Source organism: Oncorhynchus keta, chromosome 23 (assembly GCF_023373465.1).
Source record: "Oncorhynchus keta strain PuntledgeMale-10-30-2019 chromosome 23, Oket_V2, whole genome shotgun sequence".
Lineage (NCBI taxonomy): Eukaryota > Metazoa > Chordata > Actinopteri > Salmoniformes > Salmonidae > Oncorhynchus > Oncorhynchus keta.
The window spans coordinates 22,975,067-23,119,245 of record NC_068443.1 but is presented as its reverse complement, the minus strand read 5'-3'; the positions used below and the strand labels follow the sequence as shown (position 1 = coordinate 23,119,245).

General features: G+C 42.8%; 1 protein-coding gene across 1 annotated transcript; it reads right to left on the bottom strand.

Moving 5' to 3' along the window:
* Window positions 1-30,132: 30,132 nt before the first annotated feature.
* Window positions 30,133-134,155, bottom strand: LOC118402527 (cadherin-2-like). Its single transcript, XM_052476877.1, has 16 exons — window positions 133,899-134,155; window positions 131,458-131,569; window positions 68,695-68,915; window positions 60,604-60,783; window positions 59,514-59,669; window positions 58,634-58,778; window positions 58,080-58,252; window positions 56,874-57,011; window positions 55,297-55,482; window positions 54,475-54,728; window positions 53,923-54,065; window positions 52,868-53,101; window positions 51,702-51,935; window positions 50,830-50,969; window positions 37,538-37,702; window positions 30,133-31,686 (listed from the first exon to the last, which is right to left on the bottom strand). The coding sequence occupies exons 1-16, from the start codon at window positions 133,953-133,955 to the stop codon at window positions 31,480-31,482; spliced, it is 2,745 nt and encodes a 914-aa protein (XP_052332837.1). The 5' UTR covers window positions 133,956-134,155; the 3' UTR covers window positions 30,133-31,479.
* Window positions 134,156-144,179: the final 10,024 nt, after the last annotated feature.

Genomic DNA, 144,179 nt, shown 5'->3' with positions numbered 1-144,179 from the left:
AATAGCGATACAATTAATCACTTACCTTTGATGATCTTCATATGGTTGCACTCACAATACTACCAGTTACACAGTAAATGTTTGTTTTCTTCGATAAAGTTCCTCTTTATGTCCCAAAAACTGTTTTGTTGGCGCGTTTAGTTCATTAATCCAATGGCTCCAATGAGGTCACAACAGGCAGACGAATACATACTAAAAGTACCGGTAAAGTTCGTCGAAACATGTCAAGTGATGTTTATAATTAACCTCTAGCGACGAGTAATCCCGTATCCGGGAGCGTAATCATAGCCTCAAGCTCATTACCATAACGCAACGTTTCCTATTCATGAAAATCGCAAATGAAATTATATAAATATATTCAAACACAAGCTTAGCCTTTTTTTAACAACACTGTCATCTCAGATTTTCAGAATATGCTTTTCAACCAAAGATACACAAGCATTTGTGTAAGAGTATTGATCGCCTAGCATAGCATTAACCTCTTGCTCCTACCTGGCACACAGGCGTCCCATCTAGAGCTCTGGAAATGCAAATGCGCTACGCTAAATGCTAATAGTATTAGTTAAAACTGAAACGTTCATTAAAATACACATGCAGGGTATTGAATTAAAGCTACACTCGTTGTGAATCCAGGCAACAAGTCAGATTTTTAAAATGCTTTTGGGCGAAAGCATGAGAAGCTATTATCTGATAGCATGTAACACCCCAAAAGACCCGCAGGGGACGTAAACTAAATAATTAGCATATTCGGTGCTACACAAACCGCACAATAAAATATAAAACATTCATTACCTTTGACCATCTTCTTTGTTGGCACTCCTAGATGTCCCATAATCACTATTGGGTCTTTTTTTTCGATTAAATCGGTCCATATATAGCCTAGATATCGATCTATGAAGACTGTGTGATAAACGGAAAAAAATAGCGTTTCATAACGTAACGTCATTTTTTAAAATTCAAAAAGTCGCCGATAAACTTTCACAAAACACTTCGAAATACTTTTGTAATGCAACTTTAGGTATTAGTACACGTTAATAAGCGATAAAATTCATCAGGAGGCGATGTATATTCTATTCCAAAATCACTATTCAGCAAGTTATCTGACAAGCTAACATTAGCCAACTAGCTAGTGTTAGGAGAATGAATTTGTCATTCATGTTGTTTAATGTTTTAGGGACTCTTGAGAAAACCATCAAACCAGGCTGTCATCTTGTGAAACAGTGGATGTAAAGAATCTAGCTAGCTAAAGCGTTTACTGCAAATGGAATGTACAATTGTGTAAACTTGCCTTGCGATGCAGCTGAAGTAACATAGCTTGCTAACTATTTACTTGCTTATTGTGTATTGGAGGATACAAATAACTGTTTGCCTATGGATGTGTAGCTAGCTAAACGTTTGGTTCTGAACTACCAATCTATGAACCCCAGCTATCATAGTTCTTGTATCAACGTCATGTCTGAACGGCATTGATGAAGCCTATGGATAGAGTAGAATATAATAACTTTATTGTGCCAAGGATGCAAGTCCTATATACACATGTATTGTAGTTATTACCACGTATGAGATTCCCACATTGTAGCCTGTACATTGAATATATTCACTGATCATGTACTCTTCCTTGGCAAATAAAGGTGCGATTCAGGTATGAATCTCTGAGACATTCTATTTCAGTCATATCAAACTCCAACATTTGAATGATGCTGTGTCTGCATGTATGTTTTACAATGATACACTTCAACAGTGTTTACCACTCCTGCTCCTGGGACATCAATGATTACACATTGTAACTATGAAATAGACTAGAAACATGATTGATTTGTAATTCATATGTACAGAAAAAAAACTACGCATATTTAACTCCCTTCATCTGCATTCAGCTGAGGACACAGGATAGTATTTCAATGAGATACTTAATTTCAACCAGTGGAGAATGTGACACGCTTTATTGAAAGAAGTTTATTATCCAGGTGTTATAAATGCATTATAATGATGATAATTGTAATATTATAAATACAAGTTCAATCTTTACTTCAATGCACATATGGTGTGTATTATAAAACGAGGAAGAAAGACGAGGTGGGGAGAGAGGTGTAGCAGACAGAAAGGGAAAGAGGTAAGAACAGTGGCAGACAGCATATGATTCATGAATTACAGTGCTACCCTAATATTCTCTCAGTTCTTCACAATTGCGGTGTCTACTAACCAGCCTTCGGCCCCTAGTCGGCCCGAAGGTTATCTTAAGAGCGGGTGAGGTGGCGATGACGGGACTGGCTCCCTGTCTCACATCAAAACAAACCTGCAGACGAGTGACAAATGGATGGAGAGAGAGAATATGATTAAGCCTTGTTTTCTTTATTCTAACACGGTCAGTCATCTTAAATCAGGAGGTGAAATGCAAAAGTGACCTTGGATCATTAACTCTAAAACTACTACGTCTCTGTATGTATTTCAATGTAAAGCATCTCTTTAATAATACTTCCTGTTGACCCGACCAAGTGACATCTCACCTATGATCATGCTGTGCCCTCTGTGTCAGCCAACTCAGATGTGGGAGGGGTTGACCAAAACAGCTGATATAACCTAGAGGATTTGGGGAGAGGGATGGATTGAAGAAGAGAGACTGTTATTGTGTGTCTGTGGTCTCACCTGGTGTCCACACTAAGTGGCTACAGAGTACTTCATGCTGAAAAACAGACACATGAGAACAAACAATAGAAGATAATGTCAATAGAAGATACTGTATGTGACGCAGACACCTATCGGAGTGTACCTGAAACATTTAAATATAGATGGCTATGTGTCTCACCACTTGGTTATTCCATGGCTAAACCCCAGGGAAATCATGACTTGGCAGCAACAGATAGTCCATTAGAAATTGTCTGTATTTATGTGGTGTAAATCTGAAAATAAGCAGCTGACATCTTAAGGGTTTTTTAATGAATGCATGTGAGACAGGTTCCATGTACAACAGACAGGCAGAGATGGAGAAAAATAACACAGAACAGTTTAATTACCTCTGGTTATGGACACTTTTGCCAGCAATAAAGCTGTTCCTTGGACAGTGAGCATCTTGCAATATCTACATTTCCGACCCCTTGGTCAGCTCGCTCTCTGAAAGTAAAAGAAAACAGCTTATTTTTTATAGATAGGAAAACAATAACTGAGATATGACCGTTCTAAAAAAAATATCTAAATATACCTATTGCAAGATATTTGGCAAAATACACAGACATGCCTACTATTTCTGGTCTAGCAATCGATGGCAAACAAGCTCGCTGCCCAGACTTACATAATTACAAAGAGGAGATTCTCCTGATTGAAATGGTACCCGTGTAACAGTTTTGCTTCCGTCCCTCCCCTCACGCATACCTGGGCATACCTGGACATACCTGGGCTTGGACCCAATGCAATCATAGACAACAGCCACCCTCAAAGTATCATTATCCATCCCTCCACAAAAGCAGCGGCCCTTGCAGAGCAAGGGGAACAACTACTTCAAGATCTCAGAGCGAGTGACGTCACCGATTGAAAAACTATCCCGCTAACTAGCTAGCTAGCCATTTCACACCGGTTACACCCGACTTGAAAAAAATCGAAATATACACATTGCAAGATATTTGGCGAAATAGACAGACATGCCTATATTTCCCTCATAGGAGACAATGGGAATACCGCGGAGTTCCAATATGATTTTTGTTGTTTACATTTTGTTGTTACATTTGAACTATTAAACAACATGATCAGATCTCACTGCCAACAATAGTGAAGCAGGCATTGTGACAACAATAAGCTGGGAATAAAACGTTCGGAAGGCGAGTTGATGCCACAGTGCTCAATAGAACTAATAGGAGCTGCCAGGGTGAAAAATGCAATAAAATAAGGCCCGTTTTTTGCGATTACTTCAACACGACGGCAAGCAGCTGGGAAACATGGTCATATTATGAAACTGGGCTCCATGGCGGATGTAGAAAGTAAACATCCACACCTCGATGGTGTCAAATGTGCTTATGTCTGCGTAATCAAAAAGTAGGGAAAAAATGTAAACTTGACTATTTCTGGTCTAGCAATCGATGACAAACGAGCTTGCTGCCCAGACTTACATAATTACAAAGAGGAGATTCTCTTGATTAAAATCGAACCCTCTCCTTTCCCCTACCTGGGCTCGAACCAGGGACCCTCTGCACACATAGGCAACAGCCTCCCTCGAAGCATCATTACCCATCGCTCCACAAAAGCCTACTATCTACACGGATTTCAGAGCACTCTCGTCTGAGTGTACCAGAGCGCAGAATAATTACTTTACGAGCGTTCAACACCCGTTGAATATGGCCGGTGTCAGTAAAAGTTGGAAAAAAAGCTTAATTAAATTGTTTCCATCAGCACATTTACAGTCACCAACACTCTGGTTAACATTAAAACTGCATTACCAGCTCTACTAGGACGAGTTAAATGGTAAGAGTGGTCTCATTTGTGTCAAGAAGTAGCTAGCCAACGTTAAATTGGGTGTTTGACTGCCGTTGTAAGGCCAGAATGCTCAGATCAACCCTTCTCCTCGGCCCGAACGTCCAGAGTGCACTCCGAGAGCGAAACGGTCTGAATTTACAAACTGACAATTTATAATATGAATCAATTTAATTAAGCCAAATTTCCTAAAATCAATCCCATATACTATGTTATTACAAAAAAGGTTTGAAATTATCTGGTAATGCCAATATGGAATACTTTCAAATGTTTCTCAAAGATTCCCTCTGGTGGTCAAACTAGCAATAACTTGCAGAAACAGAAGAAATGGCTAAGAATGCTGCAGCAGCACACAGGGTGTGCCACAGTATGACACAACTTTTAAAGGAGGAATGACTGTATTACTTGCTAATGTTTAGACTCTGGATAATAAAGTAGACAAGCTCAGGGTCGAGAATCTTCTTCCAGAGAGACATCAGGGATTGTAATATACTCTGTTTCGTGGAAACATGGCTCTCTCGGGATATATTGTCGCTGTCCATTCAGCCATCTGGGTTCTCAGTACAGGAATAAAGAACTCTCCAGGAAGAAGAAAGGCGGGGTGTATGTTTCATGATTAACCACTCATGGTTTGATTGTGATAACATACAGAAAGTATTTTTGTTCACCCAACTTAGAATACCTCACAATCAAATGCCGACCGTATTACCTCCCGGGAGAATTCCCTCTTCGGTTATAGTCACAGCTGTGCATATTCCCTCTCAAACCGATACCACAAGGAACTACACTGGACCTTATGCAAACTGAAAACCATATATCCTGAGGCTGCATTTATTGTAGCTGGGGATTTTAACATAGCAAATTTGAGAAAAACATTGGACCACTGCTACTCGAAATGCCTACAAGGCATTTCCTACCCTCCCCTACCCTCCTTTCGGCAAATCTGATTACGACTCCATTTTGCTCCTCCCTTTCCATAGGCAGAAACTCCAACAGAAATTTCCCTTGCTAAGGTCTATTCAACGTTGGTCTGACCAATCAGAGTCCATGTATCAAGATTGTTTTGATCACACGGACTGGGATATGCTCAGGGTAGCTTCTGAGAATAACATTGATGAATGCACGGATACGGTGACTGGGTTCATCAGGACGTGTATAGGAGATGTTGTACCCACTGGGACTATTAAAACCTACCCAAACCAGAAACCGTGGATAAAACTAAAAGCTTGATTTATTTAAATTCACACAGGACACCGAATAAGACAGGATAAGTACTCCAGATATAACAAACTGACCCTAACCCCCTGACACGTAAACTACTGCAGCATAAATACTGGAGTCTGAGACTGTATGGGTCAGGGGTCACTGTGGCCCCATCCGATGATACCCCCGGACAGTGCCAAACAGGAAGGATATAACCCCACCCACTTTGCCAAAGCACAGCCCCCACACCACTAGAGGGATATCTTCAACCACCAACTTACCATCCTGAGCCAAGGCCGAGTATAGCCCACAAAGATCTCCGCCACGGCACAACCCAAGGGGGGGGTGCCAACCCAGACAGGAAGATCACATCAGTGACTCAACCCACTCAAGTGACGCACCCCTCCTAGGGACGGCATGAAAAAGCACCAGTAAGCCAGTGACTCAGCCCCTGTAATAGGGTTAGAGGCAGAGAATCCCAGTGGAAAGAGGGGAACCAGCCAGGCAGAGACGGCAAGGGCGGTTCGTTGCTCCAGAGCCTTTCCGTTCACCTTCACACGCCTGGGGGGCCAGACTACAGTCAATCATATGACCCACTGAAGAGATGAGTATTCAGTAAAGACTTAAAGGTTGAGACCGACTCTGCGTCTCTCACATGGGTAGGCAGACCATCCCATATAAATGGAGCTCTATAGGAGAAAGCCCTGCCTCCAGCTGTTTGCTTAGAAATTCTAGGGACAATTAGGAGGCCTGCGTCTTGTGACTGTAGCGTACGTGTATGTATGTACGGCAGGACCAAATCAGAGAGATAGGTAGGAGCAAGCCCATGTAATGCTTTGTGGGTTAGCAGTAAAACCTTGAAATCAGCCCTTGCCTTAACAGGAAGCCAGTGTCGGGAGGCTAGCACTAGAGTAAAATTATCACGTTTTTTGGTTCTAGTCAGGATTCTAGCAGCCGTATTTAGCACTAACTGACGTTTATTTAGTGCTTTATCCGGGTAGCCGGAAAGTAGAGCATTGCAGTAGTCTAACCTAGAAGTAACAAAAAATGTTAAATTTTTCTGCATAATTTTTGGACAGAAAGTTTCTGATTTTTGCAATGTTACATAGATGGAAATAGCTGTCCTTGAAACAGTCTTGATATGTTCGTCAAAAGAGAGATCAGGGTCCAGAGTAATGCCGGGGTCCTTCACAGTTTTATTTGAAACGACTGTACAACCATCAAGATTAATTGTCAGATTCAACAGAAGATCTCTTTGTTTCTTGGGACCTAGACCAAGCATCTCTGTTTTGTCCGAGAAAGTTTGCAGCCGTCCACTTCCTTACGTCTGAAACACAGGCTTCTAGGGAGGGCAATTTTGGGGCTTCAGCATGTTACATTGAAATGTACAGCTGTGTGTCATCCGCATAGCAGTGAAAGTTAGCATTATGTTTTTGAATGACATCCTCAAGAGTTAAAATATATAGTGAAAACAATAACGGCCCTAAAACGGAACCTTGAAGAATACCGGAATTTACAGTTGATTTGTCAGAGGACAGACCATTCACAGAGACAAACTGTTATCTTTCTGACAGATAAGATCTAAACCAAGCCAGAACTTGTCCGTGTAGACCAATTTGGGTTTCCAATCTATCCAAAAGAATGTGGTGAGCACGAGGACAGATGCAGAGCCCGGTCTGATGCCATTAAAAGGTAATTTACCACCTTCACAAGTGCAGTCTCAGTGCTATGAAGGGGTCTAAAACCAGACTGAAGCATTTCGTATACATTATTCGTCTTCAGGAAGGCAGTGAGTTGCTACGCAACAGCTTTTTCTAAAAGTTTTGAGAGGAATGGAAGATTCGATATAGGTCGATAGTTTTTTATATTTTCTGGGTCAAGGTTTGGCTTTTTCAAGAGAGCCCTTATTACTGCCACTTTTGGTGAGTTTGGTACACCTCCTGTGGATAAAAAGCCATTTATTATGTTCAACATAGGAGGGCCAAGCAGAGGAAGCTGCTCTTTCAGTACTTTAGTTGGAATAGGGTCCAGTATGTAGCTTGAAGGTTTAGAGGCCATGATTATTTTCATCATTGTGTCAAGAGATATAGTACTAAAACACTTGAGTGTCTCTCTTGAACCTAGGTCCTGGTAGAGTTGTGCAGACTCAGGACAACTGAGTTTTGAAGGAATACACAGATTTAAAGAGGAGTCCATAATTTGCTTTCTAATAATCATGATATTTTCCTCAAAGAAGTTCATGAATTTATTACTGCTGAAGTGAAAGCCATCCTCACTTGGGGAATGCTGCTTTTTAGTTAGCTTTGCGACAGTATCAAAAAGAAATTTCGGATTGTTCTTATTTTCCTCAATTAAGTTGGAAAAATAGGAGGATTGAGCAGCAGTGAGGGCTCTTCAATACTGCACGGTACTGTCTTTCCAAGCTAGTCGGAAAACTTCCAGTTTGGTGTGGCACCATTTCCGTTCCAATTTTCTGGAAGCTTCTGGAAGCTTCAGAGCTCGGGTATTTTCTTTATACCAGGGAGATAGTTTCTTATGAGAAATGTTTTTAGTTTTTAGGGGTGCAACTGCATCTAGGGTATTGCTCAAGGTTAAATTGAGTTCCTCAGTTAGGTGGTTAACTGATTTTTATCCTCTGATGTCCTTGGGTAGGCAGAGTCTGGAAGGGCATCAAGGAATCTTTGTGTTGTCTGTGAATTTATAGCACAACTTCTGATGCTCCTTGGTTGGGGTCTGAGCAGATTATTTGTTGCAATTGCAAACATAATAAAATGGTGGTCCGATAGTTCATGATTATGAGGAAAAACATTAAGATCAACAACATTTATTCCATGGGACAAAACTAGCTCCAGAGTATGACTGTGACAGTGAGTAGGTCCAGAGACATGTTGGATAAAACCCACTGAGTCGATGATGGCTCCGAAAGCCTTTTGGAGTGGGTCTGTGGACTCTTCCATGTGAATATTAAAGTCACCAAAAATGTGAATATTATCTGCTATGACTACAAGGTCCGATAGAAATTCAGGGAACTCAATGAGGAACGCTGTATGTGGCCCAGGAGGCCTGTAAACAGTAGCTATAAAAAGTGATTGAGTAGGCTGCATAGATTTCATGACTAGAAGCTCAAAAGACGAAAACATCATTATTGTTTTTTTTGTAAATTAAAATGTGCTATCTTAAATGTTAGCAACACCTCCGCCTTTGCGGGATGCACGGGGGATATGGTCACCAGTGTAACCAGAAGGTGAGGCCTCATTTAACACAGTAAATTCATCAGGCTTTAAGCCATGTTTCAGTCAGGCCAATCACATCAAGATTATGATCAGTGATTAGTTCATTGACTATAACTGCCTTTGAAGTAAAGTATCTAACATTAAGTAGCCCTATTTTGACATAATAATAATAATGGCAGGAATGGAGGAGGTATTTATCCTAGTGAGATTGCTAAGGCGAACACCGTCATGTTTAGATTTGCCCAACCTAGGTCGAGGCACAGACCCGGTCTCAATGGGGATAGCTGAGCTGACTACACTGACTGTGCTAGTGGCAGACTCCACTAAGCTGGCAGGCTGGCTAACAGCCTGCTGCCTGGCCTGCACCCTATTTCATTGTGGAGCTAGAGGAGTTAGAGCCCGGTCTATGTTGGTAGATAAGATGAGAGCACCCCTCCAGCTAGGATGGAGTCCGTCACTCCTCAGCAGGCCAGGCTTGGTCCTGAAAGAGGGCCAATTATCTACAAATTCTATCTTTTGGGAGGTAGCTGAAAACAGTTTTCAACCAGCGATTGAGTTGTGAGACTCTGCTGTAGAGCTCACTCCCCCTAACTGGGATGGGCCCAGAGACAATTACTCGATGCCGACTGATCTTTCTAGCTGATTTACACGCTGAAGCTATGTTGCGCTTGGTGACCTCTGACTGTTTCATCATAACGTTGTTAGTGCCGATGTGGACAACAATATCTCTATGCTTTCTACACTCGCCAGATTTAGCTTTAGCCAGCACCATCTTCAGATTAGCCTTAACGTCGGTAGCCCTGCCCCCTGGTAAACAGTGTATGATCGCTGGATGATTCGTTTTAAGTCTAATACTGCTGGTAATGGAGTCGCCAATGACTTGGGTTTTCAATTCGTCAGAGCTAATGGTGGGAAGCTTCTGCGTTTCAGACCCTGTAACAGGAGGAGTAGAGACAAGAGAAGGCTCGGCCTCAGACTCCGACACGCTGTAGAAAACCGGTTGAAAGTTTCTGTCGGCTGAATGAGCGACACCGGTTGAGCATTCCCACAACATTTCCCTCCAGAAGCCATGAGAAAGTTGTCCGGCTGTGGGAACCGTGTGAGGGGATTTATACTAACGTTACTATCTGTACTTACTGGTGGCACAGACGCTGTTTCATCCTTTCCTACACTGAAATTACCCTTGCTAACGATTGCGTCTGAAGCTGGACTTGCAGCACAGCTATCCACGCCGTAAGGCGACCGTTCTCCTGTATATTATACAGTACAGTACAGTACAGTACAGTACAGTACAGTACAGTACAGTACAGTACAGTACAGTACAGTACAGTGACTGCAATTAGAAGGCACATGTTAATGTTACTACTTTTAGCTTCGGCTGGTGGAGGTCCTGACGAACCACATCCAGATAATGTTTACGGAGTGAAAAAGTTTAATGAAAAAAAAGTTGAGTGAGGGAAAAACTAAAAATATAAACGTTAATTAAAAAGTAAAAACCGTAAAGTTGTCAGGTAGCAAAGTAAGGTTGGCAACAAAATGCACAAAACGTAAAGCAACAATAAACAAGTCTGCAAGTATGTACAGATGCTGTTTTCTACTGTGTAGTTTCACCACAGATAACTCTATTTCAGTCTTCAGAGCCTCTCTCTCAAGCTCTGTCCACTTGTTCAACTTGCAGAGAAAGGAATCTGTTCTATTTAATCTTCAGATACCTTAAAATGTAATTAAACTATAATATTTCATACGGAAAGAAGTATGTTCATTAGGAAAGCAATATTAGCAGGTGTGCGTCCTCTTCGTTGTGCGCGCATACACACATTTTCAAGTCTGTATATCAGTACTAAAACTCATTATTCTTCCTCGTTTTGGTAGAAACAAGCCTGAAACCTTGAACAAATACTGACGACATCTAGTGGAAGCCTGGGGGAAATTGCAATATGGGAGCTGGATTTGGATATGCCCCTATACTTTCCATTGTAAGAGTATGGGTTCTCAAAAAAAAAAATCTGGTTTGTTAGGTTTGTTCGTTGGATTTCTTCCTACCATATCTATTGTGTTATAGTCTTCAACAATGTTTTACATTTATAAAAAAACGTCAGAGTGTCTTCTGTCCAATGGTACCCATTACATGCATATCCTGGCTTCAGGGTCTGAGCAACAGACAGTTTACTTTGGGCACGTCAGTCAGACAGGAAGTGGAGAAAAATATAACCTAGCCTGAAGAAGTTTTACATGTCTTACTCATGTCGGCCATAGAGAAGGAGAGTCCACAGTCCTTGGTAGCAGGCCGCGTTGGTGGCACTATGTTATCCTCAAAGTGGACAAAGAAGGTGTTTAGCTTGTCCGGAAGCAAGACCTCAGTGTCCGATATGTTGCTGGGGTTCCCTTTGTAGTCTGTGATTGTCTGTAGACCCTGCAACATACGTCTCATGTCTGAGACATTGAATTGCGACTCCACTTTGTCACTGCACTGTGTTTGATTGCCTTACAGAGGGAATAACTACACTGTTTGTATTTGGCCATATTCCCAGTCATCTTGGGAATATGGCCAATCTCTTTGGGATAGGGGGCAGCATTTTCACTTTTGGATAAATAGCGTGCCCAATTTCAACTTCCTGCTACTCATGCCAACAATATAAGATATGCATATTATTATTAGATTTGGATAAAAAACACTCTGAAGTTTCTAAAAGTGTTTGAATTATGTCTGTGAGTATAACAGAACTTATGTAGCAGGCAAAACCCTGAGGACTAACCGTTCAGATTCTTTTTTTTTAGGTCTGTGTCTGTTCAGTGAGTTCTCGTTGGCAAACGATATTTCTTAGGAACTGGTTTTCAGTTCCTACCGCTTCCACTGGATGTCACCAGTCTTTGGAATTTGGATGAGGTTATTAATTTGTGCAATGAAGAAGTAGGCCATCCGATATCTGATGATAGCTTGGGCCAAGAAACACGAGCAATGGACATTTGACAGGTGGAAATCTGTCTTTTGTTCTGATGAGTCCACATTTAGGATTTTTGGTTCCAGCCGCCATGTCTTTGTGAGACGCAGAGTAAGTGAACGGATGATCTCAGCATGTGTGTTTCCCACTGTGAAGCGGATGGTGATGGTGTGGGGGGTGCTTTGCTGGTGACACTGTCAGTAATTTATTTAGAATTTAAGACACACTTAACCAGCATGGCTACCACAGCATTCTGCAGCAATACGCTATCCCATCTGGTTTGCGCTTAGTGGGATTATCATTTGTTTTTCAACAGGACAACGACCCAACACACCTTCAGGCTAAAGGCTATTTGACAAAGAAGGAGAGTGTTGGAGTGCTGCATCAGATAACCTGGCCTCCACAATCACCTGACCTCAAGTGAAGGAAAAGCAGCCAACAAGTGCTCAGCATATGTGCGAGCTCCTTCAAGACTGTTGTAAAAGCATTCCAGGTGAAGCTGGTTGATAGAATGCCAAGAGTGTGCAAAGCTGTTATCAAGGCAAAGGGTGGCTACTTTTTTTAAGAATCTCAAATATAAAATGTATTTTGATTTGTTTAACACTTTTTTTGGTTACTACACGATTCCATATGTGTTATTTCATCGTGTTGATGTCTTCAGTATTATTCTTCAATGTAGAAAATAGTACAAATAAATTAAAACCCTTGAATGAGTAGGTGTGTCCAAACTTTTGACTGGTACTTTAAGCGTTTTTTTCAAGTATATTCCGTCACACACTTGATTTAAAGCAATGATATTGTCTCCTTTGCGACAGACAGTAAGAAATTATACAAATGAACCAAGGAGTCCAAGTTAGCTTGGCGACAAACTCTGATGCACCCTCCTACTGACATGCCCCCTGAGAAAATGTGTGACATTTTTTATTCATATAACTTTCAACATAAAAAGGACATGGCTTGTGAAGTTCCAGCTGCAGAGGGTGTTGTAGACACTAGCAATGAGCCACAGTGCATTTGATGCTACTTTGCACTTAGAATTGAGTGTAAAAAAAGGTCAAACTAAGGGAAAAGGCATTTGTAAAAACTATGGCCTAGAGAAAGCTTAGTCCGCCAAGATTGGGAACTGTGAAATCCAGTCACTGTGGAAATCTGTTTTACACCTCAGATGATCACCGGGGCAACATCAGATTGGCATGAACTACGTGTTCTAACGTTTTATTGAATCAGTCCACTTTTTTCCTACTGAATTTATGACCCAGAGGCTAGAGAGGAGGAAAGGGGATTGTATCTGTATGTAGTGCCTCTATACTTTTGGGGGCCCTAAGTGAGATATGTTCAGGGTCCCCCCCCCAACCTTGCCGGCAAAACGTTTTAGTACTGCCCCCCTCTTAGCAGTGGATAGTTTTTTAGCCATGTTTTTGCCATTTTGCTTTGGGGAGTAGAGAAAATGTTGCAATTTTAAAGCTGATTTCCTGCAATTCTACACATTTTGCCATGACTTATGCTATGTTCATTCAATATCTGTGTGGGAGTGACTAACAAAATTAATTGTAATAACTTAGCTGTGAGTCGGGAAGCAGGTGCAGGTAAAACGTTTAACAAAACAACAAAACCAGTAATGAGACAAGTCCATAAGGCTAGACAAGAACAATACCAACTGGTGAGAAAATGTAAGGGAGTGACATATAAAGGGGAGGAAATAATGAATGTAATGAAGTCCAGGTGTGAAACATAACGATTAACAGGTGCACGTAATCATGATGAATCTCAGGACTGGTGGTTAGTATTCTGGCAACCTCGTACGCCGAATGGGAGGAGAAGAAGATGTGACAGTGCCTCCCCCTGACACTCGGCTCCAGCCGCAGGACGATGCCGACCAGAGGGACGACCCCGAGGAGCCGATCGGTCCAGGCGGCGAAGGTGAAAATCACGGATGATGTTGGGGTCCCCTCAATGATCGTGGGGGTGGTTTGGGGTGTGTCGTGGGGGACAGTATCAGCTGGAGGACCAGGAACCACCGGCCTGAGAAGGGAGACATGAAAAGAAGGTGAGATGCGATAGTGACTGGGTAGTTGTAACCTGCATGTCACCTCGTTGACCCTTCGGATGACCTTGAACGGCCTCACAAACCAGGGGCTCAGTTTCTTGCAGAGCAGGTGGAGTGGGAGGTTCCTGGTAGAGAGCCAGACGCCGTCTCCAGGATGCAACACAGGGGTCTTACTGCCTGTCATCTTCTGACGATGCACGGTGTGCTGGAGTCTCACGTGCGCATCGCTCCACACCTCCTCCGCCAGAACCACTAATCTATCACAGGAGCCGCGGTCTGGCCCAGGGTCCACGGGGCCAGAGCGGAAACTCAAAACACAATGGAAGGTGTCAACCCAGTGGAGGAGTGACGTAGAGAGTTCTGGGCGTACTCTACCCAGGGAAGGAATCGTGCCCACTCACCCTTCCGATCCTGACAGTGACTCCTCAGGAACCTTCCCTGCTCCTGGTTCATCCTCTCCCACCTGCCCATTGGACTGAGGCTGATACCCGGAAGTGAGGCTGACCGTGACCCCGAGCTTCTCCAAGAAGGCCATTCAAACTCGTGATGTGAATTGGGTGCCGCAGTCAGAGACAATTTCCTCCGGAAGGCCAAAATGCCGGAAAACCTGCTGGAAGAGTGCCTCAGTGACCTGGAGAGCAGTGGGGAGACCAGGAAGAGGGATTAATCCACATTGCTTGGAAAATCTATCCACTACTACTAGAATGGTGGTGAAACCATCAGAGGGGGGAAGATCAGTTACAAAGTCAATGGATAGATGTGACCAAGGTCGCTGAGGCACGGGAAGCGGCAGGAGCGTCCCTGCTGGAACATTCCGGGGGACTTGGTTTGAGCACATACGGAACAGGAGTTGACATACCGAGTGACATCCTGCACAAAGGTGGGCCACCAGTATTTCTCAGCGATGGAGTGGATGGTGCGAGAAATAGCTGGATGTCCAGCGACAACATGTGTGTGCCCAGGTCAGCAACCAATCCCTTATCCCTGTGGGAATGTAGATGTGCTCAGGAGGACTATTCCGGCGTGCAGGCTCCCTCTCTAGAGCCTTGCGGATGTCCAAATCTACGTCCCAACCCACTGGACCCACGACTCGGGAGGATAGTATTATGGGTGCCCTCTGGAGAGGAACCTTTTCTGAATTGTAGCTGCGGGATAGAGCATCGGCATTGATGTTCTTAGAACCTGGGTGATAGCGTGAAGTTGAACCTGGTGAAGAAAAGTGCCCACCTGGCTTGGTTCGGATTCAGTCTCCTCGCTGTCCGTATGTATTCTAGTTTCCGATGGTCGGTGGGGAGGACGAATGGTTCCTTGGCGCCCTCCAGCCAGTGTCTTCACTCCTCTAATACCAACTTCTCCTCCAGAAGCTCCCAATCACAGATGTTGTAATTCCTCTCTGCGGAGGACAGTTTCTTGGAGCATGGGATCTGGGTGTTTTAGCAAGGAGGCAGAAGTGAAAAACCTCTTGAGAAGACAAAAGGCCTCATCGGCTGCTGGAGACCCCACCAACCTACAAGGACCACCATTGAGGAGGGAGGTGAGAGGTGCGACAACGGCAGCTGAAGTTCCTGATGAAGCGGCAGTAGAAGTTGACAAACCCCAGAAACAATTGTAACCCTTTGATGGTGGTTAGGACAGGCCATGACCTTACCACATCTACCTTCTTGTCCTCCATCCTCACTCCCTGAGGGTTGATTTAGTAACCCAGGAAGGATACAGCCCTCTGGTGGAATTGGCACTTCTCCGCCTTGATGAACAGGTGATTGACCATGAGGCGTTTCAGGACTGCTCAAACGTGGGTGAAGTGATCTTTCAGGTTGGTCGAGAAGATCAGGATGTCATCGATGTATACAATCACCTGTCGTCCGAGCATGTCCCTGAACACCTCATTGACAAATGCCTGGAACAATGACGGAGCATTGGCTAAGCCAAAGGGCATAAGCAAATACTGGTGAGAAAACATATGGGAGTGACATATAAAGGGGAGGAAATAATGAAGATAATGAAGTCCAGGTGTGAATCATAATGATTAACAGGTGTGCGTAATGATGAGTGGCAGGTGTGCGTAATGACGGATCCCAGGACCGGTGGTTAGTATTCTGGCGATGTCGTACGCCGGAGGGGAGATGCAGGAGAAGATGTGACATCAATGGAGCCCCCTGGAGGTCAGGGGCCCTAAGCAAATGCCCTGTGTGCCCTGTCGGTAATGTAGTTATGTTTAGGCCTACAACAACGTTTAGATAGCTGGCTAGACTACCTTACCAAGCATTCCAAAAAATGTCAGCTGAGTGATTGACATAACAAGAGGAAAACTGCTGATGCGCTACTAAATTGCACCATGTGTATTCTACTTTTCCAACTCTCAACAGTAAGTTGAGACCCTAACTCAGTTCCTAAAAACTTTTGTTGGTTAGGGGCCCCCTACCGGCCGCAGGGCCCTATGCGCAGCGTGTCGTCTGAGTATAGGAAGAGGCGTCTGTCTGTCTGTCCATCTTTGGTATCACCTCAGCCATTCCTATATTTACACCATATGAAAGCAATTCAGATTATACTTTGGAGCTGAGTTTGACCATACAACTGACCATTCAACATTCAAGTCCAATAGGGGGAGCTCATATCAGTCCTGTTTCACACATGTACACGTGTGCAATTTGTACATTTGTGTGGTGTGAAATTAAAAAGTATTTTTGCATGTCCCACTCCCCCTGAGACACACTCAGAGACTGGGGTCACAGCCAGGTATTAGCCATTGTTGACAACAACCCTGGAGCAATTTGGGTCTGCTCAAGGGCAGATTGACAGATTTTCAAACTAGCAACTTTTCGGTTACTGGCTCAACACTAACCTCTTAGCTATTATACTGTAATTCACAACTTGTCATGAACACCAGTGGAGCCTCCTCAGAGGAGGAAGGGGAGGACCATCCTCCTCAGTAAATTTCATAAAAATAAGTTTTATTTTTAGATCAAAATATACTAAATATACACACCAGATAATTGATTAAAACACACTTTTTTGCAATGAAGGTCCACAGTAGCCTCAACAGCATTCTGAAGGGTGGCACCATTGTGTAGCCAGAGGACAACTAGCTTTCGTCCTCCTCTGGGTACATTGACTTCAATACAAAACCTAGGAGGCTCATGGTTCTAACCCCCTTCCGTAGACTTACACAGCAACTATAACAACTTCCGCATTGCTCTTGCAGCATGAACTGACATGTTGTCCACCCAATCAAAGGATTAGAGAATGACTCCAGTACTGAAAGCACAAGATACAGGTAGCTAGCACTGCAGTGTATAACAGTTTTGAACAAATTCATTTCTTCCATAATACCATGGTTGAATGAAACCCGGACAGTTCTTTGGACTGCGGTGGTGAGTTGTGTTCCCGTGTCGCTGTTAGCTGGTCACTCTACCCCACAGTGATCCATAAAAATGGCTAACTACAATAAAGCCATCAGACAGGAAAGCTGACCCACTGGCCACTTTTTTTTATCCATAGCTATAGACAATAATACAATCATCCCATTGTATAATCAGCAGCACATTGATCCATGGCCATATAGCCTTTAGTAAATGTATTAGCCTTCCAGCACAATCTCACACTTAAAAGGACAAGACTTTAACGAACATTTGAAAAACACTTTTCTCTTTGAGAGAGAGAGAGAGAGAGAGAGAGAGAGGGAGTGATTTCGCTACAGCCATTAAATGGAAGAAGCCATAGGGAAATAAAACCTTAATGATGCAATTCTGATGAAATGTCAAGTGTTTACTCATTTAATAGCACATGTAAATTCACACACTACGAAACTTAGCGATTTCCTATTTTTCAAGAATGTATTGCACAGCAGACATTCAACATTCCTGTGATTGCATAGGGAAGCAAATATGCATCTAGGTCTTAATCTTCATTATTAACCTGATCTTCATTCAGTTACTTTTACTTGGCAATCTTGTCCTTTTTAGGCCACAAACAGGATGAAAGCCTATTTTCTATATTTTCCAGAGAGAAAAAAAAAAAAGCAAGAGTGTCAGAAAAATACCTGATCCACTGTCTGCATGAAAGCCCCTATGAATGTATGTGTATGTATGTGTCCTATGATTACATGTCCTGTTTGAAACATATCAACTCGCAGCGGGGATGAGAAATAGTCCTATTCGGTCTCGGCAGAAAGTGACATTGAATGTTCAGATAGCTACACACAGCCGGAAATCACAGTCTCAGGCTGATATGCATCATATGAAAGAAATATAATTAATAGTTTTCATCTCAGTGCACACCATTTCATGACCACAGTGACACGGTTGTACTCCGTGTGGATTATTATAATACTCCATTGGGTTAGCATTCACAGTTATTGGTCCTCTGACTAATAATTAGCACTGTAACAAACCAATAGGACAATGCTGAAATGAGTGACACCGCATATGAATTAGTAGATACACAGTAATTGAAACATCTGTCTATCTTCTTATTTGTATCTTCTTATTCTCTCTATTATTCCATGGACTAGCATCCTCAGATGTTTTCACACAGCTACCCATCTTTTGATGAATAGTTTTAACAATGAAGAATCACAACAGGGTTATGCTAAGGCTCGGGCTATGTGATTGATGCCTCATGAACAAATGGGTAGATACAGAGACAAATTAAATATGTAACGCTCGTTAGATACGTATAGATACGTTAGATACGTATCAACGGTGAGCTGTAACACACTTGCTTATTCATTGGATGGCACCGGGAGGGGCCGCCGGCATGGCGTGGGATGTGCCCCGAAAGAAGTACACTCTGCTTGCAGGGCTTGGATTTTATGTTGAAAGTTATTTCTAGGTCCACCAAAGGTCACAGGCTGCATAGTTTAGCAGCTGGTTTGCATCTGACTCCTTCTGTATTCTGCACTCACCGTGACAGTCCCCATTCTGAGCCTGGGACCCACGACACTGTGACTGTGACCATGGCTGTGACATTCATTCATCCATCCAGACAGAGATAGAGGCAAAGCCAGAGAAAGGGTACCTCTTCTACACCCTAGCTAGGATAGTCCAGGGTAGCTCTATCTTTCTCATTACAGCTGAGCTAGAATGGATCACTCACTCTCTGTCTGTCTGTCTGTCTGTCTGTCTGTCTGTCTGTCTGTCCGTCTGTCTGTCTGTCTGTCTGTCTGTCTGTCTGTCTGTCTGTCTGTCTGTCTGTCTGTCTGTCTGTCTGTCCGTCCGTCCGTCCGTCCGTCCGTCCGTCCGTCCGTCCGTCCGTCCGTCCGTCCGTCCGTCCGTCCGTCCGTCCGTCCGTCCGTCCGTCCGTCCGTCCGTCCGTCCGTCCGTCCGTCTGTCTGTCTCTCCTCTCATTACAGCTGAGCTAGGAGGGGGTTTTGAATGTTGTTGTATTGTCTTGTACAGGGGACCCCTTAGTAATAGACCCATCCACTCCACCAAAATGATGGTATTTGGAGAGCAGGTTGGAATGAGTGCATGAAGTATTTCCCTGTGTATTTGGAGCTAGTGCTTGGCCCAATTAACTTAACTTACAGTTTTTCTCAGTCGCTTTGGTGCATTTCTTAGATCAAAAGTGCAATTCTTGATACTATTTGTACAAATTCCAAATCATCTTGTCACTTGTGCAAATCATTAAAGCAATTTTTTATTCCTTTGAACAAATTGCAATTGATAATGTTGATCAAAATATAGTAGATGGTTCTCTGTTGAATAGTCTTACCCCTCAAAACATCTAGGCATTATTTCCTTGCATAAGCCATTACATGCAAAATTGTTGAACTATTTGTCATAAACTGTCAAGCATAGTTTTACACATTTCTATTAGAGCTTTTGTACAAAAACGTGAATTGATGAATCGTGCAGGTGAAATTGACCCTTACTCATGAAGGAATGTAAAGTGTTCAAGAGTTCAACCAACAATCAACCAGTTGTCTAAATTGCTCAAAGGTGCATCTCATGAAGAATCAATTGGCAAGCATATATAGACAGACCACAACACAGAGTTGAAATTTTCCAATAATGGATGGACCAGGAAACGAACAGGGTCAACAGCCAAGAGGAGCAAGGATGCGTGGTGGAAGGCAAAACAGAGGAAGAGGCAGAAGAGGACATAGGCGCATATCTGATGACATAAGGGCCACTATTGTAGACCATGTTGTCAATCATGGCCTTACAATGGCTGAGGCGGGTCGAAGGGTGCAGCTGAATATTGTGAGATCAACCCTGTCCTCAATAGTTCAAACGTTTCGAAGAGAGAACAGGTATGTCCACCAATGTACAGTGCACTGTTACTGTATATAAGCAGTATACTGTATACTTCCTACAATGCTTCATATTACAGTAGTCCAGTAGTATTTCACAGCAGAAAGAAATATTCTTTATACAGATACATACTGCACCTTACATGCACCCACCTGTATGTTTTACAGTAAAATGTGTGTTCGCATAGTTTTTGTCTATGTGAAAGTGTGCGATGCATCACTGCATTTTCCCCCACATAGGACTGCAAGATTACCTCAAACCGGTGGCAGAGGACACCTTTTCACACCTCAACAGGAGGAGGCTATTTGCACCATGGTCCGAGCAAACAATGCCATGAGACTCAGGGAAATACAAAGGACCATTATAGAAGTCAACGATGTCTTTGAATACATCCATACGGTTCGCATCTCAACCATCGACAGGGTGCTGCATAGAAACCAGATGAGTATGAAACAGCTGTACCGTGTACCATTCCAAAGGAATGAGGACAGAGTTAAGGAGCTACGGTACCAGTATGTACAGGTAAAACATATATCTATGTAACTACTTTACAGCAACATTTTATAGTGATACATAGTACAGTAAGCATAAACTGCACACATTTCCATTGCTGTGGAATGAACATGCAATATATGTATATTTTATGTCACTCTTCCTTACCAAAACAAATTCAACTGTGTGTTCTGGGATATAGCGTATAATTGAGTTGGAATCAAGTGAACCCTCTCACAACTTTGTATACGTGGATGAGGCTGGCTTCAACCTGACCAAATGCAGAAGGCGGGGTCGGAATATCATCGGTCACAGAGCTACTGTAGATTTGCCAGGCCAACGGGGAGGAAATATCACCATGTGTGCTGCTATTTCGGAGCATGGTGTCCTAACCCATATCCCCCTTATAGGGCCATATAACACCCAGCATCTACTCAACTTTTTAGAGACTCTCTACAGGGCTCTCATCCCTGATGATGAGAGGGGTCTGTTTAGAGAGGATTTGCCAAAGTATGTGGTCATTTGTGATAATGTGAGTTTCCATCGATCAAACATCATAAGGCAATGGTTTGTGACCCACCCGAGGATGCTCATAGCATTCCTCCCACCTTATTCACCATTCCTTAACCCAATTGAGGAGTTCTTTTCAGCATGGAGGTGGAAGGTGTACGATCGTCAGCCACACACACAGATGACCCTGCTGGCTGCAATGGATGCAGCATGTGAGGACATCACAGTAGATGCCTGCAGAGGATGGATAAGGCATTCCAAAAGATTCTTTCCGCGTTGCATTGGAAGGGAAAATATCTGGTGTGATGTGGATGAGAATATGTGGGCCGACAGACAGGAACGTCTGGATGTGTAGAGACAGCACAACAGTGCAAAGTTGTGCCTTAGGGGTGGTTTCCTGTGTTTCTTTCTAATTTAGTTTTTTTTCCTTTGTGCCCCTTGGGTTGTCCAGTCTCTTTCAATCAATAACCCACATACAGTAATATGTAAATAGTACTGTTGAAATTGATATATGCCATAGAAGTGCAGCCTTGTGCATTTTCAATACAGTAGCTGTCATCCAAACTGTAGCCTAAGTTTACATCAGGTAATACTGTCAAAGTACACAGTTACATTGACAACATGCCTAAACATTTTGACGACCTTGTTCGTGAACAATGACTCAATGACTTATCATTCTGATGACACTGACATGATCATTGGCATGAATATTTACTTTTGAGAGATGTACAAATGATTTGTAGTGACTGACTAGCTTTAGAAACATATCTATTGTATATTGCAGTTTGTACAAATTGTTCTGAGAAATGCACTTATTATTTTGCACATGTTTGGGATGATGTGAAAATGCACCAAAGCGACTGAGAAAAACTGTAAATACAAATCCCTTGACATGTAACGAGGTAGATATTGTGTCCTAATGTGCGAAGACAACACAGTGAAAAGTGTTGGCAGATCTTTACTGTCACATTCATAAATGGAAAAAGAGCTAATATTACATGAATCCAGGTTTTAGTAGGTATTTAAGTACATTAGCTAAAAATAGTAGCAAATAAACAACTATATTTATAGATTATTGTGCATTTCTTAACCGTTTTGTCATTCATTCATTGATTTCAACACAACACCTCATATATTTAACACATCACTGTCATTAACATGAATTGCTTTAGCAAATAATTATCAATTCAATGTCAGATAAGATGTGAAAATTAAATATTCCTTCATATACATTTAATTTGCTTCTGCATGTTTGGCACATCATAACACAATCAAATGCAGAAAATACATTACCCATTTATGTTCCTTTTATTGCATTACCCATAGCTGTTCCCTATTTCTGGAAATGAGAATTCCATACACGTTGATACTATTGTAACTCCTACATTATATGCCACTCACTCCAACTCCAATATCATCATATTTGAAATAACCAGAGTGATATCCTATTTGTTGTTTGGTCAATTGGATCTGTGTCCAGCTTTAGCTTGACTACAAGACATGGTTCAGTTATAATGCTCCCATGGCTGTACCCATATACTACAGTATGCTGGAGGGAGTGCCTGTGGAAGCAGTGAAGGAGCAGCCTTCACATGTCTCTGGCTTTCTGACTGAGATTGCCCTGCATTCCTCTGGGGATAATCCTTGACCTTGTTGTGAAATTGAAGTGCAGCGTCAGAATACAAATTATTCTCTCTCTCCCTCCCTTCCTCCCTCTCTCCCTACCTCCGATGTGGGTAAAAAAAGGAAAGAAACAGGACTTAAGTAATGCTCTGATTTGAACCCATCTATTGGAGCGATCTGTACATTAAGCCGATGGACGGAGGAGGAGGAGTGCCTGTAGATGAGAGTAGCGATGGAGAAGACATCCTGAACGGTTTCCTGTACTGGGACCTATACAGCACAGCACTGAAAGGGGGAAACTGTAATCTGGTTGTCTAAAGCACGTTTGGGTGGGGGTTGAACCATGTACCTTTGAACCATGTACCTTTATTACCGTTTTGGGGTTGTGGTTTGGGTTGAACCATGTACCTTTACTACTGGGTGGGGGCTGAACCATGTACGTTTGGGTGGGGGTTGAACCATGTACCTTTACTACGTTTGGGTGGGGGTTGAACCATGCAGCACCTTTACTACGTTTGGGTGGGGGTTGAACCATGCACCTTTACTACGTTTGGGTGGGGGTTGAACCATGTACCTTTACTACGTTTGGGTGGGGGTTGAACCATGGGTTTGGGTGGGGGTTGAACCATGTACCTTTAGTACGTTTGGGTGGGGGTTGAACCATGTACCTTTACTACGTTTGGGTGGGGGTTGAACCATGTACCTTTACTACGTTTGGGTTTGGGTACGTTTGGGGGGGTTGAACCATGTACCTTTACTACGTTTGGGTGGGGGTTGAACCATGTACCTTTACTACGTTTGGGTGGGGGTTGAACCATGCACCTTTATTACGTTTGGGTGGGGGTTGAACCATGTACCTTTACTACGTTTGGGTGGGGGTTGAACCATGTACCTTTACTACGTTTGGGTGGGGTTGAACCATGTACCTTTACTACGTTTGGGTGGGGGTTGAACCATGTACCTTTACTACGTTTGGGTGGGGTTGAACCATGTACCTTTAGTACGTTTGGGTGGGGGTTGAACCATGTACCTTTACTACGTTGAACCATGTACCTTTTACGTTTGGGTTGAACCATGTACCTTTACTACGTTTGGGTGGGGGTTGAACCATGCACCTTTATTACGTTTGGGTGGGGGTTGAACCATGTACCTTTAGTACGTTTGGGTGGGGGTTGAACCATGTACCTTTACTACGTTTGGGTGGGGGTTGAACCATGTACCTTTACTACGTTTGGGTGGGGGTTGAACCATGTACCTTTACTACGTTTGGGTGTGGGTTGAACCATGTACCTTTACTACGTTTGGGTGGGGGTTGAACCATGTACCTTTACTACGTTTGGGTGGGGGTTGAACCATGTACCTTTACTACGTTTGGGTGGGGGTTGAACCCTGCACCTTTACTAGGTTTGGGTGTGGGTTGAACCATGTACCTTTACTACGTTTGGGTGGGGGTTGAACCATGGACCTTTACTGGAACATATGGAACAGAAAAGGACACTATCTACCTTCACTAATGGTTTTAGAGGAGGATGTGAACTGTCCTCTCAGATCAACCTTTCCTGCAGTCAAATGACCTAGTGGACTTATGGGTGGAATGTTATTAATATTTGTCAAAAAATTTCCAATGGAAAGCAAGACAAAATAAAAAGGGCCTATTTCTGTAATGAATATGAACTCGGAAAGCAGAAATGATTAAATATTAAAGCATTGGACCTCTCACTAAAGGCTTCAGTCATACAAAAGCCATACTTAAATTCAAATTGCTTCTCTAGCATATTAGTATGACTCACCTGTGTTCAAGAATGGCCTTTTTCCCTTTATTCAGATTACAACCTCTAACTTTCAGTTATTAGAAAATGTAATAATGTCTAAAATATTGTTATTTTTAAATCAAGCCATAGAAAGCTGCTTGCAATTTCAGTTTAATCCACCAGAAAAGACAGAACAAACATAACAACAAATATTATGTTTAAACACAAATATAGTAATTGATTAAAAAATATATTATTTTTGGATAAAACATTTTACAAAAGTATAATCTTTGTCAACTCTATCATAAATGGAACTGGGGTAGTTATGTCACACATGTAATTAACAAAAATACATGGAATGGTCTGCTTTAGCCAAATTTAAAACCAACTGATTGCAGAATTATTGCAAAAATGGAGGAGGCAAATGGAAGGGTGAGAAGGTATGGAACTTGTCTGTCGGCCCCGCATTAAATACCAAAATTGGTTAAAAAAAATTGTGGTAAATAAAAAAGTATACCAGTGTCATTTATGGACCAAACATTTGGCAGCTGCGCCATACAGGTTGCAAAATAGTTGGGAAGAGATTTTCGATGAACCAATTCCATGCCACATAGTTTATGAACTGATACACAAAATGGCGCCGGATTCGAAACTTCTAGTTTTTAAATTATTATACCAAATTCTTGCAACCAATATAATGTTATATACACTACATGACCAAAAGTATATGGACACCTGCTCGTCGGACATCTCATTCCAAGATCATGGGCATTGGAGTTGGTCCCCCTTTGCTGCTATAACAGCCTCAACTCTTCTGGGAAGGCTTTCCACTAGATGTTAGAACATTGCTGTGGGGACTTGCTTCCATTCAGCCACAAGAGCATTAGTGAGGTCGGGCACTGATGTTGGGTGATTAGGCCTGGCTCACAGTCGGCATTCCAATTCATCCCAAAGTTGTTTGATGGGGTTGTCATGCTGGAACAAAATATCACCACAAAGATGGAAGCACAGAATAGTCTAAAATGTCATTATATTCTGTAGCAATAAGATTTTCCTTCACTGGAACTAAGGGGCCTTAACCAATCCATAAAAATCAGTCTTAGACCATTATTCCTCCTCCACCAAACTTTACAATTGACACTATGCATTTGGGCAAGTAGCGTTCTCATGGCATCTGCCAAACCAGATTAGTCCGTTGGACTGCCAGATGGTGGAGCGTGATTCATCACTCCAGAGTCCAGTGGTGGCAAGCTTTACACCACTCCAGCCGAAACTTGGCATTGCGCTTGGTGATCGGCCATGGAAACCCATTTCATGAAGCTCCCGACAAACACTTCCTGAAGCATGGAGGAGGAGGTGTGATGGTTTGAGGATGCTTTGCTGGTGACAATGTCTGTGATTTATTTAGAATTCAAGGAACACTTAACCAGCATGGCGGCCATAGCATTCTGCAGCGATACGCTATCCCATCTGACCAAGAAGGATAGTGATGGAGTGCTGCATCAGAAGACCTGGTCTCCACAATCACCCGACCTCAACCCAATTGAGATGGTTTGGGATGAGTTGGACCGCAGAGTGAAGGAAAAGTAGCCAACAAGTGCTCAACATATGTGGTAACTCCTTCAAGACTGTTGGAAAAGTATTCCAGGTGAAGCTGGTTGAGAGAATTCCAAGAGTGTGCAAAGCTGTCATCAAGGTCAAGGGTGGCTACAATGAAGAATTCATTGTTTTGATGTCTTCACTATTATTCTATAATGTAGAAAATAGTAAAAATAAAGAAAAACCCTTGAATGAGTTGGTGTGTTCAAACTTTTGACTGGTACTGTACTTTTGTATTTATAGTGTATTTGGGGATACAACCATCTCAGCTATGCAGATTTTGCTGTGAAGAGACAGAATCATTAGATCACTTGTTTTGGTACTACCATATGTAGCTTGTTTTTGGTCACAGGTTCAGGAATGGCTGAAGAATTGCAACATTTACCTGTAGCTAACTCTGCAAATGTCACGACTTCCACAGAAGTTGTTCCCTCTCCTTGTTCGGGCGGCGTTCGACGGTCGACGTCACCGGCTTTCTAGCCGCCACCGATCCATGTTTCATTTTTCCTTTTGTATTGTCTGTTTACACACCTGGTTCCCATCTCATAATTATGTTCCTTATTTTACCCTCTGGTTTCCCTTTCTGTTTTGAGTATTCCGGTGTGTTGTATTTTGAGTCCTGTTTTGTCCTTGTTTGGAACGGGATTTTGTTATGTTTTGGATAGAGTAAATCAGTGATTGTTACTCTTATCTGTGTCCTGCGCCTGACTCTTTCGCTATCTTTTAGATAGACTCTGACAGCAAATATAACTGCTGGGTGATTTAACAAGTAATAGTCAATCGATCAATAATATAATAATACTCTTAGCAAAGGTGTTTGTCTTTCCTTTACAATCTGTAGAAACTATGAGAATAGAAAGGTTCAGAACTTTTGAGAAACATCACAGCAGAGTTGAAAAATATATGGCAATTAGAAATCAAAACTGGATGGTCTTCAGGGATAGATGGGATGGCTTGAGGGTAGCTGAAGGATGGGACTGGGTGGTATTCAGGGATAGATGGGATGGCTTGAGGGTAGCTGAAGGGTGGGATTAAAAACAGAAACAAAAGAAAATAACTCATGTAAAATATACTGTGTCTGTAAAATGTGTATATATATAAGCTGGAAGTAGAAGCTTATGTATTGTTGTCCATTTGTTTACTCCAATTAGGGGAGAGGTGGTAGGGTTAGAACAAAATAATAAAGAAGGAAAATATATTGAAAATATATATATAATTCAAATAATATACGGTATATATTTACGCAAAAAATATATGGGGGATTGGAAATGAGGCAGGCAATTATATTGATAGAAGCCACACTCTTTCTGCAATATTAAGGTTGATATACCCACTAAAAATATATACATATATGTTTATATATATAATTTCATAATTATAAACTATAAACTTTCTATGTCAAAAAGTTTTGTTATATTCCACTCTTCTGTGATGTATATAAAGTGTAATAAATATTGTGATGCAAACTCAATATTGAATACATTTCAACTCAATTATTTTCTGTAAGCCCATAACCATGTGTCTGAGGTGTATACTTTTGTTTCAAAGTAGATTTGTTTAATAAGACTACCAAGAAACACTGTGTGACCCTTATTTAGCCCACTGCAATAAAAGGTTAAAGCAGAAAGCTTATATCATATCAACTCAGAGCAAATCTTGATCATTTCTAGGTCATCAAAGCGACTAGCTAGTATGTCAGTCTGCTTTTGGCATGAGCCTCCATTGTTTGGTAAAGCGCAAGGCATAACAATATATTTTCATTGAATGAGTGAGTCACCATCAACCTGTTTCTGCATTTCTGAGATTAAATCTGAATGTTAACACACAGAAAAGACACCACAATATAAAAAACTGATGTCTGAAATTGAAAACCTCAATGTTAAAGGATGCTAAACCAAATCTGACTCAGCTATAGCTAAGCACTTTACCGCTACTTCCTAGGAAATTGAAATATAATTTACTTCAAGGGAATTGTTGGATATGTGAGTTAGCTAGTCATAGGGCTAGGGTCAGTCTGTTATATCTGAAGTATTTCTCCTGTCTTATCCAGTGTCCTGTGTTTATTTAAGTATGCTCTCTCTAATTCTCTCTTTGTCTCTCTTTCTCTCATTCTTTCTCTCTCTCGGAGGAGGACCTGAGCCCTAGGACCATGCCTCAGGACTACCTGGCCTGATGACTCCTTGCTGTCCCCAGTCCACCTGGCCATGCTGCTGCTCCAGTTTCAACTGTTCTGCCTGCGGTTATGGAACCCTGACCTGTTCACCGGAAGTGCTACTTGTCCCAGACCTGCTGTTTTCAACTCTCTAGAGACAGCAGGAGCGGTAGAGATACTCTGAATGATCGGCTATGAAAAGCCAACTGACATTTACTCCTGAGGTGCTGACCTGTTGCACCCTCAACAACCACTTTGATTATTATTATTTGACCCTGCTGGTCATCTATGAGCATTTGAACATCTTGGCCATGTTCTGTTATAATCTCCACCCGGCACAGCCAGAAGAAGACTGGCCACCCCTCAAAGCCTGGTTCCTCTCTAGGTTTCTTCCTAGGTTCTGGCTTTCGAGGGAAACATCTTTTAGAGTCCATGCCCTGATGAATTGAGGCTGTTCTTAGTGAAAAAGGGGGTGAAACTCAATATTAGGAAGATGACCCTTATGTTTTGTTTCCGAATGAAGTTGTAATAATGAATATATCTGAGATAACACTTGCAATAAGCGAACACAGAGCAGTTACCAGTTACAAATCAGGGAATAATTACCTCAACCTCAAAAGACCAAACATTTTCATGGCAGGACTTCACAGCCAACTACCGTCTAATTAGGCTGAACTCATGAGGCGTGTCCAATCCACCTGTGTCCAATCCACCGGACAGAAAAGCATGGCCAATTGTTTCCTCCCCGTGTATTCATTAGGTTATACTGTAGGTGACAGGGCGACATGTGGTGTGGACTAAAACAGCATAAAACAGTTAGCTGGTAACTTGCTAGCTAGTTAGCTCCCATGCCAATACCAAGACCTTCTAAACTAATATCTAGCTCTGAAATATTAAGTTATTTCTGAATGATAGTTAAGATGGCTTGCACATATCATGCTTTAAGACATTATGCTAGCTAGCTATCCCCAGGTAGATAATGTGTGGTAACTTATTGCATCTGCATGCTACTTGTTGCATTCTCCCTGGTGCACTTGCTCATTCCTGGGCTGGCTGCTCATTCTAAAAAAATCACTGTGCAGCAGTGGTCATTCAGCTTTTGACATACAACATTGAAATGAGTGTATTTATGCTGTTGTTCAAAGGCACAGATTGCTTTATTTTTCTTCTCAAAGAAACTACCGCTAGTTCCAAAACTTGGCATCATATTTCTGTCATGCTGCTTTGTTGACAACTCTAACCACCTCGCGACCCGGGTATTCAGACAATCAGTGGCTGCCACTGTGACTGATGTGTCTGTGACAGTAGCATCCAGATATGTTATGTGCATGATAGCTAGAGCAGTAGTTAGTGTGACACCCTTCCATCTCTCAGTCCTCCTCCTCACATGTTTTTCTTCTCACCCCTACTTCCCACAGTCCCTTGTGACCAGTATACATACACATCCCCTGAAGGCAGAGCCCTGCTGACTGAGTGTCCTTCCTCTTACTAGGTCAGTTCGCTCCTCTCTGGACTGCTGTACACTCCAGAACCAGGCAGATAACAGCTGGCTGTAGCTGATCGATATGTGCTTGATGACCTTTTGACCTTGGTGAGGAGGACATGAGATATTCTGAATATCTGTTTAATGCCCTTTGAATATTGACCAGAAAACTGAAGTACACTCATGCATCTCTACTCGTATTTACTGTAAACAAACATTTACAACAAACTGAAAAGATATTAAGCGTGAAATACATATTCCTCCTCTTGGTAGAAAAAGATACAATCAAATGTTGGTCAATAGCTACTTTTCTTGTAAAAGTGGTTGTTATTCATAAGAAACTATGATGAGTTTGAGGAATCAAGAAATAAAGAGACAATCGTTAGCTTCAAAATTAGCATTTTATTCGGATTGTTGGGGTCAGATGTATCATTTGTATTCCAGTACATACGATTATCCACAAAGCTTCAGACAAAAACCTTTCCCAGTCTTAAAGCTGATTCAGTAATTAGTGCCAACGGTGGGTACCACAACACCCCACCCACACCCTTTTTTTGGTACAAATTCAAACAGTTGTGCTGACAAGATAGCAATTTTTTCATTTTTTTTGTTCCGTTGTTTCTTCATTTTTTATAAAATACTTTCTTAACTTATCTTCTACACATGTAATGTCACCTGGTTTTTATTTTTTTGCTTTGTAAATAACATTTTTTCATCGTTTTTGTTATCGTGAAAAGATAAAAACATGCAAAACCTTTAATTTGTAGTCCAAATTATACATTTACAAGTTCAGAACGTTTTGCACTGCTTCATAGACTACATCAAAAGAAAAAAAGAAAAAAAAAAAACATTATGTACACATTTTCTTTACAGTGAAGAAAAAGTTGAAAGTACCAGATGATGACCAAGGCAAATGAAGTGTACATGGATTAGAAGAAAATAAACAGTTGCTGTTTTTGTAAAGTACTACACCACTTCAGAAAAAAAGAAAAAAACGTATTCCGCTACAAAAGTATCATTTATGACTCCCTTTATTTGCAACCAGCTGCATAAGTTATATGTTTTAGTGAAAAAAGTCCAAAATTCTAGCATACTGTACAGTGCTGTTCTCAGTTGTTTCTCCCCATCCAGGTTAACAAAAGATCCTTCATCATCTCTTCCTCTTGGTAATTCACTTAAATAATCATTGTCCAACAAACAGCAGTATTGTGTAACCAAAAAAGCATGTAGAAGCATACCATAGTTTAACATACTTAATGTTTTGAAATCACTCCAAAAGTCAGTACCATTAAAGCCTTGAACATAAAACTAATCATTCAGATCCCCAAAAAATGTACAAAAAGGCACATTATATCCCAGTGCTTCTGTACTGTGAAATTCAAGTGTAACTGAGCGCTCTCAACATCAATGATCCAAACAGTGACAGTTCACCAATGTTCCCTCCCCTTCTCCAAAACCATGGACCACATTTCAGCGTATGCCTAAGCCTTCAACAAGCATATGTATGCGTAGACTACAACAATAAGCCTAGATTGGTTGTTTTTGAAAATATTTTGAAATTATGCTGTAATTTTTTGTACTTTTCTGTCATTGTTCCTGTCACCACTCGGTCAGGGGAATATCGGTAATCAGAACCTGTCCACGTCCATCGAGAGGAAAACAAAATATATTTTCTACTTTCCTGGGTTCACCATTCTTTGTCAACTTGTTTTTTTGTAGGTCTCGTCTCCTAGTCATCGCTCCCTCCGTACATGTCTGCCAGTTTTCTGAAGCGAGGGCCCCAGTCGTTGAGGTAATCGTAGTCCTGGTCCCCTCCGCTGCTGGAGGAGTTGAGGGAGCTTAGGGAGCCGGCTGTGGAACCACTGCCCTCGTAGTCGAACACCAGCAGGGAGTCGTAGGGCGGGGCTGTGGGGTCGTTGTCTGCTGCCTTTAGTCCCTGGATGGACAGGAGGAAATAAAAAAACACAGTAAAATGAGTGAGGAGATTACGGCAATCCAGTCCACCACGACAGACCCAGTCCCTGTCTGACGACAGCTACAAGATACCATTCACATTCACAGACATGTTCTTATCCCCCACTTCCACCTACACAGGCTAATATTAGACACATTATCTTAGTTCTCCTCCCTTCTACATGACTGTCCGTCTGCAGCACAGCATTTTGGCTGTGATTCTCCCTGATGTTTCTGGCATTCAGGATTATCTAGAACTTGATCGAATGCTGAGATTGAGCATGACCAAATGCCTCAGCTCACTGGAAGGCTGCCACTGATGAGCTGGCCCTCCATCCTCAACCATCCTTCACTCCCCTCTCCACAGGCGCTGCCTGAGGGGCTTGGAGCGCTGAGAGGAGGAGATCACTGTAGTCGCACTGACAATATGGTAGCCATCGCCACCACATTCTGGACCATGATGTAGTACTACATAACCCCTCCACTTCATGTGTTTAAGTTTTGCCCTAAAACTATGAATGAGGACTGGGGAACGGTGAAGAAGTGCAGAGCAGTGTGTGTGTGTGTGTGTGTGTGTGTGTGTGTGTGTGTGTGTGTGTGTGTGTGTGTGTGTGCGTGCGTGTGTGTGTGTGTGTGTGTGTGTGTGTGTGTGTGTGTGTGTGTGTGTGTGTGTGTGTGTGTGCGTGCGTGCGTGCGTGCGTGCGTGCGTGTGTGTGTGTGTGTGTGTGTGTGTGTGTGTGTGTGTGTGTGTGTGTGTGTGTGTGTGTGTGTGTGTGTGTGTGTGTGTGTGTGTGTGTGTGTGTGTGCGTGCGTGCGTGCGTGCGTGCGTGCGTGCGTGCGTGTGTGTGTGTGTGCGTGCGTGCGTGCGTGTGCGTGCGTGCGTGTGTGTGTGTGTGTGTGTGTGTGTGTGTGTGTGCGTACAGTATATGTATTTGTTCCAGTGCGTGTGTTCCAGAAGGTAGGTTGGGATTGGGGGGGTTTCCATTTTGAAGACTGTACTTAACATTCCCAGAAACTCTCATTGCTGCGTGAGATGTCCTTATGGGTTGCTATTGTTTTCATAGCCCATTCCTGGATGTATGTAACGGCATTCCTCCTCCTCTTCTGAGGAGGAGAAGCGAGAAGGATCGGAGGACCAATGCGCAGCGTGGTAAGTGTCCATAACTTTTATTATAAGATATAAACTGAACACTATGAAATATAAAACAATAAACGTGAACATGAACACGAACGAAACCCGAAACAGTACCGTGTGGCAACAAACACACACACGGAAACAAACACACACACGGAAACAAACACCCACAACTCAAAAGTGAAACCCGGGCTACCTAAGTATGGTTCTCAATCAGAGACAACTAACGACACCTGCCTCTGATTGAGAACCATACTAGGCTGAACTCAAAACCCCAACATAGAAAAACACACATAGACTGCCCACCCCAACTCACGCCCTGACCATAGTAAATAAAGACAAAACAAAGGAAATAAAGGCCAGAACATGACAATATATTGCTTATCTATCATTGGAGATGTGCTCTGGCCATGAACTGCATTGGGTTCAGGCCTGAATCCGATCTCTTATCACTGCTACTGAAATCTAACAAATAATAACCGAATTAAAAGAAACCGAGCACAACAGAGTCACGACTAAGCCACTAGGCTCATTAGAAACATGTCAGATATGTATTGGAGCTCTTTCATTTTGTTGTTACAACACCACTACCACTTTCTCTCGCGCTCTATGTCTCTCACGCTCTCTGTCTCTCACGCTCTCCGTCTCTCTGTCTCTCTCGCTCTCTGTCTCTCGCGCTCTCACTCTCTTGGTCTCTCTCACTCTCTGTCTCTCGCTCTCTCAAATAAAGGATAGATTGAAACAAAGTGCCTCGACGCTTAGTGATTATTTTCCACTTGTTAGCCTTCACTAAATGTTTGCTCAGGGCTGTGGCGCTGATCATTTGGTGGGAAATATGACAGAGGGATCGTTCATTACAATTACTGCCATCACTGGTCCGGTGGATAGAGCCCCATCCGGCATAACCACCACCCCACTGGCAGTGTGACAAAGTAAGCCAATCACAAAGCCTCATCCTCCTAATTCCACTAAGATTGAATCATCCACTGTGTGAGAGAGACAATAGTCAATTTTAAGAAAACATTGTGCTGTCCTGTCTTTCCTTGTCTACCCTGCCTTTCTCTTCTGTTCCACTGCTCACAATACAGGTCTCTGATTGAATTGAATAACATCCTATTCAGAGATTCCAGAGAATGCCTGCCTCGCCTGGTTCACCAACTACTTCTCAGACACAGTTCAGTGTGTCAAATCGGAGGGCCTGTTGTCCGGACCTCTGTCAGTCTCGGGCCACTCTTTTCTCTGTATACATCAATGATGTTGCTCTTGCTGCTGGTGATTCTCTGATCCACCTCTACGCAGATGACACCATTCTGTATACTTCTGGCCCTTCTTTGGACATTATGTTAACCAACCTCCAGATGAGCTTCAATGGCATACAACTCTCCTTCCATGGCCTCCAACTGCTCTTAAATGCAAGTAAAACTAAATGCATGCTGTTCAACCAATCCCTGCCCACCCGTCCAGCATCACTACTCTGGACGGTTCTGACTTAGAATATGAGGACAACTAAAAATACCTAGGTGTCTGGTTAGATTGTAAACTCTCCTTCCAGACTTACATTAAGCATCTCCAATCCAAAATTAAATCTAGAATCCGCTTCCTATTTCACAAACAAAGCATCCTTCACTCATGCTGCCAAACATACCCTCGTAAAACTGACCATCCTACCAATCCTTGACTTTGGCGAAGTCATTTACAAAATAGCCTCTAACACTCTACTCAGCAAATTGGATGCAGTCTATCACAGTGCCATTCATTTTGTCACCAAAGCCCCATATACTACCCACCACTGCGACCTGTATGCTCTCGTTGGCTGGTCCTCGCTTCATATTCGTCGCCAAACCCACTGGCTCCAGGTCATCTATAAGTCTTTGCTAGGTAATGCCCCACCTTATCTCCGCTCACTGATCACCATAGCAGCAGCCACCCATAGCACAGGCTCCAGCAGGTATATTTTACTGGTCACTCCCAAAGCCAATTCCTCCTTCGGCCACCTTTCCTTCCAGTTCTCTGCTGCCAATGACTGGAACGAACTGCAAAAATCACTGAAGCTGGAGACTCATATCTCCCTCACTAGCTTTGAGCACCAGCTGTCAGAGCAGCTCACAGATCACTGCACCTGTACATAGACCATCTGTAAATAGCCCATCCAACTACCTCATCCTCATCCCCATACTGTTATTTATTTTATTTATTTTGCTCCATTGCACCCCATTATCTCTACTTGCACACTCATCTTCTGCACATCTATCACTCCAGTGTTAAATTGCTATATTGTAATTATTTCGCCACGATGGCCTATTTATTGCCTTATCCTACCTCATTTGCACACACTGTATATATACTTTTCTATTGTATTATTGACTTTATGTTTGTTTATTCCATGTGTAACCATGTGTTGTTGTTTTTGTTGCATTGCTTTGCTTTATCTTGGCCAGGTCGCAGTTGTAAATGAGAACTTGTTGTCAACTAGCCTACCTGGTTAAATAAAGGATTTAAAAGAAATTGCAGTAGCAAGTTTCTCTGTTCATTTCACCAGTTGAAATGTTGAATGGAAAAACTTTCCTCTCCGATAACATTTAAATCTTAAATCTAAAACTGTGTGAACTTTTTGTCCAGCACCTGTTGCCAACAAAAGCGTATGTGTATGGTGAGGCTAATTTCCCAGACATTACCTCCCTGAGCAGGAACAGACTAAAAGCTGAATAATAGACTATTGTTGGCCACTCCGAGGGAATAAATTCTTAGGAGGATTTGAGACCTATGCTTCAATTTTAACTCCACCTTTTTGAATTAACTGCCAAAGGCTCTGTAGGCATAGGGTTGTGTGCACACTCCAGAGTTTGAGCCCAGACCCGTAACCCCACCCTCACCCCCCTCCAACCCCTCTCCCAGGGCAGTCAGGTCAGATTCCAACCCCAATGACCACAAGGCATAAACTAGCTGCCAGCAGGGTGTAGTGGATAGAATCAACCATGACCGCCTGTCTGTGTGTGTTATGGGAAACAGGCTGACATGTACTGCCTGTAATGTGGATGTCTTGGTCAGGATGCTCCGACCCACAACATCTTCCTGTCCTTCTATAGAAAGAATACATTTAAACAGCAGACTTTTCTCTGCTCCAACAAGTTGCTCAGTTTTGCAACTTTTTTTTGCTCACTGGGCAAAACACTCAAACTCACTCTATATAAATTGAGCTGACAGGAGCATTAAGTGTATTCAGGACTTTTCTGAGAGAGCGAAGGAGGGGGAATGGGAGAGATATAGCGTGAGTAGGGGAAGCTGAGCTGAAAGGGCAAGTTCTAATCTAAAAACATGGGAATAGGCCAAAAACTGGGAGAGGGAGAGAACTCACTTTGTAATACTGTGAAAGTATTGTCTGTTGGAGCTGGTGAAGAATACATGACTGTCTTTTTCATTATAAATTCCCCAGCTGGACTCAATGGTGGCCTGAGGCAAGCGAGGCCATGTCGAACAGAACAGGGTGCCTCAATGGAAAGCCAATGTGCTTCTCTTTCTCATCACACTAGATATCTACAGAGCGACGTCTAAAGCTAACTCCATCCCGTGCTACATGGCGTGAAGTGAAAAATAAAATGATCTACAAGTGAACTCTTTGAATAATCATAATAACATTTAGCTCATTTAAATTGGACACATATAAATAGTGAAGTTTTATCAATGAAAATAAAATGTGAGGTTTCCATCGAGAAACCTTTTTTATGAGCAAATATTGGTCATGTTATGTGGTCCTCCCACTATGACTTGTTGGAAAACCATGCAGTTTATTAGGCTACAGATTAAATAAGTTATGATGAACTTCACAGGGTGGTGAAAGTGCAACGTGATGAGCTTGATGCTCCTTTCAAATAAAAATTGAGGGTCTATTCGGGTGACATGATAATCGATGCTTGGCTGAAGTTTGACAAATACAAATATCTCATAATGTAGGCTATACGTGGACTGTATCTGCACTGGAGACCCAGTTGGCTAGAGCGCAAGTGCCAATACCAGAGTGGGCACACTATATAATGCAACATTTTTTTGTGAGAAAAGCATCCGCAGAGTTAAAATGCAATGGAAACCCATTTCACTTTTATTTTGTATTCGGTACATATGGACTTGACCAGAAAAGGCATTTTTATGTGCACTGTGTCATCACGCACAGCCATTTATCTGCAACAAGTCAATTTGATGGGAACACATCTCTGGTGGGAGAATGCAAGTTGTTTTTATGCGGATTTTAGAATATTTGCATGAAAATCTATTGCCAATTAGATCGAAACCTAGTTATATTCATGTATTTTTAAATTCAAAAGGGAAAGTTTATTCATGAAAATCATTAACCTTTCATTTTTATATTTGTATGTATTTTGGATCCCCATTAGCTGCTGCCAAGGAAGCAGCTACTCTTCCTGGGTCCAGCAAAATGAAGGCATGTGTCTGCTTTTGTTTCAATCAATACTTCCATGAGTACAGGGAAAGAGCTTGCTAATTTAACCTCAATGAAATTCAAAAGTGAAGCCAGCACCATCTACCTCAGTTTTATTTTGTTTCGAAGCGTTCACTTCATTTCACTAAATTGACAATTGAATGAAATCCTTCTCTAAATCCTCCTGATTTTGACATTGACAATGGACTTTGAGAGGGAGGCAATTTCCTCTCAACGTTGCATTACTCTAGATGCTTTTTTTTTTACCTCGTTGATGAAGTCTCCAATGTCCCCTGGGTGTGGGGCTGCTGACCTTATAGGGTACTGGGGCTCGGGGTGCAGCGGCCTCTCGTCCATACGCCGTATCCCCACGGGTTTAATGGCATCAGGCTCTATCGTGTCGGGCTGCTGGAGCTGGCTCAAGTCGTAATCCTAGAGGGGAGGGGGAGAGGCAGATGGGAGTCAGCAAGGAGCCAGAGATAAGTGTATATCCTCACAGAGCTGGGGAGAGGAGCTTGGCATGGGCAGAACCCCCCCAACCGGGTTCAGACTGGGATCCATACACACCACAAGAGGTTGGTGGCACCTTAATTGGGGAGGACAGGCTCATGGTAATGGCTGGAGTGGAATCAGTGGAATTGTATCAAATTCATCAAACACATGGTTTATATGTGTTTTATGCCATTCCATTTACTCCATTCCAGCCATTATCATGAGCGACCTTGTAACATTAGAGCAAAAGAAACCTATCAATGGGTGGACTTTAGATTGTTTGTAAACATGACTTAAGACCGCTGTTTTTAACAAGATCCAGCGTCAGGGTCAAGGCTAAGAAACAGAGCATCAGTCGACAAGCCAGTTGCAATAGAGAGGTGTTCTCCTGGAAGGGTGCGCAGGAAACTGTTCTGCTGTAATCAGCCCTAGGCACGGAATAGCGGATATGCATAAGCCATTAATTATCCTATTAACATTGCCAAGGCAACCTGACTGGCTTGTTTGGTTTGTGCAGTGTCGAGAGAGAGAGAGAGCGAGAGAGAGAGGGAGAGTTGTGATGTAGATGAGAAGACAGCAGTGAGGAGCTGGACTGATATGCTATCAGAGAAGATATGATGGAGAGAATGCCATGGAAAATAGCTGTGTTTAATAAGTGTGTATGATGGATTGTCCCTCAGCAGATTTTCAGTAATCCATCCATCTCTAATATCCCCCTTCAAAATTGTCCCTGCTTACGTGCACATATAACTATGCACATTTACACGCTCGATCGCACGCTCACACACACATACACACAAACAAACACACACAAACGCACACACATGCAAACATTTGCATGATTAAAGGTGGACCATATAAACATACAGTGCCTTCAGAAAGTATTCACGCCCCTTGACTTTTTCAACATTTTGTTGTGTTACAGCCTGGATTTAAAATGGATTAAATTGAGATTTTTTTACTGGCCTACAAACAATACCCCATAATATCAAATTACAAATTAATAAAAAATGAAAAGCTGAAATGTCTTGAGCTAATAAGTATTTCATCCCTTTGTTATGGCAAACCTAAATAAGTTCAAGAGTAAATATTTGCTTAACAAGTATGGTAGAAAATGATGTTATAATACTGTTATTGCATCGAATAAGGTTTCTCATTACTCTCTCATCTGTGTCTGTGTGGACTGATTTGGGGTGGCAATGGATTTATGATAGCTTGGTAATAAAACTTACAGCCTGCCTTCCATAGAAGGTGTTTGTGTACTATGAGGTAGCAGGGAAGAGAAGGCTCTGGTATGGACAGCTGATGAGAAGAACCTCGTCTTGGAGGCCAAACCCTGGTTTCTATACAATGAGAACAGTCTTCACAGCAGATACTATCTGATGTGAATTATTCATTTATTTTATACAAATCCTAACCTTTTCACCCATTCCAGACATCTGTTGTTTGTCACATATTCAGGAGGATGTGTCTTAACTATAAAATGGGGTGGCACAGTTCTGCTCACTGGGCTCTCAACGGTTAACTACGGGTGGTCATTGACCAGCTCCATTATTGCAATAATTAATCAATATTAAAGTATGATTGTTTGAAGAAATAACAAAGTCTCTCTCACTTGGTTAGAATTTCCACCACACAAGTCACTTAATAAGTTGCATGGACTCACTCTGTGTGAAATAATAGTGTTTAACTTTTTTTTTTGAATGACTACATTATCTCTGTGCTCCACATATACAATTATCTGTAAGGTCCCTCAGTCAGTGAATTTCAAGCACAGATTCAACCACAAAGACCAGAACGATTTTCCAATGCCTCGCAAAGAAGATAACCTATTGGTAGATGGGTCAAAAATAAAAGTTATTACACTTTGGATGGTGTATCAATACACCCAGTCACTACAAAGATACAGGTGTCCTTCCTAACTCAGTTGCCGGAGAGAAAGGAATCTGCTCTGGGATTTCAATATCAGGACAATGGTGACTAAAACAGTTTCATGACTGAACTCGAGAATCCAAATAGGTCAGATCAGGTTTGCAATGACTAACTTCAATCAGATCCCCTTTCACCCATAGAGGGATAGAACTAGTCGGTATTGACACTCACGCCCTGTTTTAAATCAAGGGAGAAGATCCAGGCCTGTGCTCTCAAAATTCACCAAAGCAAAGTGCTTAGTCTCAACAGACCTTTTCCCGCTGAAACTCAAACATGATCAAAAGCGAATACTGGAACAATAATTTGAACGTAGAATGTGGGGTAAAGTCAGAGGCGATCTATATAACACTAATGTCATGTTTGTTATTTTGTGAGGTCATTAAAAATGTTATAAAGGAAATACTGTAACTCCAAAAGTATACAAACTACATACAGTTGAAGTTGGAAGTTTACATACCTTAACCAAATACATTTAAACTCAGTTTTTCACAATTCCTGACATTTAATCCAAGTAGAAAATTCCCTGTTTTAGGTCAGTTAGTATCACCACTTTATTTTAAGAATGTGAAATGTCAGAATAATAGTAAAGAGAATAATTTATTTCAGTTTTTCTTTCTTTGATCACATTCCCAGTGGGTCAGAAGTTTACATACACTCAATTAGTATTTGGTAGCATTGCCATTAAATTGTTTAACTTGGGTCAAGCATTTCGGGGAGCCTTCCACAAGCTTCCCACAATAAGTTGGGTGAATTTTGGCCCATTCCTCCTGACAGAACTGGTGTAACTGAGTCAGGTTTGTAGGCCTCCTTGCTTGGACACACCTTTTCAGTTCTGCCCACAAATTTTCGAAAGGATTAATATCAGGGCGTTGTGATGGCCACTCCAATACCTTGACTTTGTTGTCCTTACACCATTTTGCCACAACTTTGGAAGTATGCTTGGGGTCATTGTCCATTTGGAAGACCCATTTGCGACCAAGCTTTAACTTCCTGACTGATGTCTTGATATGATGCTTCAATATATTCAAATAATTTTCCTACCTCATGATGCCATCTATTTTGTGAAGTGCACCAGTCTCTCCTGCAGCAAAGCACCCCCCAAAAAATATGATGCTGCCACCTCCGTGCTTCACGGTTGGGATAGTGTTCTTCGGCTAGCAAGCCTCCCCTTTTTCCTCCAAACATAACGATGGTCATTATGGCCAAACAGTTCTATTTTTGTTTCATCAGACCAGAGGACATTTCTCCAAAAAGTACGATCTTTGTCCCCATGTGCAGTTGCAAACTGTAGTCTGGCTTTTTATGGCGGTTATGGAGCAGTGGCTTCTTCCTTGCTGAGCGGCCTTTCAGGTTGTGTCGATATAGGACTCATTTTACTGTGAATATAGATGCTTTTGTACCTGTTTCCTCCAGCATATTCACAAGGTCCTTTGCTGTTGTTCTGGGATTGATTTAAACATTGATGTAAACAATTGTTGGAAAAAATGACTAGTAGATGTCCTAACCGACTTGCCAAAATGATAGTTTGTTAACAAGAAATGTGTGGAGTGGTTGAACAACGAGTTTTAATGACTCCAACCTAAGTGTATGTAAACTTCCGACTTCAACTGTAGATGAAGTTTCCATACTGTGTGTTGTGCATGTAATATGTAAAAAAATTGGAAAGTGTTTTTGTTTAGAGAGGGATGTGTTTGAAAAGTTATAAGAGATTATTGTTTTCCATAACATTGCACAGTGAGTAATCACCACCCCAAAGTGAGGGAGTGTGCCAGCCTGCCGGAACCGTCCCTTTCGAGGAAAATATATAAATAAAGAAATTAACACAGGAGACCAGAAAAAGCATGAAACGGTAGCTACATGTTTAAAATGGTTAGAACTTTGAATCTCAACACGAGGTGGAGATGATAAACTCACCTCCAAGCTCACAACTGGAGCTCGGTACACAAAGGAGTGAAGACGGGAGAAGGTTTCAGACTTTACCTCTCTCAGGGGTCCCTCGATCTTTTCCTCTTGGCCATTTGGCACAGCGCAATAAGGCGCATCTTCGCCAACAAAGCCAAAGCTTGGATATATGGATATATTATCGAATAGATATTAGAAAAACACCTTGAGGATGGATTCTAAACAATGTTTGCCATGTTTCTGTCGATATTATGGAGCTAATTTGGAATATTTTTCAGCGTTGTGGTGACCGCAAATTCCGGCCGATTTCTCAGCCAAACGTGAAGAACAAATGGAGCTATTTCGTCTACAAAAATAATCTTTTGGGAATTTTTTTTACTTTGGCTGTCTACCTGGAGGTCTCGTGAGTGAAAACATCTGAAGTTCATCAAAGGTAAACGATTTAATTCGATTGCTTTTCTGATTTCCGTGACAAGGTTGCCTGCTGCTAGCAAGGCATAATGCTATGCTAGGCTATGATAAACTTACACAAATGCTTGTCTAGCATTGGCTTTAAAGCATATTTTGAAAATCTGAGATGACAGGGTGATTAACAAAAGGCTAAGCTGTGTTCCAATATATTTCACTTGTGATTTTCATGAATAGGAATATTTTCTGTGAAAATGTATGTCCGTTGCATTATGCTAATTAGTGTCAGATGATGACAACGGTCCCGTTCACAGGATGGTGTCACTACAGGTTAATCTCTTGGTCCTGCCTGGCACGCAGGCGTCCCATCTAGAGCTCTGGAAATGCAAATGCGCTACGCTAAATGCTAATAGTATTAGTTAAAACTCAAACGTTCATTAAAATACACATGCAGGGTATTGAATTAAAGCTACACTCGTTGTGAATCCAGGCAACAAGTCCGATTTTTAAAATGCTTTTCGGCGAAAGCATGAGAAGCTATTATCTGATAGCATGTAACACCCCAAAAGACCCGCAGGTGACGTAAACAAAATAATTAGCATAGTCGTCGCTACACAAACCGCAAAAATAAAATATAAAACATTCATTACCTTTGACCATCTTCTTTGTTGGCACTCCTAGATGTCCCATAATCACTATTGGGTCTTTTTTTCGATTAAATCGGTCCATATATAGCCTAGATATCGATCTATGAAGACTGTGTGATAAACGGAAAAAAATAGCGTTTCATAACGTAACGTTAAACTCAAAGCGGGAAAAAAAAGCGTAACTCAAAGCGGAAAATGTATCATCGGAAGCAGAGTCCACTTTGAACGTTGATGCTTTGTTTTCTGAGACAGGAAGTGTCTAACGGACAAGAGAAGTTAATCTTAGCTTCAGTATTGCATGACTCCAAGGAGGAGGGAAGTTGCTCACACACAGAGACTGCTGGCTCAAAATCATGAAATGAATAGTCTATCAGGTCCGCTGATTTAATGTGACGAGATCTCATAATATCTGCTCCTGTCGACAGATACTTCTTGTGGGTGACTGTGTTGCAACCAGTATTAGGAGAAGACAGTGTGGTCAGTGGAGACAGCACGGTGACCACAATTGGTTGTTTTTCCAATCCATCAGTGGGACAAAACGATCCATCAAGTCTGCTCCAAGTAGCAGGAGTTCAATGTCGAGGCTGGTAACATTCACAGGGTAAAAAAGCGATACATTTTGGAAGTCTAGTATCAGCATGAGTCACATTGTGAGAGGCGAGGAAGTTGAGTTAAACCTCAAAGTTTAGTTCCGCATCGTACCGTTTTTAATCAACGTTTAGCTGGGTTCACAGTCCTTTTGAGATCATTGAACTATATTTGAGAGATGAGCAATATCGTCGAGCCCAAATTAATTAGTGCATCACAGGTTAAGCAGTCCTCCAGGACGGTTTCCAGGTAGCGACTTTCAGAGTTGCGTTCTGTAGTTATATTCCCCACAAAGTGGAGTGATTGTTCACAACGGCGTGATGTGCCATTTGTGTTCATGGTGAAAACAGATAGACTTATCGGAGTTTGAGTGGAATTGGCTATTGCAATGTTGTTTACCTTGTGTGTTACAACATTTGTATCGAAGTCTATTGTCAAAGCCTGTGGGCTTGTTTCTGGATCAAGCGTGCACTGGATTGGGTTTCGAGTGATATTGAGAGTTATTGAATTGTTTACGTCCTCGCTAATGGTGTTAATTCCGGCGGACCTGTTCTCCGCAAATTCTACGCCTAGTCATGGCAACTTGTCTTTTTCCTCCTTCTCAATTTTTTGGGCGCTTCTGTACTTCTCTTAGCAGAACTTTTAGAGTATTGGTTTATGTTCTGTGGTCCTTCTGTAGCACAGTTGGTAGAGCATGGCGCTTGTAACGCCAGGGTAGTGGGTTCGATTCCTGGGACCACCCATACGTAGAATGTATGCACACATGACTGTAAGTCACTTTGGATAAAAGCGTCTGCTAAATGGCATATATTATTATTATATTATGTTTTTAGCATCATTGAATGCTTTGGTACCATTGTGCCCTGACACTTTGTGTGGGTTGATTATAGCGGTAGTCATTTCACTGGCGACGTTCTTTATAGTTATTTTGACCACGGTGGTTATTAGTGTCGTGATTTTGTGGTAGATACCGTTTTTGTGCATCATATCTCACTGCTTCTGAGTCTGAATGGTGCCGGAGGGGATGGCTGCTGTTTTAAGACTGCACACAACCAACTGTATAAGGCCATAAGCAAACAAGTAAATGCTCATCTAGAAGCGGCGCTCCTAGTGGCCGGGGACTTTATTGCAGGCAAACTTAAATCCGTTATTACCTCATTTCTACCAGCATATCACATGTACAACCAGAGGGAAAAAAATTCTAGACCACCTTTACTCCACACACAGAGATGCATACAAATCTCTCCGCCCTCCATTTTGCAAATCTGACCATAATTCTATTCTCCTGATTCCTGCTTACAAGCAAAAACTGAAGCAGGGAGTACCAGTGACTCGCTCAATACGGAAGTGGTAAGATGACATGGATGCTACTCTACAGGACTGTTTTGCTATTACAGACTGGAATATGTTCCGGGATTCATCCAATGGCATTGAGGAGTATCAGTCATCGGCTTCATCAATAAGTGCATTGACGACGTCGGCTCCATGGGGACGTACATATCCCATCCAGGAGCCATGGATTACAGGCAACATCCGCATTGAGCTAAAGGCTAGCGCTGCCGCTTTCAGGGACCAGGACACTAATCCGTACGCATATAAGAAATCCTGCAATGCCCTCCGACGAACCATCATACAGGCAAAGCGTCAATACAGGAATACGATTGAATCCTAAAACACCAGCTCTGACACTTGAAAACTATTACAGACTACAAAGGGAAACCCAGCCACGAGCTGCCCAGTGAAGCAAGCCTACCAGAAAGGGCTAAAAGCCTTTTATGCTCGCTTCGAGGCAAGCAACACTGAGGCATGTATGTATGAGAGCACCAGCTGTCCGACTATGTGATAATGCTCTCTCAAAATTAGGAAAAAAATCATCCAGAAAATCACACTGTAGGGTTTTTAATGAATTTATTTGCAAATTATGGTGGAAAATAAGTATTTGGTCAATAACAAAAGTTTCTCAATACTTTGTTATTATACCCTTTGTTGGCAATGACAGAGGTCAAACGTTTTCTGTAAGTCTTCACAAGGTTTTCACAAACTGTTGCTGGTACTTTGGCCCATTTCTCCATGCAGATCTCCTCTAGAGCAGTGATGTTTTGGGGCTGTTGCTGGGCCACACGGACTTTCAACTCCCTCCAAAGATTTTCTATGGGGTTGAGATCTGGAGACTGGCTAGGCCACTCCAGGACCTTGAAATGCTTCTTACGAAGACACTCCTTCGTTGCCCGGGCGGTGTGTTTGGGATCATTGTCATGCTGAAAGACACAGCCATGTTTAATCTTCAATGCCCTTGCTGATGGTAGGCTTTGTTACTTTGGTCCCAGCTTTCTGCAGGTCATTTACTAGGTCCCCCCCGTGTGGTTCTGGGATTTTTGCTCACCGTTCTTGTGATCATTTTGACCCCAAGGTGAGATCTTGCGTGGAGCCCCAGATCGAGGGAGATTATCAGTGGTCTTGTATGTCTTCCATTTCCTGATAATTGCTCCCACAGTTGATTTCTTCAAACCAAGCTGCTTACCTATTGCAGATTCAGTCTTCCCACCCTGGTGCAGGTCTACAATTTTGTTTCTGGTGTCCTTTGAGAGCTCTTTGGTCTTGGCCATAGTGGAGTTTGTAGTGTGACTGTTTGAGGTTGTGGACAGGTGTCTTTTATACTGATATCAAGTTCAAACAGGTGCCATTAATACAGATAACGAGTGGAGGACAGAGGAGCCTCTTAAAGAAGAAGTTACAGGTCTGTGAGAGCCAGAAATCTTGCTTGTTTGTAGGTGACCAAATACTTATTTTCCACCATAATTTGCAAATAAATAAATTAAAAATCCTACAATGTGATTTTCTGGATTTTTTTCCCTCATTTTGTCTGTCATAGTTGAAGTGTACCTATGATGAAAATTGTGGGAGAACTTGCACAATTGGTGGCTGACTAAATTATTTTTTGCCCCACTGTATATCAAAGGAATTAATCGAACAAATGGACCATTTCCGATGTTTATGGGACATATTGGAGTGCCAACAAAAGAAGCTCGTCAAAGGTAAGGCATGAATTATATTTTTATTTCTGAGTTTTGTGTCGCACCTGCAGGGTTGAAATGTGCTTTTCTCTCTTTGTTTACTATGGTGCTATCCTCAGATAATAGCATTGTTTGCTTTCGCTGAAAAGCCTTTTTGAAATCTGACATGTGACAAGTGTAGCTTTAATTTGCTATTTTGCATGTGTGATTTAATGAAAGTTTGATTTTTATAGTAATTTATTTGAATTTGGCACTCTGTATTTTCCCTGGCTTATGGCCAGGTGGGTCCCACATATCCCAGAGAGGATTTAACAAGTATCCATGTTGGTGATATGAATGGTGTCAGGATAATGAAAACCGAGGAAGGATCAACAACATTGTAGTTATTCCACAATACTAACCTAATTGACAGAGGTAAAATATGGGACCCTGTGCAGAGTAAATATATTCCCAAAGCATAGATCCTGTTTGCAACAAGGCACTAAAGTCAAACTCCCCAAAAATATGGCAAAGCAACTAACCTTTTGTCCTAAACATGAAGTGTTATATCTGGGGCAAATCAAGTGCAACACATTACTGAGCACCACTCTCCATATTTTCAAGTATACTGATGGCTGCATCATGTTATAGGTATGCTTGTAATCGTTATGGACTGGGGAGTTTTTCAGGATGAAAAAATAAGCGGAATGGAGCTAAGCACAAATGCAAAATCCTAGAGGAAAACCTGGTTTAGTCTGCTTTCCACCAGACACTGTGAGATGAATTCAGCTTTCAGCAGGACAATAACCTAAAACACAAGGCCAAATCTACACTGGAGTTGCTTACCAAGAAACAGTGAATGTTCCTGAGTGGCCGAGTTACAGTTTTGGCTTAAAAAACACAACAAAAGGTGAAGGGCTATGAATACTTTTTTAGAAGGCACTGTACATGCCTGAAAAAAAATAAAAATAGACACAAACACAGAAACACAAAAAAGGTTGTTCATATAAACACATGTATCAGGTTTGTCTTAATATAACCACATGGCTCATGTTTATCTTAATATAAACAAATGTACACACTTTTTCTCCCCAATTTCAATCTTATCTCACTGCTGCAACCTCAACGGGCTCGGGAGGTGAAGGTCTAGTCATGTGTCCTCCGAAAAACAGCTAAACCGCGCTTCTTAACACCTGTCCGCTTAACCCAGAAGCCAGCCGCACCAATGTGTAGGAGGAAACACTGTTCAACTGACAACTGAGGTCAGCCCACCACAAGGGGTCGCTAGAGTGCGATGAGCCAAGTAAAGCCCCCCGCAGGCCAAACCCTCCCCTAAACCGTACGACGCTGGGCCAATTGTGCGCCGCCCTCTGGGACTTCCGATCACGGCCGTTTGTGATACAGTCCGGGATTAAACCCGGGTCCATAAGTGACACCGTAGACCGCTGCAGTGCCTTAGACCGCTGCAGTGCCTTAGATCGCTGCAGTGCCTTAGACCGCTGCAGTGCCTTAGACCGCTGCAGTACCTTAGACCGCTGCAGTGCCTTAGACCGCTGCAGTGCCTTAGACCGCTGCAGTACCTTAGACCGCTGCAGTGCCTTAGATCGCTGCAGTGCCTTAGACCGCTGCAGTGCCTTAGACCGCTGCAGTACCTTAGACCGCTGCGCCACTCTGGAGGCATCGTATCATGTTTATTTTAATAGAAACACATGGATCATGTTTATCTTAATAAAAACACATGGATCATGTTTATCTTAATAAAAACACATGGATCATGCTTCATTTAATATAAACACATGGATCATGTTTATTTTAATAAAAACACATGGATCATGTTTATCTTAATAAAAACACATGGATCATGTTTATCTTAATAAAAACACATGGATCATGTTTATCTTAATAAAAACACATGGATCATGCTTCATTTAATATAAACACATTGATCATGTTTCTCTTAATATAAACATCCAAACACACAGATTGACAGTCACATTGGCTGGAAGGGGACAATGGCCGTTACACATCCTAGAGCAGAATGCCATGTGTGCGTCCCCTCTAGCCTCTGTCCTCCTCCCAGCCCATCTCCCTGTGACCCTTCCATGACCTTCTACGCTACAGGGTCATCAAAGAGGTCAGGGCTTAGTAACAGAGAACGACGCCATAAAATTACAGTCACAGAGCCACAACTGGATAATGATGACACACTACGCCCTCAAGGTAACCATTCTTCACACATCACACCACTAAGCACCAACCCGCAGACATATCATTTCCCCTGCCACGCCCGGACAGCACAATGAATCACCAACACTGTGGCTGGACATTCCAATGTTGGACTTTAGCCTCCCCTTGATCTTAAAATGGGTGGAGCTGGGCAGTAAACAACCACAACAACATCGGATAAACAAACTCATCACGTAAGGGGGGGAATTTCTTAGGCCCTATTTTCACTTCAAATATCTATTGAATATTCTGCTTAAAGGCCCTGAGCTGTGCCTATTGACTGACTGCGTCCTTCCTCTGAGTGAGGATTACTGTTTTCCACCCTTTTTTCCCATTTGACAATTGAATGATTAATTGGGATACCTGGTGCGGCTGCATAAACAGGTTTGTTCTGTCAAGAAAAAACAGCCCGGTGGTAATTTAATAACAGGACTGGTTTTCCAGATCTTCAAGCTATTTTGTTTGTGTGGCCTCGAAATAACAATTTCCATATGTATTTATAACGACATCATATGCAGCGTTCTACTGGGGTCCTTTGAAAAACTAGACAGAGATCAAGAGGTAAAACTTTATTTGGATAGTCCCATGTAGATGATTTACAGATTGTCATACTATCAACAAACAATATGTCGATAAGCAAATGCTTGCTAAGGTTAGGTCAAGAATAAGGGTTAGGGTATGGTTAGGGCTAGGGTAAGGGTTAAGTTTAGAGTTAGGATAAGGATTTGGGTTAGTGGATAGTTAGTTTAAATGTGGTCAACATATGCAAAATTACTAAGCAGGTTGTAATGCAACAAAATATGAAAAATGCAAGGGGGGTGAATACTTTCGTAAGCCACTGTACAAACCATCTACTTAGAACAATCCAAATAAAGTGTTACCCAAAGATGTACTTCAGTTTGAGACTGCATTTAAGTCCAGGCAGGGCTCAAATAACACTCATCACGATTGAGTTTCTCTATCAACTTACAAAACTTCCACAGAAGTTTCTGGAATTTGATATTCTTTCTGCACCACATTATTCTCCACTTCCCACATGGCCAGTGTGTGTGCTGATCATCTGTCTCCTCTTGGTAGAATGCGTGCCACATGGACTAATAAAAACCCAGGTAATGGCAGTCAGCAACTAAAAAAAAACTTTGAGAGCGCCGAGCGGCCACTGCACTGACACTTCAATTTCCTCCCCAGCAGGAGAGATAGGGAGAACAGAGGTGAGGCATTATATAGTCCACATCACTGGGACAGTCTGGTTCATTTTTTACCCACAATACAGCCCCGACGGACTGACTTCCAGATTCCATAGACAAGACCATTTCCTTCTGACATCCATCCCTCCTCCTCCCCCTAGCTCAAAATGGAAGCTTGTTTTCTTTCGATAAATATGAAATGTGTCAGCCTTCCTGCTTCTAAGGTCTTTGAGGAGGGTTATATCAAAGTGTCTACAGACATTACAGTGTGTGTGTGTGTGTGTGTTTCTGGGTGTGTGTGTACTTCTGTGTGTGCACATCCTTATGTGTGTTTGCCTCTGTGTATGAGTGCCTGTGTGTATGTGTGTGTGTGCCAGTGTGTGTGTGTATGTGTGTCTGTTTGTGTGTGGGCCTGTGTGTGTGTGGGTGTGTGTGTCCCTGTGTGTGTACGCCTTTGTGTGTGCATGTTCCCTCCTGCTCAATCATTGGTAGATATGTAGATGGAGCTTCATTATAACACAGCAGCAGATGTCTGTCTCCCAATTACATTATCGCTGCAATAACCAGCCCTGAACACTACCTGGCCCAGTGTGTGGAGTCCATCACAAAATGGGCCCATGGCAAGAACACACTCCATTTGTTAATGATATTACCAGACATTTACAAAATCATTCCCTTGTAATAACTGGAGTTTATTACAAAAAGTGTGGGTTAGTATTGTAATTAATCTGACGTCTTGTGTGTGTGTGTGTGTGTGTGTGTGTGTGTGTGTGTGTGTGTGTGTGTGTGTGTGTGTGTGTGTGTGTGTGTGTGTGTGTGTGTGTGTGTGTGTGTGTGTGTGTGTGTGTGTGTGTGTGTACGTCTGCATGCATGTGTGTGTGTATATATGTTAGTATATGTGAGTGTGTGTGACTGTGTGTGTGTGTGTGTGTGTGTGTGTGTATGTGTGTGTGTGTGTGTGTGTGTGTGTGTGTGTGTGTGTGTGTGTGTGTGTGTGTGTGTGTGTGTGTGTGCACGTCTGCATGCATGTGTGTGTGTGTGTGTGTGTGTGTGTGTGTATATGTTAGTATATGTGAGTGTGTGTGACTGTGTGTGTGTGTGCACGTCTGCATGCATGTGTGTGTGTGTATATATGTTAGTATATGTGAGTGTGTGTGACTGTGTGTGTGTGTGTGTTTCTCTACCTGGTCCTCTTCTCCTCCTCCCTCCTCGTCATACTTCAGGATGTTGTCTCTGACATCGTCCTCAGGGTCAATAAGCAGCTGCTTGGCCTGACGCTCCTTATCACGACGCTTCATCCATACCACAAACAACAACACAAGAACTACAGAGGAGGAATGGAAAGGGAGGCAGAAAGGGATCGAGAGAGAGAGATATAAAGAAATAAAAAGAGAGCAAAATATCCCATATTACAAAACATAAGATATTTTGCATACACATGTAAATCAATTCAGAATGTAAACCGTGCCACGAGATTGATCAGTGCTATCTATCTTTTGGGTAATCCAGAAATAATCTACTGCTATCTCTTGGGCATGACGTTTAGCTCCTTAACAATCCCTGCGGCTATGTTTAGGAATGGTAAGGGGTGACATTTATCTTGTTTTGTACAGTGCCTTGTAAAAGTATTCATCCCCCTTGGCGTTTTTTCCTATTTTGTTGCATTACAACCTGTAATTTGAATAGATTTTTACTTGGAGTTCATGCTTTGTTTCACAATAAAACAAGATTTTGCATCTTCAAAGCATGTTGTGTAAATCAAATGATACAAACCCCCCAAAAATCTATTTTAATTCCAGGTTGTAAGTCAACAAAATAGGAAAACTGCCAAGGGGGTGAATACTTTCGCAAGCCACTGTATGTGTGCGGTGGGCGGAGTGACGGCACTGGTGTCCGGTGTGTGTGTGTGTGTGTGTGTGTGTGTGTGTGTGTGTGTGTGTGTGTGTGTGTGTGTGTGTGTGTGTGTGTGTGTGTGTGTGTGTGTGTGTGTGTGTGTGTGTGTGTGTGTGTGTGTGTGCATGCGTGCACTGAGGCAAAGCGGCAGTGGGACACTCACTGAGCAGGATAATGATGCAGAGCAGGATGGCGATGATGGCGCCCGTGCCCAGCCCTGCAGCGACAATGTGCTGCTGGTCGGTGCAGTCCCCGTTGTGGTCACACTGACACACCTTGACCCGCAGGTAGGATGTGTTGGACATGGGCAGGTTGCCAGAGTCAGTGATGATGATAGGGATTTCGTAGATGCCGCTTTCCAGGAAACCGATCTTCAGGCTCAACTGGGCAAAGTCACCTGGGGGTGAGAGGGAGTGGGGGAGGATGAGAGCAGGAGGGAGGGAGATGTAAAGGAAGAGAAAGCGAGAGAAATAGAAAAATGTTACTTCATGACAAAAAACTAAATAACACAAAACAACACTAAGCTTGACCTCTACATAACAAATCCAAGTGCAACTATTTCATCTCTGAACTTATTAGAAATGAGATAATCAACTTATTACTACTGGGGAAAAAAGCTGAACAGAACAGCATAACTTCCTATACCTGGACGTTGCCAGCATATGTCATCCAAAACATGGTCAGGATTTATATTTATAATTTTATAAACCCGCTGATGACCTTTTGATAATGGAGCTTAGGCTAAACTCCTCCAGCTCCTACTAACCATTTGGCTGTTATACTATTAAGATATTTATTCACTATGGTTTACACTCACAACATCTAACCGCTAGCAACGCACAACAAATGAGTCATTCCTCTTTTTTTGTGTTGGCATAATTAGCATAATCAATTAGTGAGCTGCTTGATAAAGCGAAGGCCTGCTATTAATCTCTTTTATAGTACATTGTCTACATTAAGGTCATGTGAGGAACCCACACTGAGAACACTGTCTACTGTTATAGGTCACTGCACCTGACCCTATGGAAAGCCTGAAACCACATGTCAACCCTTGGACATGAAGCCTATATAGTACTGCCTCTATGCCAGTGCCAAGCACATACAGTCCCAAACCCTATTATCACCATCCAAATAACTAGGGCCACACGGTGGTTCTCCATTTTCACTGGCAGTTAATTGATGAATGTAATTTATTGGCCAGAATGGCTCTTGGTGACCCAGGTCTAAATCGGTCTCTGATTACATGGGAAGAATGAAAACCAGAAGTACTGCCAACCCACAGGCCCAGGTATATTGATTAGCCCTCATTTTGTTATGGTTGTGTCTTACCACTGAGCCGTGTGATGGTCCAGTTTCTCTGTATGTCTGAGGGCCTGTTAGCCAGCTCGAATGCGAAGGGTCCGGCATTGGGGCTGAGGTCTCCGTCAAGTGCTGTGATGTTGAAGCCGTTGGGCTCAGGTTTCTCACACATCTCAGTCTCCTGGGGGTAGACATGGGGCGCGTTGTCATTTATGTCCAGCAGGAAGATCTGCAGGGTGCCTGTACCGCTCGCTGGGGGGATGCCTGGACGGGACAACACACACAGACAGAGACACACACAGACACGCACACACACACACACGTACATTGATAAAAATATAGATTTTAATAAATCAACATAACCATAAGGGGAAATATATAAAGAAGTGATCTGCCTCATTTTAATGCATGATGTCTCACTGCACTGTGGTAATGCATAAAGTCCTTATCCTGAGCCTGGTGCTTGGTGGTAAACTAGGGCATAGAGGAGCAGCAGCAGCCACCCTGCAGGGACAGGACCCCTCCAGATGGGGGGAGGGCAGAGGGTCTGGGTGTGTGATCTGAAGTGAGTGTGTCTTCCTGACGAAGGGGGAGGCCACGGGGTGAGAATACTAAAGCAGACAGACAGAGAAGAGCCTACTGTCGTTGCCTTAGCCCCGGAGCCCCAGAGCCTCAGCTCCTCTATGTATTCATGGGGCTAAGAGGCTTTTTTTGCCATTCAGGCCACGCTCAAAGGAGCTAGTCATCCAATCCTAACCTATTAATGCTGAGAAAACTCTATATTGGGTGAGTTTAAGCCTATTGGCCTGTGTTGTGCTCCGTGGAACAGGCTAAACCTGAACAGAGGTAAATCCATTCAGGGAAGGAGAGAGGAGAGAGGTGAACACGTCCACAGTGTGTCTGTTTAGTCTGGGCTGCCTCGGAAACAATTCCTTCAACAGGGTAGCTTTTGCTACATTGATGTCAGGGACAATGTTAACCTTGAACAAGGTAGCTAGGTTTGACATTTTTCCTTGCTAAAAACAATATTCTCCTAGGTTACTTGTGAGAAGCAGATATTAGAGCCTGATGGCTAGGCTACGTACCGCTGTCAGAGGCCAGGAAGGTGGCGCTGTACATGTTGTCCTTCACGTAGGGCGATTCACGGTCCAGGACGGCGATGGTTGTGATGTGCCCGGTGTTAGGGTCGATTCTCAGCCAGTTGGCTGGGTCTGAGAGCCTGGTGTATCTGAGAATACAAAGGACGAGTCAAAAGAGAACCATTGCGCTCTCCCACAAGCTTGATTGGTGCGTAAAACCCGCACATTCAGACAAACAAAAAGGTGTAATGGGTCTGCACTCAAAAAGATGTCACACAAAGCTTACTTCCTGATTCTACTTTTTAAAATGATTTTCACTGCATCCGGCTTCACAGCCTTCTTCAGTGTGTACATTTACAGAGGACGAGGAAAGCTTACAGAAGATACAAGACAACCTTACATGTTAGTTTTTCTCTCATGCAGACATGTAAATGTAAGGCTAAAGGTGTTGAATGTTCAGTAAAAGGGAATGTTTTCATTGACGTAATGCTAGTCAGTGCTTTGAGCAAACTGTATGAACAATTCTGCATGAATACAGCTATTTAGTGTCATTACTACCTAATGGTCTGCTGCATGAATCTATCAGGGTCCTGTGCTGTGAAGGTGGTTAGTGCTGATTCTGGTTGCATCCCCTCCTCAAGTTTGATGAGTTTGGGGTTGGGTTCAAAGTTAGGGCTCTCGTTGACATCGATGACCCTGATGGAGACCGTGGCGGTGGACTGGCGAGGGGAGTGGATGCCCCGGGCGAGGGACACCTCGTTCACCGCTACCACCGTCAACACGTACGTCCTGCTGATCTCATAGTCGATTGGCTGTAGGGAGGAAAACAACAGTATATAAGTGTACTGTATGTTTCATTGAGTGTAAGAGAATGGATGGATAAAGTATTTATTCTGTTTTTCTTGATCGGTAAAATATTAGTATTATTTTTCTAATGCTATATGACAAAGAGCCCAGGAGAAGTCAAGTAGGAGCTACTGTAGCTAGTTCTACAACAGTTGACCAGTTAGTCTTCAATTGCTATACACACACACACGCGCACGCACACACACACACACACACACACACACACACACACACACACACACACACACACACACACACACACACACACACACACACACACACACACACACACACACACACACACACACACACACACACACACACACACACACACAGAGAGAGTTAAATAAAACAGTTGACATGCACCTTTGCTCTCTCTGCTATAGATAACTCCTATAGCTTGCAAACATAGAAGGCATTATAAACTATTCATTTAATCTTTAAGGGCTGTCTTCGCTATTCATGGTCAGTGACCCCTAGGGGGGCCCCCATGGGGGGGTGGATTGAGTCTGAGGGGGTAGCAGCCAGTCTCACCTTGACAACAGTTACCAGGCCCTCGTTAGTGGTGGGGTCGGTTGGCACGGAGAACCTGCCGGTGGGGTCGCCCCCGGTGATCTTGTAGACAGTGTTCCAGGCTGGCGTGTTGGGCTGGTCTTTGTCTGTCACCGTTAGGTTGGCCACGATGACATTCACCCGGTTCTCAGGCACCTCTCCAAAGAACTGCATTAATAAAAGATGGGGGATGGGACAGAGAGCAGTTAGAGAGCAGTTAGACATACTGCTGCGCCAGTGGAAAACACAGGCTCTGTGCTCCAGCACTACACTCCCGACATTTCAGGTAAATAAATGTCCACAGCAACTTATCATGTTATCTTCACCATCTCGGTCTGATAGAAAAACAATACACTTACATTACACAGAGGGGAAGCATCTCTCACAAATACATTCAGCACCTTTCTCTGCTCTCTTCTCCTCTGCTCTCGCTCATCTCCTCTCTTTGTCTGCCTGATGTACTTAGGATGTCAGAACTTACATGTGTGTACTGTGTTCTTTCCCCCTTCTGATGACCAGGTGGCGAATCGCATCTCTGCATGTCTGGCAGACATATCAGTGTGGATGACGGATCACCACCTCAAGCTGAACCTCGGCAAGACGGAGCTGCTCTTCCTCCCGGGGAAGGACTGCCTGTTCCATGATCTCGCCATCACGGTTGACAACTCCATTGTGTCCTCCTCCCAGAGCGCTAAGAACCTTGGCGTGATCCTGGACAACACCCTGTCGTTCTCAACTAACATCAAGGCGGTGGCCCGTTCCTGTAGGTTCATGCTCTACAACATCCGCAGAGTACGACCCTGCCTCACACAGGAAGCGGCGCAGGTCCTAATCCAGGCACTTGTCATCTCCCGTCTGGATTACTGCAACTCGCTGTTGGCTGGGCTCCCTGCCTGTGCCATTAAACCCCTACAACTCATCCAGAACGCCGCAGCCCGTCTGGTGTTCAACCTTCCCAAGTTCTCTCACGTCACCCCGCTCCTCCGCTCTCTCCACTGGCTTCCAGTTGAAGCTCGCATCCGCTACAAGACCATGGTGCTTGCCTACGGAGCTGTGAGGGGAACGGCACCTCAGTACCTCCAGGCTCTGATCAGGCCCTACACCCAAACAAGGGCACTGCGTTCATCCACCTCTGGCCTGCTCGCCTCCCTACCACTGAGGAAGTACAGTTCCCGCTCAGCCCAGTCAAAACTGTTCGCTGCTCTGGCCGACCAATGGTGGAACACACTCCCTCACGACGCCAGGACAGCAGAGTCAATCACCACCTTCCGGAGACACCTGAAACCCCACCTCTTTAAGGAATACCTAGGATAGGATAAAGTAATCCTTCTCACCCCCCTTAAAAGATTTAGATGCACTATTTTAAAGTGGCTGTTCCACTGGATGTCATAAGGTGAATGCACCAATTTGTAAGTCGCTCTGGATAAGAGCGTCTGCTAAATGACTTAAATGTAATGTAAATGTGTGTGGGTTATGTACACATAGACAGTGTGACAGTGCTATGACTGTAACACACAGTGTGGTGTAGTACATGGATGTGAAGCTGTGTTCTTTCTCACCGTCTCTGCAGTGAACTCCGGTGGGTTGTCATTGATGTCCGTGACTTTGATGACGGCGGTGGCGGTGTTGGAGAGACCGTACATGGGGTTGCCCTCCATGTCTGTGGCCTGGATGATCAACGTGTACTGAGGCACTTTCTGCAAGAAGAATAACATGTTGGAAAATAATTAACTCTGTATACGAATAACACCTAAACCCTTGTGTTGAGCCTTACGTGTAGGTTGAATCTTACATAAACCAAACTAATGATCATTTTTAATTTCTCTAAATTATTCAATTCAATTTCTCTTATCCTAACAAACTAATATCTGTCAAACCACAATGAGGATGTTGAGGAATCCTAGTTATTCTCACAATGATCAAGTCTACATCATTTCCCTGTGGAGAGAGAAAGGATTTATAGAAAGAAGTCTGCTTGCTGTGGGAGTGCAACACTTCCACATTTCCACTATGTGTAGCATCATGGTGCATGATGGGTAATCCCACTGTAATAAATTACTCCCTTCACATTAAAAGCCACTCAAGTGACTAGGTAATGAGAATTGGGCAAATTACTTTCACGGTGGCAACTGCCGTACATATAACAGCTATAACAGTGGCCCCAGGGGTGAACTTGATATAGCAGGCCAGCTAGCCAGATTGCCCTCGCCAGAATTGCACCAACTGGCTTTGTTTCCCCACCTCAACTTATATATTTATTTTGTCACTTCCATCCAGTATAAGCAAGACCATCGCCATGCAATTAAATAGGAGAGTGTTCCCATTAATAGCAACGGGGAGAAAAATAAACATTTATCTGCTCAATGATGCATGTTGCCTCCTTGTTAGAGGCAATAAGTATGAAGTGGGCGATGAGTCCATTTCTGGGCTCCGTTGGTAAAACGGCAATCAGTCATGCTTAGCGAGCTTAATTAGTTTTGAGACACAGTGAAGATTATCATCAGCAAAAACAACCCAAAACTACACTGTTCTGTTTGTTTTCAAATCTGTATCTGCAATCCACAGCTCATTTAGGTAAACAAAGGAAAGGATATCTTGACTTATGCATGTTAGAGGAGTGGTGTGCAGCAAAGGAGGCGCACACATGAATTAATGTGATTAATTGCTCTGATACTGGGACTGTAACCTTAATGCTACTGCATTGGGGGTTTAATAGGCACAAATATGCACGTGCACACGCATACACAAACTCCTGATCTGCGTACCTCTCTGTCCAGGCCGGCTGCGACGGTAATGATGCCTCCTGTCTTATTGTTGATGGTGAACATGTTGGATGTCGGGCTCTCAGGATTCTGGGATACAATCTTGTAGCGCAGCATCCCATTGGCTGTTTTGGGGTCATCTTTGTCAACAGACGTTACCGTCATAACAAAGGTCCCTGAGTGACAAGACAGACAGAAGATGCAAATAGGGGATTTAACAAGGGTTTTTAAAACAGTATGACCTTGTTTTATTTCAGTACTGCATTTAATTTACCTACGGTCATTAAACTACTTCCCTTTTATGAGGATCCGTTGACTAATATGGAGCAAAGACAAAACATAGCCCCCAAAAAACGTTGGCTTTGTCTGAAATGTTGACAAAGCACTTCCACAAGAGAATACATTCTATTGGCAAAGATCTTATCCATATCGAACACCAGCAAAATTAACAAAATGATTACCCCCTGTGATTAATCAATGCTGTTTTATCTAGTGATAGCTTAGTGGCCCCGAAGGCCAGAGGATAGGAAGGCTGGGAGGTTGGTCTAGGCCACTACCTGGTTTAGAGCCCTCAGGGATCGTGCCGTTCCATATCTGATGGATGAACTCTGGCCGGTTGTCGTTCATGTCAATCACATTGATTACAATGTCGATGGGACTCTCTACTTGGTTACCATTCAGATCCACAGCATGGGCTCTCAGCTGTTGGGAGACACCAGAGAGATATCAGCACTCAGCTGACTGTGGTGGACACATGCCTACACATGCATGCAAGAACCAAACAATAAACATTCAGCAAAAACACTTACATTTGCCTGAGCAGAACTTTGGCATTGCAATGGCTCTCTTACTTCAGCTATTTCCAATTATAGAAAAAAAATAAACCCAGAAATGTACCTTTCAATAATGTAAATGCTTGTTTGTTCACAGTGCAGCGCTTCCAGCGATGCCTGCTCCATTATACTTTCATTACAAACCTGCAATTTATCTGTCTGCCCACTGTCTAATACAAGTCTCACCCTGACTACCAAGGGACCTTGAGCACATGCCAGTCAACCTCCTGGAGTATACAGACAATGTGTTAGCCAAAGAGGACACATACCTCTGGATAAAGAATGCTTAATGCTTGGTACACTGTTTAGAAACCTTTTACTGTAACTGTTCAGCATGTCTGCTGTTTCCCCTGTTCACTGAACTGCACAAGGCCAAGCTTCTCTCTCTATCACCTAAAGTGAATGCACATCACTTGAGGTGGTGCTGAACCAAAGAAAGCTTGGGATGAATAGGACCCACATACACTATTGCTCCACCTTCCCGTTATTTGGCTAGAAAATAACAATGTTTTGATCCAAAGTGGATCTTGACTTTGTCGGTATGCGTGGTCCTAATCATCTCCTCTCTCTCACGTAGATCCATGTGTGCGTGTATGAGACTTACATGGAAGTTGGAAATGTGTTCTCTATCCAGGGGTTTCATGACGGACAGCTCTCCAGAGATGGGGTGGATGATGAAGATGCCAGTGGGCGGCTGGTCAGCTCCTGGTCCAGTCACACTGTACCTCAGGGAGCGGTTCTTGTCATTGTCCGACCGGATCTGTTTCAGAACCCAAAAGTATGTTGGTAAATGATCAATAATCAATTGTGGGTATATAAACTGTTCGGTGTTGGTGTGTCGCCCAGCATAGAGTCCTGTTGGTGAGTGGTACAGACAGATCTTCCTCCCTTGCGTGTGTGTATGTGTCTAAACTATATGTGAGTGTGATGTATTTGAGCCTCTGTGTCTTCCCTGGCCTGTCTATCTCTACCCATAAGCCTTGGTATCCATGGTGTGTCTGGATGGTGCCTGGTGCCTCTCCCTTGTGTCATCCATTAAACTCAGCCCCCTAATGCTTCTGGATTAAATATAATACACACAGACAGTATATACTGGATTTAGCACTATGTCAGGAACCAGTAAGCTTATGTTGAGAAAGGATATACTTCTTAACTGACATGAGAAGGATAGCCAGTCCTCCATCATTCATATCCACCCACCCCTTGCCCCTTGAGCACATGATAAGGTGAGGATAATATCTCAACAGAAACCTGAGGGAAACAAGCCACTGGAGGGCTCTTTGTCCTTTTCACTCTCATCTCTAAAGCTACATAATAGCAGGGACATTCATAGTGACGGCTTGCCTGACTGGGAGAGGGAAATCAGATACTTTAGCACAAGCACTTGACCTTTCAGGACGTGGAGTCAATATGGTGGTGGATTGAGTGATAATGCTGGTAGAACAGAAATGACCGGTCAAAAATCTGCTGCTGCTCCATAGAACCATGAAGCTCAGAATAAGGGTACCGTCTCCTTTCAGGTTGTGGATAACCGGTGTGTGTGTGTGTGTGTGTGTGTGTGTGTGTGTGTGTGTGTGTGTGTGTGTGTGTGTGTGTGTGTGTGTGTGTGTGTGTGTGTGTGTGTGTGTGTGTGTGTGTGTGTGTGTGTGTGTGTGTGTGTGTGTGTGTGTGTGCCTATGTGTGTGGCATCTTACCCGGACCAGGTCCTGGGGGAACTCTCCTCTGGAGTTCTCTGGGACGTTGATTGGGGGGATTACCCAGTCCCTTTTCATGCGTTTGAGCTGGCCCACAGAGCTGCTGTCTGTCTGCCGCGATGGGAACCAGATCTCCTGGAGACCCTGGGACAGAGCTGGGGGAGCTGGGATATCTTGGACCTGGAGGAGAGAAATAACATCTGTTTACCAACTTGACACATGTAAAAACCAATGGCTTTAGGTAGACCTTTTATACAGTAGCCAGAAGACAAATTATCTTTACCTACCAATGAAGTTATGGAAATAATTCAAGAGAATGTAAATTCTTGACAGCCTAAAACAGTTTTTGGTAATATCATTTTGCATGCTTTGTTAATATCAAACGTTTACATGCTTTGCAAGAATAATGATTTCATGAATAATCCTGTTTACATGGACACATCTGAAATCAGGCTACCTGATAGGAGTGATAAATGCAGAATATCAGCAATCAAAATTAACTTGGGCATAATTTTTAATTTTTCCTTTATTTAACCAGGCAAGTCAGTTAAGAACATATTCTTATTTTCAATGACGGCCTGGGAACAGTGGGTTAACTGCCTGTTCAGGGGCAGATTTGTACCTTGTCAGCTCGGGGGTTTGAACTCGCAACCTTCCGGTTACTAGTCCAACGCTCTAACCAATAGGCTACGCTGCCGCCATAATAAGAGGGAGGCTCGCTCGGCTAGTGCTAGAACATGCACAGATAAAATACACAGCTTGAATTCAGATTAAGGTGTTTACATTTCCTAATTCTTCCAAAGATTGCTCCGAAAACCAGGTGTTTTAATCGGCGTATGCTGACTTCGATTATGACCTTAGGCCGATTACGATGTTTACATGACTAAAGCTACACTCGACCTACTGCCATAATCAGTTTAATATCGAATTATTAGTGTGCATGTAAACATACTAATTGAACTATACCAGCTAGAGGACCCAACATACGAGGGGGAGTCTTTTTTATGTGGTCATATTATATTTTAGGATCCATTTTGTTTTTGAGAAGTGAAGGCTAACATTGCCTTCATACATGTGATGATGTTTTTGAACAGCCTCTCTTCCCAGGCTCTCTTCTCCATGGCTGGGAATGAGAGTAGTGTTTGAGATTCTTTGTCGAGGATAGTACTGTAGCCCCTCAGTTAGCTTTAAATCACAGACCTCCTCTCATTTCCTGATAAAAGAATGCACGCACACAGAGGCACACACACACAAACAGGCACACACACACACACACACACACACACACACACACACACACACACACACACACACACACACACACACACACACACACACACACACACACACACACACACACACACACACACACACACACACACACACAGGCTTCTAAAATGGATGTGCCATCCTCCCTTGGCTGTAATGAAAGTGATTTGAAACAAAGCAGGATGGTACCTGCAAGCCAGACTCTATATAGCCAGATGGCTCCATTTGCCTCCGCTGTTCCACAGAGAGAGAGACTGTTGGGAGTGAGACCCAAGTAGCGCCAGAGAAGTCACAATAACCTTGAATGCCCGATAGAAAATGTAAACAAGACGCTGGCAAACATAGGTAGAACAGTCATCCTGTAGAACAGTCACCCTGTAGAACAGTCATCCTGTAGAGCAGTCATCCTGTAGAACAGTCATCCTGTAGAACAGTCACGCTTCAGAAAGTCCCTTCTTAACTCTCTCTCTCTCGTCCGTCTGTAATTACTGATCGTCAATTTGTTACACAATATCCAAAGCACTAAAACGAACCTAAAGCCACAGTCTGTGCAAACAGCCAAATTAATTACAGTTTTGCCACGTTACAACACGAGCCCCATCCCACGCAGCCTCACCATGCACGCAGCCCCTCCCTGACCATCTGCGGAGATGTCGGAGCGCCTCCACTAATCATGTTTGAAATCCGATTATGCTGCTTTCACACATTTGAAATGCAGAGAGGCAAGCGGACAGATAGCGGGGAACATGCATCAGAAATATCTATTACCCTATTAAACCGAAGGAGAGAGTGAGAGCGGTAATTATTTCTGACCTGGCGGTGGGAATGATGAATGGTGTGGAGGGTTTGCTTAGCAGTCTCAGCCCCAGCACAGTCACATCTATCTATCTCTGGAGAGTACTGGAGGTCTCTCTGCCCCCTACATCCTCTGACTGCTAGACTACACTTCAGTATCCCTGAGAGCTTGGGAGTGTTTGTGTACTGTGTGTGAGAGAGATTGTGGCGTGTGTGTGTGTGTGTGTGTGTGTGTGTGTGTGTGTGTGTGTGTGTGTGTGTGTGTGTGTGTGTGTGTGTGTGTGTGTGTGTGTGTGTGTGTGTGTGTGTGTGTGTGTGCATGCATGCGTGCGTGGCTATAGACAAGTATAAAATCGCCCTCTCTAAAGCCTAGGGTAGGTCTTGGTTTTCAGCCCGACTCTTGTGGTGATGTTTATGCTGATGGTCGTGGTGGTTGGGAAGGTCACCCTAGGCGATTTTGTACTTGTCTGTAGCCACACACACAGATAGATATATGTGACTGTGCTGGGGCTGAGACTGCTAAGCCAATCATTACTTTTTCATTGATTAAAACATTCCCTTAGGGCCGATGCGTTCGCAGTGTTTGCTAATATAGCATCTAACCGCTGATGTGATTATGGATCACATGATGATAATTCATGACAATCATTGCATTGGAGAGAGAACCACATAACCACACCAGTGTTTCCCCTATATTAATTTAACAATGGCGGGCCGCTGCTGCTAAATTGTAACCAGCTCTTCCGAAGAAACATGATGTATTTGGTAAAACATTTTCAGGGTCGACTTAAACGACTAAAACCAGATATAAAGTATGAAAAAATTATTATGGAGCTATATACCATAGTTATTTGGGTATGAGTTAACCTCTTAAGACTAGGCCTCAATACTGCCCCCTTTGGAGGAAGTGCGTGCCCATAGTAAACTGAAAATATTTTTTCCCAAAATTGCTAATATATGCATATAATGATTATTATTGAATAGAAAACACTCTAAAGTTTCTAAAACCGTTTAAATTATGTCTGTATGTAAAGCAGAACTCTCAGGGCAGCCTTTCTCCCAAACTCTCTCTTGTCAAAAGTTGGGTCAACTTTGACGTCATCGCCCCCACCCTTCCCAGGCAGCTACCGATCTGGGAACAGTATGTATGTGTTCAGCGCGATGCCTGCTTTCAAATGGCGCGTTCATTGTGAGAATCCCGCGAGCCCTAGTCGTTTTTGCGGGCGAAAATGTTAGTGTCACTCTCCAATACATGCACTCTATTGCGCGCGGCCGATTTGGGGCACGTTCTTTTCCAAGGAACAGCAATTGAAGGCGGTTTGTCTGTTCGCGCTGATCATCGTTTTACATGCTAAAAACATCATAAAGCTCGATTCTGCACATAGTTTGACCAATTTAGTCGACATATAATATGTAAATTTGAAGTTTTGATGTGCAAGAGTGCGGGATCAGAAGTCATTTTGGGTGCATTTCAGCTGAAGCTGTTAGCATATGCTAATACAGAGACACACAACGTGAAACCAAACGATGTATTGGGTAAGTATGACTCCTTCTACGTCTTCTGATCGAAGAACATCAAAGGTAAGGGAATATTTATGTGGTTATTTTGGGTTTCTGTGGACTCCAAACGTAGAGGAGACATACTGCTAATATCTGAGCGCCGTCTCATTGTATAGCCAGTGTACGAATTCTGTAACGTTAAAAATAAATGTAATACAGCGGTTGCATTAAGAAGAAGTGTATCTTTGTAACTATATGTAGAACCTGTATATTTAGTCATGTTTATTGCTTGTTATCTGACGTTATCTGTCGGAGCTATCATCATTTCTCCGGACATTTGAGTAGCATTTTTTAAAATGTCGTCATTGTAAACCGAGATTTATGGATATAAATGGCATATTATTGAAAAAAAATAAAATGTATTGTGTAACATTTACTATTACTGTCATCTGATGAAGATTTTCAAAAGGTTAGTGAATGATTTATTTTTTAATCCTGCTTTTATAATTTTATATTTTCTGGGACAAAATGGCTGCCTCTCGTCTTTTGTTTCGGTGGTGGTCTAATATAAATATGTGCTATGTTTTCGCCGTAAAACATTTTAGAAATATGACTTGCTGGTTAGATGAACAAGGTGTTTATCTTTTATTTGAGCTATTGGACTTGTTAATGTGTGGAGGTTAAATATTTCTAGGAATATTCTTTTGCATTTTGCGTTATGGTAATGAGCTTGAGCCGTAGTCACGATACCGGATCCGGGATGAGTCGCCGCAAGAAGTTAACATAATATGAACTTTTCAAAGTGAGATTTTCACTGGACAGTTACATTAAAACTGTTCATTTTCACTCAGCCTCATGGCAAATGTGTAGAATTGCAGGAAATTAGCTTTAAAACAGAAACATTCTGTCTTAGCAGAGGAGGTCATCAAATTATTTTTGTCATAGACGACGTCATTGGCCACGTCCACTACCACCCCCCAACCCCTCCCATCCCCCTTTACTAACTTTGCCACCTCTGCTAAAAAAATATCTTAGGGGAAACCCTGACACGTGGCCCAATAAACTGGTGAGATTGACTTCTATATTCTATTATAGATTTGATTACTACCTATGTAGCCCAGAGACTACTGCGCAGCTCCAATGGACTGCCGCGCAGAATAAATACTGTACCAACCCACAATGGGAAGCACGAGATTAACTTCTTGATGCATCCATCCCGTTAGCGGGATAATTTTCGTCAACATCCACTGAATTGCACAGCGCCAAATTCATATTAAATTACTAAAAATATAAAATTTTCATGAAATCACAAGTGCAATATAGCAAAACACAGTTTAGCTTGTTGTTAATCCACCTGGCGTGTCAGATTTCAAAAAAGCTTTTCGGCGAAAGCATACCAAGTGTTTATGTAAGGACATCTCTCTCAGCAGACAAAACATTACAAACAGCTAGCAGCCAAGTAGATTGGTCACGAAAGTCAGAAAAGCAAGAAAATGAATCACTTACCTTTCATGATCTTCAGATGTTTGCACTCACGAGACTCCCAGTTAGACAATAAATGTTCCTTTTGTTCCATAAAGATTATTTTTCTATCCAAAATACCTCCATTTGGTTGGCGCGTTATGTTCAGAAATCCACAGGCTCGAGCGGTCATGATGGGGCAGATGAAAATTCGAAATAGTATCCGTAAAGTTCGTAGAAACATGTCAAAAGTTTTTTATAATCATACCTCAAAGGTTGTTTTTACAATATATAATCGATAATATTTCTACCGGACTGTAGCTTCTTCAATAGGAGTGAGAGAGAAAATGACTGCTCCGTTCTGTTGGCACATGTTATCTTTCTCACTAATTTTTCAAAATAAAAGCCTGAAACTATGTCTAAAGACTGTTCAAACCATGTGGAAGCCATAGGAAAATGAATCTGGTAGATATCCTTTTAAATATAGCAAAGGCAGGCAATGGAACCGAGAGCTTTCAGGAAAAACAGCACTTCCGGGTTGGATTTTCCTAGGGTTTTTGCCTGCAATATCAGTTATGTTATACTCACAGACAATATTTTGACAGTTTTGGAAACTGTTGTTTCTGAGTGTTTTCTATCCTAATCTGACAATTATATGCATATTCTAGATTCTTGGCCTGAGAAATAGGCAGTTTCATTTAGGTACGCTTTTCTTCCAAGCATCAAAATGCTGCCCCCTACACTCAACAGGTTAAACTTCACTAAACGTTTTGCCTGTTAGTTAACACAATCAACGTTTCACTTTACTGTGACAATGGTGATCGAATCAACTCAATATTAGACACTTTCAATGCAACATAACGAAACAAAACAAACTATGCAAGAGATTTTGTTGTAGGCAGAATGCATTGGAGTAGGATTCTATTGCATTGACACGCACCACACAGCTCTTACTCTACAGAGACCGTGCGGCATAACCAATCAGAGCTGCAGGAGGCCTATATGCAAATAGATCATATATGGATCTGTGCCATTTACTTTGACCTGGACAGTGTTTACAGCAGGAGAAGCATTTGTTTTGAGATCAAAGCGAGAGCTGCATGTAGCCACATGTGCACATTTTGTTCATATCCTTTGGTAGTTAGTGAGTCATTACCCCAGTTATAGATCATTTGTAGTCATCAATAGGGGAGGGTTTGCTTCCTACAAGAGCACAAAACGTGTACATTTCTAGACATCTTTCAAAAGCAAGTCATATAAAAAGCTTTTGTATGTCTTAAAGGGGCAATGTTGCATTTTGAGACAAGCTTAAATAAGCTAAATAGCCAATAGGCAGAGGGTAGCATCATTTGTCTGATTGGGAATAATAATGCATTTTATTTTGTGATTTCTTGCATTCAACATCACCACCATTTTCAGCCACCTCTTTGTCAATTGTTTTTGATGATAGGACACTCTGGTATGCCTAGATTATGATTAAATAGCTACAGTAGCCTACATGGCAACTGTTAAAACTGTAACTTAAAGCGGGTACAGCCTCAGTGTTCACAGTAAACACCCGCTGGAAGTTGCACAGAATTTTCACAATGTTCGAGTTTGCGCTCAGCAGACCTGCAATTTGCTCAGTGATGAGAAAAATTAGAGGGAACATTGATTACTACCATAATCATCCAGGCCAAATTAACAACTGTCCATACAATCACATAGAAAACAACACAAACATCTAGGATCAATCAGAGTCTTCTAAAATGGACATGATTACCCATGATGGTCTTCCTATTTCTATTTAAAAGCTACTGTGGCCCTTGTTTATCTGGCCTGGACAAGTGTACATTTCTCTTTAAATGAGCGACACGTGTGACTAATGGTGTCATTAAAATCACATACCTGCAGGAGTCACTGTGGTAAATGAGCATCAGCGCCCTAACAATGCTGTTTTCAAAACTCTCACTAAATCATCCCCTGTACAAGTTTAATTTGAAACCACAAAATGCTGCTGCTGCTGCTGCTGTTGGCCCACTGCACTCACACCAATTTGACATAACTGTAAAAATGTGTGTTTAATCTGGAGGCTTATAAAAGAAGGCACTCGCCTTTTATGTGATGTTTCAGAGAGGTGCTTTTGAAATGGGCTGCTTCTGCAGCTAATTTGTTCTGTATATGACTGGAGGAAAAGACTATGTTTTTTCAGATGGTGTCTTTGTTGAACAAAGAGGCTCATTGTGCTGTACATAATTAAGAGGCATTCATTAACAATAAGAGTCCACAATGTATGAAGATCAGACCTAAAAATTGGAGAGAGAGCGAGAGAGAGAGCGAGACAGAGAGTTTAAATGTGAGTCTGTGCACTCTCGCCAATTAACACCATTCCAGCTAGTGAGAGAGAAAGACTTTCACAGGTTATGACCATTGAACTGAACAGAAACACATCATCCAGGACTGAGAATGAGGCTAGAAATACAAACACGGCCGTTTGAGCGTTGTTTCTCCTCATATCCCTGTTCGCTCTCTCAATTACACACTTGATTACATAACCACATCACACGGCCTCCCTCATCTACAGAACGTTGACTGAATGGCAGGATCTTTGAAGCCGAGAGACAGATGCTCCCTGTTCTCTGAATCACCACTAGGGGTGCACTGCAATGCACTCCCCTCTGGTTGGATGACAAAGATACAGCCATAAACATCGCCGCTGCCGCCACAAGGAAGCTGATTGAAATCAGTCTTTATGAGGAGCTATTCTGCATCTGTTGTGTGTGGCGCCGCTACTCACTGACCGCGTTGAGTATATGATTGTGCTCCCCTTCAAATTGACACATTACGTTTTAATTAGCGAGCATCCATCCCAGTCTCCCGGAACACCTGCTACAATTTAGGGAACAAATCGTCTGTGAATGCTGTGGAGGCTAATAAGAGGAAGGAATTAGATGCAGGGGCGGAATTGGAATTGGAACATTCCACATTCCACAATGCTACCCGAAGTCACAAATAATCAAGAAACATTAGAGAGAGAGAGGAGAGGGTGGAAAGGAGCTAGGATGTGTGCGGAGGTGTTGGACGTACCTGTTGGCTCTGGCCTATAGGGGGCGTTAATCTCACTTGGGTCTGCCATTGCTGCTGATTGGTCTCGTCTCTGGCCACGATCACTAGGGGCACCGCCCGGAGGGTGGACACGGTGAATGGCCTGAGGGCGTAGACCACCCCGTCAGCCTCTATACGGAAGTCGGACGGGTTACTGCACTCGAACTGCACCAGTCCACCTTGGCCGCAGTTCACAAACTTCACTGTAAGAGAGAGGGGGAGAGATGAGACAGAACATGAGATTGAAGCTGAGGCAACCAGGGAGAGAGACAGAAAGACAGTGAGTAGAAACTCAGACAGACAGACGGACATCCAGATAGACAGGGACCCTCCTCCCACACCACTCCCAGACTGTGTGGTATAGTCCACAAAGCCTCCAATTCCTCCTAAAACTCATACATAATGTATTTCAAGCTGTGCCCCAAAAGTATTGTTTAAAACTGGTGCAGTAGAAAGAGAAGGAGAAACTAAGTGAAAAAAAAATAAAAAGAAAGAAAGCAAAAGGGAAATGATAAACCCCTGAAGGGCACTTGCAGAATCAAAACGAATATATCTAAAATACCAAAACATTGTTTTTTAAACTGATGTGCCAATTAGACTGTGGCTAAATGAACTGTTGTGTCTGGGTAAATAGATGCACCAGCTTAAATAAATAAGAGAGGAATCATTTACATAGGATCCAGACTTTTTTCTTATTGCTTTTAGCTCAAGACATTGCATGCCAGCTTCTACCCAATAACAAACACGGATGCTTTGCCGTGGTCGGATAGCAATCCTGACTCTCGGAGAGTGAGAAGTGTGTGATGTTTATTTCATCAGTGTGTACACATACATATACACACAGCTGCAGTGACACACACACACACACACACACACACACACACACACACACACACACACACACACACACACACACACACACACACACACACACACACACACACACACACACACACACACACACACACACACACACACACACACACACGCACAGCTCCTTGGAGCTCTAGTACACAGTCCCAGAGCACTTCAGTGGCAGTGGTCTAACACTGGTTCATGTTTCAGGTGAGTGACAGTGCATCTCAAACACCATACCTACACACACACACACACACACACACACACACACACACACACACACACACACACACACACACACACACACACACACACACACACACACACACACACACACACACACACACACACACACACACTTCTACACGTTTAAACACACATAAACAAACGTCTATGCACACACACACAGAGAACAGAAAACCAGCCAGCATACAGATAATACTGAAACTCCTCCAAGCTAAAGTGATCAGACGTAAAGATATATCATTTCTGTGTCGGCTGCACCAATGCCATTTTAAATTATTAAACCAGACGGCAAATTACTTAACAAAAGCCTTGAAGAAGGACATCTAGTCTCCCATTCTTGTATTACCTTGAGGAAAGACAGAAAGCTGCGATTTCAGTGGGTCTTTACACTGGGAGCACAGCAGTGGGAGGGAGCACATCACATGTGGGCCTGTGGAGGGAGGGAGATTGAGCCCTGGCTCTGAACAAGAATGAAGGTTTAACCCCTGGCCCTATTGACGGGGTGCTGATCAGGGATGTTGGAGTGTGAAAAGCAAAATAGGAGCTACAATTCTTTGGTGCACGCACGCACGCACGCACGCAGAAATAGAATTCACCACCTACTAATAACAGCCTTTCAGTGACAGAAAGAATTAACACTGTCTTGCTAGTTAAACTAAAGATAAAGTATATCGTGTTCACTTGCATCCGGCTCTCAAAATAATACACAACATGTAACAGATACTTTCTACAGTGGCTTGCGAAAGTATTCACCCTCCTTGGCATTTTTCATATTTTGTTGCCTTACAACCTGGAATTTAAATTGATTTTTTGGGGGTTTGTAATATTTGATTTACACAACATGCTTACCACTTTATAGATGCAAAATAATAGTTTTTTATTGTGAAACAAACAAGAAATAAGACAAAAATAAATAAAACTGGAGCGTACATAACTATTCACCCCCCTTTTGCAGTAATTACAGCTGCAAGTCTCTTGAGGTATGACTCTATAAGCTTGGCACATCTGCCCACTGGGATTTTTGCCCATTCTTCAAGTCAAACTGCTCCAGCTCCTTCAAGTTGGATGGGTTCCACTGGTGTACAGCAATCTTTAAGTCACACCACAGATTCTCAATTGGATTGAGGTCTGGGCTTTGACTAGGCCATTCCAAAACATTTAAATGTTTCCCCTTAAACCACTCGAGTGTTGCTTTAGCAGTATGCTTGGGGTCATTGTCCTGCTGGAAGGTGAACCTCCATCCCAGTCTCAAATCTCTGGAAGACTAAAACAGGTTTCCCTCAAGAATTTCCCTGTATTTAGCGGCATCCATCATTCCTTCAATTCTGACCAGTTTCCCAGTCCCTGTCGATGAAAAGCACCCCGACAGCATGTTGCCACCACCATGCTTCACTGTGGGGATCGTGTTCTCGGGGTGATGAGAGGTGTTGGGTTTGTGCCAGACATAGCGTTTTCCTTGATGGCCAAAAAGCTCAATTTTAGTTTCATCTCACCAGAGTACCTTCTTCCATATGTTTGGGGAGTCTTCCACATGCCTTTTGGTGAACACCAAATTGTTTGCTTATTTTTTCTTTAAGCAATGGCTTTTTTTCTGGCCACTTCCATAAAGCCCAGCTCTATGGAGTGTACGGCTTAAAGTGGTCCTATGGACAGATTCTCCAATCTCCACTGTGGAGCTTTGCAGCTCCTTCAGGGTTATAATAATAATAATAATATATGCCATTTAGCAGACGCTTTTATCCAAAGCGACTTATCTTTGGTCTCTTTGTTGCCTCTCTGATTAATGCACTCTTTGCCTGGTCTGTGAGTTTTGGTGGGCGGCACTCTCTTGGCAGGTTTGTTGTGGTGCCATATTCGTTACATTTTTTAATAATGGATTTAATGGTGCTCCATGGGATGTTCAAAGTTTCGGGTATTTTTTTTATAACCAAACCCTGATATGTACTTCTCCACAGCTTTGTCCCTGACTTGTTTGGAGAGCTCCTTCATGGTGCCGCTTGCTTGGTGATGCCCCTTGCTTAGTGGTGTTGCAGACTCTGGGGCCTTTCAGAACAGGTGTATGTACTGAGATCATTTGACAGATAATGTGACATTTAGATTGCACACAGATGGACTTTATTTAGGGGGATGAATACTTGTTCAAGGCACTGTATTCTGTAACATAAAGCACAATGGCTGAACCACCACCGCAGGTGACGGATCCATTTTCCCAACGGCAAAGTATTGTGAAATTGTGAAAATGGGCAAAGCGTAAAGAGAGGGGAAAAACATCCCGTTGATTATACTGTTGACTTTCACAGTGGACACAAAGTGATCCAGTGAAGTGTACCTTACTGAATGAACCACCATGTCCACGCAAAAAGGGGTCCGAAATAGAGGCACGTTCTATATAAAAGTATGTATAACAGAAGAGAGTAGAGAGACACCTAGAGACAGATAGAGAGAAGAGATAAAATAATGAGGGTTCTAATCAATGAATACTGTACAAGCACTGAGCCTTGTTGGTTGAAAATAAAACACTGAACTAAAATGTATTCAGAGGGTTCTCAACAAGATGAATGAAAATACAATCCTGCTTTACTTCATCGCGTTCATAGAGAGGGAGGGAGAAACTGTTGAAAGGGCCCTGGATCCAACCCTTTACACTGTGCTACAGTTAATGCATCGCATCTGCAAAACAAAGCCATGACAGTGCACTGATCTGCTGTACCTGAGGAATTGCCATTCAACTAAATATTGATGAAAAGCACACACAGGTGTCTCAGAGAGTGGCTCAGCATTGTGGGGGAAAGAAGCAAAGTGAACACTATGAAATTAAGATATACAAGAATCAACAAAGGAGTATCAATCCTATGCCTATATGCTGGAACACACAAAGTGCCTATATATTGACCATCTGCACACTGCTCAGAGCAACCTCATCAAATTCGTTTTTTTCTGTCTGTTTGAACCTGGCAAGCCAACTTCAGAGCGCGATGTGACCTTGGTTAGCTGAAGTTGTTTCCTTCCAGCCTTAAGGCAATCACCTCCACAGCACTAGTCCGTCTGATGCTCAGACACATACAGAATACAGAGAGAAGTGTCAGAACGGCTCAGCTCACAATGACAGCTTCCACTGGGTGAATGGGACTTGAGAGACAACATATCGTTGAAGGGAGAGGTAGCACAATCTACTTCACACACTCTTCTTAAATTAGGTATATTGATTGGTTGGCTAAAGTGCTTTGTGCTTTGCTTATTAACCTATAAGATCAAATAAATATATTTGATTTGATTTGATCAAAGAGATGCTAGATCCAATGAACGTTTTGCTCTAAATCACCCCAAAACCATGTACTGTACACATTCTATATGAATGCACCTGGATGGAACATATGCAGATTTGTGGAGTGAGCACACAGTTTGAGAGAGAGAGAGAGAGAGAGAGAGAGAGAGAGAGAGAGAGAGAGAGAGAGAGAGAGAGAGAGAGAGAGAGAGAGAGAGAGAGAGAGAGAGAGAGAGAGAGAGAGAATGACGGGGTAGGTGGGATTAGCCTCTTTATATTGCTTCATCTTAATTAGCATTTATGGGGCTGCTCTAGCTGCTGAGCCTAGCTCAAAGATGTTTTTTCTTCAGGTGAAGGATAAATACAAACAAGGCTGCAATGTTGTTCCCTGTGTGAGGGTAGACAGTGTGTGTGTGTGTGTGTGTGTGTGTGTGTGTGTGTGTGTGTGTGTGTGTGTGTGTGTGTGTGTGTGTGTGTGTGTGTGTGTGTGTGTGTGTGTGTGTGTGTGTTGTTCTCTCGTGGACAGACTATATAAACATAAATGGTACCGTAGATCTGTCATGATACAATGGAATGCGTGAGATAACGAGCACCATTAGGTCTTAGATTTCGGAAGGAGATAGGACAGTTGGTGCAGATGGGACAGTTGCAAAGAGAGAAGGTAGAGCTTTTCTTTCCGATTCCAATCCTCGTTGTCTCTCTTCTCTTAACACGCATAGACCCAGAACATAATTGAGCATCTGACCAATTACGCAAGACTTTAGTTCTCTTAACACGGAGTCAATCACCACCTTAGACCCAGAACATAATTAAGATTTAGATGCACATGTAAAGTGATTATTCCTGGATGTCATAACGCAAGACAATTTTAGTTCTGTGTTAACATGTAAATATTACTGATATTAGTGTGTATGTAATACCCTGGGTTAGCCTACACTCGACTGCAGTGGTTTCCTTGTGAGTCTTTGTAGCACCGAGGTCTGTTGTTTGGCTGCTGAGCCAAGCTCCTGTTCCCTAGCTCAGTCTGAGATCTGGCCATGTGAACACCTCTGGGAGGCCCTTCAGCAACCAGGCGCCATGGCAATCGCTGTGCAAATTCCCAGCAGGCAGCACAAATTCCAATAATAATGAATGGGGATGTCCAGCGTGTGTCTATTCATTTATCATGGCCAGCTCCCCAAACCCCATCCCCCAGCCCCCAAGCTCCCATAGCCCATAGGAGACCAGAGCAGCATTTACTGTACTAACCCTGGATGTTCCAGTTTATCTACAGTATATCTAGATTTATTAGCTCCCGGAGGTATAACGAAACTGAAAGAGATCCTTGCTGCCACCACCACCACCTCGGCATATCAGACATGTCGTCATGGCCAGGGAGATAAAGGCCTTTGGTTTGGACAGAAGTGCCGATGCAGCAGAGAGAGGGGTATATGCTGCTGCTGCTACTGCTGCTGATGGGGGGGAGAAAGCGGGCCAGTCAGCAGAAAGGCCAGTCCAACTAATGCCCCACGCCGGGGCCCAAAATTACCTCCGACTCAACGAGCCCATTCACAGGCTTATAGAAACCCTCGTAGCTGACTAACAACACAAAAACCACAGCTAACCTTCCCAATGTGTCACTCTTTTGTCTGTCTCCATCACGTGCTGCTGCTTATAGAGAGGCACAAATACAGAGAGCAAATAGAGAGAGAACAGAGAGAGAGAGAGAGAGAGAGAGAGAGAGAGAGAAATAAATAAAGAGAGAGGGATGCAATTTGGTTAATTTGCAGTGTTCTAGAAGAACGTCACTGGGAACAGTCGTTTAAAAAAAAAAATCTTAGTCAGATGCAGCATATCTCACAGTGGGAACACATAAAGAGGCTGTCCGTGGTAGCCTAACGTCGAGAGAGTACATCAAATGTTCCAGCCTATACCTTTTTATTCCTGTCTGCAAATCCAAATCCAGTAAGCTAGTAAAAAGCTCAAGGTCCCTGTAATGAGCTGTAAATGTGACAAGGCTGAAGCACCACGTCATGTGGTTCGTCCTGATATTTCCATCATTCATCTCCAGCTGGTGATGTCACTGACAGGTGTGAAATACTCAGCATAGGTGTTTCATCAGTCACCTAACAGAAATGCAGACCCCGGCGAATGCTCCAGAGGCAATTCCATCGGGCAAATGCCTGGACGCCACTGACTAAATGCATTATTCACGAACACAGTTCACCAAATCGAGTTCATGCTCCATCGCTGACCCTAGCTGACTGCATTGGGGATGAGAAAATGCAATACAGAAAATAGGATCAAAATTAGCTGTGCTCGGTAGAACGTACATGCAAGAGGACATTGATTACGAGATGGTCGCTAAACTGTAGCTGATCCACGTCGCACTTCAGTGTCTTAATTCAAGTTAAAGTGCTAAGAAAGTCACTCTTCCATTGGAAAATATAACAGGGGCTAAATTAATGAATGGTAATTCATGTGACACAAAATGTCATGTGAAATTAGGACTGTATACGATATACACCGAACGTACAAAACATTAGGAACACCTTCCTAATATTGTCTGGATGTCCTTTGGGTCGTGGATAATTCTTGATAAAAACGGGAAATTGTTGAGAATGAAAAACCCAGCAGCGTTGCAGTTCTACCATAACTCGTTCAAAGGCACTTAAATCTTTTGCCTTGCCCATTCACCCTCTGAATGGCACACATATCCAATCCATGTCTCAATTGTCTCAAGGCTTATAAATCCTTCTTTAACCTGTACCCTCACCTTTATCTACACGGATTGAAGTGGATTCAACAAGTGACATCAGGGATCATATCTTTCACCTGGATTCAGCTGGTCAGTCTATTTCATGGAAAGTGTATTCCCTGATTGCACCTCGTCTTTTCTATTATGGCGTAACACCCTTCACAATATTTAATCCTATAATTAGCCAATTATTATATACAATCAAACGGAACACCATACTAATGCTTTTAAAGTATCATAGCTGGATACTACCCATAATTATGCATATCTGTGTACTTCATTCACATGTAGGTGGTGTTTAAGCATTTACTATGAATACATTTTCTACAGCCTCAGGGGTAATTAGCAAACAACTTCCATTTTAGCTGGTAAGCCTCTTTAGCTTATTTTTTTCTCAAACTCTTTTTACCATCTTAAGAATCTAAAAACCCATTTATTGTGAGGGAGATGAGGCTTGAGCAGCAATAACCCTGTGTTCGGTAAAATGAAACTCTTGAGAGAAAGTAAACAGTTTACAGTTGATGTCTGGATGGTAGGATGATGAGGTTGGGCTTTGCCAGACTTCAGCCTTGCTCGAAGGGATTTTACTAATGCAGAGCACTTCAAACACCATGGAGAGCCATGTGTTTAAGGCTCTGACTAAAATATGTACAGGATTCACATGAAAGAAACATGGGTAATGTCGACTTTGTCCAATAATGCCTTTCTGCAAAATAAACATGCGAAGAGGGAAAAGGCTATGAAGTCACATGGGCTACGCTATAGGCTGCAGCCTTACATTCTTATGGTGACCAACACCCACGACAAGTATGTGTTATTGCAGAAGACATCGTCCCCTCCTGAAACAGAGGCTTCAATTAAAGGATGAAAACAAACTATCAAATTGCATTGATACCACCTTTCTTTATTATGCTCACCCACACTGGCACAAACACACACAAAGAAACACAACCAGAACAAGCAGCATCATCATAGCAGCGAGCAGCAATATCCTATGCAGGTCCCTTTTAATCTCAGATCGACTGACCCATGGGCTCTCTGGATATGCTAAACAGACCCCCCCTTCCCCCGTCCTGTCCCGAGGGAATAAAACTAGCCTTCTTCCATAAATGAGATTCTCTCCTGTTCTCCTTTCTCTTTACACTTAACATTTCTCTCACATCAGCATATGACCATTTGCTCTCTTGGGGGCTAGCGGACCTGTCTGACAGTCGTTGTATTGGGAGGACAATAACAAGGTAAGATGATCGACTGCCTGCCAGTGCCCAACATCCAACTCCATTTACTTCACAGAGAGGGAGATGCATCTAGCTTCTCTGTATCTGACCCATTAAGGTACAAAGGCCCTGTTTTGTTCTGGCTAACCTGCAGAAATTAGTCTTAGTTAGCTATATCTACTCTGGGTTACAGTATCGTCATCACAATATGAAGGGGTTGTATTGTCATTGTGAAGACTGAAGCGAATCAAAGGGTTGTTCGCTGTTGTGTTCTAACTGCTGTTTTCTACAGCTAAGCATGTCAAAATTAGCCTTAGTCTTCTCTTTGTTAGGCTACATCATCATATGAGAACCTCTTATTATGAAGGCTAAAGAGCTTTTGAAGAGCTTTTAGTTACGGAATGAAATGCTGCATGTTAGCTGATGCTAGACGAGGAAAGTTCTGACTGGTCTAAACGGGTCACTTTGAAAGACTCACGGAGATACCACATATTTAGGAGTCCATCAGTCTTTGTTGGGTAAATTAGATTATTCTAGTGTGTGTTTTCTGGTGCCACATCGTCTCGCGCCTAGCGTCTCGCTGGATTACTGTGTCATTGGAGCCAACAGCTGATAACGGCTAAACTACATCCTTCTATACTAATCAGCAACATAGCTACTGGGATTTGGATTCTGCGAGCGGAGCGATCAGAACGGCCGCTTTATACAGCAGCTCAGGCTTTAGGATCATATTAAACTAACCACATTATTAACAGGATGTCAAGTAGCTCCCTACAGCTCTTTATGAAGACATTAGCATGGCTAGCTAGTAGCTAACTCAATGCTAATACATACAGGTTAATGGAGAATATCAGATAAATACGACAATATTACACTTGTTTTAACTGCTAGGGAGCTAACACTTCTTACCACTGTCTTTCATTGTGCTTAGAAGTCTCCTGAGTTTCTTCTGACCTCTTGAAACGGCATTGAAGGAATAATACCCACTTCTTTGAAGGAGATCACCAGTAGCATACCATAACCGCTAGCATGTTTTACATATCCTTCGCTCTCTCTGAGATCAAAGCGAGATAATAAAAACCTATTTCTTTGAACAATTAAAATTGTAGTTTGAACTGTAAACGATTCTGGGGCTAACAGAGGGGCCAGTGTGTGTGTGTCCATATAAAACCACTGTAACCTCTCCTCACATTGGAATCTATCTGACTGTAGCTGCTTGGGCCAGCACTGCCCAGAACCCTTCGGACAACATTAAATCAATGTTATTAGAAATAAAACTGTTTAACTTTGTGTCTTTAACAGCCGTTCTTTAGCACCCCCTCCCATAAAGGTCATCCAGTTTTAATTGCTCTCTACCCTTGTTCAATTTTTAACTGCTGAACATTGCTCACTTTGTCCAATCCGCAGGCTAACACCTTCCATGAGAGAGGGATGGAGGGAGTGAGGGAAGGAAGGAAAGAAGAGGAGGGCAAGGAAAAGCAATCTATGTGAGGATAGATCCCAGAGGGGCGGATCCGAAGATGCCTTTTCAAAAACAGATTCTGAATAATAAGCCACTGTCCGTGTCCACATTCATTGGACCTTACTGCAGCAGCTAGTATAACCAAGGTTATTTCCCAGTGACCATATAATGAAGGGAAACACATTTGTCCAACGTTACACAGCTTTCTGCATCCCTTTCAGCTGGGCTACAGTCCTGTTAAAGCGCCATTACTTCTGAAGCACTGAGAATTTGACACAGGTCAGCCCTGGAATGGAAGGCTGGGAAGAATTCAGGAAATACTGTGCCATCAATGGAAAAGAACAATACACAATATAAATGCAATTTTGCTAAAGCTAATGAATGTGAAATGAACTTTAGATTCACTGTCAACATAAAATGATGTTATTATTTCACTCACAAAACATACTGAAACAAACAGACACCCACACAAACAAAAATAGAGCCAACAGTCTCACTCTCACATATAGACACACAGCACCACTGACATCCAATTTTCTAAAACATGGAAGGAAGTGAAAAGCTTTTACCCTTAAACTCTGCACTGAAATAACTGAAATCACCTTTTGAAAACCACTCTGGTACAATATAAGGGCCATTACTGAGTCCACTCAGATGGAGTAACACGGTAACAAAAAACACTATAAACATGGTAAAAGCAGTTCAAACAGGTCCTATACCTGTATAAGACCTTACTTTAATATACCAGTACTCTAACTGCACTCAGAACATGGGGCTCTCATTTAAAACCTTGAAAGAAGAAGGCCAGTCATCAACCTTGCCATCATCAGCTGATCAGTTAAAACCCTGGTGAGGAAGGCATGGTCCAGGGCTAGAAATGGAGCCAGGCAGAGAGAGGGAACATATTTCTGTTGGCCCCATTACTGGATCACGAGGGGGCTGGCCACTAAAGTGCCTGAGTGCAACCTGTAATGGGGCATTAGCCGGGGCTTTTGATCTGAAACCCAGGACTTCAAAGCTATTCATTTTATCCCCCTGATCATTTGTCAGAATGCCTGTCACAAAAAAATGCTGTGGCCGAGAGAAAACAATGACTGCTGAGGTCTCCAATGTGGGCATGTTTTAATTGGGGCTCATACGTTTTCTTAATCATCACTCCAGTCAATCAAAAAGGGGGCTGTCGCCAGGTTGTTTCTCACAGCAGGGTATGGCTGGGAGTTGTAGTTTCCAACAGGCCAATATTCTTCATAGTTTAGCGCAGAACACGTGGTAATTAACTACAATGACCATAATCCATTGCGTGCCTACTTGTGCAGTCGGTAGTTATTTTACACATGCTATGGAAAAGACACAGAAGAATGCGCAATTGAGGGATAGAGAGTAGTTGCTTCATGAGGGATCTTTACCAGAAAATGCATGATCTAAGTCACGTGTCAAACTCATTCCACAGAGTGCCGAGTGTTTGCAGGTTTTTGCTCCTTCTTTGTACTTGATTGATGAATTAAGGTCTCTAATTAGTAAAGAAGTCTCTTCACCTGGTTGTCTAGGTCTTAATTGAAAGGAAAAAACAAAAACCTGCAGACACTAGATCCTCCATGGAATGAGTTTGACCTCCCTAATCTAAGTATCTAGCAGTCATAAAAGTATGCCTTTACTTTGAAGAACTACTGAAATAGTGATTTTGTCAGACAGTATAGGCAGCAGGTCTATAGACATGAGATGATTACTTGAAATTAAATAATAAAGTCATCAAATAAAAACAATGTACTATACCCAACAACTGAAACATTTGCTTAAAGTAAAGTAATGTGATTAAATGATGGTCAATAAGTATTAAGCAGTAATGGGCAGTGACTACCGTCATGGGATGGCATTCAACCCACATGATGAATAGTGCATTTGTGACTCGTTTCAGGAAACTAGACATATGTCGAACATCACTACTTCACAGGAGAGCCATTTGAACGTAAACTTTTTGAGAATCAAAATGCGTTTTGCGGCAGAAATGCCTACTGGAACATGTGAACTTTCATGTGCCTTAATAACAAACTTGTATGCCATCTGTAAATAAAAGTGTTAAATTACGAGCCTAGTTGGTTTAGAAAGAAAACGTCAGCAACCGTCCCACTAGCCATGATTGGCTGAAATAATGAGTGGGCTAGAAATACCTAGAGATGAGTTCAGATTGGTCTGCCATGTAGCACACTTCAGTCCATAATATGAGCTGGTCAGTAGGTGAAGGTAATCCTTTCTAACAGTGCTTTTTTTAAATAGATATCACATAGTAGAACTGCATAAGTGTTGCTTTCCACTTTCTGGAGGACTGAGTATGATAGCTAAGGAGATTTGATTGCAAATATGCAGACGGGGCCAAAAAGACAACACACAGAAGGCTGTCGTAAAACACCGGATTACATCTTCAAACTAAGGGCAACCATGGCATCCGTAACAGAGAGGGAGAAGCGTCCACCCATGTATACAGGTAAGATAATCTAGCTTGCTACATTTTCAGATATTACACGTTTCTAATTTTGTCAGAACTTTCTTTTCATTTCAAGTTAAAGTGTACTGTAATGTAATGTTATGTGTGATCTGTGTAGTGATCTGTGTAGTAATAGCCTAATTGTTAGCTACCTAACATTGAACCTGGTTGGTTAGCTACCTGCAGATTCATGCAGGGTAGTAACGTTATGATTACGTTGGGATTACGGTTCATTGTTTAGCTAGCTAGCTGCATGTCTAAACAAAATACTCCACTATGCAAGTAACTATTTCAATAGAATGTTTATGATGTCACTTCGACAACTGTCGATAGATGTAGCTTGCAATTTCGCTCTGGCTATCTACTGTCACGCCCTGATCTGTTTCACCTGTCGTTGTGCTTGTCTCCACCCCCTTCAGGTGTTGCCCATCTTCCCCATTATCCCCTGTGTACCGTCCTCCTGGTTTTTGACTCTTGCCTGTCCTGACCCTGTACCCGCCCGCCTGACCACTCTGCCCGTCCCTGACCCTGAGCCTGCCTGCCGTCCTGTACATTTGCTCCACCTCTGGATTATTGAACTCTGCCTGTCCCTGACCCTGAGCCTGCCTGCCGTCCTGCACCTTTGCTCCAACTCCAACCCTGCCTGCCTTGACCTGTCGTTTGCGTGCCCCTGGTGTTACAATAGACATTGTTACTTCGACACGGTCTGCATCTGCATCTGAGGTGAAGAAGGTTTTTTCGCACCGTTCTCCGGGAGAGAAGCTGCCCGGGAGCTAATCCAGCAAGACCCCTGCAGTGTGGCTGAATATGCTGTGGGTTTCCGCACATTGGAGAGTGCATGGAACCAGGAATCACTGTTCGATATGTTCCTGCACGGTGTCTCTGAGGAGGTCAAGGATGAGCTTGCTGCTCGGGAGTTACCTATGGTACTCGATTCCCTCATCACTTTGACTACCCATATAGATGGACGACTTCGGGAATGACAGAGGAAGAGGAAATTCAACTTCGCTCACACGTCCAGGGATTCCACCTTGCCTCCGAGTCAATCCTGGAAGTCCCCGACGATCCCGTTGTCGAGAGAACCCGAGGCCTCCCGACCTGCCCCGAGAGTCGCCGGAGTCGGCTGAGTCACGCTTATGCAACTAGGCAGAGCTGGGCTGTCGCCAGAGGAACAGCAATACAGGATCAACACGAAGAGTTGTCTGTATTGCAGGACTCGTGGTCATTTTGTGTCCTCTTGTCCTTTTAACCTGTTTGGGCTAGGGGGCAGCATTTTCACATTTGTATGAAAAGCGTGCCCAGAGTAAACTGCCTGCTACTCAGTCCCAGTTGCTAATATATGCATATTGTCAGTAGGTTTGGATAAAGACAACTCTGAAGTTTCTAAAACTGTTTGAATGATGCCTGTGAGTATAACAGAAATCATATGGCAGGCGAAAACCTGAGAAAAATCCAACCAGGAAGTGGGAAATCTGAGGTTTGTAGTTTTTCAACTTGGCCTATCGAATACACAGTGTCTGTGGGGTCATTTTTGACTTCCTCAGTCTTCCAATAGATGTCAATAGTCTTTAGAACCTTGTTTGATGCTTCTACTGTGAAGTGGGACCGAATGAGAGGGGAATGAGTCAGAGGTCTGGCAGAGAGCCACGAGCTCGTGACGCGCATTCATGTGAAAGGTACCTCTCGCTCCATTGCTTTTCTACAGACAAAGGAATTCTCCGGTTCGAACATTTTTGAAGATTTACGATAAAAACATTCTAAAGATTGATTGATTCTATACTTCGTTTGACATGTTTCTACGAACTGTAATATCCTCAGATAATAGCATCGTTTGCTTTTGCCGAAAAGCCTTTTTGAAATCTGACATGTTGGCTGGATTCACAACATGTGTAGCTTTAATTTGGTATCATACATGTGTGATTTCATGAAAGTTTGATTTGACCGCAATATTGCCCTTCTCTCCCTCCACTATATAAGCCCTTGACCAAAATGTAACCTTCTGTTCCGAGTATGCGAGACCTGCAGGCAGCCTCTGCGTAGTAAAATATTACTAGGTCTTTAAGAGTTTATTCGGAAGATAACAGCTCTATAAACACTATTTCGTGGTGCCCCAACTTTCTAGTTAATTACATTTACATGATTAGCTCAATCAGGTAATATTAATTATAGAGAAAGGTTTTTATAGAATAACATGTCATATCACTTAATCCGGCATAGCCAAAGACACGATAGTGTACTGTACTGTACTCTGCTGTCTTCACAAGGGCCGATCTAGGTCATTATCCCAGGTGTTGGGGAGAAAACATTTGACACCAGTGTCGATGGCTATGTCTCTCTCACACCTCCCACCCCAGGTCTAAACTGTTGACAGCTTTAAAATAATGGCCTGCTCTCTGGTCTCCTCTTTCAATGTCTTCCACCATGGTAAACACTATCCATCAAAATACAACCAGACAAAAGTGCGACAACATGCTGTCTGATCTTAGCCAATGGCACAACACACTGGCTGGGCCGCAAAATAAAGTGAAGGCTTTGACACCTAATTAGACTTTAAATTGTCCCTTAATATGTTTGTACCTGTATAGGGCATTCAGAAACATCCAACACCAAACATTCCAACTCCTGTTTGCTTCTAATCAGTGGCAGTAAATTCAAATGAAACGCTCAATTTAATTGTTTAGATTCACTATCGACAGACAGTGGCGTGTGGCTGAGATCAAGAAGGATCAATAGGCTGAACACACTCAAAAGCTCAGATCTCCTGATTGAGGGGCAGCATTATCATATATTAAACCGCCGATAGACATGTAGAGAGAAAATCATATTGCTGCTGTCAGGAAGTATGTGGCAGATGTATAAAATAAAGGGCAGAGGCTTCTGCAAACTCAACCAGACACGATTTACATCACCACCCAATTCAAATGACCTCTCAGCACAGCAGCTTGTTGGGTGATATTATATTTCTATGGAGGTGTGGAAACGGACAGACTGGCGTCCAGCAGTATTTCAGTATTTCCATGCAGTATTTCCATCCATTTCCATATTTCCATTCCATTTTTAATGTGCCTGTTTGCTCATTCCAGCCAAATACCCAGCATCCACAAGTGTTGCAGCGTTTCTGCCAAGTTTCAGGCATTGCTCCTCTCAGGTGCTTGACATGGGTGGCTACTGAGCTTCACTTAACAATGAAATCGGCAAGGATGGGTAGGGGGAAATTAACTATTTGTCAAGTCATTTATGCTTTGAAGGCATTTTAATTAAATCAAACTGGACCATCATTTCCATGGTGGTTAGGAGTAGGATTTACACCACTTATAAAATAGAGTGGTGAATATAAAACAGACCAAACTACTTCAGTGGTTTAGCAAAGCTAACAAGGAACAGCTCTTGACCTTTTTACATCATTTGAATAGTCATCATAAAGTGAGTGAGAGCTTGTGATGACCAAATAATGAACACATCTATATAATTAGAAGACTATAAGATGTAAATCAATTTATCCAGGGAGATAAAGCTAGCACAAAGCAGCACCATGATAATAAAGGCACTCTGCATTGTGTCACGTATAAGAACAGCCCTTAGCCGTATACCACACCTCCTCGGGCCTTATTGGTATATAAACTGGCTTACGAAGCAATTAGAACAGTAAAACAAATGTTTTGTCATACCCATGATATATGGCCTCATATACCACGACTTTCAGCCAATCAGCATTCAGGGCTTGAACCATCGAGTTTATAATGCAGGATAAAGAACCTGAATCAAAGAGTAAGAAAACAAAAGGAGATTTCCCAGGAGATCCGTGAGAGAGCCAGAGAGAGAAAGGGAGCCATTTGTGAATGATCAATTCTGATAAAAATTAACACGCCTGTACATTTGGATGTGATTAAATTCTGACAAATTGTCCAAAACCTCCTGCGCTTTTGCTCGACATGCAGTTCATTAAACGGCACTCTCTCAGAGCCGCCAGCCAGCTCCATCCAACACAATTAATAAGCGTCACGCATGACAGAGGGAACACACGTTAGGTGGCCCCGTAATCACACACGTGACACGCCACAGCTCCAACACAGCCAGATGAATCCTTTGGCCTGTGGAGTGGTCTGCCTAAAAGAGATCATTCCTATTATAAGTGTTTTATAATCCCGTAATGGTATCTCATTACATACAAAAACAATATCCCGGCCTCCCCAGACCAACCTCGGTGTTGAGGAACGGCACAGACAGACTGTCTCTCCCTGTTAGCCTACACAGTGGCATGCACATCGTGTGAGGATCAAGGCACTCTGACAGAATACAATGAATATTCCCAATTACATGCACTAGTTCCCACGATCTGTTGAACTAGTCATTTGCAGACAAGTGTCCAGACGTCAAGGCAGTCTGTTACTCTGAATGTCCCTTATAACCCTGAATAACACTTGGATTTAACAAACAGACTATAGGCAACATAACTAAACCAATCAATATGTTGGGTGCTCTTCTATGTCATAAGTGTGATACCATCAGATCCTTGGCACTGACTCTGAATTAGCACTTCGGCTGCAATTATCATAAAATTACTTTTATGCAATTAAAAACAGCTAATTTGCCAGCAGAAAAGCCTAAGCCTAATGGAGAAGGTATTGAGGTATTAAACTACTCTCTCCCCATTTTTACTGGAAATAATGACACTTGTGCCTGCTTTGAATAGCCTCCCTGTCAATCAAACTGATGCAAATGACTACCCCAGGTAAAGACTGATATGGTCCACTGCATCCAATTACAAAAGTAACCACACACACAAACATGCACACACGGACATGCCACCCGCAACCACAGACACACAGACACCGCGAGAGGCAATACGTCTGCTTCTGTGACATTAAATGCTTATAACAAAACTTGGTTAACTTGTCCATAATAAATGAGGATAAAAAGAACATGTTTAATGTCTTCAGAGTGGTGCATTTAGGCTACCCTTAACAATGTGCTCAAGAAGAAAAATACAACAATGAACGGGACATTGGAACCGTCCCCACTCTCCATGCAATTATATCACAACGTATAAAGAACAATTGTGTGCTGCTCAGGGAGGAAGGCTGGGCAGGCAGGGAGCAAGCAAATGGGATTCATGCACTCTGCTCCTTGCGAGGTGAGACGTGGGGAAATGGAGGGGAGGTGAAAGGTGAAGTGTTAGGAGATGAGAGGCTGGTTCCTGGATCCTCTTTGGGGGGACGGGGGACGGGGGGTGGGGGACGGGGGTGAAGCAAGAGACAATGGAAGGTTAGTCTGAGTCTCTTAGGAGAAGACCAGGATAAGATAGCTGATAGTCTGCCCCTCTCTCTTTCTCAAAGAGAAAGCCAGTGATTTTCTAAGGCTAATGAAAACACACAAACAAACTCAGATACACGCACACTTGGTGGAACGTAATTTAAGTTGTCTAGCAGTACTGTTAACACCAATTGTATAGGCCTAATCAGTATACCACAGATTGACATCCAAGTTGTTCTCACACATAAAACCATACGAAGAAGATGAATATGAACATTGAATCTAATCCAAAAGAATATCAGATTTCCGCTGGGAATGTAATTGAAATAAACTATTAATCAAAATGCCATATGGACACAGCCGACTTGTATTTCAGATGTCTATATATTGACAAACAGAAAAAGCATTTCTCATTATCAATAGATTAAGCAGACAGTATCCCCTTCACTCCACCTACCTTCCCACCCCCATTAACCCCTGTACCACATACAATGGGGCATTGCACATAAAAAACACTGATCCCCCAACACCAAAATAACCCTTATTCTTCTGAGGGGCCTCTCAGAAAACAGAAAACCTGGTTAGATAAAGAGTAGGTGGGGGAAAAAAACATTCCTCAAAACAATGACTCTCGCAAAAGAGAGAGAGGGTTCTTCAAAGAAAGCAGAATTAATGCAGCTGCCAACAGACAGGTAGGGTAGGGTAGGGTGTGCATTCGCCAGCCACCACACGTTTGAGTCAATATGTGTCAAATTCCCCTTGAAACACAATTAGTGTGCAGCTAAAGGGAAAGAAAGGAAAATACACAAAGGAAAGATTAAAGGATGCATGCAATGTTCCTCTCAAAAGCTTTACAATTCAACAAATACACAGGCTTTTCAGACACATGACAGCTTGTTATGCGCCTGCTGAAGTCGAAGAAAGCAGAGGAGAGCAGAGCAGGGAGGAAAGCAAAGCATGCATCTGTATGAATATCCAAACACCTTCTCAACGTGTCTGTCAACTCCACTGAGCCCTTTGTGCTGCTGTGTGGGTTTCCTTAAGATATCAAGCTACAACAACTGGGACACAACACACCATAACAGACGCAGCATCTCATCTCATTACAAACCTACTTCGACCTGCTTGATTGTAGATTCCACCCCCCCATTTCCCTTCATCCCCCACGCAAAGTTAGTGGCTCAAAGGAGATCAACCAACAGAGTGCAATGAAATTGAGAGGGGGGAGGCGGGGGTGGGGGAAGTGAGACTGGAGGGGATGGAGTATGGGGGGTAGTGGGATCATCCATCTGTGCAAGCAATTAATGTCTGTATCTGCAGGCTGGGTGAATCACATACTTTGAAATTGATGGCACAGACTTCTGTAATAGCACTGATGGTCGGTCGCCACGCTGTTAAAGGAAATAAAGAAAGAAATTCTGCCTATGTAAAGGAGATATACTGTCGACTGTGTAATGTGCAGACAGTGTTGTATGTATGTTAGGTAAGCTGTCCCCATGTATAACAATGCAAGAGGAAGGGGAAAACACTGCAGGTCAGTAGAAATTAAACATATCTCATGTACAGATGAGGTGGTTAAAGATCTTCCATCTGTCTGTCCCATGAAACTTCTGAAGCTCAGATGTAGCATTAAATCTTGAGAGGCGACAGGGGCGCATCATTCCATTAAGGCCTGCTGCTTGCTTTCATATGCCTAACTTTCTTTTTACTTGGCAGCAAAAGCCATTTAAAACATCTCCAACCTACAAATTGATGTACTGTAATGTTGCAGAGTGAGAATCTGCTTAATCTTAAGTAACACAGAAACAGGATTTGGTCATTGAGGATGCACAAACAATAATTTACGCACTTTCTAGAGGGCTCCTATCAAACAGACTGTCATATTTTATCCCCTTTCAAAGATGATTGTTTGAAAATAAAATGCGTAATTTTATAAGAATGCCATTCATATTTGCACATGCCACAGATGGGACGTGTGAATGTTTAAGATTGCCCTGTATTTTATTATATATCACTATAGCTTTACTAATAGGGAAGGATATGATAAAACCATGCTGTTACATATGGCTGTGATGGTGTGAGTAGAAATGCATTGCTACATTAGGTATAAATATATGGCTCTCGCTGCATGCGACTAGCCTGCAGGTATTGGCTGGAGTTTTGCATGTAAAGTGGTTCAGATGGCTAGGTCATATACCTAACGGTAGGGGGATATAATCACTGAGAGTACAAAACATTAGCAACAATAATAATAATACAATTGAGTTGCACCCCGTTTTGCCCTCAGAACAGCCTCAATTTGTCGAGACATGGACTCTACAAGGTGTCGAATGCGTTCCACAGGGATGCTGGCCCATGTTGACTCCAGTGCTTCCCACAGTTGTGTCAAGTTGGCTGGATGTCCTTTGGGTGGCGGACCATTCTTGATAAACACGGGAAACTGTTGAGCGTGAAAAACCCAGTAGCGTTGCAGTTCTTGACACATTCAAACCGGTGCACCTGGCACCTACTACCGTACCCTGTTCAAAGGCACTTACGTCTTTTGTCTTGAACATTCACCCTCTGAATGGCACACACACAGTAGACAATCCATGTCTCAATGTATTTAAGGCTATATTACACCAAATTGTGACACTGGTAGGGTAATATGTATATCATCTATATGAGTATATGGTTAGCTGGCTGTATGGTTCAGTCAGATAACTAATAGTGACAATTGTAGTGAATATGTATACAGTATCTTTCCAAATGTACGGGTATGTCTGTGTAGCTGTATGGCTGTCTGGCCATAGACGGCGGCACATGGGAACAGTCTGTCGCCTGGCTGTTGATAGCAAGATAGCGCTAGTGCCGGGAGGAAGGGGTCATGATGGCATCCGCCCGCTGTGTAGAGCCATGTAGTGCAACAAACAAGTCATCGTGTTCTCACTCATCAAGACAGTCTACCACTTTGTGGCTGAGCTATTGTTTCTCCTAGATGTTTCCACTTCACAATAATAGCACCAACAATTGATCGGGCAGCTCTAGCAGGGCAGACATTTGATGAACTGACTCCTATGACGGTGCCACGTTGAAAGTTACTCAGCTCTTCAGCAAGGCCATTCTACTGCCAGTGTTTTCCTATGGGGATTGCATGGCTGTGTGCTCGATTTTATACGTCAAATCCACTAATAATTTCAAGGGGTTTCAATAATTTCGAACATTACAGCCTTATTCTAAAATGTATTAAGTTGTTTTTTCCCTCATCAATCTACACACAATACCCCATAATGACAAAGCAAAAACAGGATCAGAAATGTTTACAAATGTATTAATACTAAAAACTGAAAAATCACATTTAGAGTTCATTCAGAAACTATTCAGACCCCTTGAATTTTTCAACATTTTACGTTACAGCCTTACTCTAAAATGGATTGAATAATTTTTTCCCTAATCAATCTAAACACAATACCCCATAATGACAAAGCAAAAACGGCTATTTTTCTTTTGCAGATGTATAAAATAAAACATAAACAAATAATACATTCGCATAAGTATTCAGACCCCCCTTTACTCAGTACTTTGTTGAAGCACCTTTGGCAGCGATTACAGCCTTGAGTCTACTTGGGTATGATGCTACAAGCTTGGCACACCTGTATTTGTGGTGTTTCTCTCATTCTTCTCTGCAGATCCTCTCAAGCTCTGTCAGGTTGGATAGGGAGCATCGCTGTACAGCTATTTTCAGGTCTCTACAGATATGTTCGATGAGGTACAAATCTGGGCTCTGGCTGAGCCACTCAAGACATTTAAAAACCTGTCCCAAAGCCACTCCTGTGTTGTCTTGGCTGTGTGCTTAGGGTTGTTGTCCTGTTGGAAGTTGAACCTTCACCCCAGTTTGAGGTCCAGAGTGCTCTGGAGCAGGTTTTCATCAAGGATCTCTCTGTACATTGCTCCGATCATCTCCCTCGATCCTGACTAGTCTTCCATTTTCTGTCGCTGAAAAACATCCCCAAATCATCATGCTGCTTCACCGTAGGGATGGTGCCTGGTTTATTCCAGATCTAACACTTGGCATTCAGGCCAACAAGTTGAATCTTGGTTTCATCAGACCATAGAATCTAGTTGCTCATGGTCTGAGTCCTTTAGGTGCCTTCAGGCAAACTCCAAGTGGGTTGTCATGTGCCTTTTACTGAAGAGTGGCTTCGGTCTGGCCACTCTACCATAAAGGCCTAATTGGTGAAGTGCTGCAGAGATGGTTGTCCTTCTGGAAAGTTCTCCTATCTCCACAGAGGAACTCTGGAGCTCTGTCAAGAGTGACCATCGGGTTCTTGGTTGCCTCCCTGATCAAGGCCCTTCTCCCCTGATTGCTCATTTTGGCCAGACGGCACTCTCTAGGAAGAGTATTGGTTGCTCCAAACTTCATCAATTTAAGAACGATGGAGGCCACTGTGATCTTGAGGACCTTCAATGTTGCAGAATTTTACCCTTCCCCAAATCGGTACCTCGACACAATCCTGTCTCGGACCTCTACGGACAATTTCTTCGACCTCATGGTTTGGTTTTTGTTCAGTGCTGTCAATTGTGGGCCCTAACATCGACATGTGTGTGCCTTTCCAAATCATGTCCAATCAATTGAATTTACAACAGTTGGACTCCAATGAAGTTGTACAAACATCTCAAGAATGATCAATGGAAACAAGATGCACCTGAGCTCAAATTCGAGTCTCACAGTAAAGGGTCTGAATACTTATGTAAATAAGGTATTTCTGTTCTAAATATTTTATACATTTCCAAAAAAACTTAAACCTGTTTTTGCTTTGTCATTATGGGGTATTGTGCGTAGATTGATGAGGGGAAAAAATGATTTAATCAATTTTAGAATACGGCTGTAAGGTAACAAAATGTGGAAAAAGTCAAGGTGTATGAATACTTTCCGAATGCACTGTATTATACTGTATATGCACGGGTATGGACAAGCACTAAATATTCACAAATATTGAAAACAAGCTTTTTATATTGACAGAAAGAAAACTGCTGTCTCATTCTTGTTTTTTTCCGTGCTGACTAGGTCTTTCTTTAGTTTTTGTTGTTGCAAAGGCACACTGTCCGATCTGATAATTAAGTATAATTAAACGCAATAATTAGACAATGCTTTTAGAGCACGCCTGGCAGGCATTTTACCCAGCTGTTAAGTGGGTTGTAGCGCTTCAGGAGAGCATAATGAATCCACCTGAGTCACTCTGAAGACTAAATAGAGGGAGAGAGAGAGAGAGAGAGAGAGAGAGAGAGAGAGAGAGAGAGAGAGAGAGAGAGAGAGAGAGAGAGAGAGAGAGAGAGAGAGAGAGAGAGAGAGAGAGAGAGAGAGAGAGAGAGAGAGAGAGAGAGACAGAGAGAGAGACAGACAGACAGACAGACAGACAGACAGACAGACAGACAGACAGACAGACAGACAGACAGACAGACAGACAGACAGACAGACAGACAGACAGACAGACAGACAGACAGACAGACAGACAGACAGACACATGAGGGAGACAAAAGGACATGAAGAGTTTCATTCCAAAAAGCTATATATCCATTTTCAATTAAGGTTTTAGGGGTTTAAAGAGTTTATGAAAAAGATTGGTGTGTTTTTTCACTCTCTAATCATGACATGGGGTTGTTCAATGACAGACATAATTGTTTGAAACCTATCACTGGATGGTTTAATTTCAGAGAGACAAATAATCACATATTGTTGGGAAACGAGATATATCCGCCTCACTCTCAGAGAACAAAGTAACACTGCAAGGTTTTACACATTCAAATGTGATAAATAACAAATAACTGTGACATCAATTTAAAAATATCTATATTTTAAAATTAATCAATACAACAATATGAGATCTGGAATCTGGTCAAAAGTAGTGCACTATTTAGGGAATAGGGTGCCATTTGGGACAAGACGTAACTCTAACCAAACACTAAGATACGAGGCTAGATTTATGATGTGTTAGATGTATATGTTAACTATAGAGGATAAGCATGAATATTTGATGAAAAAAACACAAATGTGAAAAATCGGTGTAAATAGCATTTTGGAAATAAACTTCACATAGAGACAGAAAGGAAGATAGACAGCTAGAGAGAAAAAAAAATTAGATGTGTTATATTTGGTCTGGCTAGCCTTGTCATCATTCCATCCTGCCTTGCCGTTCCCTCCCTCCAGGGCAAACGGACAAACTAGTTCACAGCGTGTTATGGCCATGGTGGAAAAGAGCTTGATCAGGAAGACATCCCACTGCCATTATTGCTCCTCTATCTGTCTGTGTTTACTGAGTGGCCCTTTCTTTTCTCTTTGAACAGCTCACACACAATGAGTTATTAAACATCAAACCACACAGTTTGTCAAGACTAATCCACTGGCTAGTTCCTTATTTTATCACAGGAAGTAGAGGCGCGCACAGACAGAGAGATGCTAACTGCTACTGAGAGACATGATGAATAATATATTAAATTACTAATCTCATTTGACACAATGCTGATTATGATATTTGCTTCTATAATTGAAGGAAGAGTGATACTAGATTTTTAGGGTTGTTCTATTGAGGGAAGAAACTTGAATGAAATTCGCTTGTACTTGCAAGTACAGTATAACCTAGCCTTGAATGTGATCCGAGTTGCTACTAAGTATGCTGTTCTCATTCTCGGGATAAGGGCGGGAAAATCTAAACTTGGCAGCAGCTGGCCCGCAGCTATAACATAGACTGACTGGGTACAAGGCTGCCACTTTGCTTCCGGGTTGGAAATAGTTGGAGGATTCAATTGTGCCAGGTGGCGTCCCATTTTCTTCAAAAGTCCCCTGTCAGGCCTCAAGGTATAGCAATTTTAGAGATTGGGATTCTGGGATTTAACCTATTCTTCCGAACATGTGAATAGCAGCGGACCAGGAGCCTAGACTGTGACTAGTCCTGTTAGCCAGATTTCTGTTCAGGGCCTCTTCAGAGACACGCTCATAGCTCCATGGCATGTCTGTCTGTCCTATAGTTATCCAGAGGCCCCTGACTCTGTTCAGGGGAAATACTGGAGCTTGCGCATTTCACTAGTCTAAGCTCATCATCACCTTTATTGGACGATAGAATGCATGCTGTGCATACTAAAAGTATTCTTAGTTTGTTTTCATTAAGCACTGATGATTGCTATATTGTGTGTGTGTTTTCTGTTTCTGTTCTTATTTCTATTCCTCAACATCATTATGTTATAACGATTAAATAATTCCCTCTGTTTTCTCTATTGTCTAGGATCAGCTCGCTAGGACAGATACTGAAGAAATGCAATATGTGCGGCCAAATAACTCACATTACATGAATTCAATAACACATGCATATAGCTCTCCATGGTTGTTGATGAGTGTAGTAAAACCAATTTGATATCCCAGTGTGCTAGAATCGCTAATCTTCACCGCTAAGGCCCGGAAGGCCTGGGAGGCAGTTATACTCACAATCCACAGCATAGTTTCCTCTGGAAAAATGTGTAGCAGTGGGGGTAAAAAGGTTGTGGGGGAAGGGGGTTGAAGGGGGTATCCCTCCCTTGTGTTTAGGGTTACGGGGTCACTTTTTTAAAAGGGCGTTGTTCTCCAAAATGAATGAAAATACAATTATACAATTATGTTGACACCATATATAATATATAATATATGATATAATGACCATCTCCAGAAATGAGCCCAATAACATATTAGGGAAATGCTGTGTTCCAATGTGCATGGTCCATATTATCAAGTATGCTTTTAGAAATGAAGCATAGGGTTGCCTATCTGCATTTACCTTATTGGGTTAATCAGTAGCTATATCCCAAATGTGATCATTTAGATACTTAACATTCTATTGATGAGTTTTTTGTCCCAAAAAACATGCATACACACAGTGAATATAATGTATAATGTTAACGATATCTTGGGGTAATCCACCACCCGGGGGATAATACGTTTGTAACACTGTCTGCTTCGGCCATAATCGTTCAACAGGAAAATATGACGTTGACAGTGAAGGTAGGCTCTGGCTGCTCACGTGATGACATGACTTGTCATGGGCAGGCAAGGGCATTGAGTCATCATCAGCACCACCAGCACTGTGGCTTCAGTATTTTTGGTACAGAGTATTTGCATGGCAAAAACCAGTGATGGCAGGTCAGACAAGAACACAGTCCAATCCTGGTCTGTTGATGCTACGCTGCTAAACCCCCCCCAAAACAGATGGCTGGAATCACGTTGTGGTGAGCAGCAACAACAAAATACGCAAAACCACAGTGTCCCTTTACATATCAGATCATGGGCTCTGAAAATATAGAATTACTGACCTAGTTATTGACTTATGTGGCCTCTTTGTTGAAAAAACATACAGCGATTTGCAGCAGCAAGGGACTGGACTGATTAATCCATCAGCTGTTTCATTTGATATTTTTTCCCTAACAGTTGCCTTTCAGCAGATGTCAGAGTGAAATGACAATGTTTCACAAATGCAACATACAAAATCCCACTACAGTACGAATCCATGTTGGGCTATTGAGAAGTAGGAAAGGCTTGATTTGTCCCCTCATGTCAAAATAGTGTCACAAGCTAAAGAAAGTGGTCAAGCTGTCACACGGGCACAGACTCAGAACATTTGACAATTGTTGTCCCTTGCCAAACATTCATGTGTGTAGTGTGATAAAATTCTAGGAACTAAAAACTGGAAAACACAGACACCAATGGTCAACAACAATAAAATCACATTTTAGTCAAACTTTTTTTTAACCCACATTGATTCTGAAGGTCTTTTCTCTCTGTATCCCTCCACTTAAACTCCCTCATTGTCCTGTTCAGAGCCAACCACATGAAAGCAAAAGGAAAGAGAGATGAAAAAACACAAAGACAACAGTGAACACAGAAAATCCATTAAGTCCACCTGTGCTTCTCTTCCAACTTCCATTAGCGACGTGTCAAAAAGAACCAGCAGGACTAGCATCCCCATATTTATTACATACCAAGGGAGGGGCATAACATGTGTTTTCAGCCTCTTGTTGGAGCCAGCAGGGGGAAATCTAGTCAATGAATGTTAACTTGGTTTCACGGGGCACTTCAGAGGTATCAGGTTTCTCAGAAGAGACTACTAAAACCATTAGAACTGGTAATGGTCACCGCAAGCAAGATAGCGAGGTTCTGGGAAAGGCCGTTGTCCGTGAACCTCGACACCACCTTGGCCCATATTCTGTTATATGTCCCCCATCCTTTATGTAGTGGGAACAATGACAGAGTTTGGGAGTGGGCCCGGAGGCCCAGTGGGGGAGCTCTAGTTACCATCTCCAGTCTACTAACACCAGGCAGCGTGTGGGGTTGGTGTTCTGGTTCAGTTACATGACAACCAGTTTAGCCTGGTGGTGTCGTTCTCCAGCAAACAACATGCTGTTTAGATGCCTCAGGGCTTAGAAATGTTAACGTGAAACACACACACAGATGGAGCACAAACACACACACACACACACACACACACACACATGCGTAACACTCATAAACCAAAAATATGTGTGTGTGTGTGTGTGTATGAAAATGTTTGAATCATTCCTCTCCTTTGTACTCTCATTTACATAACGTGGGAGTGAGAGGGCAAAGGTCGTCCCCAAAACAAACCGAATCCTTTGAGATGACTCACAATGGGCAGTAGCTGAATGTCTTCAGCGTAGTCGGCAGGGGAGAGAAGCTCCTACCGGGCAGTGTTCCCTCACTCCTTCACTTCCTCCTCCCTCCCACCCCACCCACCACTCTGCTGTGATATCACATTATTCTCTCTGTTCACCTTTTGAAAAGTGTCTCCCAGCCAGCGATGTAACCTGAAGCAGTCTTTTGGATATTGGTTTTCAAGTGTGTGAGAGAGAGGGGAGGGGGACATACGAGAGAGCAGAGACACACAAACTGCCTCTAAAAACAAAAGGGAGGATTAAGGGGGTAAAAAGAGCTAAAGCTTTGCAACGTTTATAGCTTTCATGTAAAGTAACATCCCAGTGCAGTGCAAGGGGGAAACCATGGAGTTGTATTCAGATGTCCCATAAAAAGAGATTTATCTGTCAGAAACAGAGACTCCACTGTGATCTCTACAGCCTGGCCAGGGAGCAGTTTCACCGCAAAAAGCCAAAAATCCACCAAAACAGACTCATGTAAATAAAACTTTCCATTGGTGCGCTCTCTGAGCCTCAGCCAAAGAGGAGCCATAACATTACACTAAAGTACTGGAAACAATGGAGTTTAAAGAGAGAGAGCGAGGGGAGATTTATTTTTTGTGTGTGCCGTAACCAAGGGCAACTGAGTGGCAAGTGGAGAGGACACCTTATCCAAACACCATTTTAATTACAAATTGATCCGGATATTCGGTTCATGTGAAATTCACTTAACACCACTAGGAGGAGAACACAGCGTGAAACCAAGCATTTAATCAGATTTCTTCTTCCTCAAAATCTTCAAAACAATTCTTGTTGATGTGTTTTTGGATTTGGGGACTTAAGCCTTAAAGAAGAGGAGTATTGTGCCGGAATCCCTAATGATTGAGTATGCAAGCTTCTGTCGTTCAACGGAATAGAATATTCGCAACAGAGGATATCTTAAAGCGTCTGCAGCTGGGATGCTAGCGGATATTGTGTTGCATTCTGGGTCGGGGTGGGCAGCGATGCAGGTTGTGTGTGTGTGTATGTGAGTGTGTATGTGAGTGTGTGTGTGTGTGTGTGTGTGTGTGTGTGTGTGTGTGTGTGTGTGTGTGTGTGTGTGTGTGTGTGTGTGTGTGTGTGTGTGTGTGTGTGTGCGTGTGTGTGAGAGGAAGTAACAGCTGTGACAACTCTGGATACCAGGAGGACCCTGGACAACTAACATTTGCCTTTCTGCCTCCTTGGAATCCTAATTAGGAGGTCATCACCATTTCGTGGACCTCCGGTCCATGGACCCCGAGCCCAATGCAACTGCTGTGTGTGGGGTTAAGGACTAGACAAACAAGAGATAGAGTGAGAGGTGCTTGTGGCTACTGCCACGCCTTAGCTATGTGACACTTCACTCTGCCCAGTGTAAATCCAATCTCTATTTCAAAAATAAACCATTGTCTACGACTAGGTAGTTGAATATAAAAACCAAGGCCGTATTTGTTTTCATTGTATTGGGAAGGAAAGAATGAGGGCAAAGCATACAGAGTTGTAATGTGAGAAACCCCAATGGCGACATAAATTAATCACGATGATATGATCAAATTATATGACACCAAATATTGGAGTCCTTAATGTTTGTCCTTGGGAGATGGGGGGTCTTTGGTGAAGAAACAGTGAAGCAGATCAGTGGGATCTAGTCTGTTTATGGCAAACACCGTAACCAGAGGGGGCCGGCACCCACGTGTTAGATTTAAACAGGCTTGGACAGCTGGTACAGAGAGCTATGACAAAATGACAGGGGATAATCTTGGGGAATTTGGCTCGTTTTTACGACTGTGTGCAAACTGTTGGAGCTTGGAGTTCCTCCTGGTAAGAACATTAAAGGGGTCTTTATAGGGTCCGCCAGCCAGGCCCCTTTAATGAAAGACAGTGTCCAGCCCACATCTCCCTCTTTACTGCCACAGCCTCCCCCTGCATCCCCCCTCACTAACGGCCAACTGTGGACCCCCAGCCACATCGACGACCAACGACATCTGGCTACTCCATCTCCAGCCTCCTCCACCGTATATATACCAGGCCTAATGGCCAATTACAAACTCAAAGGCCAGGGAACAGGAACATGGTCCCGATTTATAGTTCCACTGTATCTACTGCCTCCCTCCCCAGAATCCTCTGCTCCTGCTCTGTCCATCACTCCCACATTAGGTTATAGGAGACAGGAGGTCCATCAGACCTAAACAGGCTTATCCTTTCCAGAGGACGGCTATTAAACTAGCCTCCCTCCTTACCATGCCACGCCAAACATAAACTCCCAGTCCAGTGAATTAAACAAATGAATGGCTTCCTCACTATTACAATTAAACTAGCAGTAACAAAAAAACAAGAAGATAAAACACGATGAAACCTCATTATAGGAGCAAAGACTCTATTCCATGCCTCCATGCATTAGCTTGACGGAGTCAGAGCCAACTGAATTATAAAACATTTACGAAGTCAGAATGGTATGGAATGCATGTACACCTGATATATTTTGTTTCAGCCTTTCAAAGCCTGGTTAATATTCTGCCTGGAACTTCCCATGCAGTATAGAACTAGTAGGAGGGGACGGGGGACGAGAAGAGAAGACTTAAACAGGTTGCAAAAAGCAATTCTGCCTGGTCGTCCATGACAACTCATTGCTTCTGCCCATTTTGAGCCCCTCTTCATTTGAGTTTCCCTTCTTCTCCTTTGACTTCTCCTTTATTAGCTCCCCTCCCCCTTTCATTACAAACACAACAGTGTTATCCGTGTCAAATCCATTGGAAACGGCCTGGGGAAGTCAATACGGAGCCAGTAGATTCTCTCCCTCCGCTGAGTCACTAGCGCTACTGCTCTAGGCTAGACAGACAGAGGGAGAGGGTGAGCAGCAACCTGCTTCAAAACAGAAAAATAGCGCCTCAAATCTGTATCTTATATAAACCAAATTTTGTGGAATATGTGATATATTCTGTGCAAGTCCTAAGCTTTTCAGAACTGCTTTGCAAATCAGTATAGCAAAGGCTATTTACCATACAGTAGACACGGCTCTTTGCCACATAAAGGTCTATTATAAATTGCTTACACCAGTAACGATATTATGTGCCTCACACATTGAACCTGTGAATGTGGTTTCACACATAACGCTTCCCCATTTATCAGAGGTGACATGTTTATATCCTAGCACATTGTTATTTCATTCTTTCTTTCCTCCAAACCAAATAAACTGTGGTTGAGGATGTTAAAGGCCTAGAGCCTCCATGTCTAAAAGAAAAGCTAGACACATAGAGAGAGAAAGAATGAAACTCTGGAGTAGTCCTGGTAAGCTCAGAGCCACTGAAAAGAGGATTTTGTATAAACACGTTAATCTGCGTACTGTATTGATAGGGCTTAACAGACTGAGCGCAGACCAAATTCCTATGCAAGGCAGGCAGGGAAGAACAAAACAATAGCATCTGACACATTTTAATCCTCTCCTTAAAGTACAACAAAAATACAGGAAAATATATTCTTGTCTTGCAGACACTGGAAAACGTAACGTTATGATTACTGTTCCCTGAAGGAGGGAAATGAGGTACAACATCCTATGGGGAGTTGCACTCTTGCGACTTCAGTTGAAAGATCAACAATCACGCCTGACAAGGCCAATGAAACTCACGCCTCGCTGGAAGCCCCACCTTCCACAAGTGATAAGCGTGATGCTCGGATTCATACGTTTAATACCGCTCTTTACTGAGCCCAGGAATGGCGGCCAAACAGGTGGTGTACCTCGTTCCCCTCCTTCAGGGAACAGCAGTTATAGTCATAACGTTCCCTTTCAGTCACTCAACTTCGGTACAACATACTATGGCAGTTGGGGTATTGCGCACACGGCGTGCTGTTTAGTGACTTTCCCCTGTCGCAGGCATAAGCACAGTGTGGGCTACACTGGGAACAGTGACATCCAAGTGATAAAACCTCGTAAAAGTGTGTGGTGATGCCCAACTCGCCACAGCACAAATATCACAAATATAGTCAACCCTTTAAACAATGCCCAAGTTGCTGCCAGACCCCTGATGGAATGGGTGCAGGTAACTCTTGCCTCTATGTGCCAGGGAGCCTCCACAATCCAGTGGGAGAGACGCTGCTTAGGGAGCACCCTGCCGTGAGCAGGATTAGCACAAAAGCTGGTCACATAACCAGATATCCCAGGTCCGTTCAATATATGCCTGTGAAGCTAGCACTGGACACAGAGCATGAAACCACTGTTGCTCTTCAGAGGCAAAAGTAGAAGGCAAAATGGGAAATAGCTCAAAAGCTAAGAACCAATAGGATATAGCCATGACTTTCAGTGTCGAATGCTGCATTTGGACGCAACATCATCTTAGACTCGCACGAGGCAAACTGAGTACCGGATGATGCATGAAGGTCCCCAACACATTTAGCCAAGGCCAAAGCCATGAGCAGGGATGTAGGCTGAATCAGAACTACTGGTGGAAATGTGTAAAGGAGGGTTCGAGGCCACTGGTGCGTCAGTGAGTCTGTTCCCAACAGAGCACATGGGTCCCTCATTGAGAAGGTTAGACACAGTGCAATTCCTCGGGATGCGTAAAGATCTACGTCAGCCCTAACGAAGATGTCCCATACCTGGGAGACCCCCTAGGGGTGTAGCCTCCACTTCTGAGAGAGAGGGTCCCAAATGGATAAAATATCTGCAGCAGAGTAGAGGCAACTGGGGACATGCGTCGCCCAAAGCGAGAGTATGTGCTCACTGCTCCCCAGCAATTGAGAGTGAGCCAAGGTTAGGATGGAGAGAGACAGAGTCTCTACCCATCTGTTGATGCATGCCTCCACTAACATATGTCGGAGTTGACCAGCACAAGCTGGCTGGACAAAAGCAGGGGGAAGCACCTGAGCGCCAGATACACCGTTGGGAGCTCAAGGTAATTGATATACAGTGCACTCCGCACCAGTGTCCATACCCCCCAAAATCAATTTGTCTTCATACAGCGCACGTCACCATCGGGTGTTGCCAGAAGCTATCCCTTAACGTAACCAAGACTAAGGAGATGATTGTGGACTACCGGAAAAGGAGGAAACGAGCACGCTGCCATTCTCATCGACGGGGCTGTAGGTTGAGAGCTTCATGTTACTTGGTGTCCACATCACCAACAAACTATAATGGTCCAAACACACCAAGACAGCAGTGAAGAGGGCACGACAAAGCCTATTACCCCCAGGAAACTAAAAAGATTTGGCATGGGTCCTCAGATCCTCAAAAGGTTCTACAGCTGCATCATCGAGAGCATCCTGACTGGTTGCATCACTGCCTGGTACGGCAACTGCTCGGCCTCCAACCGCAAGGCACTTCAGAGGGTAGTGTGTACGGCCCAGTACATCACTGGGGCTACACTGCCTTCCATTCATCCAGAACCTCTACACCAGGCAGTGTCAGAGGAAGGCCCTAAAAATTGTCAAAGATCCCATCCACCACTGTCATAGACTGTTTTTCCTACTACCGCACGGCAAGCGGTACCGGAGCGCCAAGTCTAGGACCAAAAGGCTTCTCAACAGCTTTTACCCCCAAGCCATAAGACTCCTGAAAAGGTAATAAAATGGCTACCCGGACTATTTGCATTGTGTTCCAGCCCCCCAACCCCTCACTTGTAGAATTTGCTGGCAGTAGGTCTCTTAAAAAAGAGAAGCCGTGCAAGGTTATTAAACAGAGGTGCCTAGTTATTCTTATTTTGTTGATATCAGGTAACGTGCAACCTAACCCTGGCCCTGATATGTAATGGCTCCAAACCCCCTCTGATTTTAAATCAAGATCTGGTTTGGGTATTTTTCATTTAAATGTACGTAGCCTGTGGTCAAAAATTGATGGGGTTAGGATTTGGGCTAAATCAACTGATGCTGATGTAATTGTGTTTTCTGAAACCTGGCTCAGCAAGTCTGTTTTTGATAAGGATATTTGTATAAGTGGTTACAATGTTTATCGCACTGATCCGGTTAAGATAGGTGGGGGTGTGGCTATATATGTAAAATCTCAATTCCATGTAAGTGTGGCAAAGTCTGAAACTATTTGTAAACAATTGGAATTTCTTGCTTTGAATATTGAGGTTTCAAAGGGCCTCTCTATAACTGTTATTGGCTGTTGGTTCATCCTGTGTGGATGAACCAGTGAGAGCTGGACAAACTTTGAGCTTTATGCCATTCTCAGTGCAGGTGGTACATAAAGCCCTGCAATCCTTAGATCAGAGAAAGCCTGCAGGTCCTGATCTTTTCGATCCCTGCTTTTTAAATCTGGCAGCTGATTTCATAGCTGAACCACTTACATCTCTGTTCAATCTAACCCTGGAATGTAATGAAATTCCAAAGATCTGGAAATCAGCATTTGTCCTACCACTTTTAAAAGGGAGAGATCCAACTCTTTTAAATAATTATATGCAAATCTCAAAGCTGTCACCCCTGGGGAAAATACTTGAAACCCTTGTAAGTGAACAGCTAAAAGAGCTTTTATTTACTAACTCTATTTTATCAATGTACCAATCGGGCTTCAGGAAGTAGCATAGCACAATTACATCAGCCATGAAGGTTTTAAATGATATCACTGAAGCCATTGACAAAAAACAGCACTGTGTCTCACTTTTGATAGATCTCTCTAAGGCTTTTGATACAGTTGATCATGCTATACCAAGGCAGAGATTGTCGAGTGTAGGGCTTTTGGAGCATGCAGTTGCATGGTTTGCTAACTATCTGTCTGAATTTAATTTGATGTGCTTGTGTCTGTTAAATTGTCTGTCTTGAATGGTGTGCCCCAAAGCTCTGTACTTGGTCCTCTCTTAATCACTATTTATATAAATTATTTAGACAGAAATGTCCAAATGTCCAGAAATGTTATTTTGGAATAAGGCGTTTTTATTTTTCAGCCAGAAGGAGGCTAATATCAGCTACATTTATGCCTTTACTAGACTATGGGGATATTTTATATATGAATGCTTCCGCTCAGTGTTTGAGATCAATTGACACTCTTTACCATGGCACTTTGAGGTTTATTTTAAACTGAAAAACCCTTACGCACCACTGCACTTTGTATACCAGGGTTGGCTGGCCTTCTCTAGTCACTCGTAGGCTCAGTCACTGGTATACATTTATTTACAAAGCCATTTTGTGTTTACTACCTTTTTATTTGTGCATTTTTATTGTTCAGAAATGTGGTGGGTACTCTCTTCGTTCGCTGGACTTTATCCTGCTTACTGGTCCAAATGTCCGAACTGAATATGGTAAAAGGACTTTTATGTACTCTGCGCCATCGTCTTGGAACACCTTACAAAATATTTTTAATCTGGAAGAACTTGTCCCGATTGGTGTTTTTAAATCACTGATGAAGGATTTTGAGGCTGATTCCCTGACCTGTCAATGTTTTTAATTTGCTGTTTTATACTCTTGTGAATTCAATGTTTTTTACTAGATGACTTGTAGTTTTTCATGTTGTCTGTCTGTAATTGTTTTGTAATGACTTGGTGCTGCCTATCTTGGCCAGGGTGCTCTTGAAAAAGAGATTTTAATCTCAATGAGGTCTTCCTGGTTAAATAAAGGTTAAATAAAAAATAAAATATGTATTTGTTTTATGCTGCTGCTATTCGCTGCTGCTATTCTCTGTTTATCATATATGCATAGTCACTTTAACTATACATACTACCTCATTTAGCCCAACTAACCGGTGCCTCCGCACATTGGCTACCCCGACTATCTGCCACCGACCACCCGCCAACCCCTCTTTTACGCTACTGCTACTCTCTGTTTATCATATATGCATAGTCACTTTAACCATACTTAAATGTACATACTACCTCAATTAGCCCGACTAACCGTATATAACTGTATATAGCCTCGCTACTGTTATAGCCTAGCTACTGTATATAGCCTCGCTACTGTTATAGCCTAGCTACTGTATATAGCCTCGCTACTGTTATAGCCTAGCTACTGTATATAGCCTCGCTACTGTTATAGCCTAGCTACTGTATATAGCCTCGCTACTGTTATAGCCTAGCTACTGTATATAGCCTCTCTACTGTATATAGCCTCTACTGTATATAGCCTCTCTACTGTTATAGCCTAGCTACTGTATATAGCCTCGCTACTGTATATAGCCTCTCTACTGTTATAGCCTAGCTACTGTATATAGCCTCTCTACTGTTATAGCCTAGCTACTGTATATAGCCTCGCTACTGTTATAGCCTAGCTACTGTATATAGCCTCGCTACTGTATATAGCCTAGCTACTGTATATAGCCTCTCTACTGTATATAGCCTCTCTACTGTATATAGCCTCTCTACTGTATATAGCCTCGCTACTGTCTTTTTACATTTGTTTACATTTCTTTACTTATATATTGTTCACCTAATGCCTATTTGTTACTTAAACATTTCACTGTAAGGTCTACACCTGTTGTATCCGGTGCATGTGACAAATACACTTTGATTTGATTTGATGCGTCTGTCAAGATCACCTTGCGGGATACAACTCAGCCCATGGCAGCTCCCTGACAATAGCACAGGGTCCTACCACTGGCCATGGCCCGTAGGTCTGACAGGGACACCGGAAGCGACCAGCTTAGGCTGCGAGATGCATCCAGGTGAGTGGGTAGCACTCAGTGCTGGAAAGGCTGCATCAGCAATAGCTCTACGGAAACGACTTCCATCACAGAAGCCATCATCCCCAGTAGGCACTCGAAAAAAACGCACTGTTTATCCTAGCCGAAACTTGGCTAAGCAGAGCTGGTACCCGGACACCCCCTCCGTGGGGATAGACTCTAGCTCAAGACCTAGAAACGGAATGCACTGAGATGGAGTCAGACAGCTCTTTTTCTGGTTTCTTATGAAGCATAGAGACTGAATACAGGACAGTAGCATGGATGTGTGTAACAATGCTTTCCCTCTCGCCTCCAACACCACCAGCCAATGCTGTAATAGAAATAGCTATAATAGCATCCTCCCTCAAAGCGGGCGCAGAGGCCTCGGGAAAAGTTGACGTGATGATGGTGCAGAAGCATTGGAGATGAACAACAAATTATAGCCTGTAGCCTGATGTCACTGTTCGCATGATCCAGGGTGACACTGCGCATGCACGCCATTGGTCTGAGCAGACAGCGAACCTCCCATGAAGTGCCATCTGAATGGGTGGGACGCCACTTTGTGGACTGGGAGAGATGAGTTCTTCTTCTACTTCCACCATTCTTGACAACCGTGTGTCTCAAAATCACTCATATGCAGTGGTGTAAAGTACTTACGTAAAAAAAACTTTACAGTACTACTTAAGACATTTTGGGGTTCTCTGTACTTTACTATTTATATTTTTGACAACTTGTACTTTTTCTCCACTACATTCCTAAAGAAGATTATTTCATTTTTACTCCATACATTTTCCCTGGCAAAAGTACTGGTTACATTTTGAATGCATAGCGGGACAGAACAATGGTCCAATTCACACACTTATCAAGAGAACATCCATGGTCATCATCATGTAAATGATGTCTGAGTGTTGGAGTGTGCCCCTGGCTAGCCAGAAATAAAAAAAATACAAGAAAATCATTCCGTCTGGTTTGCTTAATATAAGGAATTTGAAATTCTTCATATTTTTTACATTTGATACTTAGGTATATTTAAAACCAAATACTTTTCGACTTTACTCAAGTAGTATTTTACTGGGTGACTTTTACTTACATTTTCTATTAAGGTATCTTTACTTTTACTCGAGTATGACTTTTTCCTCCACTGCTCATATACGGAAATCACAATTCTTTCAACACCTTCGAACAATCTGGAACTTGGGGTTGAAAAAACGGTGTTAATGTGGCAGGGTTTGCCTAAAGTCCAGCCCACTCTGGGTCCAAGCGCTCTGTCGATCAGTGACGTACCCCGATTGGCAGTGCCATCTGGGGGTACTGTTGTCACAACTAGCCTCACTCGGTTTAAGCGAGTCCTGGCACCCAGGGCTGAACAGCACTCATTGAAATTAGTATAAAACTTTATCATGGAGGTTACCCTACCAACCAGTCATAGGTACTGGCGACAAAGCGCCTTGTAACCTAGCTGGGAATGGGACACTAGCTCTGAAAAACAGACCCCTCCAGCCCTGAGCTGGAAAAGACAGCTCATTTCGGGGTTCATATGTGGGATAATAGCATGGTCATGCCTAATCCTGCTTGTTCCCTCGACGCCACTACCAACCACCTAACACCTACGGGGCCCAGAACCTGTATCACCAAACACCTCATAGGGACAGTGAGCAACAAGGCAGGAATCAGCAATTAATCTCAGTAATGGGGAGGGGTACCCCCTTGTGGACAGATAGTGAATCGCCCAATGTATTACTCCCACCCTGGAAAGATTGATATACCTATTGATTACCCACTGAACACAGATGTAACAGAGGGGCATTAAATGTGGACATGCATCTAACACACATTGTGCTTCCGTGAGACTGTGTAGCCTGCATGAAACTCGGCCCCCTTATGGGCAGAGAGGGCTCTGGTAATGGATGACGCAGTACCCTAGTTGCTGCAACAAAACGTGGGGGCACTGTTGTCACAGCAATGTTTTTGTGGAGCGGCGCAGTTGCTCTGGGGCTACTTCCTCATCGGAATAGCATGCAAGCCCTACTCGCTCTACTCCCTTCAACTCCAGGAATTAAAAATAGGAATGGGGTTGCCGTAGCGCCAGGGGAACACTAGTAAGCTTCATTCACCGGAAGTTATGCATGCTAGCCAACATTAGCCAGGAGGCTCTTTAGTCTAAGCTAGGCTAGCTAGCCTCTTTGACCACAACATGGTCTGTTAACCTGTTACTCCTACCCCCTACTTTTTCGAACATTCTGTTAAAAATCGCGCAACATTTCAGCGCCCTGCTACTCATGCCAGGAATATAGTATATGCATATGATTAGTATGTGTGGATAGAAAACACTCAGACGTTTATAAAACTGGTTAAATCACGGCTGTGACTATAACAGAACGTGCGTTTCATCGAAAAGCGCAGGAAAATCTGATCACTGAAAATGAGAAAATATATCCATGCGCCACTAGAACCCATTGTTGAATGTGAACCACATTAAATGGGGCCGAGGTTGCATTACCTACAGCTTCCACACGATGTCAACAGTCTTGTCATTTGCCTATGATTTGTTTCTTGGTCAAACGGACACAAGGTAGCGCCTTTCTTCCGGTCTCCGACCGGATATTTTGGTTGAGATTTACCCGGACATTATTTCCAGACGTACAGCTACAGAATATACATCGCCTCGTGATCAATTTGATCGCTTATTAACGTTTACTAATACCTAAAGTTACATTACAAAAGTATTTCGAAGTGTTTTGTGAAAGTTTATCATCGACTTTTTTAATTTTAAAAAATGACGTAACGTTATAAAACGCAATTTTTTTCCTTGATCACAGTCTTCATAGATCGATATCTAGGCTATATATGGACCGATTTAATCGAAAAAAAGACAATAGTGATGTTTATGGGACATCTAGGAGTGCCAACAAAGAAGATGGTCAAACGTAATGAATGTTTTATATTTTATTTGTGCGTTTTGTGTAGCGCCGACTATGCTAATTATTTTGTTTACGTCCCCTGCGGGTCTTTTGGGGTGTTACATGCTATCAGATAATAGCTTCTCATGCTTTCGCCGAAAAGCATTTTAAAAATCTGACTTGTTGCCTGGATTCACAACGAGTGTAGCTTTAATTCAGTCCCCTGCATGTGTATTTTAATGAACGTTTGAGTTTTAACGAGTGCTATTAGCATTTAGCGTAGCGCATTTGCATTTCCAGATGTCTAGATGGGACGCCTGCGTGTCGGGTAGGAGCAAGAGGTTAAGAATAACCAAGCGACTTAAAGTTAAGTATACTAAACAAGAGAGCTACCCAAGCAACTTCACCATGGGAAAGCAGGAATGGATAGTAGTAGATAGCTCGCCCCAGTGAGATGGCTAACTTGGCTAGCATACTAGGCTACGTAGGACCGGATCACCAAGGTAGGACCCAGACCGTTCTGGGAAGAAAGGCAAACGGAGCTTAACCAAGACAGACACAGGCTGCCGGGGGGAAACCCACAGAACCTGGTTGCCATTTCTCTTCGAGTAGCCTCCCGTAACTGGCGTCAGAACGCATCGGAGCCGGGAAACATTCAACCCGACCAATGCCGCAAGGTAAGACAGTCTCGTGTTCCAATTATTTGTTTAAACGTAGCATGAATCGTTTCTGTTCACACCGAGGTGAAGAGCAGATTAATTTGAAGGAATGAATACGAGCCTCAAGCTTATCACATGTGGAAGGTGGGGCTTCCAGCAAGGAGCAGATTTTATTGGCCTTGTCAGGCGTGATTGTAGATCCTTCAACCGAATTTGCGAGATTGCAACTCCCCATAGTATCTTGTACTAAAGTTGACTGACTGAAAAGGAACAATTATGCTCTCAATAACCATTAAGTTTTGCAGTTGCCAAGAAGAGAGAGAGACTCATTTTGTCACCTCTTGTTTTAGGCTGAGTCATTCTAACAGGTGACTTCTAACAATTAACACCTCAGATCAGCCTTTCACCTTCTCTTCCTGACTGGGACACAGGTGTGACATGTGTCAAGGTGCGACTAGATGAAAGACACACCAGTGAAGTGACAAAGGCTCATTAATTAATATTAACACCCACACTGATAGATAGGTCATCGCTTATCTGGCCTTGCCTAGGAAGGTATGTTTAGCCTCTCTTAATGGCTAGCCCCTCCAACGACAAAAGCCCTGCACTAAAAATAAACCATTACTACAATGTCCAACCAGTTGGGAAGAAACCGTTATCTACTGGCAGGCAGTTGCAAAACAAACTAGCCATACACTAACTCCTTAGCTGTGAGGTAGGCCCACATGTTTTTTGAGCAGTAGAAAAATAGATCAGAGCAGACAGATAATACTAAACATGGAATCACAGGTGAGGCCATGAACCAGGCTGTGCTTGCCACTATTTCACTCTGGCTGTCTCCGCTTCAACAATGGCCATAACCATAGAAGTGACAGTGAATACTAACAGTGTGAGCCTCCGAGTGTCTCCGAGGCCGCTCCAAACTACCCCGGCACACACAATGCACTGCAGCAGAATCATAAATTAGTGACTTGTACATAAAACACAGGCTTAAAGGGGGTAAATGAGACAGTCAAGGCAATGAATTTAGTAGTTGGGGGGGTCTGGAATATGACATAGGGGGTTTGTTGCTGGCAGCGAGCATCGTGCCCCCTCCACCTACAAAGAGCCTTTCATATTTCCTGTGAACAGCGACACAGACTTCCATTAATCCCCAGATGGAGGGCTCATCTTGGCCTTCTACTCTTCTCTCCTCTGCACATAAATTACTTTCCGCATACCCTTCCTCGTATGACTGCTCATTGTTTTTACCCCAAGAATGTAGGAGGAAAGTAAAGAGAGCAAAGGAGCTGGCCGCACCACATCTTTAAAGTGTTAGGCCGCTCTTAAAACAGTTATGTCGTTGCTAATTCTTAACACATGCTCTCACTTCGTTGAACTTTGGTTAGAACCAAAACCAGAGGAAAGCAAAGAGACTGTGGAAAGCAAAGAGACTATGGAAGTCTCTCTCTCTCGATGGCCATCTCTTATTAGAAAGAGTCAGTAGAGAAGCGCAGTAGAAGAGACATTGGTGCGGTCTAAAGCTCAGTCCAGCTGTCGCGTTGTGCGAGCAGATGAAACGCACTCGACGGGCAGAGCAGAGTAGATCAGAGTGCATGCCAATTTTCACTTATCCCCCACAGAATGGAGCTTAACAGCGGGGCACAGCTGCCCGGCTCAGGCCAACAGACACACATGCTCAGACCCCTCAGTGGTCAGTGGGGCAAGGAGTCACGGCCACTCACACAGCACAGGAGGCTCAGGAAGTAGTCACAATCACAGAGAAGAGAGAGAGAGAGAGAGAGAGAGAGAGAGAGAGAGAGAGAGAGAGAGAGGTAAAAGGGAGAGGAAAGATCTCCCACCTAACGATGTGTCTTTCTGTCTGGCCCACCTTATTTCAAACAGGCACAAATCGATGGTGGTGCAATCACATTTTCCAGGCGTGCTGCGTTGCGCTTTGCTGTGCCGTGGACAGGCAGACCAATAAATAGACGCCAGGGATAATCACAGGGCCCAGACTGGAGTGGATTGGGCAAGGAGAGGAGAGGAGAGGGGAGGGGAGGGGAGGAGAGGAGAGGAGAGGAGAGGAGAGGAGAGGAGAGGAGAGGAGAGGGAGAGGAGAGGAGAGGAGAGGAGAGGAGAGGAGAGGAGAGGAGAGGAGAGGAGAGGAGAGGAGAGGAGATTACCTCAGCTGTGTCCAAGTGGCTTGGAATACTGTTCCAGCTGTCAACAGCAGCCAGGCAGCACCTAATACCCCACACACCAACCCCTTAACGGCTGCACTACCCCGGCTCTGAAGGGAACGCGGGTGGAGGTGGAGAGGGTTGGTGCCGGGGAGAGGGGGGGGGCTCTCATTGTTTATCTTGACTATGTAAGCAGTAGGCCACATTGTTTGGCCGAGATGTTTTAGTGATATGTGCAGTGTGACAGGTAGGTGTGTTGTTAGCGTGGTTGGTCACGGTGGTGATGTGTTCTTGTAGCGTTAGCATGCCACACAGGTTATTCTCCCAGGCAGCTCTACTTTAGTAACAGCCTGTGTTTCTGCTGCTGCTGTCATTGGTTGATATGATTCAAGCCCATGAATCATGGGTAGTGTGCACACAGCTGCAGGCATGGCAAAGCGCCAGCCAGGCAGCCCTGCCTGCATGCCTGTATGCATTCAAATCTATGCTATACTAAAGAAAAAGAAAAACACAACATGTAAAATGTTGGTCCCATGTTTCATAATCTGAAAGAAGAGATCTCAGAAATTGTCCATAAGCATAAAAATATTATTTATCTCAAATTTTGTGCACAAATATCCCTGTTAGTGAGCAATTGTCCTTTGCCAAGATAATGCATACACCTGACAGGTGTGGCATATCAAGAGGCTGATTAAACAGCATGATCATTACACAGGTGCACTTTGTGCTGGGGACAATAAAAGGCCACTCTAATGTGCAGTTTTGTCAAACAACACAATGCCACAGATGTCTCAAGTTTTGAGGTAGCGTGCAATCGACATGATGACTGACAAAATTTACATCAGAGCTGTTACCAGTGAATTTAATGTTATTTTCTCTACCATAAGCCGCCTCTAACGTCGCTTTAGAGAATTTGGCAGTACGTCCAAACGGCCTCACTTCCGCAGACCACGTGTAACCACACCTGCCCAGGACCTCCACATCCGGCTTCTTCACCTGCAGGATCGTCTGAGACCAGCCAGCTGATGAAACTGAGGAGTATTTCTGTCTGTAATAAAGCTCTATGTCGAGAAAACGTATTCTGATTGGCAGGGCATGGCTCCCAAGTGTGTGGGCCAATGCCCTCCTAGCCCCTGCCCAGTCATGTGAAATCCATAGATTAGGGTTTAATTAATACATTTTAACTGACTGATTTCCTTATATAATCTATAACTCAGGAAAATCTTAGAAATTGTGGCACATTGTGGCGTTTATATATGTCTTATAAAAATCAAACACTCAAATGCTGTTTGATGTCTTCACCTATCATTGAAAAACACACAATACATCCATAGTTTAAAATCCCCACTCACGCAATCCCCACTATATACAAACATGCCACATTTTAGAATGTGCATGAATATAAAAAAGTAATGAACGTCAATATCTTCCTATTCGACACACATGGAAGGCAAATTGCTTAACCAGTTACTCTGAAAAAAAACAGTGCATTTAGAAACTATTCAGACCCCTTGACTTTTTCAACATTTTGTTACGTTACAGCCTTATTCTGAAATGGATGAAATCATTTCAGGAGGCTGTGGAAGAGGAAGGAGAGGCCATGAGGCTCCCAGAGGTGCCCAGCATCCCAGGAGTGCCAGGGGAGGACCTGAGGATCCCAGAGGTGCCCAGCATCCCAGGAGTGCCAGGGGAGGACCTGAGGATCCCAGAGGTGCCCAGCATCCCAGGAGTGCCAGGGGAGGACCTGAGGATCCCAGAGGTGCCCAGCATCCCAGGAGTGCCAGGGGAGGAACTGAGGATCCCAGAGGTGCCCAGCATCCCAGAAGTGCCAGGGGAGGACCTGAGGATCCCAGAGGTGCCCAGCATCCCAGGAGTGCCAGGGGAGGACCTGAGGATCCCAGAGGTGCCCAGCATCCCAGGAGTGCCAGGGGAGGACCTGAGGATCCCAGAGGTGCCCAGCATCCCAGGAGTGCCAGGGGAGGAACTGAGGATCCCAGAGGTGCCCAGCATCCCAGAAGTGCCAGGGGAGGACCTGAGGATCCCAGAGGTGCCCAGCATCCCAGGAGTGCCAGGGGAGGACCTGAGGATCCCAGAGGTGCCCAGCATCCCAGGAGTGCCAGGGGAGGAACTGAGGATCCCAGAGGTGCCCAGCATCCCAGAAGTGCCAGGGGAGGACCTGAGGATCCCAGAGGTGCCCAGCATCCCAGGAGTGCCAGGGGAGGAACTGAGGATCCCAGAGGTGCCCAGCATCCCAGAAGTGCCAGGGGAGGACCTGAGGATCCCAGAGGTGCCCAGCATCCCAGGAGTGCCAGGGGAGGACCTGAGGATCCCAGAGGTGCACAGCATCCCAGAAGTGCCAGGGGAGGACCTGAGGATCCCAGAGGTGCCCAACGCCCCAGAGTTGCCCAATATGGTACCAGTGCGACACACTTGGACAACGGCTAACATAAGACCGCCCCTGCGGTATGGGAACTATGTCCCTTAAGAGATGGACAAAAATGGGTGTTGATAATGTAATTCACTGTGGTATTAAAATGGTATGAAGTGCTTGAGCAAATTATATATGAAAACGAAGATGTTAAGATATTGGGCATAGTGCCAACCCAGAGATGGCGCTAGTGGGGCACCTATCTAGGATATTTAAACAGGTGCATTATGAGTGTCTGATTAGGATGTTGTGACCTGTAACATGTTATACCTGAGTAAAGGATTATGCTTGAACTTTACCAAACTCTCCGATGTGAATTATTCACATACACATAAAAACAACCACCATGCTTCACCGTAGGGATGGTGCCAGGTTTCCGTCCAAATGTGACGCTTGGCATTCAGGCCAAAGAGTTCAATCTTGGTTTCATCAGACTAGAAAATCTTGTTTCTCATGGTCTGAGAGTCTTTAGATGTCTTTTGGCAAGAGGGCAGTCATGTGCCTTTTACTGAGGAGTGGCTTATGTCTGGCCATTCTACCTTAAAGGCCTGATTGGAGTGCTGCAGCGATGGTTGTCCTTCTGGAAGGTTCTCCCATCTCCATAGAGGAACTCTGGAGCTCTGCCAGAGTGACCACTGAGTTCTTGGTCACCTTCCTGACCAAGGCCCTTCTCCCCCGATTGCTCAGTTTGGCTTGGCGGCCAGCCCTAGGAAGAGTCTTGGTTGTTCCAAACTTCTTCCATTTAAGAATGATGGAGGTCACTGTTTTCTTGGGGACCTTCAATGCTGCAGACATTTTATGCTACCCTTCCCCAGTTCTGTGCCTCGACACAATCCTCTCTCGGAGCTCTGGAGACAATTCCTTCGACGTTGTGGCTTTGTGCTACTCTGTGTCAACTGTGGGACCTTATATAGACTGGTGTGTGCCTTTCCAAATAATGTCAAATCAATTGAATTTACCACAGGTGGACACCAATCAAGTTGAGAGAAACATCTCAAGGATGATCAATGGAAACAGGATGCACCTGAGCTCAATATCGAGTCTCATAGCAAAGGGTCTGAATACTTATGTAAATAAGGTATTTCTGTTTTTTATTATTAATACATTGCAAATATTTCTAAGAACCTGTTGTCGCTTTGTCATTATGGGTTATTGTGTGTAGATTGATGAGATGTTATTTTTTTGTATCAATTTTAGAATAAGGCTGTAATGTGGAAAAAGTCAAGGGGTCTGAATACTTGCTGAATGCACTGTATGTTGTAAGTCTCATACAGAACAGTTATCAATGCCAAAATCATATTCATCAAATCTCTATTCAAACACAAATCATTCAGAGACCATATAAAAGAGCCCTAACAAAGGCCATTGCTGGTCAGGGAAGTAGCGCAGCAGAATAGAGCTGGTAAATACACTGCTGATTCACCCAACACAATGGCTTTGTTTGTGTCACTGTGACCTTAGCACTCCTAGACAATGCATTCTCTGTGGGAGAGAAAACAAGCATTTCACATTCAAATGGCCTCCCAACCAACAGTTGCTTTGTTTTTTCTGCTCATCCTATAAGGTCCACTTTATGGGGACTAGACAGTGTTGGCCCCTTTTCCTCATTCCGACCCTAAACAAAACAATCAAACTAGAAGTCAGAATTTTTGTGTCAGTCGGTTGGTTTATTTCCTGGTATGTCCTACACAACATATACGAGAGTGAAGAGCCAGGAGAGGGGACTTATCTCTGTTTACATTATCCAGTCAACTGGCACCCACTTCCCCATCCCTCCTGCCAGGAGTGATGACCCAATGATATGGAGTCCCCCTGCAAACCTCCACTCTCCACTGAAAAAAAAACATATTCCTCTAGATTGGCTATGTTTTGTCTATAAATTCCATGCATGGAACGGATCCCCTCTACAGACACACACACACCATCCTCATTCATCCGTCCTTCTACCTCATACTTTGCATCTATCTATCTATCTATCTATCTATCTATCAAATAAACAAACACTTGATGAATTCAACAGGCTAAGCTAAATGAATGACTCAGAGGGCTAAACCAGCATCATCCATTATCTGTCCTCTCTCTGTCCTCTGTCTTCTTCCCTTTCCTAACCAGACTAGAGCTAGGGTCCTGGGTTCATTTGTACATATATGAATAACTACACAAAGGACCAACAGCCAGAGATAAGTTTCTCCAGCATGATCAAAAATGTGCTTTCAGATGGATCCCACTTGGGACACTTTGCAATAACAAACACAAAGACATGGTGTTGGCTTCGCCCATTTTCTTTTCTTCATCTGTTTTCATCATCTTTAAAAAAAAATATATATATATATATATTTGTAATTGGGAGAGATAGTGATCTTGTGTTAATATGTGCATCCAGGATTCACTAAAGAAGGATTATCTTCTCTCAAAAGTCAATAAAAAAGTGTTTTAGTTTAACCCCACGAGGGACACAGATGGTTGTGTGATTACAAACACAGAAGTAGTTCAGTACAGACTGCTGGGGAAGAGACTGCAATAAGAGCCCAATAACAGTGCTGCGTGCCTCCATCACCTCCCACTAAGACATTCATACTGGGGCCTTTGAGGGAAGACCAGCGCCTAATAACATGTGGCCAGTCTCCTCAACCCACGTCTCTCTCCGACATCCCCCCCGACCCTTGTCCTTCCAGCCAACATTCTTTACATAGTTCATTACACTCTGCATCTCTTGCCCTCCACTCAGTTGTATTATTTTCCAGCTATAATCATACCAAATCAATCCACAGTACAAAGAGCTAGCAGGGAGAGAGAGAAAAGATTTGAGATTGAAAATAAAACATTGAAGCAACTTAAATCGCTGTTGCATAAAATCCCTGAAACACTAGCTTTTCAAATCCCCCCGCAAATCCCTTCTCACGTCCAGTAATAATGACCTCAGCTCAAGATTGAGATGCAGTAAGTAAATCAGGACTGCAACTGTTAATCTTACAATCAGTTCACGCATTTAACCCTCTGTTTGCACAGATGCATTAGGATTGAGTAAAGGCATTATGATTCTGTGTGACTTTCACTCTAGGCCAACACTGCTGGCGCCATCAATTTCTATTCTAGCAGAAGGGAATTGGTCAAATAGTGTAAAACAAAGAATTGGAGGATCAAGTTGCCCCTAGGTCTTTGATTCCAATCCCTGGTCCTTATTAACGCCAATTAATTCTCCTCCCAGGCCCAAGTCTCTCTATCACTAGTGACAGGCGTGAAAGGTCAATAACCTTGGCTCATAGCCCTCAGGTTAGCAATGGCATAAATTAATGGCTGAGGCTGTTATTCCAAACTCTTAAAGTCAGCTGAAGGAAGCTTATCTTTGCCAAAAGGTCACAGTGCTTAGAACACTTAGTGGGGAGAGTGAAGGAGTGACACAGGATCTATAGAAGATTGAGTGTGTTGCTCTCTAGTGGGGAACAGTGGGGGGTGGGGGCTGGAAGGTTTACAGGAAAGCAATGCACCTGGAATATAATGCTAGTAGGTGAATTAACACAGATAATGTATAGTGCCCTGGAGTAAATGTACTACGCCTATGCACAGAGTGTACAAAACATTAGGAGCACCTTCCTAATATTGAATTGCACCCTCTTTTGCCCTCAATTCATCAGGGCATGGACAGGTGGACCATTCTTGATACACCCAGGAAACTGTTGAGACTGAAAAACCCAGCAGTGTTGCAGTTCTTGACACACTCAAACTGGTGTGTGTGGCACCTACTACCATAAGCTGTTCAAAGGCACTCAAATCTTTTGTCTTGCCCATTCACCCTCTGAATGGCACACATACACAATCCATTTCTCAATAGTCTCAAGGCTTAAAAATCCTTCTTTAACCTGTCTCCTCCCCTTTATTTACACGGATTGAAGTGGGTTTAACAAGTGACATCAATAAGGGAACATAGCTTTCACCTGGATTCACCTGGTTAGTCTATGTCATGGAAAGAGCAGGTGTTCCTAATGTTTTGTACACTCAGTGCATAGACCTCCTTACAGCTTGAATAAAAATAATATATATGTTGGTTCATGTTGATTGATGAGATGTGAGAAGCAAACACAACACATGTCCTTGCTGTTATTGCTAAACTGGTTGGTTAAGTGGTCTCCACACAGCTGCTGAAGCGTTGGGTGCATAGTAAGAGTCACAAATCTAAATCAAATGTATTTATTGAGCCTTTCTCTCCTTGGATACATCATTGGGCCATTTAATGTGCAGGGCTCAAATAATACACTGCACTGCAGACCCAACATACAGTACATAGGCTACATGGTGCATAGAGCAACCAGGCATATCAGCTCCCAGTAGTATACATCCACCCCCCTGACTACATCCCCTCCCTCCAGCCCCCAGCCCATCTCTTGCTGAGCCCACGGTAACACAGCAAATAAAGTGGCGACACGCTGCACGCTTTTTAAGGCCTCAGTAAATATCGACAAGGTGAGATAACATAAACCCAGGATAATGGCGGTGAGCGGAGGGAGCGGGGAGTGGATCTGTTATGCAGCAGCCCGTATACATACGCCTGCCACCGATGGTAACTAAGGAATCGCCGCAGGTCAATCATAACATCCGCAGTGTGACCGCGGGAGGCGGCAGTGTCAGCACGGCCTGGTAACGGTATATTACTTTGAGTGGGACAGTTATACGGACAGGCGCATCCGCTCATCTGATGAGGTAAACAGTTTGGGTGGGAGACAGGAGGCGAAGAGGAACCGTCGCCTCTGTGTTCACAATCACAGGATGCCCAAGATTAAACAGATATTCAGGTAAATCAACTTAATGAGGTTTTTTTGCCAAAGACCATGTTCCCAAATATCAATAACCGTCCCTTCGGAGGTGCACTTGCTCGATATGATCAGCAAGTAGTGGATGACAGCCAGCGTTACTCATCTCATATCCTGTCTCTCTGTCTCTCTGTCTCTCTCTCTCTCTCTCTCTCTCTCTCTTTCTCTCTCCCTTTCTCTCTATCCCTCTCTATCTCACCAGCCCACCTCAGCCAGACACAGAGGCCTCTTCGGCTGAAGCATAGAGACCTCTGGGAAATACAAAAACACAAACCTCCACAAAACAACACCGGGCCAAGCCATTCATCAAAAATATTACAAGCACTATTTGAATGGTGCTTTATGTGCTCAGCTCATGACTAGAACACATTAGCTTGTCAAGGTTTCCATAAGGAACTAAATCTGTGGTTGGTTTTAACACAGTATAATGTTAAGCAGAATGCTTCAGTAGTGTCAATGTATTACTCAATTAAAGCACATCAGTCATCCAATGGAGTAAAGGGGGGCTCATCCATCACACTACTGCTTACATGAATAGGAGGTGGATGGGGAGGGAGTGGTAATAGGGAGTGATGGATAGATGGAGGGGGAAGGAGACGGGTGGGAGTGGAGAGGAGGATGCGTCAGGGAGGGATGTCACAGGATAGGACCTGGCGACTCATCAGAAAGTAACGTCCAAAGAAGCGCTGGTGCATTGAAATAGAAGCCCACTCCGGAACACAACAGTTGGCATAGCCCAAGGCGGGCGGTGGTGAGGGAGAGAGGAGGCAGGGAGGCTCCTCATCCCAGGCAGGATATTGGCAAATGTGGAACTTGGTTACAGTATCTGGGTCAATTAATGTCTCTCTGCCTCAAATGTCCCCTTTTGTAGTCAGTGAAATAATGGTGTGTCAATTCCCATAGCCTCTCCAGCTCAGCATGGGGCTGAAACCATGAACTGAGCTTTACATTTGACAAGAAAAAAAGAAAAACACTGTAAATACACACTCAGGTATTGGTTTTGCTCTGTTTCAATAAAAAAAAAGCCCTGCATTCTCTTCGTTCAGTGAAGCGGTCTCAAATATATTTGTTTAATTTACATCTATGATCCTACAGACAATAGATGGTCCTGTTCTGCGCTCTTCTCACCGGCACTTTATTTATTGTTAAACACCAACAAGCTCTTCTTGTTCTCAGATAAGTGAGATATGTAGTGTCAGAGGATCAGACACGTGTCTAGTGCCAACAAAATGGTAGTTTGGGATTTAAATGTATTCTAAAGCAAACAAAAGATCACTGAAGGAGAGAAAAGCAGTGAGTTCCTGTGGTACGATTAATATTTGTTATTTTTGTATTTTTTGCTTAGCGACGCATGAATGGTAAGATGCAGTGGAAAACATGAGGGCTAGCCTCCACACACTCAGCTAGCAAGCTGCATAATGAGAAAAACAACTGCACAACACAGAGAGAGGGAGTGAACGAATGGGACACAATAAAACTATGATTCTTACACTACTCAATCGACGGCTGGGTCAACACTGTAAGCGGGGCTAGAATCTAGCAGAAGAGATATGGAGTTGTTCGCTGTGCTGCTGCCCAAACTAAAGTCGCCTGCCTCCCGGGAGAGAAAGCAAACGAGTGAAAACCACGAGCCTGTCGGTCCTTTAATAAAATAAACATTTCACTCCACTGTGTTGATCTGTTGTCTGCCAAGTACAAGCTGGACAGTGTTTTTTCCACCATCGAGGTCTGGACTTTGACCGGTGAAAAGTAACACGAGGCTACATATATGGAGGCATATTATGCGGAAATCGAGGTCAATACAGCCATTTATACCTGACCTCATTACATAGAAGGGTCATGTTCTGCACTTTCCAGATGTATTTCATGTTAAATCAAACTCAAACATCTGAATTCGAGTCAAAAACCACCATGCACAGGAACCATTCCCAGTCTCCTCAGTCACACCTCACCTCACGACAGAGTGCTTACAGGAAAGGATTGTTAAAGAAAAAAAATCTTTGCCATCTGACAGTCTTTTAAATTGAAGCACACACATCAATTTCAGAAACCCAAGCCAGAAGGGTTCATGGCTGGAGGGGCCCAGGTGTGATTCAGAAGCAAATAATCAATAAAAGCACATAACCTTCAAATGACTGAGGATGGACCCATGCACCTATTGTATGAAACCATTGTTTTCATATCCAATCCCCATGGATACACATTCAACACAATTATTATTTGAAAATGGAGTTAGAAACGACACTCAAATAACCGCATCTTAGCCTATGACGTTAACCCTTATAGAAAGCATATTGAATGCTGCTGAATGTCAGTTGAGATATTTGAACGATAGGTAGGTCATGTGACTAACGATAAGGCAAGTCCTTTCGCAACAGCTGTGGTTTCCGGAATTCTCCTCTGACTGGTGGAGAGGGAGAGGAGACCCACTGGCTCTCAGGACTGTCTGGGGTGAGCGAACAGGCTAATTATATGCCAAGGACAAACACCCACACACTCACCCTGACACACACACAGGCACAATGGAGAGGCACCTTAACTGCTGCCCAATGTCAGTGTCACACAGTCTAACAGGAGACAGGGCTAGCGGCTGATATGAGCGATATGAGCAGGAGCGCTGTGTAGTGAAAAGTGAGCCAGACGAAAGGGTTAGCGCGGGCCAATGTCAACCCTCCACCAACCACCCTCCATATAAAAATATCTTTATCTGCATTCAAGTCCCTGTCTGCTCCCAAAAAGTGTGGAAAGACTGAGCAGACTACCTGTTCGATAAGGAGGCGCTGGAAAGAAAAAAGGTCAGCCATAAATAAAATATGTACTCTCCAGTCACACCGCCGAGCATCATAGCCTTAAAAGGCAGCGCCAGCCTCCCCACCCCTGTGCAAATTAGCTGCAGATGGGTGCACTTGCTTTAAAACGTTAACAACATTACTATTTCATGGTTATGATATGGCCTTTGGAATGCAATGGAGCCGGATCACGTGAACGAATCAGTATGAAATATTCTCAGACCCCACCTCTCACTGCAAGACTACTAAAGGCAAAATTACAGGTCGGAGGTATTGAAGCCATATAAAGTTTTCACACCCCTTGACCTTTTCCACACTTTGTTGTGTTGCAGACTGAATTTAAAATGGATGAAATTTAATTGTTTCTGTCACTGACCTACACGCAATACCCCATAATAACAAAGTGGAATTATAGCAACCGTCACAAGTTTGGACACACCTAGTCATTCAAGGGTTTTCCTTTATCTTTACTATTTTATACATTGCAGAATAACACATATGGAATCATGTTTTAACAAAATAAGTACATATACTTTAGATTTGAGATTCTTCAAAGTAGCCACCCTTTGCCTTGATAACAACTTTGCACACTATTGGCATTCTCTAAACCAGCTTCATGCGGTAGTCACCTGGAATGCATTTCAATTAACAGGTGTGCCTTGTTAAAAGTGAATTTGTAGAAGAGAAACAACAGTCCATCATTACTTTAACAAATGAAGGTCAGTTGATATGGACATTTTCAAGAACTTTGAAAGATTCTTCAAGTGCAGTCGCAAAAAGCATCAAGCGCTATTATGAAACTGGCTCTCATGAGGACCGCCAGAGACCCAGAGTTACCTCTGCTGCAGAGGATAAGTTCATGAAAGTTACCAGACTCAGAAATTGCAGGCCAAATAAAGACACATCTCAACATCAACTGTGTGAATCAACATCAACAGGAGACTGTGTGAATCAGGCCTTCATGGTCGAATTGCTGCAACTAAAGGACAACAGTAATAAGAAGAGACTTGCTTGAGCCTAGAAACATGAGCAATGGAAATTAGACCCGTGGAAATCTTTCCTTTGGTCTGATGAGATTGTTGGTTCCAACCGCTGTGTCTTTGTGAGACACGGAGTAGGTGAACGGATGATTTCTGCATGAGTGGTTCCCACCGTGAAGCATGGAGGAGGAGGTGTGATGGTGTGGGGGTGCTTTGCTGGTGACACTGTCAGTGATTTATTTAGAATTCAAGGCACACTCAATTGAGATGGTTTGGGATGAGTTGGACGGCACATTGAAGGAAAAGCAGCCAACATGTGCCCAGCATATGTGGGAACTTCTTCAAGACTGTTGGAAAAGCATTCCAGGTGAATCTGGTTGACAGAATACTAAGAGTGTGCAAAGCTGTCATCAAGGCAAAGGGTGGCCACTTTGAAGAATCTAAAATACATTTAGATTTTTTTTAACCCTTTTTTGGTTACTACATTTTTCCATATGTGTTATTTCATAGTTTTGAGGTATTCACTATTATTCTACAATGTAGAAAATAGCAAAAATGAGTAGGTGTGTCAAAACTTTTGACTGGTACTGTATTTAACAAACAAAAACATCAAATTAATAAAAAATGAAACGCTGAAACATATTTAGTCAATAACTATTCAACCTCTTTGTTAATGGCAAGCCTTCATAAGCTTAGGAGTAAAAATGTGCTGAATAAGTCACATAATAAGTTGCAATAATAGTGTTTAACATGATTTTTGAACAACTACCTCATCTCTGTAAGGTCATCTGTAAGGTCCGTCAGTCGAGCAGTGAATTTCAAACACAATTCATCCACAAAGACCAGGGAGTTTTCCAATGCCTCACAAAGTGCACGTATTGGAAGATGGGTAAAAAAAATAAAAAGCATGATGAAGTTATTAATTACACTTTGGATGGTGTATCAATAAACACAGTCACTACAAAAAAAACAGGCATCCTTCCTAACTCAGTTTCTGGAGAGTAAGGAAACCACTCAGGGATTTCACCATGACAATGGTGACTTTAAAACAGTTATAGAGTTTAATGGCTGTGATAGGAGAAAACTGAGGATGGATCCACAGCATTGGAGTTACTCCACAATACTAACCTAATTGACAGAGAAGGACGTCTGTAAAGAATACAAATATTCCAAAACATGCATCCTCTTTGCAACAAGGCACGAACGTGCCGCGAGCAGAGATCTAGTTAAGCTGCAGCTGGCCCAAAACAGAGCGGCACATTTTGATCTTCATTGTAATCAGAGGGCTGATATAAATACTATACATGCCAGTCTCTCTTGGCTAAGAGTTGAGGAGAGACTGACTGCATCACTTCTTCTTTTTATAAGAAACATTAATGTGTTGAAAAATCGCAAATTGTTGCAGTCAACTTTCACACTGCTCTGACACACACATTTACCCCATCAGACATGCCACCAGGAGTCTTTTCACAGACCCCAAATCCAGAACAAATTCAAGAAAGCATACAGTTTTATATAGAGCCATTATTGTATGGAACTACGTTCCATCTCATATTGCTCAAATTAACAGCAAACCTGGTTTCAAAAAACAGATAAAGCAACGCCTCACGACACAATGCCTCTACCTTAATTGACCTAATAGTTTGTCTTTTTGTATTGGTATTGATATGTAGGATACGTGTGCCTTTTTTTGTTTTGTTTTTTGATGTAGTTCTGTCCTTGTGCAGTTCTTGACATAATACAGAACATTAATAGACATGTTTCATGTTTTGTGTGGACTCCAGGAAGAGTAGCTGCTGCTTTTGCAACACCTAATGGGGATCCTAATAAAATACCAAAATACCAAATAAAAAATGTATACGGCAAGAAATGTGATAAAGCAATTCACACTTGTCCTGAATACAAAGTGTTATGTTTGGGGCAAATCCAATACAACACATTACTGAGTACCACTCTCCATATGTTCAAGCATGGTGGTGGCTGCATCATGTTATGGGTATGCTTGTAATCGTTAAAGGCTGGGGAGTTCTTCAGGATAAAAAATAAACGGAATGGAGCTTAGCACAGGCAAAATCCTAGAGGAAAAACTGAATCAGTCTGCTTTCCACCAGACATTTGTAGCTGGCAGCAGGACAATAACCTAAAACACAAGGCCAAGTCTACATTGGAGTTGCTTACCAGAAGACAGTGAATGTTCCCGAGTGACCGAGTTACAGTTTTCTACCTAAATCTGCTTGAAAATCTATAGCAAGACTTGAGAGAGCTTGAAGAATTTAGAAAATAATAATGGTCAAATATTGTACAATCCAGGTGTGCAAATCTCTTAGAGACTTAACCAGCAAGACAGTTGTAACCGCTGCCAAAGGTGATTCTAACATTTATTGACTCATGGGTGTGAATACATATGTAAATGAGATATTTCTGTAAAAACATGATTTCACTTTGTCATTATGGGGTATTGTGTGTATAAATCTATTTATTCCATGTTGAATTCAGGCTGTAACTCAACAAAATGTAAAATAAGTCAAGGGGTATGAATACTTTCTGAAGGAACTGTTTACCACTGAGATCCAATCAACCGACACAATATGTGGCGGTTATCTAGGCCATGGTGGCGTGGCATGGGGCAAAACCAACACAGGCGGGCAGGTGATGAAAATGTATAGGTTCTCATAACAATAAAAAAATAAAGCTGATTCTTCCATGCTTTATCTGGGAATTGGAGCACAGCCTTCATTACAACATATTGATCAGGCCAAACAAAGACCCTGGATCTATTGATCCGCTTGGTGCGGGAAAACTGAGAAGGGGGGGAATGAGAAGGAGAGCTATGGACTGGTGCTGCAAACAGGATCACCCAGAGAGAAGTGCTGCATCGGCTTAAAACAAGGGAAGCGGGGGATTGGAATTTAGAACCCCCATCAAATGAGATGGGGAGAGAGGTGCGGTCGTGGGGTTGCACTTGATGTCGGACTTTAAAAAAACAGAGATGGAGGAACTTGTGTAACATGCAATCCTTGTAATGAAAAAGAAAATAAAGGGCTGGTTGTCCTGCTGTTCCTAGCCCCTGTTCCTCTCCTCTTCGCATCTGACTGAAGGATGATGTCTCTTCTGTATTTATGGTTCTCATCTCACCAAGGGATTAGAATATTAAGGCAGCCTTGTTTGACTATTGAATAATTCAGGATTGGCACAGACATCAGTGCTTCAGACAGTGCTTTGCTACACAACCTCATCTGCAGCAAGGTAGCCAGTGAGAGCCTTCATTGCACGAGGCTATTACACACTGTCTTATCTATGACCATGATGTGCTGTGCCATGACACTAACTCAGGCTAACCCTCAGATACACATTATTTACAAAAGGAATGTGTTTTCTGATCATCCCATCCCCTGAACTTATGTATCTTTGTTATAATGTATAATATATTTGTGGGGGCCTATTGGGCGTTCATCAATTAGAAGAGAATCCCTTAGTGTTCCAGTGTTCCGCAGGCAGCCTCTCATAACTAATGCAGATGCCTTTGACTTCGTTGTGATAGTCACGTTATTTCATTACCATTTGTCATGTATTGTATGGAGGATGGTGGAAACATCCATAGAGATCCAACTGACCGGTGCTCCCTCTGAATGCTCCGACTCTCCATTTTACAGTGATAGATGTTAATTTTGGCAAGTCAGGACAGCATGCCCTGAGAGGTGTCGTACACATGGGGCCACCCCGTTGAGGGTCACAACCTTCATTGGCTGGTCTCTTCATTCAGTGTGAGCTCCCCCCACAGTACAGGCACACACACACACACACACATGCAGAGAGAAGCACCACCTCCTCCTTCCTGGAGCTGTAAGAGGTTGAGCACCGGCCCCAATTTACAGGACGGAGTCGACCAGGATCACGTCTCACCAAACACACGGGCCTCTCAAGCACTTCTGAGAGCTGCCCCAGCTGTACTCTATACCAGGCGTCATCAGGATCCTTGACAAAGTGCAGAGAACCAGAACAACAACACCATACAAATGGAGTCTCACCCCCCCCCCCAATAAAACATAAAAAGCCACAAAAAAAATGGGTATCATTTATTTTTCTCACAATATTTTATTTTTGTCAAAAGGGTCTGATTCTCTGTGGGTTCAAGAGGTTTGTATTAATCAAACAGAGCAGGGAAAGGTAACGACACTAAACAACAAAGTCATGGAATGTGTTGTGATTTCTTATGCCCAGGTCTTTCCATCCAGTATACCGTACATTTCATTAGACAGAAAAAAAGAGCCGATGTTGTACACACAAAGTCTCTCTCTATCTCTCTCTCTCCCTCTCCCTCTCTCACTGCTTGTTTAAACCATATAGTGAAATCGGTCAACTGTGTCTCCCCAGGACGGCTCAGGGTTTGAACCCCCAGTCAGTGGAGCCAGATACAGACAGCTCAGTGGACACGGTCGACGCACTGGCGTTAAAAGCACTTGAACTGAGGTTGAAGAAGACTGTAACCACAGTTGCCTTCCATCAGCCCAGCAGACTTAATTGGCGAAAACATCTGAAACTTAAGAGCTTGGGGAGTGTGGAATAAAGAAAAAGATTGAAAGTAGGTGGTGGGGGGTTGGGGAGGCAGGGTGGCTGCTTGTGAGAGGAGCATGTATTAAGTTCAATTAGGCTTTTGGGCTTTTTCATTAACCCAGTTTTGGAGAATAATGCTGCTGTTACTGACTCACTTTACAATTCTGCTTAAAAAGCCCCCTAGTCTGAAAGGCAGGACAATACATGTCAGCTCTCTCTAGCCAATTCTCCATTAACCCATTAACCAGCAGCCCCAAGACCCAGTCCACACTACCATCGCCAGCTATACCGGCCATTTTACCTGCTGATTTCATCAGATGAGTCATTTTGATCAAACAGGAAATGAACACGACATGAATGTTAAAATGTCCTTTCTATAGGAATACTCACTGGTGGTGACACAGTCTTAGCTAAGCTGTGTTAGTGAATGGTGATGAGTGTAGTGAGTGGGAGTAGATATATAGGCCTCCACTCAGGGACTCGGTATCAGCCAGCCCTAAACAAATAGGGATGCTTAAAGACAAGGTCACGAGAGGCCCTTGGGGCCGACAGTGGGAAACCGCCTGAGTCTGTGGGCTTTACGTTCACAAACAAAGAGCTAAAATCCTCTTTTCCACATCATCGGATACATAGGAGAGGAGGCCCCGTAGCAAAATAATTGTCCTCCCTCACTTTCCCCTCCACTGCCCTGCTAATGAACTTTGTTCAGAGCCACCTGAACAATTCCATTGAAAACCGATGGAGCATTTGCCAGGGCCAACCAATAGTTAATCTCTGGATCTGCATCACCTAACAAATAATTACGTCTTTATAATTAAACAATTACTCCTGCTTATTGTGGAGGAATTGCCATTATAGAGAATACCCAAGCAGAGCTAAATGTGTTTTGGGCCTAGAAAACTTTGGGTTTTGTTATTCATTCCAAAAAAATGTGCATGTGAATGCTGATGTTCTCCCAGATCTACTCAGGGTGTGTATTCTGTAAATCAATTACTGAAATGAATCACCTTCAGAGACAGTAGGGTAGGCTCCTATTGTCTCCACTCACCACAGGGTCAACTGCCGCAAGAACAAAGTGATCGTATTACCGTTACCTAGTACTGTATACTGATAGGGTTACAGTCATATTCACAACGATACTCCTACCTAACTTTGAAGAAGGAATCTATTCCAGCTCTACAGAGAGAGCTTAGTATAACTATACTCTCTAATAGCTTTTCTAAAGGAGGACAGGTCCATGCATATTACAAGGAAGCTGCTAGATTATTTCTGATATAACAAGGAAGGATTTTCTGTTACAATGAGCATGAACACTCAGGTATGGTTGAGGCGAATGACTGCAACTAGATTCAGTCAATCTTCATTCATTTATTATTTAGGGCCTAAGGATGCAATTAAGAAAAGTAATTAAATGCACAGGAGGCAGACATTCTCACTGAAAGAAAAAAACACAAAGGTGTCATGGCGTTAGTCTCCACACTACACCTCTTGTGGCTAGGAGCCTCTCAAAAAGCCCTTGTTTCCCTGCCTCCTGGTAAAAACAATATTCACAAGCAGCATGGTGAAAGTGGAGTTAGAAAACAGGAGGGGGGGGCTTAACACTCCCTCCACACCGTGGGAGCTTTGTCTTTCAAAACATGCCACAGGAGCCTTTCATTAGAGACTGGAGCTTTCATTAGCATCATCCCACGCTACTGAGCTACTGAGCCCCATGCAGCCCCAGCTCCAGGCCAACGCATTACAATGACATAGGGGTGCTGTGCCTCGCTCTCTCTCCCTGTCCGAGAACCTCTCTCCCCATAGAGGGCTGAGGGCTAGGGGAAGGGAGGGAAAAGAAAGAGCAGAGGAGAGAGGAGGTGAGGGAGGGTAAAGAAAGAGAAGAGGAGAGAGGAAGGTGAGGGGAAGGGTGAAGGGGGACAGACAAAAGGGGACCTGATTACCCCTGGTCACGGCCCATCCACAATTCAACTGAAAGGGAAATCCATCACCTGGAGGTTGAGCTGTAGAGCAGGTATAAGGAAGCTCTCTCTTTCCATTCCAACCACAACTCCATTACTCTCCTTCTTTCCCTTTCTCTCTTTTTATCTCTCGCTCTTCTCTCCTTCTCTCTCCTTCCTTCTCGCCCTCCCAGTCTCTTTTGACTCACACTCTCAGCTGACTGTGAATTTTAGAACACACTGTGAAATCCAACGCAACTGGAGCTAGTTTCTGGTTCAGATGACCTCAAGGCCCAAATCCCTGGGATGGCACATTGGTGGTATATTCCTCTTTTATTATTGGCAGTCACTCTCAAGGTGACAGAGGAGGCTGGTGGGAGGAGCTGTAGCAGGACGGGCTCATTGTAATGGCTGGAATGGAATCAATGGTATGGTAGCAAATATATAGAAAGCACATGTTTGACTCCGTTTTGTTTATCCCATTCCAGCCATTACAATAAGCCCGTCCTCCTATAGCTCCTCCCACCAGCCTCCACTTGTCCGCATGCTTCCCAGCCGAAACAGTTCAGAACAGTTTGTGCATATATTATGACGACATTTTGTGACTTTTTTGTTTGTTTTGGACTTTGGCAAGGGTTTTTTCGACTGTTTGGGCAGACTACAGGCAAGTCGAAGTCGGTAGTCGAAGTCTATGCCCTCTCGTCTGCGATTGGTCAACAGTAGGGATTCTTCAATTAAGTACCTGTTGTCATTCAACAAGAAACGACTCGTCCTTGTAGCACATTTTTTCACTTGAGAAATACTGCACCAAACATCCTAGTCAGATGCAAAATTGCGCAACTAAGATCTCTCTGGCAAAAACATCCAAATGAATTACATATTTCTTGAGTTATCTTAGATTAATTCTGACTACTTTGAGGAAGTGTATGCTGGCAACGGCATCTCAAAATGGACGAACAGCACTATTGCCACTTCTTTCCCCAAAAATGAAGGCAGTATGCGAGCACACTCATATGGTTCACCTTGCGAGGCACCGACCGAACTGATGCCAACAGTCTCAGCACTGTTCAGATGTGCTATTGGTGACTGTAATCGTGTGATATTTGTTTGTGTGGCAGCACTTTTACTTAGGGAGTAGTTAACCGCAAAAAAAGCAATTAATTGGTCATGTTTTCCATGATACATTGTAATTACTGTTTCCAATCATGTTGCGGGTCACACATTATCATTATAATAATTAAAAACAAAACATTACATTGATTTTGTCTTGTTTTTCTGAGGGATATGGTATAGAAGCAAAAAGAAACAGATAAAAGCATAGTCAGATGTATCAAGCTTTTCGCTGTTGTATTTCCAAAGGAGCAGATACTGTACAAACACAACTGTGATACTGAAGCTGTGTTGAAAGGAAATGACAGCCATTGAGAGGGGTTGGGATTATAAAACAGCGTGGCCACTTACCACTTCTTTCCTTTATGTTTCTGCTATGTACAGTTGAAGTCGGAAGTTTACATACACCTTAGCCAAATACATTTAAACTCAGTTTTTCACAATTCCTGACATTTAACCCTAGTAAAAATTCTCTGTCTTAGGCCAGTTAGGATCACCACTTTATTTTCAGAATGTGAAATGTCAGAATAATAGTAGAGAGAACAATTTATTTCAGCTTTTATTTCTTTCATCACATTCCCAGTGGGTCAGAAGTTTACATAAACTCAATTAGTATTTGGTAGCATTGCCTTTAAATTGTTCAACATGGGTCAAAAGTTTCAGGTAGCCTTCCACAAGCTTGACAGAGCTGGTGTAGTTGAGTCAGGTTTGTAGGGCTCCTTGCTCGCACACGCTTTTTCAATTCTGCCCACACATTTTCTATAGGATTGAGGTTAGGGCTTTGTTATGGCCACTCCAATACCTTGACTTTGTTGTCCTTAAGCCATTTTGCCACAACTTTGGAAATGTGCGTGGGGTCATTGCCAATTTGGAAGACCCATTTTCGACCAAGCTTTAACTTCCTGACTAATGTCTTGAGATGTAGCTTCCACATAATTTTCCTACCTCATGATGCCATCTATTTTGTGAAGTCCCTCCTGCAGCAAGCACCCGCACAGCATGATGCTGCCACCCCTGTGCTTCAAGGATGGGATGGGGTTCTTTGGCTTGTAAGCCTCCCCCTTTTTCCTCCAAACATAATGATGGAGGACATTTCTCCAAAATTATGATCCTTCAGTACCTTCAGGCATTTGAACCAGACTTGTGGAGGTCTACAATTTTTTTTCTGGGGTCTTGGCTGATTTTTATTTATTTCTCCATGATGTCAAGCAAATAGGCACTGAATTTGAAGATAGGCCTTGAAATACATACACAGGTACACCTCCTATTGACTCAAATTATGTCAATTAGGCTATCAGAAGCTTCTAAAGCCATGACATAATTTTCTGGAATTTTCCAATCTGTTTAAAGGCACAATCAACTTAGTGTATGTAAACTTCTGACCCACTGGAATTGTGATACAGTGAATTATAAGTGAAGTAATCTGTCTGTAATCAATTGTTGGAAAAATGACTTGTCTCATACACAAAGTAGAAAGTCCTAACCGACTTGCCAAAACTATAGTTTGTGAACAAGAATTTTGTGGAGTGGTTGAAAAACTAGTTTTAATGACTCCAACCTAAGTGTATGTAAACTTCCGAATTCAACTGTACTTGCAAGTATTACACATTTCCTTGAACCTGTTTAAGGCTAACATGGCAGAAATAATGATTTAATGACTGTGAAAGCAACATAATAATTTACTTGCATAATAATTATTGCATATGTCCACGATTAGTACACAACATATAAAAGCTTTGACCATTTGATCTGTGTGGGTTAGCTTATGTGTCATAATGAATGGTGTTTGACATGCAGAAACAGACATAGAAGATATAAGTACAATTTCTATTCCATGACTGTGCTTTGCACCCAAGTGCATCCAATGTGTTCACCTTTTGAATTACAACTGCCATGGTTCCATTTAAAAACAAGTAGAGGGGTTTGGTTTTTCATTTCCTATTCAGAAGAAAATTGCAGTGGGTCTCCATCTTTGAAACTTTCCAAGACTTCAAGTTTATGGATTTTCTATGAGGGGTACTGTATAAAGTAATCTAATTTAAAATGTTTTTACATTTTTTTAATTCTTTAAATTCAGAGCTCAACATTTTTTTTTTAAAGCAAGTAAGCTGGAACACATTGTCCTACTGTTTAAGAATTGGTTTTTCGGCGACACTGTGCTAAGACTGGAGAGAGAAAATGATTGAACTCTGTTGTTCAAAAAAGACCTGTGTAAGCAAATTATTAGAAGTAGGGCTACATTTATCCAGATTGACATTTCATTGTTTACAAGCCAAACAACATGGGGTTTTAGGCCCACATAATAGCAACGCTAATTGTTAAATATGTTTGATGTTTGTTGTTACCCACGACCGCACTCAACATCCTACATGTGTTGAATGAAACACAGTACAGGCACACACACACACACACACACACACACACACACACACACACACACACACACACACACACACACACACACGCACGCACGCACGCACGCACGCACGCACACACACACACAAGTAAGGCATTTCACTGTACTTGTGCATGTGACATTCAAACTTGAAACACACACACACAAACACTTAAGCACATGTGCACAAACATACTACAAACAGGCAGTGAAGAGTGTAATGGAAAACAAATCTATTCAAACCAGGACTTACCATTGAAAAGGGCCTGTCCTTTCTCTGCACTCTCTGGAATCTCTGCAACGTACATATCTTCAGAGAAGCCCGGCCGACACAGAGGAGGGGCGCCCCTGCCCTCTGTTGCAACCTGAGGGGGGTAGGAGGGGGAAGGGGGTTAGAATGATTCAGAATCACAAATCACCCACCGCTAAAATGCACTTTCGACTACCCCAAAAACTCCTGGTCACGTTCTGAACCCTCCACTCTATCTCCCTCCATAGTCATACAAATGCACCTGTTGTTTTTATAGCAAGGACTGCAATTAGGATAATGAGGCCAAAAGGGTTAACCATTAGCCAATGAGCATGGCTAGGCAAGAACAGGCCACATTTGTCTCTTTGAGGAGATAGAGAGGGGCCCAGACTCAGGCCCAGGCCATGGTTATGGCTCTATGTTGGGTCTATGGCTCACTACTGGTTGGTCCCCCTTATCACTACCCTGATCTGAGTACACAGGATGCTTTGAAGTTCAGGAACAGTAGAGCTAGGCTACAACTCCTAACACTCCTACTAAACTGTAGGGGTGAAAGCATCTGTGTGTGTGAATTCCTGTGTCTACTCAAACAAAACACTAAATCATCCCTCTTTATCTCCCCCATCATCATCCTCCCTCTTCATCTCCCCCATCTTCATCCCTCTTCATCGCCTCCCCATCATCATCCCTCTTCATCTCCCCATCATCATCCCTCTTCATCTCCCCCATCATCATCTCTCTTCATCTCCCCCAACTCTATCTCTGATTTAATCACAATGGTCTGATGTTGAATCCGATAAGGTATATTTCTGCCATTTGTTACATAATAAATTATTATCTGTCACTTTATGTATTTACAAATATACAAACATTCATGGAACAAATTCAATTGAACACAAATTAGACATTAGATAGATCTAGAGTTTGACAATTATCTCATCAAGTGTGCGTCGTCTATTATAACATAACACATAATATATTACTAGCTACCACATAATGGGCATCAAATTGATCAAAAACTATCCAAAACAAAAATAAAACGAGCATATGATCCCACATCCCCACATCCCCAAATACACGTAATACTATTTATTTAGAAGGGCCAGACCGGACAACAAAAGAATGTGAAACAAGAAGAATTCCACGGAAAACAAGAATTGAGAGTATCCATGCCACTTGCCATTCAACATCAGCGGAATTGAAATCGAATATGCTGGGGGAGGGGCGGGGGGAGGTGTATGCCTGGCTTTCTAGCACACTACATCATCAATTGACAGAGCACACCACCATGCATAGAACAGCATAGTTCGTTTTTAAAATTAATAAATGGGCCTACATTTCATTAGACTGTCTCTCATATTACAGCTTTAATTATTTAAACATTTTGGCAATTTAAATGTAAAAAATCCTTATTTTTTTATTTTACAACTCAAGTAGGCTAGGTCAGGCCTAAATTACTTATTAAAAGATACATCATTTTGAAGAAACTATAATATTCAGAATGAACTATAAAATGTGGTAAGTACAAGGTTGGACTAGGCTACTTTGGTGACCTACTTTACACTCGGCCGAGGCACTATAAGCAGCTGAGGTCAAGACGATTTTGTAGTTAGGAAATCAAAAACGAACACAGCATAGTCTCTGGCAGAGTTTCTGGATTGCACTAACCTAGAGAAACTCAACATAAGTGCACCGTAACTGTTGTTTGCACTGATAGCCTAATTAAAATACGTAAAGGGCCATTGCCTCGAGGCTCATTCCGTGTCCGTTAGGAAGAAATAATGATAGGCTTTTGTAACCCATAGCCTGCATCAATAGACAGCAGCAACTTACTAACCATATCATGTTGGCTCGTGAAAAGGTTACAAATGTAGCCAACAAACATGCAAGTATAGCATTTTAGCAAGTTCAACAACAAAAAATACTTCAAGAAGAAACATTGTACTTCTTGAGGCCCATATGAACCACATACATTATACCGTAATAGATATGACTATGTTTATAATAGATTATGCGGGCTATATTTATTTTCATGAATTTCGAAAGCAAGCGAATATGGTACTAGAGAGTGATACATTGTAGTCAACACAATAACATATTTTGAACAAGCGAAGCTTTTTAAATGGCCAAGCATCCCATCCTTCAAATAGACTACTGTAGTGCTTTCGGCTCCAAGCAAACCAGGGTTGATCTTCACGCAATATCAATTTACTACATCTTGTCATTATTTGTTGACGCATCACATATCCAAGTTCCCAATACTGGATGCATTATAACGAGCATCCATCCCAAAAATGACCATGTAGCCTTTTTGGAGGCAAGCTATAACGGACAACCAGGCACGTAACCCGTCAGATCACAGCAGCAGCATCGTCGCAGAAAGAAAGCAATAGTCCTAGAACTGTCTTGTGCAACTCAACAAAACCGTTCCGGAGACACATTACCTGCAAAGCGGCCAAGAGCGTGAACAGAAGCAGTCCCCTGCCCTCGTATAAGTACATTGATATGCCGTTTGTTATGTATTTTCCCTTTCAATGCGTGATAAATATCCGTATATCTGCTGCAGTCTGGATGTAGTGGTGAAACCAAACGTTCCCTGCTTACAACAAAGGCGGCAGCGGCAGCAGCATGTAGCAGCCTCCCCTATCCAGTCTCCGCTCCGATCTGAGATCACCGCCTGGTACTGAGGCTGCTACTCCCTCCCATGCATACAGTCCCTCCAACAGAAAATGCCCTGTCGCTGTGCCAGGATCTCTCACTGTCTCTCCCTACTGGTCAATTCGCCAAGTTCACTAAACACAATGTGGCTCCTTGAGACTCCGTCGTCTCGAAACTCCTCCTTCTCCAATCTACAAACAAACATACAATCTGTTGAAAAGCACTTTAAGTATTTTATCGACAGTCTGCTGCCCTCCTCTCGCTGCCTGAAAATGTTAGGGGAAGCTCAGGCTGGGAGATTTAAATACATGCCCTTAATCTTGCATTATTTTTATATTAGGCCTATGAATGAATTATTATTTTGAGCTTTATCCAAATGAATGACACACTTGGGTTTCTACTGAGGATGGTTAGGCTCTACATTAATCATAGGCAATTGAATATTTATCAGGTTTAGTCTTCCATCTATGCCTATCTGACAAAAAAATGAAGAAATAATTTTGGCACCTGCTGAACAGTAAACAGACCCCTATAAAACACTGATTAAATATTGCCATACTTTCCTATCTAGACCTGATTTCATATTTTACTGCAACTGCAATGAAATGTATAAGAGTCTATAAAAGGTTTCCTATTCCTAATCGTACTATATAGCTGCCAATCATGGATCAATGAAGGGTGTCTCCAACCTGCTAGAAGAGTATTGATAGATAGGGCTTGATCTATATGGGTCACAGCAAATTGGTTATCTTACATTTCACCTTATATGAAAGAATATTAAGTGTTAATTAAGGTTAATTACTTTTAAGGGTATGCAAATAACAGCCTCAATGCAAATCAAATGTGACACCTCTCAATCTGTGGGGCTATTGTGGTGGATGTTGCAGTGTGTGGAGGCAGACACAGATATTAGGGTAATTTGGGGCAACTTTACCTTATGTGCAAGAATATTAAGTGTCATTTAATTTCTGATTAATGCAGGGTTAATTATTTTTGAAGGGTATGTAAATAACAGCCTCAATGATAAGTAAAATGTCTAATTGCTGACACAAAAAAACTAAGTTTGTAAAAATAAAATAAATCCCACTGGGTACACACTGGTTGAATCAACATTGTTTCCACTTCATATCAATAAAAATAGATGTTGAATTGACATCTGTTCTCAGTGGGATAGCTGTGTGGATGATGGTCATGGTTCGGCAAACACACTATGAAGGGACATAAATGTCTAGAATTGAAAAATGTTTAGTTGCTCATGTACCTACATTTTGACTGCTTTATTAAAGCTGCAATATGTAACTTTTTGGTTGAACTAACCAAATTAACGTAGAAATGTGATTTATAGATCTGTCATTCCCGTTGATTGCAAGTCTAAGAAGTCTGTTGTACGTGCACTATTTCTATGGATCCCTTGCTTCATTTTCGTTTTTGTGTCTTTTACTTCCGGTTTTGTACACCAGCTTCAAACAGTTGAAAATACAATATGTTTGTTTATTGAAAATATATTTCACAACTGTTTAGATTGTACAAGGATACTCTACACTGTACAGTAGATGGCTTGTTTTGTTACATAAAATGAAATTAGGTAAACTATTAGAATTTTAGCAACTAGGAAATGGTGAAGCAATTTCTGCATATTGCACATTTAAAAAAACAACAGATTTGTCGCGTTCTGACCATAGTTTTTTCGTGTTTTCTTTGTTTTAGTGTTGGTCAGGACGTGAGCTGAGTGGGCATCCTATGTTGTGTGTCTAGTTTTCCCATTTCTATGTTTGGCCTGATATGGTTCTCAATCAGAGGCAGGTGTTAGTCATTGTCTCTGATTGGGAACCATATTTAGGTAGCTTGTTTTGTGTTGGTTTTGTGGGTGGTTGTCATCTGTCTTCGTGTGTCTGAACCAACAGAACTGTTTCGGTTTGTTCACATTTGTTGTTTTGTATTTTGTAGTGTTCAAGTTTATGGTCTTTATTAAACATGATGAACACTAGCTGCGCTTTGGTCCTCTCCTTCGTCCACAGAAGACGCCGTTACAAGATAAAACATTTTAATCTCTACAAAAGTGGATTATTTATCTTTAGGTTCCCTTAATTTTACACTCTATAAAATGGGTGGCTAAAAACAACCCGATTTGAGTTCTTTGGTAACCCAGCACTGGGACAATATTGGACAGAACACATGCTGGGTTATTTTGACCTAGCCAGTTGGGTTGCCTGAATAACTAAATGTTATTCATGGGTTAATTTAACCATTAGGTTAGTTTATTTCACTTTCGTCCTGGGTTGACGCAGCTGCTGGGTCTTTTTAATTTAATCCTTAGGTTATTGTCAGGAGAGTTGACCTATTAGGGGTATGGCTTTTAGATATGTATTTTTGGCCACCTGTGAGTAAATTTAATTCCTGTTCATGTTAAGTTAGTACATATATTTGTTCCTTAATTCTTTTTTTAATGTGAAATATAGTAACTAGTTGGCATCTATCCTAATATTGGGATTTGCATAGGCCTACAAGATATTCACACTCTTTTGTAACCCTCATTGAAGCTACTAAACTGCCAGTGTTCAACCTTAACAGTTGATAAAAGTACAACATAACAGGTGAACAGGAATGACATTTAATCTCACGGGTGGCAACAAAAAAGTTTTAAAAAATGTTGCCCATAATTATACCCAAATGGTCAATCACCATACAGAAATGCATGAATAACAATATAGGCCTACAAGTCTTCAGGCAATAAACACAGCCTACATACAGTGCTTACCATACATGCACCCTTTTCAATCAAGGTGATAAAAAATGCCTTCAGTAATATTCAAAACATATTTCAAAGGTTAATTGTGGTTACCAACCACAAGACTGTTAAAATCATAGAATTAGCCATTAGAATTAAGCAATAAGGCCTGAGGGAGTGTGGTATATAGCCACTAAACCACGGCTAAGTACCATATCCCACAAACCCCCGAGATGCCTTATTGCTGTTACTAACTGGTTACCAACATAATTAGAGCAGTAAAAATAAATGTTTCGTCAAACCCGTGATATGTACGGTCTGATATACCACGGCTTTCAGCCAATCAGCATTCAGGACTTGAACCACCCATTGTATAATACTTCATTTAATAGGATCTCTATGGTAAAACCTTGACCGATTGCACGTGCTTGCTTTTTTGACACTTGCATGTGAACAAACAAACCCCTCTTCAAGTGCGAGGGAAAACAAATAAATGATTCACATTTCTTTTAAAATGTCCATTTAATTGTTTACCGTGACCAGTTTTAGTAGTAAACATTTCATAATAAAATGCGTGAGTCGAAACAGAGTAATACTGTATATAGTGTTGAGCCAAACAAATGTCTGGCGCCAAATGAATGCGCTTGCGACCACACACTTTTCTCTTCCGGTAATTAACAATCAAAATATAGTGAAGAACCACTGCTACATTCACAAAACGCAAACAGTTTCAATAAATCATGTTTTTTACTAAGCTAGTAATTGATACGTTGAGTATCTTGAGGCCTACCTGGGGAAAATATCGCCCAACCACGTCTTTTTCTTTGGTCCATTCGTGAGTAATGTCTACAGAACGCTGAGTCAATTTAGTTTAACTTAATAAGTCTGATGTGATTCATTAGAATCCCTTTCTGTGTGAAAGTCTGTTGACTCATCTTCAGGGATGGATGTAAATCAGCTTTCATGTTCTCTTAATAAAACATGGGATGAATAATGCTCTTTCAAGTTCGCAACAGGCAGCAGACATCAGCAGACGGAAGACCATCCAGATGTTTCCTCATATCATACAGGTTGGCATAAGTTAAAATCTATAATCATCTTTACTGTGCTTTTGAGATTTAGGTAGATTATTAAGATAAAGGTTAAATAAGGATTGTGTGTAGCCTATGACTTTGCAATAGCATTTGACTTGTGGAAAAAATGATCTAGAGTTTTCCTTCCTATTTTCTTCCAAAGCATGTCTACTCCATTCAATAAACACTATGTGCATAGGCTATACATGTCCAATGGTTGCCTTTTGGTTGGCTTTTGGTTTTGGCTTACTGTGTGTGTGTGTGAGTCCCCAATACACAATCCATTGTAACGAAAAATAGTGTCTCTCTGGATATTGGTGTGTTAAAACTAATGAGGAATTAGTTTGTTGATGCTAACAGTGTTGACTTGCTAACTCCCTCTCACCCACAACACTAGAGAATCCCCAGTACCAGTAATCCTGAGCAAACAGATGGTACTATCACCTATGACTGGCTCAGGTTTAAGCATACTCAGTGAGAGTTTGGGTTGCATATTTGTTTTGACAGATGCTTACAATCCACTGTAAGGTACTTTTGTGTTAATTGATCATTACACATTTGGCTTCCCTTTGCATTCATTTCTACTCACCAACACCCAATCCACATGTAATCAAACAATTCCAACTTCGATAGTTCAATTCAATTCAATCTACTACACTGTAATGGAGAAACGTACTGTAAAATCTATTTGAAATTTAACTCAAGTATATCCAAAGGAAATAGAATTACACTGTGCAATGTCTAAATTGGGTTAGAGATCAAGTTGAATGACCTGTTGATAATTCGTATTGCATTTTCTGCAAATTGCTTCAGTTTATGTAATCTAATCTAATTGAGAGTGGGATCAAAACGCTCCCTCTCTTTGATTAACGCTGTCGCGGTTATCTTCTGTCAGGGGGGAGACAAGGGGGATGAGAGGGGAGGGGAGAACGAGGGGGAATCCAATTATGACTCAGAGCATTCAATCAAGCTATATCAAGATTCATATTTCATAAAGCCACTCTGCGCCCATGAGAACTGTGTACGCAGCATATTTCTCCTGTGGGCTGCCTTTTATGAAAACAACATGATATAAAACCGCATGCAGCCTGAAGTGGAATATCATTATCATTACTCCGAATCAGAATAGTCTCTTCCCATATCATACATACACAGACTTGGATGTGTAGAGTAGATAAGGCCAGAAGAGGAGTTATATAGAGGGAGGCTAGCGAAGAAGTATTTATGTAGAGGATGCTGGGTAAAGAGAAATAGCCCTGCTCTCAGGCCAGCTGTAAGGTGAGTGTTTATGTAGAGGAATGTCGGTAAAGAGAAATAGCACTGCTCTCAGGTCATCTGTAAGGTGAGTGTTTATGTAGAGGTGTATGGGTGAAGAGAAATAACACTGCTCTCAGGCCAGCTGTAAGGTGAATGTATGATGCATGTGGCCCATGTTGCTGACACTGCTGTTGACTCCAATAAGGGCAGGTGTCCGGTGGCTGGGGCCAGGCAATTCTGGTGGGGGCTGGTAGCCTGGGGGGGAGCCCTTGACTCCAGGCCTATTACTCTGCACAAACGGCTCTTCCCTCCAGGACCATGGTGGCCTTGATCTCTCCAAGGGAGAAAAAATGGCAGAGGTCAGCAGCACCTTTATAACCCTTACAATCCTCTGTTCTTCTTCATGCTCACTATATGTGTGTTGATACAGAGACTATGAACTGTACTGTACGTAGTTCTCATAGTCCCCAGGCTAATTGCTACCGCATTGTGGACGAGACTAGTAATAAACAGACCATCACTTTGAATGGATGGCTATCTTAAAGTGCTGGAACCATGGCGTTCCGATCTCTTCAACATAATGTCAGCCCTTTAGACTAAAACCACATATTTTGACCCCTCTCTATCATTGGCTAATTAGTTAGCCAATGGCATTCCCCGATGTGTCAAAGGTTGCCCTTTAACAAATGAGTCAGCTGAGAGGAGCATCCTAGCTTTCAAAGCAGCTTTTAAGCTTGATTGTTATGCATTCAATAGAGCTTCTGAGGACAATAGTAACAATGTGATTATTTGTTTCTACTGCCAAATCTGCTGCTTTCAATCTTTTATGCCATTTGAACAATAGGCCCAAATAGAGTTGTGCTGTGTAGTGTGTATATTCTGTCTTAGTGGTTTTCAAATGTTTTTTTTTCACCACTATCACTGCACGCCATCTCTCTCCCCAAGCATATGTCACCCCATTACATATGTTTCAGTCACCAACATATTTAAACCTAGTTTTGATGGATTTGTGGCCTGGCTTGTTTTGATGGTCTAAAGTGCCGTCTGAGCAAAACCGATAATTGCATTTAAAATCAAAACAGTATTTTAGAGCCATATTGTTCCCTGCTGTACGTCATATCTAGTTTCAGCACAGAGGGTTCATCATAATCCTTGTGAGAGGAAGAGTCAACACAACAGAGCAGAACAGTGACATCGCCTTGTGAACAAACAATGGGAAGATGTTACTCTGCAGCCCTGGCATGTAGTGTGTGTGTGTGTGTGTATGTGTGTGTGTGTGTGTGTGTGTGTGTGTGTGTGTGTGTGTGTGTGTGTGTGTGTGTGTGTGTGTGTGTGTGTGTGTGTGTGTGTGTGTGTGTGTGTGTGTGTGTGTGTGTGTGTGTGTGTGTGTGTGTGTGTGTGTGTGTGTGTGTGTGTGTGTGTGTGTGTGTGTGTGTGTGTGTGTGTGTGTGTGTGTGTGTGTGTGTGTGTGTGTGTGTGTGTGTGTGTGTGTGTGTGTGTGTGTGTGTGTGTGTGTGTGTGTGTGTGTGTGTGTGTGTGTGTGTGTGTGTGTGTGTGTGTGTGTGTGTGTGTGTGTGTGTGTGTGTGTGTGTGTGTGTGTGTGTGTGTGTGTGTGTGTGTGTGTGTGTGTGTGTGTGTGTGTGTGTGTGTGTGTGTGTGTGTGTGTGTGTGTGTGTGTGTGTGTGTGTGTGTGTGTGTGTGTGTGTGTGTGTGTGTGTGTGTGTGTGTGTGTGTGTGTGTGTGTGTGTGTGTGTGTGTGTGTGTGTGTGTGTGTGTGTGTGTGTGTGTGTGTGTGTGTGTGTGTGTGTGTGTGTAGTCTCCCTGTGTCTTCTACAGACCAGCCAGACCTAGGCTGAGTGAGCATCTGGCTTAATTGAGGGGTTGTAGTTATAGCTGGCGCTGTAATAGCGATTGATTGGCTGACTAGCGAGGACCATGGGCCGTGGCAAACTCAGGGAGAGGGGCGAGCAGGGCCTGTCCTTAAGAGATAAGATAAATACGTAGAATGTATGCACACATGACTGTAAGTCGCTTTGGATAAAAGCGTCTGCTAAATGGCATATATATATATATATATAAAAGCAATAGCTATTGTTTTTATTGGTGGTGTGTGGCAGGAAAAGTGTTTGTTGACATGTTTGTTCGTTTATTCAGTTATTCATTCATTCATTCATTCATTCATTCCATCACCATCAGTGGGATTTCAGTATGAATAATTTCTCCTGGAGGAATTCTATCGGTACTTTTCTGTCAAAGTGTCCACGTGGACAGATTATTCTGACAGTGTGTCCTACACTACAGTGTGCTCTACAATCGACACGAGCAGTGGGAAGCATTTGAACAAGTTTCTATTTTCTCTTTCCTTCAACACCGAATGAGAAAATGATAAATGGCTCTGGGATTTCGCTTTGAGTTCTGAGAGTGAGACCAGAAAGTATTTTTCACAGACCATGATCTCCCAGCACACTGCAGGTCAAATAGAAAAGCCAAGTAAATTCAATGAAATCATCTTAAAATCATTGCAATATTCATATTTATTCATTCATACACTAATCCTTTTGGCATGATGCCAATGAAGGGGATTCTGACTGAATTATATTAATACATACACATACAAACACACATGCATGCACAGAGCACACACACACACTCACACACAATTACACATCCCCACTCAGGGAGAAGGGTTCAGAAGAAACAAATAACAGACCCCTTGTGAGGAAGGAGGTGTGATTAGTCACGGTTAATCAATACCCAACTCCAATCAGTTTCCTCCTCAGCACCATTCCAGCATCCATCTTCTTCTCCACCTCACTCCACTCCAAATGGGCATTAATGATTAAAGACAGTGCCAACAGAGAAGTTCTTCAGGATCTAAATGAAGTATCCACCTCCTCTCCCAGACTCAGTCCCAAACCATTTGCATACAATAGGAATGCAATCCCTTTCAAAGTGATGCATGGTCTGTATTTATCTAGTCCCCTCTGATACTCTCCGCAACAGTTCTCATTGGGCATAAACAATGTTGACCAAGCCATCATCATCACCTCAAGGGGTCAATATTCCCTTTGACATTCAAATATGCATGATACTTATGGACCTCTCACTCCCTGACTGGAACTTGAGCAGTTCTCTCCCCTATCTCAGATCTCGGGGCTTGAAATCAATTTCCCCTTATCGCTATTGATCTGTGAGGAGACAGGCTGTCAGTCCTTGACAGTCTGGCCTCTCTGATTTAGGATGGGATCATCAGCCTGTATGAGCAACAGAAGCCCTACGATGGATTTATATCATATTCAGGTTGCTGGGAGGATCCAAGATGTCCGCCTGGCCGCATTTGTCTCTCTGGACTTCCTATGAGACAGAGTTTAGGATTTAGATTGGCAGTAATATATTGGATGTAAACCATGATTATTGATTATCATTCAGTTGATTTGATCACAATTTAGTGAGGGAGTTAGATCACGGCCAAACTACCCCATCCAGTCAATTATTCTATTTCCTTGCTCTATCAAGGTTTTAGCTTTTTACTAAAACATTTTTTTTTTAAATTGCAATTTGAAGCATTACAGCGTTATAAATGGCTCATGAATTACTCAGCAAGTTATCACATAATGCTTAAGATGCTGTTTTTCTTTCATTAATTCAGAACACATTCATATTTGCCACTTGAATTATGGGTATGCTGAGAACAGAGCTACAAAACAACCAAGTCATTATCTGCATATCATACTCTGTGTTTATAGCGAATTGTTGCTCTTTGCAGTGCACTTGTTTGTGCAACCGGGGAAAGGAATATCCAACCACTTTAGCGATTCATCGAAGCACCTATATTGACTTGTCTTTGCTCTCTCTAATTAGTACAACAGACGTTAATTACTTACAACAAGAATCACAATTTCAAATTCTGGAGTGTTATGATCTTGTCTTCGGAATGATGATCATATTTAGTTTGTACCGATCATGCCGTTTGTGTGTGCCTGTGTGTATTTGTGCATGGTTTATAATATAAGGGTGAAGCAGCCTGGTTTCAGATGTAACTCTGGTATAAAGAAGAAAGGCATATGCTTCCAACACAACAGATGTTAGTGGCAGGTTGCTTGGAGCGAAGGTTTCCTCATTTGGCCGGCTCACAAGGTGATCATGAAACATATTGCTTCACACTGCTCAGTGTGGACACAGCACAACATTACTATCCCAAAAGGAATGTCATCACATTATATCTTAGCTAAAATGGTCATTAGAATCAAATAGATGCCTAAATTATATATTTTTCACAACGCCTATGCCTTGATTTCCCGTAGGTAAAACATGAAAATGCATGGAGGTGTGACTGTGTGACACCTTACACACCATTATGATTCAGAACACTGACAAACACCTCCCACATACACAACAGAGGGCTCTCTGTGCACTCACTGCACTGTGCCTCTCCACCCACATGTGACACAAAACACAAGCCACGCTGTCTCTAGGAACTGTATGGCAGTCTGAAACATCAAAACCTGCGTTGGGCTTTTTATAGCACAATATCTCAATTTAGCAGATCACTTGCAACACCTCGCTAGCGCTAGGTCTTGGATAGTGTTGTAGTGTTAGTGTTAGTGAACCTGAAAAAAGTTTGATTCAATCTCAGGTGTTTTCACAAAGTTACCTCAGAGGGAGAAGGGTTGAGGATCCTTTTAAGTCTATCTGTGCTTTTTGTTGCCATTTACTTTACCTCTCACCTTGGCTTTTCTCACTGTCTAATTGGGTTTAATTGATTTATCCGCCACGACGCTGGCTTGGCCCCAGCCTCTGCTGACCCTGCAGAAAAATACCAACCCTGCCGTCTAACAGCACTCTCTATGCTCTACTTCCCCAGCACAACCTAAATGTGTCAGAGAGCTGGAACTGCATCAGCCTGCCTGCTCTCGCTAGCTTTCGCGAGCCCCACATACACCAACAGAGCTGGGTGATTAGCAACTCAGATATAACCATAAAGAGCTCCGGGGGTTGGTGGTGTTGGT

What these genes read in the sequence shown, in the direction of transcription:
- LOC118402527 (XM_052476877.1), bottom strand. Translation starts at nt 133,955, where the DNA reads ATGTACTTATACGAGGGCAGGGGACTGCTTCTGTTCACGCTCTTGGCC. An exon ending in TCCCCCAGGACCTGGTCCGG is followed by an intron (nt 59,670 to 60,603) that starts GTAAGATGCCAC and finishes GTTCTGAAACAG; the next exon opens with ATCCGGTCGGACAATGACAA. An exon ending in TTCATGCAGCAGACCATTAG is followed by an intron (nt 54,066 to 54,474) that starts GTAGTAATGACA and finishes TTGTATTCTCAG; the next exon opens with ATACACCAGGCTCTCAGACC.